This window comes from Candoia aspera, chromosome 18, assembly GCF_035149785.1.
Source record: "Candoia aspera isolate rCanAsp1 chromosome 18, rCanAsp1.hap2, whole genome shotgun sequence".
NCBI classification, from domain to species: domain Eukaryota; kingdom Metazoa; phylum Chordata; class Lepidosauria; order Squamata; family Boidae; genus Candoia; species Candoia aspera.
The window spans coordinates 9297194-9441372 of NC_086170.1; the positions used below are offsets into that span (position 1 = coordinate 9297194).

The 144179-nt window shown below is 47.8% G+C and overlaps 1 protein-coding gene across 1 annotated transcript; it reads right to left on the reverse strand.

Annotated features, from left to right (window-relative positions):
• Window positions 1–6943: 6943 nt before the first annotated feature.
• AJAP1 (adherens junctions associated protein 1) lies at window positions 6944–86169 on the reverse strand. Its single transcript, XM_063317722.1, has 5 exons — window positions 85756–86169; window positions 45162–45901; window positions 13234–13321; window positions 8387–8629; window positions 6944–7046 (listed from the first exon to the last, which is right to left on the reverse strand). The coding sequence occupies exons 1-5, from the start codon at window positions 85782–85784 to the stop codon at window positions 6974–6976; spliced, it is 1173 nt and encodes a 390-aa protein (XP_063173792.1). The 5' UTR covers window positions 85785–86169; the 3' UTR covers window positions 6944–6973.
• Between the last annotated feature and the right edge of the window lie 58010 nt (window positions 86170–144179).

A 144179-nucleotide genomic window follows, 5' to 3' on the forward strand; every position in this document is an offset into this window, starting at 1 on the left:
TGAAATCGCTGCACATGACTCTTTTTGAAATGTTTCCAACCCTGGGTTGTCTTTGCATTGAAAACCGGAGCTTCTGGAAGTCTCTGAGGATTTACAGCCGGGCATGATGTCGGACAGAATGCAAATCATGGTCAACAGATGGTTGAGAGCTTTTCCACCAAGGACAGCATCCAGAGAGGAGATGATTTGTTGAACAGCAATTCACTTCCAGCCCCGTTGTAGTCCTGAGTAGCAACCACAGGATGGTTCTTCTGTTGCAGAAGGAAAATCCAAACCGGCCATGTGCTGGGCGTAAAGGCAATGTGCATACAGCCATCTGGACCTCACGTTGACCAACTTGATGTTCCATTGCCATTGCCATGGTAGGCATCGTCCTGAGAGGTGGGCATACCATCAGCATGGCAGAAGGAATCCAGAGAACTGCAACAAGCGAAGGTTACGAGCCTGAGCACATCAGGAGAAGTAGGTCTTCGGCCTGGAGACCCAGTTCCCTTGAGCCAGGTTTCCAAATTAACTGGCAAGTCGATTCAACCAAGTCAGGCCTTCTCCTGGCTGATCTTACTGGATTCCTTCTTCCATGAAATTGCAGACTCACAACTGTGGAGGTGATCCCAAGGGTCATCCAGCCCAACCCTCTGCCATGTGCCGAAAAACCAGTGGAGCCATCGTGGAGAGCTGGTTCTCCGGAGACGGAGAATCCACAACCTCCCTCGGTAGACTCGTCAACTGTTGAACAGATTTTAACACTGGGAGGTTTTTACTCATTTGTTTGTTTATTTTCTATCCCGCCTTTATTATTTTTATAAATAACTCAAGGCGGCGAACATGCCAAATATTCCTTCCTCCTCCTATTTTCCCCACCACAACAACCCTGTGAGGTGGGTTGGGCTGAGAGAGAGGGACTGGCCTGAGGTCACCCAGCCGGCTTTCGTGCCTAAGGTGGGACTGGAACTCACAGACTCCTGGTTTCTAGCCCGTTGCCTTAGCCACTAGACCAAACCAGCTTTCCTTATATTTAAAAGAAATTTAGGTAGCTGCAACTTATAACTGCTATTTCTGGGCTCAGTTTCTGAGAGAATGGCCCTCTTTCATGCACCTGAACATGGCTTCTCCAGACTGAATATCCCAACTTCCTTAAGCCTGTCCTGCTGGGGCATGACATCATGTCTTCATGGACATGTTCTTGCCTTTTTTAAGCAACATTATGGAATTGTTTTTTCAAAGCTTTTTCCAAGTTGTGTGTGTGTGTGTTTTTACTGCCCCATCTTTTTACTGCCTGCAGCCCTGATGTCCTGATTGTCTCCCATCCAAGGACTAACCTTCTGAGATCAGCCAAGGTGAACTAGACGGTTCAAATTAGATGCCTCATCTAACTGAGCAAGAAATCAAGATATCGTAGGAGTCTCCTTAGCTGCAGGTAGTTGTTTCTTGTGGGGAGGTGGGGGGTCAAGATTTCTACTCCATTTATAAGGAGGTATGTGCATTTATTCCTTTTAAATGAACTGCACATGGAGAACAAGATACAGTTTCTTGTAAACACAGTAAAGCAACTGATAGCAAAGACTGCATTAAGATTCATATAATCCGGTGTTAACAGCCTAGTTAATTCAGTTAAGCCATCTAGATCTTAAATTATTGTAAACAGGAAAAGCCGGGGTGACATGTCAAGAGGAGACACAGCCACGTGCTAAAATTACATCTGTATTTAAGGCCTTCCAACTAAAAGACCCATTTTTACCTCTAGGGTCTGCAAACTCTACCGGAGGTGCAAATGTCATCTTGCAAAGCTGCCAATCTTCCAAGGAGAAGGAGGAATGATGAATGGAAGGCAGAGAAGCTGCAGATCTGTAACCGAAGGACTACAGATATTCTTCACCCGCTCAGATCGTGAAAGTGGGCTTAACCGCCACCGCCACCCCCACCCCGAAGCGGTGGGCTTCCTTCCTGCTTCCGACCGCAGATCGCCCAGCGCAGGCCCTCCTCGGCGTCCCTCCCCCCACTGCTGGCATCCGACCAGCCGGTCCCTTTCCGTAATTGGACCTCCAGGGACTCTCGCCCACTCTCAAGAGGCCCAGATGCCACTCTGGCGGCCCCGGACTCTTTGCGCCCAGCCTCCGTGGCTGAGGCTGTTCCCGTTTTATATTCCCTTTCCCTCCTAACCTAACCACCTCTGTTGCGACGCTCCGTAATGGGAAATGGGCCATTCGGGGGAAGTCACATTGGCGCTGGCTGGAAAATTTCGTTTTGGATACACCGATGATCCGTTCTGACGTGGGTGGGGTGGGTGGGAGGTTAATCAAACAATGTGCTCGAACAGCCGGTGCCAAGGGGGCCTGGGCGCCCTTGGTGAAGTGCCGAGTGAGGGAGAATGGCTGTTCTCCTTTCCGAGGTCACCTTCAGAAAGAAACACATGAAAGGCAACAGAAGGGAGAAGAAGGGAAGGAAGGAAGGGAGGAAAATGCTACCATACAGGTAGCCCTCACTTAACAACCACAATTGGGACTGGACTTTCGGTTGCTAAGTGAAATGGTCATTAAGGAATCCGATACAATTTTACGACCTTTTTTGTGGTGGCTCTTAAGTGAAACAGTCATTAAGCAAATCCGACACGATTTTATGACCTTTTTCGTGGCAGCCATTAAGCAAATCACTGCAGGCTTTAATCAAACCATGTGGTCGTTAAGCAAATCACACAGTTCCCCATTGATTTTGCTTGCTGGAAGCTGGCTGGGAAGGTCGAAAATGGCGATCATGTGACCATGGGATGCTGCGACAGTCATAAATGTGAACAAGTTGCCAACCTCCCAAAATCTGATCGTGTGACTGGGGGGAAATGCCACAATGGTTGTAAGTGTGAGGACTGGTTGTAAGTCCATTTTCCTAGCAACATTGTAAGTCCGAACTGTCACTAAATGAATGGTTGTTAAGCAAGGACTACCTGTATTATTTCCAGGGTGAACAAGTCTACAAACGATCTCCATTGCTTGGGAACTGATGCTCATTAACCAAATGAGCCAGAACTCATTAGCTGGAGACCACCTCCGATTCCATCTTCCATACTGCAACCTTGATGGTTGACCAGATGTGGCCCATCAGCTTCTAGGCAACTGGTGAGCACGTGCAAGGGGCGGAGACAGGGACGAAGACAGAACTTTAAGCTGAGTGGACTCCAACTCCCAGAATCCCCCAGCTGGCTGGGGGATTCTGGGAGTTGGAGTCCACACACCTTAAAGTTGCTGAGGTTGAGAGACACTGGCCTGGGCTGTTTGGGATGGAGCCAGTTTGCAGCTAACACAGCAGGAGATCCTACATCCGCATCTGGTTACACGGGAGCAAGGGACAATTAAACCGCTTCCGTGTATCTGTCCTTTGGGGAGCAAACGCCCAGCAAACTTCACCCTGTTGTTGTTGTTGTTGTTTTAATTAAAAACCAAGAGGAAGTTTGCCAAATTCGAGACAATCTTCAGAGCATAGATGGGGCCAAGACAGACCAAGGAGCGTTTGGGGCAAGCCGTGATGGTGTCGCGCATGCCACAGTGCCATCCCACAGATCCCCCCCCCATTATGCAGTCAGCCCAAGACTGCGGCAAATGGCATCGTTTGCATCACTGGTGCGATGACACCATGACATGCAGGATGATACCTGAACACACTTGGGTGGCTGATGGGTCAAGTCCAAAGCACCTGAGGACCCCAGGTCGGGCTTTCTTTGCCGGTGGAACGCTCCACACCGGTGGTTTCTCAACCTGGGCAACTTTCAGGTGCCTGGCTTTCAACCCCCAGAATTCTCAGCTGGGCGGGGGATTCTGGGAGTTGAAGCCCACCAGTCGGAGGATGTGGACCCACTCCCAAATTTTCAGCAATGGCCCCACCGGCTGAGGAATTCTGGGAGTTGAAGTCCCAGGGAGGTTTGAAGATCGGTGGCTTTTCGTCTCCCGCCTGGTAGCGCAAGAGGGCTCCTGTGTCGAGCACACCGAAACGACTTTCGATCCGGCTGTGCAGTTACTTGATACCCGGCCGCAGCGGCGGTTCGTCCGTTACAGCCAGCCAGGCGGAAAAGTTTGGATCCGCCGTGGGCTTCCACGGAATCAACCGTAATTGCTCCTGGACACAAAGCCCAGAGGAAGGTGTTGATCGCACAGAGCCGAATTGGGACAGGCTCGCCTGGAAACCAAGTTCTTCGTGGCTGGCCAAAGACCGAAACGGGCCCACGCTGCCTGTGAAGGGGGCCTGTTTTGCTACGGAGCCGGTTACTCTCAAGGAAGGGAAGAAACGCTCGGGAGCCGAGCGGAAGGCGGCAGAGGAACAGAGGCTGAATTCGCTGCCAGGGGAACGGGGCGGGGCCCGGTCTCATCCACCCTTTGTGGTCTTTCCTGCCACGCGAGGAGGGAGCTGGGGGTCCAGAGCGATGGGCAGCAGCCTTTCTCAAGCCCCTTTTCCTTGAAAGAAGTGACTTACCAGTGAAGTTTTAAATGGTCCCCACTCCCAGCCTGTAACAAAATTTCCACATGGCAAAATCTTGTCAAAGCGTTGTGGGCAATGCTGCTAATTATGATTGATTGATTGATTGATTGACCGATCGACTTGATTTGATTGTTATACTGCTCCGCTCCTTTCCCTCCTCCCTCCGTCCCTCCTCCTCCTCCTCCCCTTCCTTCCTTCCTTCCTTCCTTCCTTCCTTCCTTCCTTCCTTCCTTCCTTCCTTCCTTCCTTCCTTCCTTCCTTCCTCTTCTTCCTTCTCTACCCCCCCCCTCTTCAGGAAAAAAAAGAAAACGATGCTGGTGGCACCTCTCGTTTCTGGGAAACCGGTGTGGAATTTTGCCTCTCTAGAAAGATAGGGCCTTCCTTCACTTCCCCTGCGGAAACGCTTTCAAAACACCTTTGGGACCCATGGAGTGCAAGGCCATAAACAAACAAACAAATCACAGAACCACAGGAACCTGGAGTTGGAGGGGGGCCTTGAGCCATCAAATCCAGCCCCCTGTGGATTGCAAAAGGGCAGATTAAAGCGTCCCCAGTGGATGGCTACCCAGCTTCTCTGGGTCACTGGTGCCATTGGCAAATTGGATAAGGAACTTATTTTTTTCTAACCTTTGGCTGTAATCTGCCTTCTTGGACCTTAAACCCATTATCTGATGTCCTTCCCTCTGCAGAGGCAAAGAACCTATTTCCTGGGACATCCCTTCAAGTATCCGAAGAGTACTTCTATTATTCTTCGGTGTCTGAGATGCTTTCTCAAATTACTTTTCCGCTTTGGACTCAGATTTCTCTTATCTGTCTGTTGTCTTGGCTGCGGCAGTTCCTCCTGTCCCTCACGGCCTCTCACACAGCCCGTCACAATCTGGCGTGTGAGGAAGGAGGATGCTGGCCATGCCCATTGCGAGGGCAACCCCTTTCTTCCTGAAGGGCTGCAACAGGGCTGATAGTCCCTCTCAGGCTGTTAGTTAGAGCCCTGTTTCACACTGCAGTCGACGCTCTAAGGGGGTCTTCAGCGTGGCACATTTTGAGGTAGCCAAAGGGGCTCTCTGTGCAGACTATTGCTGCTAGCATGGCAACCCCCACGCTCTAGGGAATGGTTTGACTTTGGGGCAATGAAGGGGCTCCTCCATAGGTGACATTTCCCCACCACCACCTTCTGTCTATACACAGGGTTGTGGGTGGGTGGGAAGCAGACAATTTTGCTCCTCGTTGTTTGCCCCAGCGTAGTGCTGGGAGCAGATTCTTCATTTCGCCCAATGCTAAGAGCTGGCCTCGCAGACTGTAGCTTTTCTTTCTTTCCAAGGAGGAGAATTTTGCCCCAGACTGCTTTGGGGGGTGACGTTATTTCAGCAGTCAAGGGACAGGGGTTAGAATATGGGTGCACGTCGAATAAGAGAATGTTCCGTTTCTGGATTTATATCTATTTGGCAACCCCTTTCAGAGTTCTTGCTTGTGGTAGAAGAAAATGAAATTTTGTTCTTGGGTTTTAGTGATTAAATGGTTTGTTTTAATAGAAATAATGTTACTATGGTTTAACTAATGGTAAGAGATTTTATTTGTAAATTTATTTATATCTGTATCAGAGAAAGTCGGAAGTCACCTTCCGTTTCTGCTTTCTGTCCTTTTATATTTTTTTCTTTTTTTCTTTTCTTCTATTCTCTATCTTTTCTATACTTTCTATTTTTTTACTTTGAAGGTAATAAAGTTTCTTAAAGAAATAGCAAACGGGTGCACTTAAAAAAGGAGGCAACATTCCTAAAAGACACCCTGCCTGCCTTTTAAATTTCATTTTTATCATATTCTACACCCCTGAAATCACTGCCATGCACTTTTATGTTATGTTTCTATTCCTCCTAATCCATATGTACAAAGAAGGGGGAAAAGTTGACAATGAGACAAAACATGTGCATATTTGTGTCTCTCTGTGTGTGTTTATAATCGGGTCCCTCTTCCTTTTCATGAATATGTCGTTACAACAAAATGTGTTAGCCCCTCTGATTTGGAATCAATTATTACAACGCAATTTAAATAGCAGCAGGTTAAGGAAAGGAAAGGCGTGGAAATTAACCAGCTGAAATTGTTTTCATTCCTCTGAAACATGCTTAGCCTTAGCTCTTGCTGGGCCATCTCTGTTGGCAACCCATTTCAACCCTACTGCGAATGTTGAAAAGCCTCTTGTGTCATTGTGATGCTCTAAAATAAACTTTTTTTAAAAAAGAAAAGCTCAATCAATTAACGCAGAGGTAAACATTTGGGGGTATGGCCAGGTTGGCATACACTCCGGTTAAATTTGAAGGGTACTTTAATTAAAAGCAGAGGGAGAGGTGAGTGCAAAGCACAGCAAGGGCAGGATGGGAACTGGCGAAGAGCTGGATATGAAAATGTGGAGTGGAGGATTTTATTTTTTAAAAAAAAGCCGCAGAAGGGACTGACTTACCATGGAACAGCCGCACGGCGTCCGCCTCCCCCAGGAAGTTAAACGGACTTTGGCTGGTCAACAGGAGATTTCAAACCATTTTTCAGATACAAAGGCCACAGGGATGAGGTGACGATCAGAGGACGATGCTCTGCAGTGGGCGGAAAAAAGTGGCTTGCACACTTGGCTGGCAAGGCTAGGAAGGCCTTTGCACATGCGCACTCACACACACACCTTTTCATCATTGTTTGAGCACAGCAGGGACCCCTTTTAAAAGAATGCTGGGAAGGGTTGTGCAGTACCGGTGCCCACGGGTGGCCCCCCGCCCTGTTTTATTTTAGAAAGGGCCTCCCCAGATTAATTGTGGGGCATTAAGCGAAGTCCAACGCTTCTCCAATAGGACTATTTAAAGCTTTACCATTCGGCAGAAATCGTAATTTTAAAAAAAGGGACAGATGCTGCAGTGAACTTTTTGCAATCCAAACATCCCAGCTGGGAAGCAAATAGAGAGGAAGTAAGGGTGGGGAGGAGAGGAAAAAAGATGTCCCTGTGAAACATTTCCCCACAATTCACAAGCAACACACACACATGCACACACAGATAAAAACACAGATTTCTGGGTTGGAGCCCTATTCAAAATGCGTAGAGAGAGATTGTCAGTTAATAAGAAGCCACCTTGAAGATTTCGGCTTTTCTTTGTTTCAGTGACTCAGTGACATGGTTCAAACATCCTGGCCAACAATCTGCTTATAAAGAAATCCACCCATTGGGCCTTTCAGCCAATGTCCTCAAAGATCTTCAAGTTCGCTTTGCCAGACACAACTGTGTTCATTCTTGCATGCCCAAGGGATTCTTGGATGGGCCTTGGGGTGTCTTGACTTTTCTTAAGAGGCTGAATATGACCTTCAAGATTTTGGGCCCTTCAAGGTCGTGTTCGCACAAAACCTAGCCAGACCTGCTAAACTTGATTAGTTTTAACTTAGATTAGCTTTTGACTGTGTGTGTGGGGCTTAGTTTCTGTGCAAACCCATCCCAAGTGGTTAGTTTTACAGTTCCACAACTGCGTGAACACAGAAACTGGGTTCGTTCAGCGAGCTGGGTCATCGCAACCAATGTGAATGGGTTTCCAGGAAGGGGAGAGAGATTTGGGAGGCAAGCTGAGAATGTGGGATCATTGCAAAAGATGGCGGAGCAGATGATGGAGCAGGGACCAAGATGGGAACTTCCAACCACAGTGTGGGAAGAAGCTAACGGAATCAGCACCCAACGGAATGAAAATAAGGTCCACCTTTTCCTATGACCCAACGTTCGGCTGGTGTTTGACCTTCTCCTTCATGGCAAAAGTGGGTCATCAGAAGCTATCACTCAATACATTCCCCCAGAAGGAAGACCACTCTACTTATTCCCCATCTGAATAGGCCAACCCAAGAACCATTCAGGGCATCAAACCCACAAGCCACAGATTGCGGGAGTCCACTTCTGAGGTCTCACCTATTTCCATTGAATGACGTCTTGTAGTCTCCTGGTGGAAGTATGGCCTCCTCGGCATACATAGGGACTGGTGTCCTCACACACTCATGGGAACACTGGAGGGTTTCGTTGTAGGCCGTGAATATGTCCAGATTGCTGGGCACTCTGGCTGGGGTAAAGTCTGTCAGGTTTTGACAACTCTCTTCCTGCTGCTTAATTTTCCTCTGGTGGCCGTTCCGACGGGCGTTCCCCCTTTGAGCACAACTGGAAGGAGAAGGGAAGAGACTGGCTGAAAGATGCTGGGCCAACTGGTCTGCTTCGTGAAATCGTTCCTTACTCTTGCAATTATCTACCATCCTGTCCGCTAAAGGCAATTCAGAGGGGTGCCCCAGGCAATGAACATGCAGCAGTTAGAACTATTACTGGCCCAGTTAACTAAACCGTGTTTTTTTCAAGAGGTGGATTATATCGTCATCAGGGTTGGATGGGGAATTCCAAGAATGGCTGGGGGGGGGGGCTGTCGAGGTTCTCACCAGCTGTCTGGACTGCAAATGGGCCCCCGAGGACAGAAGAATGTCAGTTGAACTGTAGACATGTAATTATTATGAAAGAATTCCAGCAAATGCTGGGTATCAAAAGCGAGCTCTCTTCATACTGCAAGCCACGTGCAAATCCTTGCAGCTCTTCCTCCCGCCCACCCATTCGCTGTACAGGGCTGGATGTGAATTGCCTTTGGGCATAAGGGACAGTTTCTCTCCTTCGTTTTGGTCATGGCCAGATCTGGCATCAAGCTGTTGGTTCCTGACTCTCTTCAATCGAACCCTCTATTCCAGCATTTCCAAACTTGGCCGCGTTCCAGGGGTGTGGACGTCAACTCCCAGAACTTTCAGCCGCGGGCTGGGGGAATTGGGGGATTGAAGTCCACATCTGGAAGGCGAAAGTTAGGGAAGGCTGCGGAAGGGCAGTCCCCTCCCACCCGTTGGGAGCCCCAAATACAGCTTCTCCAGCTTGTGCCAACAGATGGGTCAACTGATAGCCAGTGAGATGTCTTTGAGATCCCAGGGTCCTCTAAATGCCAGCTTGATTGGGGGGAAGGATGTGACAGACCTGTGAGTGAGCATCTATGAAGTTGGTTCACCCATCCCTTGGGGCGCCTTGCCCAGCACGAAATCACAACCTCTGCCAGCTCGGCAGGGTTGCGAGCGCACATGCCACTCAGAGCTCCCTGGGGAGCGAAAAGGTGGGATTAAACCTGCGAATCAGCGCATAAGAAAAGTAACAGAAGAGCCTGCCGGTCCTTGCGTTCCTGAGAGACAAGCAATTACCTGTGATTCCAAATTTAATTATCACTCTTTAGTACCTGAGAAACATCGGTCTCAACAAAGCGACCAGGTTCCAGGTATATTTTATGAATGTATTTGTTTATCTTCCATAATCCAATCTGAATTTTAAGTGGGGGCCTTTATAATTAAAGGGAAATTACTGGTGCTAAGTACCGTGTCCGACTGGAAGTTTAATGCTCACCAAGACCTTTTAGCATGCATAACACATCGTCCAATTTATCATAAACTCAAACACTGCTCCCCTTGCGGGAGAATTATCTCTTCCTTTTTTTCCTCCCCTTGTGGTCATTGTTTTCTTTGGGGTTCCTTCTCAACAGACATAACCTGCCCCCCCCCCCCCCACACACACACGGCATTCAACACCTCCCAGATTTTTGCCTAATGGAGATGAATTTTAACATCCATTCGAATCTGGAGCACTCAGCTTGCTGGCTGCAGACCAGCAGGATGGACAGGGAAATGTTCTCCTCTTGTCTTCCCCTGGTGGCATTCCCTTTTTTTTTTCTTTTTTGAGATCTTTTTTTTACAGAGGCTGGTGGACATTTTTAGCATATTTGGCCCTCTCCCCAGCCTGATCTTTCCTTAAGCGGTGACAGCAGGGGAAGGGATTAAATACTTGCAAACAATTTTATTAACTCATTTAGTTTGTTTTCAGGTGAAATTAGATTAGATTAAACTTCTTGTTTTCTCCTGCCCCTGTTATTTTAAGCCAAATCATTTTGAGCTTGATTTGGGCATCTTGAGTACATATATTACAGAAAGTCGTATCTATTAGGGGCTGCTGGATAGATCTGAAGCTCTTATTGTAGGCAAGCATGAAGTTCCTTAGAAAAATGTGTACCTTTTTGAGAAAATAGATGAACGAGCCATTCAGCAGCAATTTTGAGTTGTGCTTTTTTGTTTTTTTAAACTGTTTGGAATAACAATGAATGGCTGAAAAATTCAATATAATGGAACAGGATCTGTGCTCAGGTAGTATTGAGAAAAAATGTATTTCCAGTGATTTTATTTTTAATCAGCAGTTCTACTTCCAGTCTGTAAACAGCAAAAAGGCACAAATCCCTGGAGATAATTCAGATGTATGGCAAATCCAGATTTACTTTTTGCCTGCCCTGTGTTAAGGGTATTTTTTCCCCCAAACCCTGGCATACAGCATGTCTGTTTGAATGGGTTACATCCTTATATTTCTGCCTGTGGCTCAGAAAAGGTACATTCAGGGCAGGGATTTGTGCTTCCTTTGAGGTTGACTTTCTTTAAATCTTGATGGGAAGAGATCAAGGAAGACAGCAGAATTATGCTTATCTCCTTCTACACATTATGCTGTCAAGAAAGGACATGACAGCAGCAGGCGGTGTTTCTCTTAGATATGCAACAGGTGATCGGTGCATCTAATCCAAATCTTCTTTTTTCACCCCGCAGGAGAGGATTTCCAATCCAGAAACAGGCAGAGCCAGAAGGAATCTTGGCAGCCAGCTAACCCAACCCCGTGCTCGGCAGCGTGGGAATCCTGCAACAACAGTATTTGGTCCCCTTTCGGCAGGACAAGCGTCGACATTCCTGCAGGAAGGATCTTCCCAAAGGCACCCTGACACTTGGAGCGTCGGCCACAGCATTCCCGGGGGAATATTCGAGTCGTATTTGAGCAAAGAGATGGCCCAACCACAGAAGGGAGTTGTGGGGGGAACGCACACTGTTGTGGCCCTCCCTGAGAAGCCAAGGGTGGTGGGTCTAACCCTGTTTGAGAACTTCCCAGTGTATGTGCTCTCCCGGTATCAGAGGAGGATCCAAGGAGACCCTCTGAATCAACCAGAAGTCCTGACTTTCTCCCTGGGTACGGCCTTCCTATGAAAACAAGGCGAGCTGATCTCAGAGTAGGCTGATCTTGCCCAGAGGAGAGGTGATGGCAGAAGTGCCCGGAGCTAAGACATAACCCATTTTTCTATATGCAGAGCTGATCCGCAAGAAGAAAGGGAATTAATTAGGCTAGACAAGAGCCTCCATTCCCATAGAGCGTTCCTTGCCCATGTGTATCACTTGCTGATCCGGCCTCACCGCTTTGCCATCGTTGGGACCGGGGTCTCCCAGGAATGCAATGGTGGGAGGTCACTCAGCACATTTAAGTTAATTAAGGCTGCTCAGAGGGTCTCCCCGCTGGTCCTGCTTCTTCCTTCCCATCATTCCAGCCAATAGTTGTCTGCTTTGCACAGAATATCCAAATTCCTATTTGCATGTCCTGCCTTTTTCTGGTTAGAGTGAGCCGCCAAGCATCCCAAAGGCCCGCTTTTCAATTTACGGGGCGCTGTTAAAAGGTGCCATGTGCCAGGTGGGAAAAGAAGAAGGTGGTGAAGACAAGGAGAAAATTTCCATCAGTGACAGAAATGCCAATATTCAGCCCTGCTGATTCAGTCCTGGGACTCACGCAGATTCACAGCTGGTGGGCTCCTGGATGGGGCTTCCAAGAACGAGTGAAAACTGCCTTTTTTCAGTTAGAAAAGGAACGTGTGTGCTGCTCATTTGCTCTGTGGTCCAGAAAGAGCTCAGTTAAATCATCAGGGTAAATACAGGACCAAGAAGGGAAAACAAGCCGACATTTTAAACCTGGCTGATATCATAATCCCCTTCCCCTGAATGGCCTACAATTCCCTAATTGTTACCCAGAAAGGGAGAAAATTGTGAGCAGAGACATTTTGTGGGGGTACAAAGACAATTTCAGACTGCCTTACCACGCTGGCTGTTTTACATGGATTTCAAAACGGCAAAGCTAAAGGTGGCCACGCACATTTAGGGAAGACCAAGATTTGCTGGTTTCTTCCTAATTTTAAGGAGGATTGGGGAATTTTTCTTGGTCTTTTTTAAAAACGACATTAAGTGTCTGTTTTAGGACATGCGCTTCAGTTAGCCTGTGTTTCCCACTTAAGGCTAAAAAAGGACTGATTTTCTGGAGACTATGGTTGGTGAAGATGGTATAGATTGGGAAGGGAGGGGTCCCTAAGTCCTGAGGTTTCCTTACCCCCTCCTGCCCCCAAGTTTTCCAAGGAAGGTTAGGCAATATACGTGGGTAACATTGCCCTCCCCTGCCTAGAATGAATATATCTGGATAAATCTGTCTGCATTGGCTGCCTTTTTCCATCGGAAAAACGAATGCAGAAAATGAAGGGTGTTCCCCCAAGGCCATATTGTACAGCCAGATTTGGTAAGGCTCCCATTAGAAGATTATTTTTCAGGACAAGGAAAGGATGCTTCGAAAATATACTGGCCTTTTCTGCAGCTGGCGTGGGCCTAGCTTTGACCCCCGATACATGAAATGTCCCCAGATCCTCAGCGTCCCCAAGCTTTCCCCAGCCTGGAGGAATATTGGGCTGTCATTCCCAAAATGGGCCACCAGCTTGAGAATTGTGGGCATTGCACCCCAACATATCCAGAATGGCCAAAGTTGGGGAAGACCGCCTGGCACGCTTCCCTTTCTCCATTCCTCTCGGTGCCAACCCTTGGAATTCGCCCACGATGGTGGTGGAATGTCCTTACCAATTTTTTAAGACGAGCGTCATGATCAGCGCAGCAATTACCATGATGAGTGAGACGGTGATGGTGATAATCTGATGGAGGGCCAGACCTGAGGAAAGAGTAAAAATGAAGATGGGATGGAGACAGATCTTGGGCACGGCTTGGATGTGCCAACTCCTGAGCGGGTGGCCTCATCGCAACCCTTCCACCCCCTCTGTAGAGCTCCCTTGCTTTCTAAGGACAGGCCATTGAGAAAACATCAGAAATATTTAAGGGAATCTGAAATTATTAATATTTCCCATGGCTCTATAGAAGTAGACTTTGTACAATAAAATATGGGACATTTATACAAAATAGAGTAGGTTATATACATATATATATATATAAGAAATATATAGTATATGCATCTGAATATTTGCATTAGATAAATATATGGAGATTTGTGACTGTTTACTGTTATAATGATATACTATACCAAGTTTCCTTTTCTTTGTCATATTTTTTCACTTTTTTGTAATAGCACTTTTTAATGTTTTTTTCCCCTTCTTCTTGACAGTGCATGCATCTTTGTTATTATTATTTTTGTGATTTGTTTTTCTTTTTTCTTTGTTATTAATTAAAAAGCAATAAAAACCATTTTAAAAATATTTCCCATGGCTCTACTATTAATAAGTATTATTATCCAGCAATAACACAGGACAAGGAACCAAGAGGAAGAATCACATTTTTGCAATTTTGGGGGGCATGCAAATTCTGGCCAGGAACCTAGGAATGATCTAAGTAACATCTTGTGATATAAAATGTACCCACCAAGGTGCTTTTTCATTAAAGCCATGGTTGAAATACTGAAATATTTAGTCCTTGTAAAAATCAGTTCATTATTCTACCTGTAGGGATGACTTGGCATCATTTATTCCATTTCCTATTATTATTTACAGAATTTGCGGGCCATCCACCACATGAGGTGTATCGAGGCAAGATAGAGAATTAAAAGTGCAGTTGAATACAATGAGAGACTATACAGGCAGTCCTCACTTAATGACTATTCATTTAGTGATGGTTCAGACTTACGACGGTGCTGAAAAAAACGACTTACAACCGGTCTCACACTTACAACCGTCACAGCGTCCCTGCGGTCACAAGATCATGATTTGGGTGCTTGGCAAGCTGTTTGCATTTATGACCATCGCAGCATCCCGTGGTCATATGATCACCATTTTAGACCTTCCTGGCCAGCTTCTGGTAAGCAAAATCAAGGGGGAACTGTGCGATTCGCTTAATGACCATGTGGTTCCCTTAACGACCATGGTGATTTGCTTAAAGACCACTGCAAAAAAGGTCATAAGATCATGTCAGGTTTGCTTAATGACCACTTTGCTTAGCAACCAAAATGCCGATCTCAATTGTGGCCGTTAAGCAAGGACAACCTGTAGTGTAAGAACTCATAAAATGAGCAAGAAGCATCTTTAATTTTGGGGTAGTGTCCTGGTGAATGCAACATGAACCTAAATGTTAGCAGCCTCCTCTGGAAGACATTTCAAAGGAAAATTCTCCTTCATTCAATAGAGAAGGGGATTTGCATTTGAAATGTCTTTCAGAGGAGAAGAGAAGTCAGTGAAATGCTTAGGGGCAAAGCCAGGGATTTTTTGCTAGGCTGGGCATGGGGAATACCCTGGTTAAAATTCCTAAGTTTTACTCCAAACTCCCCGGATGACTCTGGGCCGGTCACTTTCCCTCAGACCAACCCACCCCACAAGGCTGTTGCTGAGGTTAAAATGAGGGAAGCCCTCCAGCTGGAACTTCCAGATAAAGCTCAAATAAATATAAGTAAGTGGGGACCACCCCAGCCCGAGCTTTAGAGAAATTAGCCAGACCTGTGGGAAACAGTATACACCTTTCTATAGCCCCAGCTAATGTGTCCCTGAAAATAGGAACAAAGCCCAGATCAATATAAATCCAATTTATTTTCATGTCTGCATTATAGCGCAACATCCTGGTCCAAAAGTTTTCCATTTCTTAAAAAACAAAAACCCCTTGCACCCACTGATGTTCTCCAATTTTCTGAGCTTTTGCGTCAATTTTCCTGTCTTATATAGAGTTTTTAACTCCAACCTCTTTGGTTATCCTTCTGAGTTACAGAAATGTCCCAGATGCAGGTTTTTTAAAATGCCATTTTCCCCAGCGTGCTTGCTCTTAACAATGACGATCCCCATTAGGCAGGCAACGTGTAGAAATATATCTGCTGACTTCTATGGTGAGGTTTTTCACAAGCTGCATGTGTGCCCACGGTGGCTAGAGAAAGACATTCACTCGGAACAGTTGGCAATGCCACAAGCATGGCGCCGGGTCTTGCCAGCCTAAAAGACTTCAGATTGCTTTCTGATCCTTTGTTGAAAAGCAGCATTTTGCTGGGTCCCTGGAAACAGCTGGAATAGATCCTGAATCCAACAGAAGGATGGGAGAAACTGTCTCTGAGTTAGGAACAGAGCAAGGGGCACATCAGAGACGTCCCAATGTTATCCCATTCTTTCTGTTTTTCAGAGAGAGGGTCAATCAGGAAATCATTCCGCATGTTCCGGTTATTTTTGGTGCTTGCCAAACCCAGGGGCATGCTGGGAGAAAGGACAGACTGAACAAGGACTCTGTGGCAGGGTTCACGCACACAAGGTTAACCCTAAACCCAGGTTAAGCAAGCAGAATAGTTGCATTCACAGAGCAGGCAGTGTTCCCGCCAATGAACCATGATGCTGCTTAATATAATTGCCTGGTTCACACTAAGGTTGGACTGCCACAGCTACTCTCTGGCGTAGTCTAGGGTGTTGTACGACACCAGCTAACCAACTGGAAGAAGGAAGAGGCGGGATCTAACACTGCTTCACTGCAGGGCTAAGCTTCACCATCCTTATAATAATAATAATAATAATAATAATAATAATAATAATACCCAGTTCCAAGCTCATTCCACATGGGCTCCCTGCAATAAATGGACCGGGTTGGGCTCATCTTGCATCTGGATTAGATGTCTTTTGAGCCAAGCGTGATTCTTGGCGAATGCAGGGCCAAGTCCCTGCAGGGGTATTCGTAGGGTGTGGCCAAAAAGTCAAAAAGGTCATGGTGCAATGAAAGCTTTACCTGTTGTTTTTTTTTAAATGCATCAAGGTCATCTGGATGCTGCCCTCTGCACAGCCTGTAGGAGCCTGGATGGGTGAAACGGCTCCAGCCCCAGGGAAGTGGCGAGCAGTTGCTGGGGCATGTCCCAACGTTGACGAAGAGCTGAGGAACGCCTTGCCAGCACCGCTGACCTGATGTGTCATGACAGAGGGCTGTTACTGTATTTCCCTGCCAACTTTTTTCTTCTTTTGTGGCAGGAGACCATCCCTGGCAATGGTTGTTTGCGCTGATTAACTGCCATTCAGTCCAAGAGGGCTCCTATTGGGCTCTGCTTAACACAGGCAATCGTACCAAACTAGAGCTCGGGGAGGTATCCAGCCGTGGCCAATCTTCAGCTTAACGACCACAATTAGGACAGGAATTTAGGTCACTAAGGAAAATGGTTGTTAAGCGAATCTGGATCTGATTTTATGGCTATTTCTGTGGCGGTCCTTAAGCAAATCACTGTGGACATTAAGCAAATCACATGGGTGTTAAGCAAACCTGTGGTCATTAAGAGAATCATGCAGTTCCCTATTGGTTTTTCCTTATCAGAAGCCAGCTGGGAAGGTTGAAAATGGCGATCACGTGACCCCGGGATGCTGCAACTGTCGTGAATGAGCAACGATTGCCAAGTGCCTAAATTTTGATCATGCAACCGCAGGGGATGCTGTGACCTTCGTAAGTGTGAGGAATGGTTGTAAGTCAATTTGTTCAGTGCCATCGTAACTCTGGACAGTCACTAAACAAACAGTTGTTACGCGAGGACTACCTGTAAACCCCACGCAGCTTTGCACAACGCAGGGAATTGCACTGCTGTGGGCGATCAAGTGTTTGCACCCTTCTGAAGGCGTTTCCAGTTCCCGGGGGAGAGTGTGATGCTCTTGTGCCAGTTTTGTGATGGTGTGGCCGAGAGGTGTGTGTGTGTAACCACCAAGGTCGTCCTTGGGAACAGCTGGGGGGGAACCACTTCGTCCTTTGATTAAGAATTCCAGGAGGTAATTCATGACAGCTTCACAGGGTTTGGGCATCACCCAATAATGCTGTTCCATATGGTTAACCCAGGCTTAAAGGTTTTATGCGAGCCCAGTCAAAAGGACAGCACCTTTTCAGAAACTTCTGTTGCCCTTAGAAATATCACTGCAAAAGGGAAACGCGGAAAAGCAATAAATGGAATTGTCCGGAGCTTGAACGATTGAATATTTTTATTACGGGCACTGGCCAGAATCGCAAACAATTGTCTGAAGCTTATTTTTGAGTTCTGCATTTCCAAATCTCATCGAATTATAGCAACATGCTGGGAGCGTTAGAAGGTAATTTGGAGATCCTGTAATCCACCCGTGCCCAGGGCAGGAATCTACCACTATAACGTCCATGAAAAATGGCCCTGCGGCCTCCGTTGAAGCACTCCAAGCAAGAGAGATCCACCACACTTGAGCAGGTCTTCTCATTAGGAAATCTTTCCTGAAGTCCAACCAGCATCTGTCTCCTTGTAATTTAAAACTTCCTTGTCCTGTCTTCTGGAGCATCTCCAAACAATTTTGTTCAATTTCTCCATGACGTCCTTCAGATACTTGAAGACAGCTGTCATATCTCCCTGAAGTCTTCTTTCCTCCAGGCTGAAGATGCCCAACATTTCCACTTTGTCTTCCCTCCCAAATCAAGCCTGGCCAGGCTTTGACATGAATCATACGCTCAGGAGGCCCCAACCAAGCTAAAGATGCCAGCCAACAGAAGCCACCCGTAAGGATCACTCAAAGGCTTGAGGGCACCATCACCGGTCAGAATCCCACATAATAAAGCCAAGGCCACCTTTGTTAGTGTGAGTCACTTGAGCTGCTGCTGCCAAGCTTCCTGGCCAATGATTGCTTGTGGATGGCCATTTTATAATCTTGGTCTCCTTCGAGTTCTTTTGTTAACTCTGGTAAGCCAGGAGGAACCCCTCAGAGCTGCAGCAGAGAAGAGATGTCCTCAAACAAAGCAGCAGAGAGGGAGAGAGATCCAGTTTTGACAGCTGGGTTTCAGCTAGTGATTCTTTTGGGGGGTGGGAGATTCAGGGTGTTTTGGGGGTATCTAAAAAGCATGAAGAACAAGCTGGAAATCCCTCTGTGAATTCCAGTCGGAAAGGACCTAAATTCATAAGCAGTGGGTGAGCGAGCCAGGCGGGACGCATCATCTTCTGGATCTTCTCCTTCTCCAGATCTCATAATGGTGGTTGGGATCCAAAAACTACCAAGAGGAATCTAAAAAAATTATATTTCAGGAAGAAACATGTTTAGGAATGCCACGGTGGTGGCGGGCCATTTGGAGAAGCCTTCAAAGCAAAGGGCTGAATTATTTATTACAATATTTATATCTCCGTAGCATCCAAGGGGGTACGAATTCAGCGGTGAGCCACGCAGGGGAAGTGCCACGGAACAGCTGACTCCCAGCTTGCCGAAATCAGGAGTGGAGATCTCTAATGCCCGTTGGCAGATGCATCTTCCGTTTCATTCCTGCGAGACCCGGTGCCAATGGTCTGTTTAGAAGGCTTTCAAGGAGGATTAGACAATCTGTGGAAGAACAGGAGTTGTGGGGTTTGGTTCTTTCCAGAAATGACAATCCGCCGCCAGCAGTTAATGAAACCTTCACCGAGGGGAGAAGCGTGCCAGATGCTGGAGAGAAACGACCAGGGAAAATTGCTGCCTTCAGATCCTCAGAGACCTCGACCGGGGCTGGGTGATTAGAAACATCCTCCTCCTTTCGCCGAGGAGGACCCTCTCTCCAACGCATTTCTCGGCCCCTCGTCGGCATCTTGAACCCTCAGCTCTCCTTCCGTCTTAGGAAGCACATTTGAGGACGATGGGGAGGCGCAGCAGCAGATTTCACATTTTTGTTCCCTTAATTGAACACAGCGCTCCGCTCAGCTAGCCAGATCAGCTGCCGCTCATCAAAACACCTCGATCCGATCCCAGACCCAAGGGTGGAACAACGGGTTCTCTTTCAACCTTGCGTCTCACGGCTTGGCTGCGGCTCAGGAGCCGGCAGAGGTGATTTACAAGCCTGGGGCCTGGAGCAGCCGGGGTGTGTGTGTGAGTGCGTATGTGAACCTCCCTTTACCTCTCTCTCTCCCTCTTGACAGAGGCTGTGCCCTCCCCAGCCCAGATTCCAGACTCAGTTCCCTTTGCAAAATCTCGGCTAGAGGGAGGCGGGGGACGAGAAGGGCAGCCAGGACGGGGGACCACTCCATGTGCCGAGAAGAGCAGGGGAAGGTCAAGGACGTGGGCTGTGCCAAAAAGTATCTCCCTGCCAGGTTCAAATTTGGGGTCCAGTTTCCCCCGAAAGCTTTAAAGACGCAAGACAAAGATGAAAGCTAGTCTAAGAAGCTAAACCGTAGTTTGCAAGCACTAACCAATGGGATCATGCAACACAGGCTGAATTGTGATTTTAGGGGGTGGGGCAACTCAGCTGTGGCTTTTGCATGTTCGATGAATCATGGATTTAGATGCTCATTCCGATTTGGAAGCACCGCTTTCTAATTATATATAATAAGTAGTCCTCACTTAATGACCATTTGTTTAGTGATGGTTCAGACTTACGACGGTGCTGAAAAACCAACTTACAAGCAGTGCTCACACTTACAACCGTCGCAGTGTCCCTGCATGTGATCACGATTTGGGCGCTTGGCAACAAGTTCGCGTTTATGACTGTCGCAACATCCCGTGGTCACGTGATCGCCATTTTCAACCTTCCCAGCTGGCTTCTGGCAAGCAAAATCAATGGGGAATTTCATGATTCACTTAACAACCATGTGGGTTGCTTAATGACTATGGTGATTCACTTAATGACCACTGCAAAAAAGGTTGTAAAATTGGGTCAGATTCACTTAATGACCGCTTCCCTTAGCAACTGAAATTCTGCTCTCAATTGTGGTCATTAAGTGAGGACTACCTGTACAATTTTTTTTAATCCGTTCAATCGTGTCTGATTCTCGGAGACTGCCTGGACAAGTCCCTGCAGTTTTCTTGGCAGGTTCTTCCGAAGTGGTTTGCCATTGCCTGCTTCCTAGGGCTGAGAGAGAGCAACTGGCCCAGCTGGCTTTGTGTCCAAGGAGGGACTAGAACTCACTGTCTCCCGGTTTCTAGCCTGGTGCCTTAACCACTACACCGAACTGGCTCTCTCCACATACAATATGTGCATTTGAGTTATTGTGGGAACCCATATGTCCTTATGGGCTTTCCCCCCAAGCATCTCAGAAACCAGAAGGTGGATGGGATGGGTCTGTCTTACTGCTGCTATGGCACAGTGTTTCTCAGCCTTGGCCAGACTTCTGGGAGTTGAAGTCCACCCATCTTAAAGTGGCCACGGCTGAAAAACTCTGCCATAGGAAATCCTTCCAGATGTCATTGAATATATATTAAGCACCCTTTTTAAAAAAAAACCCAAGGGCCAATTTTTGAACATCGTATTTTAACATCCAAAGTCCTTCAGGAGAAGACCAAAAGGCCACCCCAGATGCTGAACGTGGGAGCCAAAACAGAGAGCCTCGGATCTTCAAACGCAGGGCAGGGTATCCAAGGGCCTTTGGATGGCGGCCTGTTGGTGCATCGGCTCTTCTTCCCAGCCATCTCTCCAGCGAAAGCCCCCTTGGGCTGCTGAAGTGGGTCCCCCTTCCGACTCGCCCAGCTATTTCTCTCCAACTTTCTCCAGTCCGGGCCGACTTTCGTGATCCGTTTAGAGAAAGGAGGACTCCTGCTGCCAGCCTGGGTTAAGATCCAGCTTTAGGTCTGCAGACGGCGGCAGAGCTGATCTCAGCTCAGAGATGCTCGGCTGTTTACAAATCAGGTTCTCCGTCTCCCTCGGCTGTTGTCCTTGCGGGAGTAAATCAAGCCAAGAGATTTGATGCAGCTTTACAACGGCTCAGCTGCTGGGATGGAGGCTCGAGAAAGGCTAAGCGTTTCTCAAAATGTCTTTGTTTTTCAGCAGGACTCACAGGGGGCGTTCGGAGGAGGCAGTAAGGGATTCAAAGCAGCTTCTGATTCAATTGCCCTCTCCTTTCCTGAAGTTGGGCTAAGTCAAGGCAGGAGACGTAAGACAGGCAGAGACGATTACAGCTGGCGCTGAAAAAGTTGGCGTCTTTGTTTAAAATCTTTGCATAATGCTCTTCAGCCAAAAAAAGGCACTGAAGAGGAGCTTAGGCGCACGACTGAATGCCGCAAGCTGGTGTTGGCCTTCTTGACCTGGCTCTCTAATTCGGAATCTAACCTTGGGGTGTTTCCATTATCCAGACCGGAAAGAACTTGGCTCCTCTTAGAAAGGCCACAGCCCAGGAATCAAGTAACATGGAGTCCCAAAGGAAGGACCTCAGCCAGGCACATGACAAATACTCCTACATGGATGCCACCTTCTGCAACACCATGGTGAGATCATCAAGGAATCTCCACCAAGGAAATCGGAGGGCAAAACTAGCATCCGGGGTGGGATGTAGGCCATGTGGATGAAGTCATGGGGTTAGTTTAAAAAATGAGGGTCCCTCGACCACACTGATGCTGCAGGAGAACACACATCTGGAGGTGCTCCCACCATCCTTCCTCGCAAAGACCACTCCCCAAAATCTCATGGTCTTTGCCGTCGGGCTCTCACAAAACAACCCCAACGGCCCCTTTGGGATGAATATCAGGTGGTTGCTCGCGTGCCTTGGCTGTGTTTCTCCCATCCCTTTGAATTTTCCTCGGCTTCGTTTTCTTTCCCTCCCCTGCCGCATCATGCCCGCTGGGTTCCTATATCAAATTGACAGGGGCTATAAAAATAATGGGAGATTTCAGAGCAATTTTGCAAGGCGCTTTCTTCCCCTCTTAAAAACAGGCCATCATTCAATTGAATACTTTTTTTCCCCTTCCCCTTCCCCTTTTTCTTTTCTTTTCTAGCATTATGGACACCCAGAAAGATTGTGGGCAGTAAAAGGGAAAAAAAATATAATGGATAAGAGAAAAAATAGACTTCAATCGAGCCTGTTCAGTTGGGCTAACCATCACTGAAGAAAGAAACTCTGGCTGATTTCTTAGATAATCCTGAAAGCCCTGATTTGCAGGGTTTCTCAGCCTTGGCAACTTTAAGACATGTGGACTTCGACTCCCAGAATTCCCTATCCAGGGGCTGGCTGGGGAATTCTGGGAGCTGAAGTCCACATGTCTTAAAGTTGCCAGGGTTGATTAACACTGATCTAATTGAGAAATGGGATGGTTGAAGAACTCCTGCAATGAGAACAGGACTCCGAAGACTGACTCACACCGCCATGCCCACTACAATTCCCACAAAAAACAGCCCGCGTCAGCCAGAACTTTGTCCTCCCTTTGCTTCAACATGGCTTCCTAGTTTTCTCCCCAAATTTACAAATTTTGAAAGGAAAGAAGGAAGTTCGGCGGAGGCAATTGGATGAGCTCGACGCCCAGCCAAGTGGAAGCCCATCTGCTGGGCTGGACACGGAGGGAATTTTCTGCCAGATGTGGCCTCTTGGCCCCGGCTGCGTCCCAGCTGAAATCCACCTGCAGCGAGGCGTTCGGAGGGGACTGAAGCACTGTTGCTCAGCAAAGTGGCCTTTTGGAGCAGCACCTGATGCTTCAATGGCGTCTCTCCAGTGTAAAAACAATTGCCGCAAACGGTAGCCAAAATGGAACCCCAGTGTTGGGGATCAGCAACTATCTGGAGCACGTGGCCGTGGCTGGAATATGGAGAGCACAAGGCGGTTTTGACAATCAGCAGGGAGGGGGAGGAGGAAGCTCAAGGGAACACACGTGTTTGGTCCGAACGCCCCCAACCACGGAAATTGCCCCAGATCACGACAACGGTGGCATCCTGACATTGGGATGGTTTTCTGGGACAGCGTGTCTCCTCCAGGCACTCTCAGTAAAGTCAGTTGGATGGATTTTGCTTACAGGGGATCCTCGCTTAACAACCACAATTCGGCCCGGAATTCAGTTGCTAAGCAAAGCGGTCATGAAGCAAATCTGACCCGATTTTACGACCTTTTTTGCAGTGGTTGTTAAGCGAATCACCACGGGTGTTAAGCGAACCATGTGGTCATTAAGTGAATCACATGGTTCCCCATTGATTTTGCTTGCCAGAAGCTGGCCCGGAAGGTAGAAAATGGCGATCACGTGACTAGGGGACGCTGTGATGGTCATAAATGCGAACCGCTTGCCAAGCACCTAAGTCGTGATCATGTGACCATGGGGATGCTGCGATGGTTATAAGTGTGAGGACCAGCTGTAAGTCATTTTTTCAGCATCGTCCTAAGTCTGAACCATCACTAAACGAATGGTTGTTAAGTGAGGACTATCTGCATGTGGTTTGAATACAGCATGTTCCTCCAACCAGGGCCTCCTTCCAGAAGTACAGCTCCTAAGTTGTGGGTTTGCGTTGTGACCCCACCGTGGGTGTGTCATCGTTCTTCCATCATTGTAGCTTTCTGCTAACCAGTGGCTGAAGTTTTTCATTGTTTCCTCTGGCTGCTCTAGCATCTTTCCCATTTCCATCACTGGCCATTTCTCTGTGGCCAAACGTGAATTGTCCTTCACTGGCAGTCAGGGGCTGGATGGCCAGGGGAGTCCTCGGGGGGGGGTCAAAAAGGTCAAGATGGCGGCTGTGGCATTACAATTCAAACCCCACCCATTAGTACATTCGCGCTGCCATGACTGCCACTTGGACATTTTTGACCTCTCTGCAAACGCTATAGCATAGAACAGGAGGAGGAAGGAGGCTTAGGTGTGTTTGCCGCCTTGAGTTATTTATAAAAAATAATAAAGACAGGATAAAAGTTGAATGAATGAATGAATGAATGAATGAGTAGAGTCATCTATCAGAGACGCTTCGGTGGAGCACTGAGTAGCGGGCTAGAATAGACGACCTTTAAGGTACCTCCCAACTCTCCGATTCTCTCCCTGTACTTTTGAATGTATGCCAACCTCTAAAAAAAAAAAATGAAGCAGTTATGGATGGGTTTCCCAGGGAGATGAGAACAATAGGGAAACAAAGATGCAGATTTTTAATGAAATTGGTTCCTGTCTCTGCCTGCAGCTTGTCATCTCTTCCTCTCTAATGACCTGGTTATTTTTAAAGCGAGCCTTTGAAAGACTGCATGGAAATTAGACCTACATTTTTAAAAATCATTCCTGGCTTGGAAGGGGGGTAGTTAAAACCAACCTGGAATACGGACCGTTTGGTCTGGCGCTGACGGAAATCGGTGATCACAACAGAGGTTAATGTTCCGGTGTGAATAATAGCAAAGGCAATTAGGTAGCCCATTGTCAGCAACAGGCCAGAATGCTTAATTACATGTTAATTACCAGGCAAGCAGATTGCCTCCGGAAATAACACAAAGAAGACAGCTATCAACCCCGGAACAGGGCTCGGATGCCACTGTTTGGCCTCAATTCACTCAGGTTTGGAGAAAATGCCGTCAAGAGCATCTGTGTAAATCACAGAGAAAAGAAGAACAAATGCTTCCTGGGCAGGCCTGATGAATATCGGAGCAAAGGGCCAGGCAGAAGTTGTCAAATATTCAGGGAAGGGGTTCCCGCGTGGGGGTGAACGAGGAGGAGGCTCAGCCACAAATGGTGAACTCAGAAGGAGTGGAGAAGAGGAAAAAGAAGGGGAGGGGAGGGGAGGTGGGGTGCTGCGTGTCCCCAGGAAAGTAACAAAGCAGACAAAGACGTTGAAAAAGCACGGACGGTCTTGAAAAGTATATTTAAAGATATTGAAAAGGGCGTTGGTAACACCAGCATCTATGCAATCTGTGCCTCTGCGCAATCTGTGTAATTTGTGCGTCTTTGCAACAGCTAGGGATTCTTGGAATAACACACTGGCGAATCCTCAAGAGCAAGAAGGGAAAGAGAAGCTCCTTCTACCCAAGGAAGCAACTCCAGAAACTGCAAGGCCATTTCACTAGAAATGAAAACAGGAGAAAGGCAAATGTGGCTTCTGTTGTGCGTGCCGACCCATGCGCTCTGCAGTGTCTTGAAACAGATGCATTTAGGCTATTTAACCAGGCTAGTTAGAAAGCTGGTGGCTGCGCTTGCACATCAGGCTGAGCTTGGTTTGTTTTAATCTTGATTCTTTTGAGGGTGGCTTGGCGTATCGCACCAAGGCAACCAAGGTGGTGCCTTGAAGTGTCAATGGCTGGGTTACTATAACATGTAAAGCTCTAAACTCAGCTTAAGAGGACAGGATGGAGTCCTGTTCCCCAAAATAAACTGGACAATGGACTCATGATGGGCTGGTTCACACAATACCCTGTGACACGGTTGGGTTCCTGGAATATATTAGACCACAAACTCCCGCAGCCTAGACCAGGATGCTGTGCGCACCCAAGCAAAATCTTTGGAGAACCCCCCAAATGGGTTAATTCAGCAGCCAAGTCAAATGGGGGGGGGGTGTATGTGTGTGTGTGTGAACCAGACAATACTGTCACATTTTATTATGAGCTGCTGGAATGAATTGTCCTTGAGAGCAAGGCAGGAAGAGGCATGTGTGCAGAACTGGCCTTGAACAAACAGGATCAAAGACAAGCAAATATCCTCACCATCAAGAACGTCCTTTGCAAGAAACAAGGCTTGTTCCCATCTAGGAATCAGCATCTGGTAAAGAGGAGCGTTTGAGACGGATCCCGGCAAAAGGCACGTCAATGTCACGAACTTTGGAGTTTTCGCAAATGTCCTGGCCACGTGATCCCCTCAGGCACAAATCAGCCCTGATGAAAATTGATGTGGGACTAAGGCCTTCAATGGGCCTTGGCCGTCAAAACGGCCCGTGGTTGTGGTCGCTGAGAACAAAAGCTGCTAATTATCCACCAGGAGAAGCTGCTTGCTCCCAAGGGGGCCCTTTCAAAAATGTTGGGGCGGGGAACTGTATCGTGCCAACTTTCCCCTCTCTAAAAAAGACCTCTAAAGGCTTTTCAGTGCCATCTTTTGGCGGTGCAAAACTTCCCATAGCTACCATTTTATACCTGCCATTCACACATACTGAATGGAGGTGTATCTGTATCAGTCTGTTGCTTTATCTGCCTTTTATATATTAATCACAAATGACCAGGCTCAAATTTTCATATTTTGGACATAGTATGTGAAGATCCAGCTCCCTTGAGAAATCCATAATGCTGGGACAGGTGGGAGGAAAGAGAAGAAGAGGATGACCAAGGTGGATGGACCCAATTAAAACAGCCATGGGGGCACCATTGGAAGCTCTGAAGGACCAAGTTAGGACAGATACCCTGGAGAAGGTCTATCTGTGGGATTGCTTGATGCAGGCTTGATGGCACCTAATCAATCAATCAATGGGAAGAAAGAGAGGAAGAAAAGGACTCAATTACAGAGGCGATGGGTGGATCGTTGGAAATCCTGAAGGACCACGCTGGGGACAGCTCATCCTGGAGAAGATCTATCTATGGGATTGCTAAGACTTGATGCAGGCTTGATGGCACCTAATCAATTAATCGATGGGAAGAAAGAGAGGAAGAAAAGGACTCAATTACAGAGGCGATGGGTGGATCATTGGAAATCCTGAAGGACCACGCTGGGGACAGCTCATCCTGGAGAAGATCTATCTATGGGATTGCTAAGACTTGATGCAGGCTTGATGGCACCTAATCAATTAATCGATGGGAAGAAAGAGGAGACAATGAGCTGCAAAGTGGATGGACTCAATTAAAGTGGCAATGGGTGTACCACTGGAAGACCTGAAGGACCACACTGGGGACAGATCATCCTGGAGGTCTATCTCTATGTGGTCGCTGAGAGTCGACTCTGACTTGATAGTGAAGGTTGCATTAACAGAACCTTGCAAGTCTGAAAGTTCCTCTCTCCCCACCTCACCTTTACAGTCCAAAAAACTAGGGAGGGTCCCTTCTGAGACCTTTCCCACACCCCCACCCCTCCTTTGGTACTTCAGGCCTATCAAATTACTGAAGGGGACTTCAAACTGAGATTCAAGCAGGCCGTTCAAATTTCTGATCATCTGGCTTTGACTTTCTAGAACAAACTGGCTGGACTCACACAAGAGGCTCAGCCAAAACGTGGCTCTTTTCCAGCTTTGATTTTCTGCTCAACTCATCTGTTGAAGTTCATAAACCAAAACTCATTTGTGGCCCCAAACCATGGTTCAGCGAGGCAGGGGTAGCATCCTGGGTAAATACAGCCTGCCTGGATGAGAGAGGGAAAGTGGAAATGGGGGGAGAGGGTCCTTGAGAAACCCCACCGTCTTCCACGGGGGTTGGATAAAGCGAAAAGTGTTTGGGCTCCTACAGTTACTGGCATTTCTGGTTTCTGTTTCTAGGAGAAGCATTGGTGATGTGTCCTTCATCCCTCCCTTCCTCCTGTGTCTCGGCCTCCTTCCTGAGATGCCCACACAGCTTCTCCTGCACTCGGGCGCGCTGAGTAAAAACTCATCCGAGCAGAGTCGAGAGCAGCCGCTGCTGCGGGAACGGGGTAATTGACTCTAACAGAAAATGTCAAAATAATCAGAAACGTTGCAATTGAAAGATCAGGGGCCGGCGGGACCTCCGAGTTCCATTACTTGGAACAAATTCAGCGTGTGTTAGACAAGGTCGGCCCAGTTTCTCTTTCTTCGTTTCTTGACTCCCTCCCTCCCTCCCTCCCTCTCCAGCGGTCTTTTTAAGCTCTTCTTTTGGGGCGAGGGAGCGAGGAACATAGAGGGCTCCTTGGGGTGCTTCTCGTGGTGGACTCCGGTGGGGAGCCCCCCACCCCAGTGTAACCAAAGCAGGGGCATTGCAAAAGGAGATGTGGCTTGTGGGTCCTGCAGAATCACAATAAAAGCCTTTGGGAGCTCAGCCATGATGCCAGTGCAGGTGATGCTTCTGCTTTTGGACCCATGACACAGAGCCTCACAGACCCCACACGTGGTCTCTCTTTCTTGCAGCTGGCAGCAGAGAGACAGGGAGGCAACGAGGCTTCCCAGAGCTGCCTTGTCCAACGACTCTGAGCACAATTTCTGGGGTTCCAAGGATCACAAAACCAAGGTCTGGGGCCAGGATGCGATGTTTCCCTAGGTGGGGCAGAAACCTCCTGGTCCAACCCTGGTTCTTCTCTGGATGGATCCTGGCACAGCAATGTCCTGCTGGAGGCCACCAGGTTCCCAGATTCAAACCAGGAGAGGATGTGCTCAAGGACAGATTCAGCCGCAAAGCTTTCCTCTTCATGGAGCAACCCACTTCACAAAGGTTCATTTCTGACCGCTCCCTTGATGTCCTTCAAGGACAGTGGGATGGGAGGAACAAGTAGCGTGGCTGTCATATGATTCAGCTGTGAAAGGGTGGTGGGGAGCAACGATGCCATCAGCCTTGCTTCTCCATCTCCTTTCTTGGGTGAGCGAAGGGAGGGGTGGATAGTTCATCAGCCATTTTGCTGACAAGCCAAGACAGATGTCTTCTGGAGCAAAGCATGGATGGTGTGAATCACTGACGTGCTTTTTCTTCTTGCCATCTGCTCCCCGGCATTGTTGTTTAGCAACACTCTGCTGCCAAGATCAGTTGGCTTGAATGGGGAACATGTAGCCAGCCTCAACGCCATGGTCTTGAGAACATAAAAATGTGGAAGGATTAGGTGAAAGGCCCAAAACTACCAAGGAAGCTGATGAAGAGGAACAGTTGTCCCCGACCTGCTCCTTGACAGCAGTTATTGAAGATCCCACAGCCTGTGATTCAGAAGTTAATATTCAGCCAACAACCCCTCTCTATCAATCAAGTTTTATTACAGTCACTGACCAGCAAGAGATAAATAACTAAGGAGCTGCAGAAACCCAAACACTGATGACATAATTAAGGAAAATTATACCACCATTTATTTGAATTAGATCATTCATTACACAAGATGGCATTCTGATATGATCTCAGGCATTATCGGCTGTCGAATTTTACCAGCTATCCTACAAAACTCAGGGAACTTGATGTGACAGATTATGGTCTGGTTGAAGAGAAGAAAATAAATGTAAAACTCACTGATGCAATATTTTAAAAAATGGCAAGTGGGGCTCTGATTAAACTGGGAGAATCTCTACAGAAAGTGCACTACCCCAGAAGGCTATCCAATGTTTCCACTGTCTTTTATTGTGCAATTTTCTTAAATCTGCCCCATGCGATATTAAAATGGGCGAACTGAAATGCTGCATGCTATTTGAAGTCTGCTTTAGAACCGTAAGATGCTGCTTTCTTAATTTGGGGGGCACTTTGCTCTGACCCACTCCATCTGCAATCCTTTGCCTGCAAATTAGTCAAGCCTGCTAATATCACAGAGGAATTCATAACTCAAGAAAAGACCCAGGGAGGTGTAGCATTTCAGTTATGGCCTGCTTCCAGCCACATCAGAATCAGGATGAGAGAGGGCAAATGCCTTCAGGAAAAATAATCAGCGGTAGCCCAAAGCTGGAAATGGTCATCCATGTCTTGGTCTCCATTTCATCTCCATAAAATCGGAGAGGGCAGGGAGATAGAGGAGCAAACTAGAAAAATGTAGGTTGAGTAACCCTGACTCTGAAGTTACACAATGCACAAAGGATGCTGAGGAACTGGAAAGGGTGCAGAGAAGACCAGCAAAGATGGTGAGGGGCTTGGAAGCTAAATCCTACGAAGAGCGGTTGAAGGAACTTGGTATGTTCAGCGTCAAGAAGAGAAAGCCAGGGGAGACGTGATAGCAGTCTTCTGATACATGACGGGAAGTCCTATGGAAGGGGGGGTGGATTAATTCTCCCTAGCGCTTGAGGGTAAGGCAAGAACCAGCAGGTCAAAGATTTACAAGGAGAGATCCGAAGTCAAACAAGGAGGAATTTCCTGGCTCTGAGGGCTATTGAGCGATGGACCAGAATCCCTCGCGAAGTTGTAGGTGCTCCATCACTGGAGGTTTTCAAGAAAAGACTGGACAGCCATTGGTCCAGAATGGTATAAGGATTCCAGCACTGGGCAGGTGGTTGGACTAGAAGACTTCCAAGGTCCCTGGAAGGATTCGGTGATTCAATGATTTAGTGATTCAGTGATTCAGTGATTCAATGGTTCAGTGATTCAGTGATTCAATGGTTCAGTGATTCAGTGATTCAATGATTTAGTGATTCAGTGATTCAATGATTCAATGATTCAGTGATTCAGTGATTCAGTGATTCAATGGTTCAGTGATTCAGTGATTCAATGGTTCAGTGATTCAGTGATTCAATGATTCAGTGATTCAATGATTTAGTGATTCAGTGGTTCAGTGGTTCAAAGTGCCGATGAATCATGTTTGACTCCTGATAACTAAATGGACAAGGGCTGTCTTGACAGTCCTTGGTAACATCTCAAGATCTTTCTGAGGACTTCCAGGAATTGCTTAAATCCTGTTCCATCCACCACTTCACTTGCCTTCTCCTAATTCTACTTCCCTCAGCCTCTAAGCACCAACATTAAGAGGGGCTAAATCTATCACAAAAGCTGCCACATGCTGGCTGGGGAATTGTGGGAGTTGAAGTCCACCCATCTTAAAGCTGCCAAGTTTGAAAGACACTGCTTTAAAGATGTTGATTCTTAAGCCTTTTGATGCACCAGGTTAACTTCTAGATCTTTCCACAAGGACCAACATCTTGATCTACCTTCTAATGAATACTGCAGGAAAACACCAGGCCTTGCAACTCTCTCTTTCATCCTAATAGTGACCATGCTAAAATTACTGCATCAAATGTTAAAAGCACCACCGGTACATTTATTAGCTAGTCTTGTGGAAAGAGATTCCTGATCATGAACATGCTCAACTAGACAGATAATTTCAAAGCTAAGTGGGGGGGGGGTGAGAGGGGGGATGCGCCCTTGCTTAACACCCCTACGGAGAAAGAGCAGTTTGGTTAGATAAGATCACGCGGTGCCCCTGGTGAAGACAGAGGGAGGGAAGGGGAAGTGCATCCCGACTCACGAGACACGGTTACTCTCGCTCAGTGTTTTTCAAACTTGGCAACTTTAAGATGGGTGGACTTCAACTCCCAGAATTCCCCAGCCAGCATTAATCTCTTAGTCCAGTCTATCTGGTTGGGCTGACGACATTACAACATACTTGGAACCCACAGGACTTCACATCTGTGACTTAGAGAATGCAGTTTGGTCACCAAGTCCCTCTCTCCATCAGCCCATTAAATCCAGGACGTAAAATTATCACCTTGCAGGCCCAGAAATGAGGCAAGCTACCCCATCTTTTCCGTTGGGTTCCAGGATCCATTCCAGGGAGGGAGGAAGAATCACAGCCTTTTTTTTGCTCCCAAGCTTGTCCATTTTGATCTGGGCCGCTCCGAGAGAGAGACAGGCTTCTTCATATTAGTCATGATAGCAGGAAGGAAGCTACCCAGATGCGTGTACCTCTCTTTATTGAAAGACTGCTGGGCCTCATAGGCTAACCCCCCTTTTATTTTTAGGGAGGCTTGATTCCTGGTAACATCTACCTCAGAAGTTATTGTTGTGCAGAGAAGGTACATTGATATAATAAATAAAGATGGAAATAAATCTTGTAATGTTTGACTGTGACCTCTGGAGCCTCTCCTTGAACACCTCCAGTGAAGGTGAGCTTTCCACCTCTCTGGGTCATCCGTTCTGCTGCCAAATTTCTCTTCCTGTTGGGAAGTTCCTCCTGGCCCAAGTTGTCTTCCTCTGATTTAGGCCCATCCACGTCTGAATTTTGCATGCCGGGGACAGAGGTCTTGATCTCCTTTCCCAAATTTGAAACGTTCTACCCTCTATCACTCCCTCAGTTGTCTTTTCGCAAAACCTAACCAAATATCTTCATTCTTACTTTGTAGGTTTTAATCTTCTTGCCCGCGGATCATCCTTGCTGCCTTTTCCAATTGATAAATCCCTCTACAGAACTGGACACAGGTGGGGAATGAACGCTTTAATCGAAATAAACCCAGGAATGGCTATGATCACTGACGCCTTCAACACAAAATCCAGGTCCTCATGTGAAAAGGAAGTTGAATGAAGCTTCAAATCTTGGATCTGATCTAAAGAAACCCTCAAAACCTCATTCTGATCAGGATGTCAAGGAAGCCATCACCAGTGTGTTTCTTTTTTAGCCCGAAGTTGCACAAAGTGAACAAAGTCATAGCCACAAACATTCATGTGTTTTGGCCAAGTTGGGGTTGCCAACGTCATGGACCAAGCCCACAGGGCCCTGTGCAGCTCTACGTAGAGAAATGTAAATTTTCAGTTTAAAATTTGCCATCCTTCAAAGCAACAGATGATTCCGTGGCTGAAGTTTTCTCCTTCATGGGGAACTGTTTAAAAGATTCCCCGTCTCCTCCCACTTGAGAAAGGAGGTTTGGGAAGCAGGGCAAGAACACCGTCCCTAAACCTGGGGTGCCAGTCTGCAGAGGACCCCACCGTGCTCAGCCAAAGACCTCCAAGTAAAGATGCTCAGAAAATAGAATCAAATTTAGTGCCTACCTGGTGGTAAATCAAGGGGAAAATGAGTCTGCTGGCCAATCAATAAGAAAGCCACTCTTTTACTGTTAACTCAAGCATGAAAAGAGCTATCTTAAACCTCAGACGGATCTCAATCAGTGATGAATGCAGACTCTTTAAAACTGGAAGGATCAATAGGTTTTCTAACTACCATGGAAGTGACTCGGTCTTCCTTCCCTTTTTAATTTGTTGCTTCAATATGGGTGAGACTCAGCTCCAAAGGGTCATTTTTAAGGGAAGTGACAGCTCTTCACTCCACCATGTGGAAGATGCCTCAAGAGGCCATCTAAACAACCATTTGTTTAGTGATGGTCCAGACTTACGACGGTGCTGAAAAAAACGACTTACGACCAGTCCTCACACTTACAACCGTTGTAGCGTCCCCATGAGCACGATTTGGGCACTTGGCAACCAGTTCGCATTTATGACCATCACAGCATCCCGTGGTCATGTGATCACCATTTTCGACCTTCCCAACCAGCTTCTGGCAAGCAAAATCAATGGGGAACCATGCGATTTGCTGAATGACCATGTGGTTCGCTTAACGCCCGCCATGATTCACTTAATGAATCTGCCGCAAAATGGTCGTAAAATTGGGTTGGATTTGCTTAATGACCACTTCACTTAGCAACTGAAATTTCAGTCCCAAACTGATAAACACTGAGCGCAAAATAAGCCAGACATGAGTGTAGTTACAAGGAACAAGTGTGGATAATTGACACTGCAGTAGCTGGAGACAGGAGGGTCGATGAGAAAAAACCAGAAAAAAATAGCGAAATGTGAAGAGCTTTGGAAAAAGATTGAGCAAATGTGGAAAAAGGACGTCCTTGAGGTGTCAATAGTGGTTGGTGCGTTTGGCGCCATACCAAAAGACCTGGAGAAGCACTTGGACACAACAGGAATGGACAGAATCTCAACTCATAAATTACAAAAATGTGCATTATTTGGAATGGTGCATATATTATGATCTCTTGAGCTGTCTGGGAACCTTGGGAAGGATCTGTTAGTCAAAAGTGCCAAATCCAGTCAGAACTATCTGGTAGAAAGCAACAACATTGGTTTTTAACTGTTACAAGTCTCTTTCCTGTGGTTCTTCTTTGGAGGTGGAGAGGCTAATGTTGGTGCTATCCCTCCTGAAACCTGTTCCACACAGGCTTGATTCCCACAACTTGTTAAACTCTAAAGATATCAACATAAGAACAGAAGGAAGCCATGCTAGATCAAGCCAAGGTCCATTTTAGTTCAGCATTTTGTTCCCACAGTGCTAACCAGATGCCTCCAGGAGCTGGAGACCTGCCCCTCTCTCACCATTGGTCTTCTGCAACCGGATTTGGAGGTCTTCTGGTCTTAATCTTGAAGTGACATGGAGTCCTTAAGATGAATAAGCCTTGACTGGCCTGTCCTCCGTGAATTCTTGTATGTTCTAAGAAAATTCACATGGTGGTCCTCTAACAAAACACAATGACTGTGTTCACATAATAAGCCTGCTGCCATATGACCATGGAGGGTGGAAACCCATGGTATCCTGCCCAAGTCAGGCTCCATGTGAAGAGACTGTGTCCAGGTGTGGGCAACACAATTCAAAAAGGATAGTGACAAACTGGAGTAGATTCAGGGGGAGTTACCAAGCCAGACCCTGAGAGGAAGGATCTGGGTGTGTTTAGCCCACAGAAAAGATTACTTGGGGGGAGATACGTTAGGTGTCAAATATCTGAAGGACTGTCACTTCTTCTCTGTTGCCCCAGAGGGAAGGACCATAACCTACCAAGAAACAAGTTCAGGCTTCACACCAGGAGGAACTTCCTGACTGTATGAGCTGCCAGCCCATGGAACAAAGTGGCAAGCTCTCTTTCATTGGGGGCCTTCCAACAGAGGCTGCATGATCACCTACCAGAGGTGCTGAAATAGATCCTTCACAAATCCAGGTGGTTGGGCTAGGTAATCACTAAGGTTCCTTCCAACTCTGGGATTCCATGAAATCCTCTAGATTTCATTGCAGAACCACCTGGAAAGAAGAAGCTCGGCCCAGTCTTTCCCTGAGAAAGCAAGTTGTTGGCAACTAATCAATCCAGCAGATGTCCCACACCCAGGTGGGGTTTGGCCTGAATGATGGGGTAAGTCTTGCTTATCCATCACAGCTCTCTCTGTTAGGTCTGGCCTGGGTTCCCTCGCTCGGCCCCTGATCTCAGCACATTTTGGGGGATGATTATGTCAATTAGCAGAAACACCGGTGCCGACCTTGGCCAACTCTGATCAGCCCAGCCAGGCAACACCGACAGCCGCAAGCAAGGTTCTCCATCCCACCCAAAGAGGGGGACCAGAGACACTCCTTGCTGCTTTCATTAATAACAATAATTCCATCCTGCAGCTCATGTGTGAGTATTTTCCCCCCTACTGGTTTGGAGATGGAAAATGTAATGCCTTCCCTTGCCAGAAACCCACAGCCAGAGAGGCGAGAACCACAGAAAACCTTCTGCTCTCTCAGCATAAGAAATTGTTAATTACTTCTCCTGTAATGGATTCCACGGTAAGATGCACGCAGGCACAACTGAAAGAAGCTATATCATTGCCTCAAAGGTAAGCTAGGCAGTTTGTTTTCTGAACTCTTCCCAATATGCGGTGTAAAGGTGCTTCAGGGATCTTCAGCAAAGAAGAGCTGGGTGTCCTCGTCATGATGTCCTCCTTAAGAAGTTCAGAAAGGAAGAGCTGGGTGTCCTCCTTGTGATCGATTTTATCTTTCTTCTTGCACATGCCAGCCTGGTAGCAAGTGACAGCAGTGAGATGCAGCAGCTGTCCAGACAGCAAATGTGGTCCTAGGCTACATCAAGAGAAACCACAGAATCATAGGATTGTAGTGTGGGAAGGGAAGACAAAGGTCATCTAGTCTGACCTTCTGCAGTCTGCAGGAAAACCAATTAAACCATCCATGTCAAGCTTCCTGAAAGCCTCCAGCGATGGAAGATCCATCATTTCTGTAAGGGGTTGGATTGTTGGACAGACCTTACCATCAGCAAGATTTTCCTTAGATGGGTGCCAGCCTACTTTGCCTGAACACAAGAGGGCTAAGCTGGGAAAATTGTGCAGGCGCTCTTAAGTTCCACAATCAACATGAGAACGTTGCTGGAATGGTCCCATTGCCACCTGGTCCACCCTTTTGTGTCTCCTGGTAGCTAACCAACTGTATTGAGAAGATCACAAGCCCAGGCAGAAGGATAACTGGTTTCTTTCACAGCTACTGGCATTCAAGGTGCACCATGATTTTTAACTATGATCATAACTAGTAACTATGGATAGCTCAGTCCTCCGTAACTTGATCCAGGTTCATAGTCTCAAGAGGTAGCCCAGTTTATCACAGGACAATGTTAGACAGTCCTTCTTTGAATCTGAATGTTTGCAGCCCAGAGTCCATTAGCATCTATGAGAAGTTAATGGTTAGCATTCTTGAATGTCTAGCTCATCTTAGCAATGCATCCTGTGAACCAGAAGAAGGTTTAACGTAGTGATCGGTGGTGTGAATGTTCTCCGTCTGTGGAAACAGATTTGGCACAAATCCAGAAAATCCTGAGAGGGAAACGACAATGCTATCTTGCTTGGCGTTTATACAAAGAGAAGGCACAGTATAAATTCCATCCTTGTTGATGGAAAAATCCAACAACTGGGGATGTCAAAAGTTGTAGCTCCCTCCTGCAAGGAAAAGCAGTGCAATCTTCAGTGAAGCAAGTTTTTCATGTGTTTATTGACACACGTGTACTGCAAATTCTATAATTCAATGAACCCGAGAAGGACCGACAACTTTTCTTGAGTTCATTGCTGAGCACCTGGTGTCTTCGAGTGGAACACAACGCCTTCAGTTGCAAACCTATACCTCTCTTGGAATGAGTATTGGACATCATTATTGAAACGGAGTGATCCAGAATCCAAGATTGGTCCTCCTACCTCAAATTAATATAATATTAAATTAGAAAAAGGCCTCAGATGACAGGAATGGTCAAAAAGATTTGAGATTGGGGCAAAGGAAGAGAGTAGTCATTTCCAGTACCAGTGAAGACTGAATTCATCAAGTAAGTTGGGTCTAGACACAGGATGATACACCTGGATGATACAGAACTCCTTTTTGACCAATATCTGACACCCAGCAGCAGACGTTATGGTTATTAGGAATGCCACGTTCCAAGTCAGGTGCTCTGGGGACGATTTTGAATGAGGTTGGGTGGGAGCTTGTACTAGTAGCTGAAGGTCGATTGATGGAGGCTGGTGGTCTTCACCAAGAGCCTCCCAGGATGAATCTCTTGGTGTGACAGATGGATTTGTTGACAGAGGCTCACTGTATCCTCGTACTAAGATGGAAGAGAAAACTAACTCTGTCTGTGAAAGTTGCTTGCTTACAGTTCTATGAGAAGGCCAGGCCTTGGAGAGGGGAAGCCACAATGGAGTTTTCCCCTTCTGTTGGACCCATCTTCAGAAAGCTTACCATGGGAACGCAGTTTAGCATGTGATGGAAGCTCTTTGGTAGGACAGTCAAGTATGATTTTGCTCTCCTATCCCACTCCTCCTCCAGACTGGTAGCTAGGACCCAGGTAGTTGACCCTCCATAGGCTCAGTAGGCCTGGTAACTCCAGGGCTTCTATGAGCAAGGTGTTCCTATGTCTCAGTTACAGAACTGCTTGGCCCAGCTGGATGTTCTGAGCTTCTCTGGCTTTGAACTAATCTCAGGAATGGGGAGCAGGCGAACAAAAGGTCTTTGGGCCAAGCTGGGATGAAGGAGCTTATTGCTTCTGATCCCTGGAATGTAGGGTGGGAGTGGGCAGGAAGCTCATGGATGGCTTCCAACGATTGATACACCTTGTTTGAACCCCGTGGGGCTGAAGGTCCCTTTGCTGAGGCCCAGTCTTTGTGGCACAACGCAAACTTCCCGTTTGCTTGCCGCCTGCTGCTACTGCTACTGTTGTTGTTGCTGCTGTTGTTGTCACCATTGTTATCATTGTCATCCATTGGGCAGAGTTGCCAAAGAGGAGGGTTTAGTTCAGGGAGCAGCAGGCATCAGAATCACTTTGCGATTCCTTTTCTGTGGTGTTCTGTCAACACACAGGCAGGTGAAAAATGACAGGGGTCTGGTGGCACTTAAAAGTGCAGGCCGCTGTGCCTATTCTCATTCTGTTCTTGTTATTGCTACAGCTATTATTCTGAAAGGGTGTAGATCACACTGGAATGAAGGAAGAACAATGCACAGAATTCTGCCTAAATCCTGAACCGGAAGGGAGGGAGGGAGGAAGATGGGGGATGGGTGGTGAGAGGGAGGGAGGGAGGGGGGAACAGGGAGGGACAGAGGAAGGAAGGAAAATGGGAGATGGGTGGAGGGAGGGAGGAGGGAGGGAAGGAGGGAGGGAGAGAGGGAAGGAAGGAAGGAGGGAGGGAGGGAGGGAGGGATCTGGGAACGGGGAGGGACGGAGGAAGGAAGGAAAATGGGAGATGGGTGGAGGGAGGGAGGAGGGAGGGAAGGAGGGAGGGAGAGAGGGAAGGAAGGAAGGAAGGAAGGAAGGAAGGAGGGAGGGAGGGATCTGGGAACGGGGAGGGACAGAGGAAGGAAGGAAAATGGGAGATGGGTGGAGGGAGGGAGGAGGGAGGGAGAGAGCGAAGGAAGGAGGGAGGGAGGGAAGGAGGGAGGGAGATGGGAGATGGGTGGTTAGAGGAAGGAGGGAGGGAGGGAGGGATCTGGGAACGGGGAGGGACGGAGGAAGGAAGGAAAATGGGAGATGGGTGGAGGGAGGGAGGAGGGAGGGAGAGAGCGAAGGAAGGAGGGAGGGAGGGAAGGAGGGAGGGAGATGGGAGATGGGTGGTTAGAGGAAGGAGGGAGGGAGGGAGGGGGGAATGGGGAGGGACAGAGGAAGGAAGGAAGATGGCAGATGGGTGGAGGGGGGGGAGGAAGGAGCCGAGGCTCCATTAAATGAGGGTGACCTGGTCCATCCAGTCGAAGGTCCTGCTCCAGCCAGGGAGTGCCCAAATTGCCTGAATGGAGCAGGCGAAGTTCACGCAGAGAATGGCTATTTCAGAAGAAACAACTTTCGGCCACTCTTCCGCAGCAGCCCAGCCAATGGCTCCTGCCCTCGCCTTCCGATGTCATCCGGAGAGAAAGGCCATTGCTGAAGGCCAGAGCGGACCCCGGCAGTTAAGAGCGGTCACTCGGCAGCTGTTCAGGCAGAAACGTGCCGGGCAGCCTCCTCCGCCCTGAATCGGGCCTGTCACACGTGGTTGTTCTTGAACGGCCGGACTAAGTTGCACTCAAGCCAGCGCCCGGGGGAGGCCAGCAATTAGCCCGGCCTGGAGGCATTTGCCGAGGAAAAGCCGGCATGGGGGGGCTGAGCGCAGGGCCTGGGTCGGACATAGAGAGGATGAGAGACTTTGGGGGAGTGCCAGAAGGGAGAAATGAGGGCAGGGGGAGAGCAGAGGTGAGATTTAGGAAGGCATGAGAAGATCTGACCGTTCCTGGACCTTCAGCATCTGGTCATGCCCTGATGAAGGTCTCGCCCGGCAGCACCAGATGTGGTCTTGGTCTACTGCGTAACGAGCGCGTTTGCAAGCAAAGAAGGCGGCGCTGGCGTTCCTCAGGAGGAGGAGGATCCCAAAAGCAGAGGAGGGACGCAGCCGCGAGCCCAATCCAAAGAATTAATCCAAAGAATTAATGATAAATTAATTAATTAGAACTGAGCCTTCGGCCGCGAGGCCTGCTCCTCCTGGAGCGTCTGGGCCTTCCGTCGTCCATCTTCGCCCGGAGGTTGAGCCGAGCTCTGGACCTCCCAACTGAAGCGGGATCGCATTTGCTCCCTGGAAATTGGTGAGAAGGACCCACAAATTCACGCCCACGTGCATTTGGAAGGCAGCAGTCCGCTTTGCCAGCCTCATAACTTTCATCTGGAGTTTTGCTTATTTCTTTAGGAGGCGAGGACACTCTGGTTGTGATATCCATGGCAGGGTTGATCTGCTTAATCGGTGCTCCATCTGTGTCCAATAGTGAAACGTGCATTCCTTTTTTTAAGCAAGGCTTAAAAAGTTCACTCTCAAGCACCTTTGTCACAATCGCGTCCTTTCCGCATCTGAGTACGGTCTCAATCGGGCCCTGCCAAATCTCTAACTCGGTGAGTCTTCTTTGGTTTGCAAACTTTCAGGTCTGCCATAACCTGCCTGATGATTTCTCCTTTTCTTCCCTTACTTCTGTTTTTCTGCCCTATTCCTAGGTTGCCTGAGAATTTCCTTTGATTTTCTCTTGGAGCGCGTCTAAGCCTTCTTTATTGTTAAGGCGCTAGAGGTAGTCGTGTTCGGCTACATATCTTTCCATCGTTTGAATTCTCTGGGGATGGTCTTAATCTGAAAAAGGCCCATGGGAAGAATTAACTCCAACCCTTCTTGGCATGCAGTAGAAAAGCCAGACATCAGAGAGACTGCTGGAGAGATGGCTGGCCAGGGGAAGGCCATCATCCACAGCTCTTTTAGGTGGCATGGAAGAACCCGCAAACGTTTCATCTAAATGCAGGCAGTCCTCGCTTAACAACCACAGTTGAGATTGAATTTTGGTCGCTAAACAAAGCAGTCATGAAGCAAATCCAAACCAATTTTACAACCTTTTCTGTAGCGGTCATCAAGCGAATCGCTATGGTCATTAAGCAAGCCGCGTGGCTGTTAAGTGAATCAGGCAGTTCACCATTGATTTTGCTTGCCAGAAGCCAGCCAGGAAAGTCAAAAATGGTGATCGTGTGACCACGGGATGCTGCGACGGTCATAAATGTGAACAGGTTGCCAAGCGCCCAAATTGTGATCATGTGACCGCAGGGACACTGCCGTGGTTGTAAGTTGGCTTTTTCAGCACCGTTGTAAGTCTGAACCATCACTAAACAAATGGTCACTAAGGGAGGACTACCTGTGCTCTCTTCCTGGGAAAACCATTTTAAAAAATCGAAAAAGAAATCACGGGAACCATTTTTCTGCACAACCCTGAAGAACTCGTCTCGTACTGAAGTTTTCAAAGGGTCCACAATCAATACAACGTCACGCCCGACGAGTTGTCATGTCATGCACCGTCATCAAGAGGAGGCCTCATCTACCATCGCTTTCCTAAGGGCTGATGGATGGAAGATTTGGCAGTAGGGGAGGAAATATTCCCACGGTCTCTTTCCCCAGAGAGAGCACTGAGCAGCTCACGTCCGCTCGCCTTTGAGCTGAGGAGAAAGGCCTGTTTCGCATTTATCCCAAACGATGCGTGGGTATCTTCCCTGCGAGAATTCATGTGCGTGGCACTAGCCACTCTTTCAGTGTGCACCGACGTGCGTTGCCGGGGGCAACAGAGCTCCAGAAGGCTTGGTACGCACTGGAGGAAACCAACTTTCCTCCATGGTTCTCTCAAGAGGCGAACGGGGAACCACACGATAATAGCTAAGTCCGACTTCTCCCGCCATCCATGGGAATTGAGTGACATCATATGCGTCATCATCATACCAGCATGGAAATGACGTCGTGGGGCCTGGGATGTCGTCATGGCTCCCCACTGATCCCTAAGCATCCATCTCCCTCGCTTAATCACCAACAGCTCTATGTTTATTATTTATTTATTTATGTATTTATTGTTCAAATTTAATTACCGCCCGTCTCCCCCAAAAGCGGGACTCTGGGTGGTTTACAATAAAATCCAGCTATAATCCTAAAGGTTAAAATCTCATAAAACCAAACACATAACAATTATTATAAAATGCAATAAATGCATGTAAGATCCAAGAGGGTATAAAATCCAGGCTGGTGGGAGGGACTCTAGGGTGCGAGCCACCCCCAAGAATGGTTGCCCACTTTCCCGCCCCAGGCGAGACGGCAGAACCAAGTCTTCAGGGCCTTCCGGAAGGTCGGGAGTGAAGGGGCCTGCCTCACCTCCGGGGGCAAGATGTTCCAGAGGGCGGGGGCCACCACAGAGAAGGCCCGTTTCCTGGACCCCGCCAGATGGAATTCTCTTACGGACGGGGTCCACAACATGCCCTCTCTGGATGATCGGGTGGGACGGGCTGATGATACGGGGAAGAGGCGGTCCCTCAGGTAGCTTGGCCCCATGCCATGGAGGGCTTTAAAGGTGATAACCAACACCTTGAATTGGACCCGGAAGCAGACTGGCACCCAGTGCAGCTCGCGCAGCAAGGGTGTTATATGTGCTGACCTAGGGGCACCAAAAATGGCCCACGCAGCTGCATTCTGGACCAGCTGAAGCTTCCAGATACTCTTCAAGGGTAGCCCCATGTAGAGCGCATTGCAGTAGTCTAAATGGGAGATAACCAGGGCATGAGTGACTGTTCGGAGGGCCTCTCGTTCCAGGAATGGGCTTTCCGGGTGTTTTTTGCCAGAAAACAGCAAAAAAAGTCACAACATGTGATCACGTGACCACAGGACACTCCAACTGGTCATAAATGCAAGCAGGTTGCCAAGCACCCAAAATGTGATCACGTGACCGCAGGGGGGGGATGCAACATTTTGCAATGTTTGGAAGTGCATTGCAGGCCGTAAAGCACCCTTTCCTAGGCCACTGTAACTTTGAATCATTGTTAAACAAATGGTCGTAAGTCGAGGACTATCTGTAGTACAAACACCAAAAATGGGTGGGTGTAATGAACATCTGTTGGAATGAGGGTGTTGTTCAAAGCCAGTCCTCTTGTTCAATTAAGCATCTATTAATGCCAGCCTTTCTAGCCTGGCACAGCCAAGGCTATTGGGCCTGCAGCTTCAGAATTCCCAGCCTGGTTGGCCATAGACCTTCCTGACTGGGGAAGATGGGAGTTGTAATCCCAGCATACCCAGTGGGGGCTATGCTGGGGAGAGCTGATCTACTTCTTCAGAAAGTGAGCCCGTTAAAGAAATTCCCCGTGATTTCTGGATTTACTGATTAAAAAGGGCCATATATGGGGAGAAGGGAACTATGTTACGTAATTTTGAAGGGGGGGAATGGTATATTTCTGTTTTAATTACATTTTTAACGTGGATTTTTATACTTTTATACTTGTACTGTTTTTATTTGATTATTGTACGCCGCCCAGAGTCACTTCCCATGAGATGACTAATAAATAAAAAATTAAGTATGTCCGTAACCGCCGTAAAGAAGATCGGAAGTTGCTTCTTTAAGTATTTCTTTTCCCTTTCCTTTCTTTCTTTTTTCCTTTCCATTGTTTTCAACACGTTTTCTTTCCCTCGTTCTTTCTTTTCTTCTATATTTTCTCGTGTTTATTTTTTAACTTGGTAAAAAGTTTCTTTAACAAAAATTATGCAACATTAAAAAAAGAAAAATTCACCTTGGTCTAGACAGAGTTTTAACCTTTATCTATGCCTCTTTCTTCTCTTTGCTTCCCCCAACTGTAACCCGCATCCCCAACACTGGACTGGCAAACCAAATTTGAAATAAGTGGGGAAATCTCTTTCTCCTCCATACCAGCTGACCCAAGGGAATTGGTGGGGAAACGATGCGGAGTTCCCTGCTGAAATTTCATTATGCCAATGCCTTACTGATTTACTGGGTTTATGGATAAAATCCCTTTAAATCCCCAGCAAGCACCTCAGGTAAAAACAAAGGATCAGTGAGACTTCCAATTTGTTCACGGCCCGAATATTTTCTTGAAGCTCGTGCCAAAATCAGTTTTTGACTGTAATCTATTTTTTTTTTAAGCTGGTAAAAATACACCCAACTGGGGCCTCTTACAACACAGACCATAAGCGTAAAAATCAAGAACTTATTATTTATTTAATCTTAGCCACCAAAACAATAATTGTGCAACATTGGAAAACTCTAGATAACATAACAAAAGGAGTGGTGGATTCATAAGGCCTCTTCAATTGCTACATTAGAAAAAAATTACAGACAAAGTTAAATTAGAGGCAGGAACCACAAATTTATCAAACCTGGATGGATTTTAGGGTTTATCTCAATAGCAATAGACGATAATTTGATATACTTTATGTACACGGCGAATTTTCATATGTACAGTACCTGTCCCTTTATTCATATTGCATACCTCCTTGGTATTTTCTATATTTTTTTCTTTTTGATCTTTTTTCTCTATGTATCGTGGATTTATGCGAATGTAGTTACCTGATTTTGTTTGATAAGAAACTAATGAAAAATAAATAAAATCTGTCTGAGTTGCAGAAAGCAAAACAAATAACACAGACTATTTGAGACTTGCTGGGTGGCCAAAGAATCTTTCTCAAACTTATTTATTTCTCAGATTTGTGCTACTGCCCATCTCCCCCCAAAGAGGGACTCTGGAGGAAGCTTGGTGTAGCCTCCGGGTTTTACAACACTGCATTTTCTCTGAAAGGCTGCAAAATGCTGGAAGACTGATCAGCAAAAGAACGGCAAAGAACCAGGTGGATTACACAGCAGAAGCTATTAGAGACGGGGAAAATTTCTTTACTTCTTACTTGGGATTGAAGTTATCTAAACTGCACATGAGCCAAAATTCTACCAACGTTAGAAATGTGAGCATCATCACTGCCAATTAGCAAAACACCCACTTGGCAATGTCCTTTTCAAAATAAGCACGGCCCAAAGGCTTTTATCTCAGGGCAAAACTGTTGGCAAGAACAGCGTTCATTCAGCAGCAGTGGGAACGGGAAAGTGCATGGATGGTAAGCATGCCCAACAATACGTACCAATTTTAATCTCAAAGTAGCACGGAAACTATACCAACTGAAAGAAACCACAATGGACAGGTTTGTGAAAACAAGACACGGAGAGAAACCGGAACGGACAGATTCACCCCCCAAAAAACCCAGCGAGATAATGAAACCAAAACTGACAGGCCGACAAAATTAAAAACCGAAGCCAACACTGTTGCCATCTCTGGACAAAGGCCCCAACTTGGAGAGCGTGATGCAGAATTTGTCACAGAAGCGCCTTTTCAGAATCTTAAAATAAATGAAGAAGGCACATCGCATCCGTGGCTGAAAAGAAGCTGTATTACTGATAGGATGGGAAACATCTGAGAAGATCGGGTGAGAAGACCAACCTTCTGGAGGGCCTTAAGGGATGGTCCAGTGATATCGCTGGAAGAGATGTGGCCCGAACTTTTCAGCACTTCTTGAGGCGGACTTTAAGGGTGGGAGTGGGAGCAGAAGGTCTCTCAGGAGCTCTTGACCCCCATTAGCCCCCTTCAAACCATCCTCAAAGACAGTGAAATCTCAGCCTGCTGGGCTGCCTCAGAGATGGAATGGGGACCACCACCCAGGTATTCCTGCCTACCGAGGGACCCCTACCAGATTACCGCTAGCTCCTCCATAGTAATAAGAGCACCCACTAAGATATCAAGAAGACAGGAGCACCTACCTGAAGTGTCTCCTGGTATTTTCGGTGGTGGTGGTGGACCTTCAGCTTTTTTCCTGCTCCCAGCAGAAGTCGACGGGGGCAGCTGTGTGCTGATCCCACTGGAGTGGTTCTTAGGCGCACCAAACCCTGTACCAGGTCCTTTGGACTGTACTGTTGTAGAAGCAGCTGTTGCGGTGGTGATGGTGGTGGTGGTGGTCATACCGCCGGTCACGCTTTCCACAACTGAGGTGGCAGGGCCATTATAAATCCTGGGAAGTGTGCTGGTGTCCAAGGCTTCCAACGGGCTTGTGGATCCCCATACGATCACCTCGGTCTCCAGTGTGGGCTTGCTCTTTGCTCGGAGGTACCTTTTCCTCCTTTTCAAGTAAGTCTGGGACCCGGGACCCCCATCTGCCAGGGAAGGGTTTAGTTTCACGTGGGTGAAGGACGGCGTTCGCCTGCTTTCCCAAAAGAGGTCCGCAACGTTGCGTAGACTTTTGAAATGGTACTGGCTTGGCGGTTGTCCGTTGGACTGTTCCAAGGAGGAGAGATCAAAGCTCCCAGGAAGCCCAGGCTTCCTGGCTGCTGGTCCAGACCTAAAGCTCCACAAAAGATGGTGAGGGAATCCATACCAGCGGGCAGGTCTCTGCAAAAACTGGTGCTGATGGTCTCGGCCCAAAGATTCACAAGACGAGAAATCCATGGCAAGTCGAAACATGGCTATTAAAATCCAAGCATGGCTTCGCACAGGAGAACCTGACCTGTGGATAGACAGGGAAGTGTGTTAGATTCAGGCGGACCAGAGAACCCAACCCTAGGCTTGAGCATTTCAAGGAGGAACCTCAGGTGGTGCTTTTCTCAGCATCAAGGCCAACCAGGTTTCCAACCCTAGGGCAACTGATAGAATATTTATAATAAGTTGGCTGAGAAACAATCTATGTCCAGAATAACTCAACCACAGTCAGACTTTGCCCTTGGAATAGAATCCCAGCTAGGTCCCCCTCTCATTTTCATTTTCTCCCCTCTCCCCTTGACAGCATTTCCATAATGCCTACAGACCAGCGCTGCTCTTCACGCATTGCCTTCTGTCATGTTCCACCTCTTCAGCCTCCTCCAGAACCTACCTTACGGCTCGCCATTTCAGCACCGCCTCCTCTGAGTCACCCTTCGTAGGCTTTCAACTAATTTGTCTGAATAAGCACCCTGCTTGCTCAACTCATCTCCTTTGCAAAATTGTACGGCTGAGGATCCTCACAGCAGAACGCCGGTGGCAAAGGTCTCCTCACCTCCTCCCACAATCCTCCTCATGCTCTCAAACACAAGAACCAAACAATGCTCCTTGGAAACATGCTGTCTTTCTCACTCATTTCTGTTCTTAGCCACAGGCAGGTCAGCCAGCTGCATCTTTGCCCGTTGCATTTAAGGGAGCGAGAAATCCACCTGATTTTCTCTCTTGGCTAAAGGATTCATTGAAAGGAGGAAGCAGAACCCATTCTAGATAGATGGACCAAGATGGAATCAACTCCTCCCCACACCCAGCGACCTATTCTAGAACTTGAACACCTGCATAGGTGGAGAATAGAGGAGGCGACCTTTCGGGGCCAGGGGCTCCATTTTTAATGTCAAGAACATGCTGTGGGTGTTTTCACAAAATGGTTGCTATCGTGGGCAGGAACAAGTACATTTTTTTTTAACTGGGAGGTAAACTGACAATGTCAACCTCTACCCTTTCGGGATGTTCTCTTTTTTCTCTTCCCTAGATAAGCACACTTCCAAGCAAAGCCACCAGCCTTCATGCACCCCAAATATTCTTGGAAAGACTGCAGGAGGGCTTGGATAACATGCATCCCAGGTTCTCAGTGGACATGATCTCCAAAGTAAAAGGACCTCATCATAAGCTTTCTAGGGCAAGGAGACCAATTTCCATGTTCAGGCTAATTCCCATGATGGGAACGCAGGAGTATGTGACCGCTCCAGAGTGCACCAAACACTTTCCCCCCGTGAAGTATGTCCATATGCGCAATTAGCACATTGCAGAGGAAGTTATGTCTGGTTCTCCCTTCCCAGGGAGTTAGCAGTGGGATGCAGGGGTCTGTGTAAATATAACTACAGGTAGTCCTTGACTTACGACCATGATTGGGACTGGAACTTCTGTTGCTAAGCAAGGCAGTTGTTACGTGAGTTGTGTCTGATTGTACAACCTTTTTTGCCATGGTCGTTAAGTGAATCACCATAGTAGATAAGCAAATCACTGCGGTCATTAAGTGAATCCGGCTTCCCCCATTGGCTTTGCTTGTCAGAAGCCGGCTGGGAAGGTTGCAAATGGCAATCGCATGACCCCAGAACGCCGCAACCATCCTAAGTGTGAGACAGTTGCCAAGCGCCTGAATTTTGATCACATGACCGCAGGGACGCTGTGACAGTCATAAGTGCAAGGACCGGTTGTAAGTCGCTTTTTTCAGTGCTATCGTAACTTCAAACGGTCTCTAAATGAATGGTCGTAAGTCAAGGACTACCTGTATGTGGAATTCACAGCACGAACGTCTAAGGAAGGCTGGGTTATTCTTTAATTCCCAAATCTGCACGCGGCTAAAAGAGCTGCATGCCCATTCTTTATTTCCTGGAACCTATCGGATGGCCAAGTTTTCCAAAGGTGCCCTTCACCCGCTTGGGCCGCGTTAGTGCCACGCCTGCTTCGGATCACCAATGCCCTTTGAGAGAAATGACTGGATTTTGGAATTTGAGGCCTGTTTTTTTGGCAGCATTGTGCAGGGCGCACAACGGCACTGGTATCTCACAGGCAACGTGCAATGGTTCGACAGGATTTGACATTTTAGAAGATGCCTTGTCTGCCGGGAGAAATGGAACGGAAAGGAAGGTGGGGGGACGCTAGTAGATGTAATGAACTCCATTTCTCCAACACAGGGAGGTGCCCCCCCCCTCTTTCCAAGTTCAGCATTTTATATTCAAAACTGGAAATTTGGGCAGAGCTTGCTCCCTCTGTGGATCTCCATCCCACGATGCCTCCAGCTGTACTTGCTTGTATTTACTTGAAAAACGGGACGCTTTGCTTTGACAATAAACCGACATCTGTAGAAGCAGAAGGAAGGACGTTATTATCCACGTTCAAAGCCTTTGGAGGACACGCTGCTAGCCTTTCAGCTACCCTTGTGGGCTCCTGCGTCCCATGATTCCTCCCTTGCTCTTTTCTGCAAAGTCATTTTGAATCTCTGCCCAGCCTCACTATTCAGTGCTCTGGAGATAAGCCTTCTGCAGTCTGATAGGCTATAAAACTCTGCTCTAATGAAAAACGCTAGATGGCAAGGCCTGATTGGGCACGAGAGACAATCCAATCCGGCTGAGAGGCAGACTCCATCCAGAGCAGCTCGGGGTCCCACACTGGATGGGACTACTGCAGAGTTGTTGTTGTTCCAAGCCCCCTCCCCAGCCTCACCGTCTTGAGAATGAAAGGTTGGCCAGCTCCATGGAGGCTTGCGGCAGACGTCACCAGTCCTCTGAGACAAATGGGGAGAGAAGAGAGCGTGGAGGTGGCCTTGAGGGAAACGTTCAGAAGCTGGTCCAGAAACAACTAGGGCAGAAGCATTTCTTCAGTCCTGGGAAAGGAGATGGTCTTAGGAAGAAGACCTGATCCAACGGGGTATGCGATGGATGGGGTGGTGGGAAGCACACCTCAGATTTGCAGGATTCTGTAGGAGCCCTGATCTGGACAGCCTTGGAGGGCTGAGAGGCCACAGGCACAGCTGGGGCTGAGGTGGTGGTGGTGATGCTGGTGGTGGTTAGTGTTTTGAGCAGATGCCCTGTGCTCAGAACAAGATGGATAGGTCAGATCCTTCAGGACTGCTGCTAAACTGCAACCAGTGAAGGTCGAGGGGGTCCTCACCAAAAGGCCCCTTGGCTGAAGGACCTGCAGGTCCATACCTCTCCTGGGTCTTGGCTGGTTTAGCTGAGAGGAACAGTCTCAGACCAGAGGCTCAAATCGGAGACTCCATGGGACCAGGGCTGCTTGATTCCAGCCAAGGGGCAGTGACAACCCCACCCTTAACCAGCCAGTCAACCAGAGCTGCAATCTCAGAGCTGGGCCAGCTTTGGAGGCTGAAAGACCTGCATCATCATCATCATCATATCATCATCATCATCATCCATCCCGCTCAGGTCTCCTGAGAATGAAGTAGAAAAACAGAAGCCCCTTTGGCAGGGGAAGAAGACGTTGGAGAAACGGATTTCTTTGTGATCTTAGTATCAAGCTTACTTTAAGGCACACCCTGCGCTGTTTGTGCATTTCCCGTTCCAAACAGAGGGAAAGCCCCCACCAATTTCCAGCAAGCCAGCTCTGAAATTCAGAGGCTCGAACCTGGGGTGGACTCTCAATTCCTTCTCTTTTCCCAAAACGCCCGGCCAGGATTCCAGCAATTTACACTCACCGGCCAGGCTCCGGAGTCTAGTAATTGAAAAACAGTGCGGGGAGCCGTTGCACATCAGCAGGTGACTTCTAAGCCCTGCCAGGTAAAAGTCAGCAGTTCAGGCTTCCGGAGAGGAGAGGAAAACACGCTGCGTCTTTCGACGTTGCTCGCCCGGCTGTCATTTATCACGGCTTGTCAAGCTCAGACCCAAACAGCCTCTAACACGTTCGATGCAATTTGAAACTTTCTCTCCGGGGGGGGGGCGGGGGGGGACCCTGCACACACTCTCGTGCAGTCGGTGCGTTTGTGAGACGCACAGTCTCGGCTCACAACCACGTCACCCTCAAACGTAGCGCCCCGTCTCCCCCCGCAGCTGTGGGGCAGCTCAACTTGGCATTCCCCGCATCCAAAACACCCGTTCAACACGGCTCCCCAACTCGCTCTTTCCCTAGCTTCGCGCAAGGTCTAAGCCCGTCTTCAAAGATGGTAGACAGCAACCAAGTTGGGGAGGGGGGTGTGTGCAACAGGCTTAGCCCCCCATCCCAATCAAACTGAGTTAGAACTAGCCAAGCTTTGCACATTGGGCAAAAACGGCCACTCGGATTTGGACTGAGCCGGCTGAGTGGCCCAGGCCAATGTCAGCGGGTTGGGTAAACCGTGGTTATTTTAGTCTCTTCCACACTGCAGCCTCTGCTTGCCGCCGTTCTCTGCTCCTGTCTCCTTTTTCTCTGCCTGGGGGAAGGCAGACCCCTTTGGGCCATAAAAAACGGGGTAAAGTTTGCACTCAAATGGGAACAGAAGAATGTTTCCCCCTCTGGGGGGACCTCGGAGGCTCACGCACCGTTTGAGAAGAGCGCCTGCCCCATCAGATGGGGAAGGTCATCTCTGGGGAACACCCAAATCTTTTGTGTCTGGAGTGTTGGCAGCTGAGCCCGTGTGTGAGAAAGTGCGTGCCGGCAAGATGTCTTTCTGCATAAAATAGGAATGTGTGGGAGTCTGCGGTTGTCTAGGCAACACACCATTAATTGGTTTGGAAGGTGCACAAGGAAATTGTGGGTTCCAGGAGCTGATCCTACCCAAGGGACCCCTTGGCCCGTGACTGAGATGGGCACCACATCAAAGGATGGGCAGGCCTGCCGGTGTCTTGCCCAGATGTGCCACCTGCCCCCACATAATGCTCTCATCTCTCACGGATCTGCTGATTGTTCTGTTTTAAAAAAATCTGCTCAAAGATCAATCTTGAAATGCATATGTTTGGATGCATTTGCTCCCAAACCACAGATCTTTTGCAAGAAACCTCAACGTTCATGTCTTCCTCTCTCCCTCTCTCTCTCTGCCTTTTATCCTAAAACATAAAGGGAAGAACAAAGAGCACCGAAGTGGGCTTGGGGTGTGTGTGTGTTTCCAGTCAAAATTTTGGAGTGTCAGAGACGCATGGCAGAGAGAAGCACGCAGCTTGAGGAAAGACAGACCGGAAGGATTTCAGCACTCTGATTAACCAGGAATATAGGGTCATGTTCTGAAGGCAACTGAACAAAATCTGTAGGTGTTCCTAACGGTGGCCCAACTAGTATTCACGCAGAAAAGCTTTGGGGGGTCCAGTCAAACAAATGCCACCAAGAACAGAATTAGACCCTCGTTTTCCTGACAGACTCCCACAAGCTCCAACCGGTCCAGCCAGGACGACAAGTATTGATGGAAACATTCTGCTTTGAGCCAAAATACACCAACGTTCTTCCCGGAAACCAAACCAAGCACATTCATATATGCGCAGCCTGGCCGTTTTGCAAAAGTCCTATTTGCGCATCAGCCACTGGGTGCCCAAGACCTTTTATTCCCTTCAGACTCAAAAGGGAGCTGAAGTCAAACTGATTTGAAGCATGCTGAGTTGGAGAAGGAACGATCTGTTGTCTGAATGTCAACCCTCCATCCTTTCCAGGCCGGGCTGGAAAAAGCTGGTAAAGCAGCTGAGAAACAAAAACGATGCGACCAGGATAGACAAATGAAGATCTGCCTCCGTGGAAGGCAGTTTCCTGTTTCAAATTGGTCTGACCTGGTGGAAATCATGTTCTTACCCTCCAGTGCCCTCTAGTAATATAACCAGCTAATGCTGTGATTTCTTAGTCCTTCACAGTTCATAACCACAGCAGGGTGACTTTTTTAGATCAAAAACACAGTCAAACAATTGGAACCCTTAAGCTTGGGGCTGGCTTTCTAATGTGATCTGCTTCTAAGCGTTTCACAACCACCTTCGGGGACATCCGCATGTTCCGGCACCCACACAGCCTGGCAACCATTTTTAAAGGCCGCGTTCTCATGACCGTGTCTTCCTCGAAGCCCCAGCCCAGCCCAGGGGCAGCTCAAATCATCTTTAACAATTCTGAAGTTGTGTTTTCCCTCTTCTTCCAAGCCAATTTTTGCTAGAGATCTGCTCCAGCCCACTTCATAGGCAATGCAATTGACAATAAGATTAGAAATTAGAATCTAGCCAGCTCCTCTTGGCCACTTCAGGCTGTGGCAGGCACACCCGTCCCCTTCAGAAGCTGGGCAGTGGCCTGCATAGTGGCCAATTGGAGTTTCCAGATGGGCTTTTAAGAGGCTGCTTCTGCGCATGGGTTTACAGCTCTTTTAGAAGCACACTAAACCCATCTTCAGGAATCGCCTGATAGGTCAGAGATTCAGAGAATCTCCATGTTAGCCAGGCAACTGGACATGTGGCTAAACCAGTTGCTGCAGTCTCCTCAGCCTTGCCCATCATAGCTTAAGGAGAGGAGCTGATGATGGTTTTTCCCAGTAGAAAGTGATGCTTGATGGAAGGAGAAATAAAACCAGGTGAATCTACCAATAGCTTTGCTCAACTTACCACACATTAAACCAGGAAGGAGAGCACCATTCACTGGCCTCTTTATTGAGGAAGAATAGAGATCAGCAACAAGAGTAACAGAATTTATGCCAACATACTTTTCTGCTAGCTCAGACAGTGGAGCAATTTAACACAGCCGCCTGGAGTGCTCTTAAGTTGCTTACTAGAAGTAACCTATTTTCTGAGTTTCACACACTAACAAAATGGGTGGATTTACATATCATGCTAATCCTGAAAATAAACCAACAAAACCCTTCGCCCAAAGCGGCCCACATTGTCAGGACGTCCGTTGAGCTGGTTAGTGGGTTAAGGCATAGGATCCTCATATAGAAAAGAGGCATTTTCTGGGCATCTCATTAGCGAGCGGTCTTAACAATCATGAAGCAAACTCTTTGGGCAAGAGAATTTTAAAATCAGTGCGATCCAGGCCTGCTTACAGAGAGAGATGCGGGTTAGGAGTTTCAGATACGGGCTGTAAACGGTTCCTTAGCAAGCTGCAGCTTGAATTGGAGGGGCCTTCTTCCCCCTTTCGGCTGCCCCTGGTTTACACGCACGTCTTCCTCTCCTTCATTTGTCTGTTCCCAGCTCTGAACAGTCATTTTACCTCACCAGTCTTCTTCCGCGGCTGCTGGGCAAAATTGGGCTGGGCAATAAATAAAGAGGAGGGGGTGGAGGTGTTTTTCTTCTTTGTGGATTTAATTTCATCAGAATCAAAAAAGGGTGAAGCAGCAGCGTTTTCCACGGATGGTGATTTGGGCCGTGTTCACCCGACGCGCATCACCTTAGCTCTCTGCACAGTTGCAAAGGTGGGATTTCCAGAGTTTTAAACAGTGCTGCAAAATGTCTTGACGGGGGGAAAGCGCCTGCTGAACGCAGTTGTCCTTGCCATATGGAAGGCGACGCACACAGCAATTGAGAGGCCTCTCCCGGCACCTTTGTCGCCGCGTTTGAGGCACCGCGTCCGAAGAACAAACAAAGAGGGCCAGTGAATAGCAAATACTTGCCATAGTTCTCAAATAAACACATCTGTGCATCTCTCTCTCTCTCTCTTTCTGCAAAGGCGAAGAGAGACTAGTTGTGTAAATTAATGTAGGTTCCAAAGTGAGCTCACCAGGATAACAAACAAAATCGGACCTTCGGTCTGCCTTAATTATTCTGCCAAGGTTATTTCACCAAAGGAACAGCAAGGTTGACAATAATGAATGCTTGCACCTGTTCAAGTAAATGCGTGCATTTACTGGCCTCGAGCTCCAGCTAACACTCTTGTGATATAGCAGGCTTTGCTTCCTCGCCCTCCAAAGGCAAGAAATAATCAAGGAACTCATTCCACAAATCAATCCATTTTTCTCCTTTTTTTTCCCCCCTATTGCACTGTGATTTTAAAGAACAGACAAGGAACGACTCCGTGTTATGGAATGACATTACAAAGGGAAATGGCCTCACATGGCCATCTCTCCAACTTTTCTGCAGTAAGTGTTGTCACTTTTCTTATATCGCAGTGGGAGCAACCTGAGCTTTCAGGAACATCAGGGACCCACAACCTTCCGTCAGATTCAATTGCTAAAAAGCATGATCTCCTACCCTACTGAGGTATAAAAGGCATTTTAAAAAGCAGAGTAATTCCAAAAATCAAGTTTAACGTAACAAAGACAAATGATCAAGCTTCTTCAATACTAAATGGAAACTCCTGATCCTGCCCATATGTAGACCCAAGTCTACATATGATACATTGCATCATCATCCCAAGACAAGAGTTTGCAGCTCTTCTTTCTCAAAATGTGTTAATCCCTCACCCGCCCCAGCGAAAGCTTGCCTACCTCTACAATACAGGGAAGCCACAGTGAATTTTGGGTTGCGTTCTACAGTACTGAATCACGCAGGCACTTCTTTTAGTTGGTGGCACATCCTTCAGTCCCCTAGAAAGTCCCCCTTTCTGGGCTCTCCATATGAGGTGAAGCTTGTTGCTATTTCCACAATTGTGACTGACTGACTGATGGATTGATTAACATTGGCTTCTCTCTTGCTCAATTCCTACATGCTCTCATCAAGAGTCTGGTAGAAACTGAAATGATGCAAGAACATAATTCACATGTGATACCACTTACCTCCCCACGCAGACAACCACAGCCCCGAGTGCATGGAAATAAACCACATGAACCGTCTTCCTTAGACTACCACACTTTTCCCTAATATTATACATGGATCCCTTCCACTGAGTGAAGAGAGTAACTAAGGGTAGCATTAATCATACTTTGTGGGAGAAAAGACCCCAATGGAGATGCATGTTCCTCAAAAGGCCAGTGGCTGGGTTCATACAATCTGTTGAGCTGCAAATGCTTAATCATGATTTATTGGCTGACTGAAAAGGGTGTGAAGGAATGCAGAGACACCTTGAGGATGGAATGCAGGAGCTGCTAAGGGAGGAAGACTTGAGAAAGACAACCAAAATGGCCCTGCGTGGCTTTCAAGATGGATATCAACCCTTCAAGGTGGCCAGGACAGGAAGTAGACACCTCAAGAATTACAGGAATGCTACTTGATTGTTGTATGGTATAACAACAGAATTTCTATGCCACAACACAACGCACCATAGACAGTTTCTCTCTCATCCCCAGAGCTGAGACTAAATTTCATACATCTCGATCATCCAGAGATGCAGCACAGAGCTCCTTGTCTTCCTGTCTTCCTCCTGACCTCTGCTTGTCTGGAAGAAGGTGGCCCCCAAATCCAAAGGTCTGCTTGGGCAAGAGATGTAGCACGTGTGGCAAGGTCATCGTGCAATTGACACAAAGTATGTACAAATTTTTAATCTGCATCGTTGGCAAAATGATTAAAGGTGCCGTGGCATACGCAGGACCACTTGGATGGCCCCACGGCTTCTAGCAAGACCTATGGAACTGTAATCCTCTCAAGATGTTCAAAGAACATAATGCCCAAGACCCTAATAAAGGCTGGGAAAAATTCCACTGATCTTGAGCCAGGGCAGCTGTGGAATTCTTGGCCAAGCGTTGAGACTCCAAGCCAAGAAATCTGTCCATCGGTCTTGAACAGAATTTGCACAGTGATTTGCACGGCTGGCTTTCTCCCCCCCCCCCCTTCCTTGCACACGCATGTTCACTGTTCCACTTGAGTCTCAGTGTTGGAAAATTCCTGTGGGTAATTTCCAATTTTATTGGCAGGCAGCACACTCCTAGTCAGTGCCTAGATCCAGATCAGAGCTAGCACAGATGCCACGCAGTTCAGCTAGCAAAAATAATGCTTGATGTTTATTTATTAAACATCAGCAGACATAAAAACAGAAGAAAAAGCAGGCAGAAACAGGGGGGGGGGGGGAGAGAGATACACGAACAACAGGTAAGCAATAAGAAGGACCCAAGACAATGTCAACAACCTATTCTATCTTCTTTCTGTCTTTCTGTCTGTCTGTCTGTCTGTCAATCAGCACAGACATTTCCAAATGGACATCCCAAAGCTGTTGTTATTCCAGCTTTAACCCTGTAATGCCCATACCAGCAGCAGAAGGGAGATGATCTTTTAGTCAATTTTCCAGCACCCAGGTAACGTCCTAGATTCCTGGGGCAAACCATAACCAGCTTCACACATTTCCGCAACTTTACTGCGACCCCCGGTTTATCCAGGCAATAGCTGATGCAACAGAAATCCAGCAGGAAGGAGAGAATTGGTAGAAGCGAGTCACACTTGGATACAGATGATATAGAAAAGGTGATGCTCTAAATGACAAATCTACCTTACCAGAAAGCAGTGAAAAAGCAGGTTCTTTGATGGAGTCACTGAAGGGGGCAGTATCTGGCACAAGCGTCAATTCGATCTAGGGATCTAGTGCTGGCACCCACTTGATCAAGAGGTAGTGGGTGATCCTGAGACGTTGGAAGAAATCAGGGTGGCATGCAAGGAAGCCTTGTTGTGATAATGGGAGGCTTTGATGGACCCCACATACGTTCGCTCAGTGTCCACAACAAAGCAGCCAAATGTCCAGACACCCTAAATGATGGTGCCTTTGGTTTCCGACCTGGCCAGACAGAAGGCAACTCTAGACTTAATCCTAAAGGGTGCCCATGATCTGTGGCATCAGTGGAAAGCTGACCAGAATGCTCTAGCCTTTATGGCATACACAAATGAGAAACGCAACCAGGGTAAAAGGAAAAGCTTCCGAAAAATGAGGGAATTGGTGGAAAAGGGGATTGAATAGGCAGCCCCACTGGGTAGACCACACCAAGAGATCAACTCTACTGGAAGGCTAAACTACTTTTATTGAGACTGGCTACAATTACAGAACCTTGCAGGTCTGATTATGTCGTACCTTGTCTGTCTGAGCCGCCTCCAAATATTCTCTCTCTGTTAGGGACTTAAAATAGGTTTTACCTCTATGACCTTGGCGACGGATCTTGCATTATCTCCATCAGTACCATCTTCCATACTCTACAATTAATGTGCTATTCAGCAGGACACAAACTGAACCTAAAACTGAACCTGCTTTAGGCTGGAGGACCTAGGAACTCATGATAATACTTCATGCATTTTACCCCCCAAAATGACACAGATAGTTTGTATTTACCAAGGAAAATTGGGGTCTTCATTTGTCGGAAGTGAAGAAAACAGTGGAGGATGAAATTACAGCAAGCAAAGAGATGTTAATACAGCTAGTCCTCGCTTAATGACTATTTGTTTAGTGGTGGTTCGGACTTACAACGGTGCTGAAAAAACTGACAGAGCCAGTCTTCACACATGACCTTCGCAGCGTCCCGCGGTCACATGATCACCATTCTTGATCTTCCCGGCCAGCTTCTGGCAAGCAAAATCTATGGGGAACCAGGTGATTCACTTAATGACCACATGGTTTGCTTAACGCCCATGGTGATTTGCTTAAGGACTGCCACAAAAAAGGTCATCAAATCAGGTCAGATTCACTTAATGACCAGTTCACTTAGCAACCAAAATTCTGGTCCCAATTGTGGTCATTAAACGATGACTACCAGTAAATATCTGCAAGGAAAACATTTTGAAGGTGGCAGAATCAAAGGCACACAAAACAGTTGAAACAGCAAATGAAAAATTGGAAAAATCAACTTCTGCCTGGTCAATGCCTGAAAGGAGCTGAAGGTGAGGGAAAGAGTAGCCAAACTTGGCAAGGGTTTTTGATTGGATCCATCAAGGAGGAAGCAGAAGGATGAATGTCTGCAGCACAAGAAAAAGCACTAATAACAAAGGCCATAAAAATGAAAATTCCCCAAACTAGAAATTAGAGCAATCAAGGATTACACAAAGGGAAAGACAAGACTGTTGACCACCGAGTCAGCGGTGGTAGCAAACCAGCCCAGAGCGGTTATAAGACAAGACAAAATTGAAGGGCAAAAATGTCACATTGGAATTGACATTAAAAAGGTGTAGATCTGATGCCCCAAACAACACTGAAAAAGTGCTCTGGAAGAGATAATGAAAACATTTTATTGCACTCCTGAATCCAGGCAGATCAACATCCACCGTACAATATAACGTGTTGAACATCACGGTGGTGGACCGAAAGCAACCTTTACTTACGGATGTGACAATACCGACAACAGCAGAGGAATTGGGGAAAAAATGTAAAACTTCAGGACATGGCAAGTAACAGACTGAGATTATGGAATAAAAAGTTTTCCCCCATGGTTATTGGAGCATTAGCAGCTGTAACACCAGAACTGTCCAAACAGCTGGAAAAGTTAGAATTATTCAATGTCACAACATTCAACTTATTAAAAAAAAAAAAACAGCTTTGCTAGGAACCCAATGCCTATTCTGGTGATGCTTGGACAATTCTTAGGCATCAAGATAAAGCTTAAATTGATCCTAAACCACTGGTATTTGCTGAGCTTTCTTCAGAAGAAAATACCTAATAATACATCAGCATTATTTTGTAGATACAGACCATGCCTTGGTAAAGATCTATTAGTAATTATTATTATTACTAATATTTGCCAAGGCATGCTACCAGTCAGAAAGACACCAGAATTGCAATATTCCATCTAATGAGCTTTGTTCACAACTCAACAGCCCAAATATTAACAACTAAGACTCACAACAAAAATGCAGCAACCACAGATCCATGTCCTGTGATATGACCAAGGGCATATGTGTAATTTGCCCAGTTGGCCATTGTGTGAAACAAAATGCTGGACTAAGACGGATGTTTTTATGCTTCTCTCTCTCATCCCCAGAAGGGTATTTCCTTCTAATTGAAACAGCTGATATGAAGAAAAAAAGGGGATGGAAAGAAGGGGGTGGCTGCCCCTGGGAGGGATGGAGAGAAAGAAAGGAGGAATAAAAATGGATGGAGATAAGGCCAGGGGAAGAAACAAATGGGCAGGACAGAAAGAAAAGGAAGAGGAATCAAAAGGGTTACCAAAAGGGTTAAATTCACCAGGCAAGCAGAGTCCACACTGTTAGGTCTGCAAAGGAAACTGTTTCCTTTTCAGGTATTCTCCCTATTTCAGCTATCATATATTCAGAACTACTTTTTTTAAAAAAAAAAATCACGTCCTCCTGCATCCAAAACAGAGAAACCCCTGCAAAAGACGGCGGCATGGTTTGTGCCCATAAATCTGCCAAAGGGCAACTCTCCTTCAGAGAAAAACAACCATCGAAGGAGTGTGAAAAAAACCTCCAGGCGTGAAACACATCTTGAGATATAGGCCTGCCCCGCCGTGGGAGGATGCTCCCTGAGTAAAGAATTCAATCTGGGTTTTTTTGGAAAGGAAAGCATGGCTGGCTGGCACACCGAGCACGTTAACTTCATAGGATAAAGAAATAAATGGGGAACAACTTGGCTGCAACATCGAGTTTCACTGAGTCAGGCAGAAGTTCTCTAATCAAAAGAAGGGATTGTCCATTAAGCAAACAGCAGGGTGGAAATGAGAGGGGCAGGACAGGGGGTCTCCATCCGGCTGGGATCAGAGCACACTTGCACCGGCAGAGGTGTGGATGCAGGAATTAGATCGGAGCAAATTAGAGAGTCAAAGTTAATCCCCTTAGAAACTAGGATTAATGCTGAGTCAAGGTCTGTTGACTGGGCTGAGCCCACAACTCAAGTTTCATGCAAGAATGATGTGGATTTTAGTACAGGTAGTCCTTGCTTAATGACCACAATTGGGACTGGAAGTTTGGTTGCTAAGTGAAGCAGTCATTAAGCAAATCTGACCCGATTTTGTGACCTTTTTTGCAGGGGTTGTTAAAGCAAATCATCGCAGCCGTTAAGCAAACCACGTGGTTGTTAAGTGAATCACGCAGTTCCCCACTGATTTTGCTTGCCAGAAGCCAGCCGGGAAGGTCGAAAATGGTGATCACATGACCATGGGACACCGCGATGGTCATAAATGCAAACTAGTTGCCAAGTGACCGAATCGTGATCATGTGACTGCGGAGACGCTGTGACGGTTGCAAGTGTGAGGACCAGTTGTAAGTTGGTTTTTTCAGCACCGTTGTAAGTCCAAACCATCACTAAACAAATGGTTGTTAAGCGAGGACTACCTGCAACACACATCTAGAAGATGGCAAGCTTGAGAGCAAGTGTCTTAATGGATTGGGGAGCATCTTAAAAAGTTTGCAGGGATGTCTGTCACACCCGGCTAAAGTTAAAAGGGGGGAATTAACTTCACCAGCACCATCCTGATCAACCTTGTTGAAAGTTATTGTCAAATTTTCACATGAGGTCTCCTGAGATCTCATGTCAAGATGCTGAACCTGTGTGAGATTTCTACAAGTCATACTTGATGTGGTGAGAGATCTCCAAGGAGGGGGCAAGACTGTGTAAACCTTGTGAAATTTGGGGAACTCTCAAGTTTTCAGGCTGCTGTAAAATTCAGTACCCACAAACTAAGTAACTGTGCTTTATATACAAATGCCAGATTTTCCTTATATCCCACAGTGGTGCAGCACGTAGGTTTCCAGATGGCCCCTTCAACGTGCTGGAATACAGTGGCCTTTCATTCAATCATCTGCTTTAAGAAGAGTTTGTGGTCCTCGGACTTGGGTAAATATTTCATTTTTATTGGGTTTTGCTCAGTTCTTGGAGACATAAAACACTGGGAGTCCGTGAATCAATTGAAACAAGGACGTAACCTTGATTCTCCCTCTGGTACCAAATGTAATCATGAAATGAAAGAACTGTCCTATTCCATCTTTCTCTCTTCGAAAAAGCAGGAGGGGTCTACCTAAACTTATCTTTGTGAATTCCAGTATGGATCGAGCAGAACTTAAGGTAAAGGCAGAACCTCATTCACATCAAGATCGATTCCTGGTGATATTGAGGACACATGTATGTATTTTTCTTGGCACTAATAAGGAAGCAGATTGCCGTCACATTTTTCCAGAGTGTTTCTTCCAACTTCCAAGTGTATCCTTGTAATGGTAGGTGGGAAAGGCCTTGGGAGATGGGGGAAGAGATGCTGCCTAGGGACCAATCAGATAAGAGAGCTGCATAATGGGTGGAGAAAGAGGCTCAGGAGGGACCCTCCCTGGTTTCTCAGTCTGTAAAAGAGATGTGGGGAGAATTGAACTTTCAGCCTTGCAAGATTCTGTCAATGTAGCCTTATAATAAAGTAGAATTAGCTCATCTGGTCCTGTTTCCTGCCTGGTCTACTTGATAAGGCTGACAATCCTACAACCTTGGGGTCCTCTGGTGGCCTCTCATCCATGTTGTAACTAGGCCTTACACTGTCCAGTTTCTAAGGCCATAGCAGGACAACCAGAGGTGCCACTAACTGCCCCAAATTTCCTGGTGTTCTCCACATATATCCGAACTACCGTTTTCAGGATTCCCCCACCAACACAACTAGACAACTTCAGGCTCGGGAGAGCTAATTTGGGTCTCTGAATACCCAACCACTCATTGTTCTTTTGAAATGGGGGCACCATTGGAAAGCCTGAAGGACCAGGTTGAGGACAGATCACCCCGGAGAAGGTCTCTCTATGTGACTGCTAAGAATTGATACTGACTTGATGGCACATAATCAATCAATCGATCAATTGGAAGAAAAGTGAAGAAGAGGACAAGCAGCAAAGTGGATGGGCTCAGCTACCGCGAGGGGGCACCACTGGAAGATCTGAGGGATCAGGGTGGGGACTCTCACCCTGGAGAAAATGTATTTCTGTGGTCTCTAAGAGTCAACATCGATGGCAGATAATCCATCAACAAATAGCAATATTTATTGATAGAGTACCATAGTCTGCTAAATCATCAGGTTACACAGCTAGTGTATACTTCCCACAGGCTGTGATGCATCTATGGGAATGTATAAAAACTGGGGTTTTATTTGGCATTTGAATTCTTCAAATATCATGAAATCATTATCCCAGGGAAAATGTATTTGCCTGTAGATGTAAATACACCCAACTGTTTATCTCAGATTAATATTGATATAAATAGGTGGCTAAAAATGAGCTTCTGGAAAAAGTTAAATGCCAATAAAATGAGCATTACCTTGAGATTACTTGAAGGAATTCCCAAGTTAATATTGTTCGGAAACTTCAGGCAGGCTGATTAATAACAAAGAAGGCGATACCTCTGACATCTTTGCAGGCTGTGGTTCCTTTTAAGTCAAAATTCACTTGCATTTCCAGTGTACGTGCAAGATGTTGGGGTGGAAGGATTATTCTGACCTTCACTCCCAGGAAAAGTTTATACTCTGGGATAATCCCATTGTGAAAAATGCAGGTAAATCTTTTTGTTTCTTTCTTTTTCTTTTTTCTTTTGGAATCCGTGGGTAAAAAGAAGTGTGAAGGCTCTAGAAGATCAGCTTATTGCTAATCAAGTTTTTCAATCACCTGCTTTTTGGGTGAGATATTTCATTTGTCTAAAACTGTGGAATGGCTTGATATTCAATTAAAACATCTTTTGATTTCACAATTAGGGCCAGACTAGTTAGCAGCATCTAAAACTGAATTACAGTCAGCCTTGAAATGCGTTTTGGACCATTGCAAATGTACTTTTCAAAAAAGACAGTTAAAGAGGGTTTTTTTTAAGTGGATAATCGTGATGTGCAAGGACATCGAATTAAAGAGTTGGGATACTTCATCCTGATTAATCAACGGTACAGTCTCTTAAAGAATATTGAATATGTTGCTTAGGATAAGATGAAACTATTGCCACAAAAAAAAATTTTTTTTATTGGATGCTTTTGTGAACACCATGCTGAAAGTGTCATAGGATGGAAGGGTTATCTTGCTTCACGATCATTCTGTTTTAATATTCATAAATTTGCTAACATGGTTTGGGAGGATCCACTTGGTTTAAAGATGAGATTTTGAATTATATACAAAAAGCGTATCACTGCATGAAGAGCTATGGATTTGCAGGCAGGAAGGATGATGCTGGTTTGCTTTCCACCTATGAACTTGCCTCTCTGGATTTAATGGAAAGAATGATCAATCTTACATTGAGTGGTCAGGGGTTAATGCCGGGTTTAAAAAGAGAAATGTCCTTTACATGTATTAGCGGCCTGTTTCCTGATCCATTCTTCTTCTTTTTGTTTCGGAAAACGTAAATTAAGAAAAACAGGAATGGTACAGCTGAGCTCCCCATGGGCAGCTTGCCTTGTTGTCTTCTTCAGGACCTTTCCTTGACTTCTCAGACATCTTTTCAAGATGAGCTGCATTCAAGAACAGTAGCGAGCACCCGCAAAAGCTTCCTCCAAGCTGGGGGGTGAGGATGCTATTTTTGAAGGCCAGCCCACAACTTCCAGAAACACTGAAGAAAAAGCAAGATGTGATCTTGCCTAACTGATGAACACAGTTGCAATCAGCCCTGTTTAAATCTGAATTTGGGGGAGAGGGGCTCTCTCTCTCTCCCTCTTTTATTTTTAAATCACTTTCTAGAGGTTCAAAAGGGTCCCCACAAAAGGGGAGTCCCACCCTCGAGAAACAGTGGGAGAATGTCTCCCCCTCTCCCCAATTTCTCGGCAGACAAATTTGGTGGAGCGTTCAAAGCCCTACTCACCCATCCAGTTACAGCTGCACGTGGGAATCGTTCCTGGGAAGCTACACAGGGCATGTTTTTGGCTCATCTCTCGCCATCCCCCCCTCCAACGCTGGAGTGCTCAGCCCTTTCTCGCGGTGCCCCTGCTTGGAACCCAGCCCTTCCTCCTGAAGGATCTCCCCAAACACTGGTTGCCTTGTCCCAGGGCAGACAGACAGTTGGGGTTTTCATCAGATCGAAGGCGAGCCCCTCCCTCCGCCTCTCCGACGTTCAGAATTTGTCTGGTTGGAATAAAGCAGTTGTGTGTTCCCTGAAATGTGCACCTGCGTCAGACATCCACTTCCTTGGATCTCCCACGGCCCCTCCTTCATCTCTGGCGTGCCAAAGATTGCCGGAGTGGGAGCAGATAGTCAAGAGGGGGAGCAGAAGAGCCTTCCCCTACTTGGAGGGCCCGCAGACAAGCGTTCGCCTGAAATCTGAAATCATTTATGAAAGATGGCGGCTGTCTTTTAACTTGCCTGGTTAAGATTCCGGTCCTACCATCTGATTTTAACCCCCTTGCAGAGCTCCAAGCAAACCGTTGGTGCTGATCTTCTCTAAAGCCACCTGAGGACCACACGAAGCCCACATCTGGCTCGCTGCAGCTGCTGAGCAGCCTTGGAGACCCTTAAGAGCACAACGGCCAGACGATCTGGAAAGCGAGGCAGGGCTGCAGGAGAACAAAGGCCGCGTTGCTTGGCTCCATCTCTGGGATCAAGCAGAGAACTGAGCAGTGGGAAAGCTCAGTTCCCATAGGTGGGATCTAGGCCAAAGGATCAGGAACACTGTTGATAAGGCAAGATCGAGGACTGGGGCACAAGGTGATGTTTCAAGCAGGCTGAACTCGCGGTCCCTAGTGCTGGTTACTAGAGTACGCATGAGAAAGAGCCTTGTTTATAATCAGTCCATTGCTCGAAAGGGGTTCTGATCATTGTCACATCCCCACCCGAGTTCCTCCTCTATGCTGGGTGAGCCCCCCTGGCTGGGAGGTGAAGATCTCCTTCCTGAAAATAGGAGCCCCTAGTTCAGTGTCTCTCAACCTTGGCTGCTTTAAGATGTCTGGACTTCAACTTCTGGGAGTTGAAATCCACACACCTTAAAGCGGCTGGCTCAGATAATGGTCAGATAAAAGGCAGCTTAGCCCTCCACAGGAATGTGGGAGGGGCAAGAGGCTCAGAAGGGACCCTTCCTCGTTTCTCAGGCTGGAAAGGGGACGGCGGGTGGCGAATTCTACTTTCAGACTTGCAAAATCTGGTTAACGCAACCTTGCAATAAAGTAGAATTAGCTCATCTGGCCATGATTCCTGTCTGGTCTACCTCACGGGGCTGACGTCCTATCGCTGTTCTCTCCATGGCGTCATGGCATCACTGACCCGGGCATTGCAGTCCCTGCATTTTGAAAAACAAGGCAATGCCAACGGCCTCAGCTCTCGGCTGTTCAAAAGATCGCCCAGCCCTTAGCACGCCCATTTGAACCAGACGGGGACGTGCAGCAACAGCAGCAGCGACTGCCTCTGAAGTTATCCACCTCCGAATGGCAGCATTGTTGCCCTTTTCTCTCCAGCTAAAAGATGCCCGCCCTGTTTGGCAGGGTGTGTTAAAACCAGGCTGTTTTTGTCGCCGAAATGCTGCAGTGTAGAGCAGAGCCGGTTCGGTGTCTCCAAGATAAACCACAATTTTCATCTACCTCCTTGTGATGGTGCCCCAGAGGGAGCTGATCACCGTGTCCTTGCCACGTCTCCTGAAAAGTCCTCTCATCCAAGGAGGAAGTCCAGACAAATGCATGACTTTCAGAGAGCATAAGAATAGCTTGCTCACCCACCGCTGGCTCACCGCTCTTACGCAATAATTTTGCTTTTAAACAACAGGAGATGAAACCAAAAAGGCTTTTATTTTTTTTATTTTTTTATGATCTTTGCAATCACGGCAATATAGCAAGCAGGAGCATTACAGCAAACATGGTTTAATATCCTGGAGAACAGGCTGAGAATACAATTAATCTTAGAGCTACAGAGATCAGCTACATTGCCGAGGGAAAGGGAGAGGGACGAAAGAAAGCCAGCCTGGTTTGGGATAGACGATGCAAAACAGCGTAACCGGAATGCAAAACCATGCAAAATTAGGATGTGCCAGAACTGATCAAGTGTCAGGTTTTGCCTACAGTGGCTTAAAAAATTGATCCTAGTAGGAGAAAAACAGCCACAAGAAGAGCAAAAAGTCAGTCCTACTTTATTCACCGCAAGAGCTGGTCAGCGGTGATGTTCCATTTTCTTTTGATGAACAGTCAAACGCTTCCAACCTATTGCATTTTCCAAGGATTTTTAATTTATTTTTTTCTTTAAAAAAACCCCCACAGACTTGAAAGCTGCCTCCCCCACCGTCTGTACTTCAGCTGCAGGAAGTGGGTCACTGATACTGAGAATTCCTGGAATGGAGGTAATGGTCTTGCATTAAGTTGGTTATCTGAGCTATATATGTAGGTGAGATCCACCCATCTAGCCCAGCATTTCTCAACCTGGGCAACCTGAAGGTGGGTGGGCTTTAACTCCCCAGCATGCTGGGTGGGGGGATACTGGGAGTTGAAGTCCACCCGTCTTCAGGTTGCCCTGGGCTACCCACCGAAGCAGGACAGATAGAGGAAGAGAAGGTGGGGTCCCAACAAAACAGAGGGGCTGGTTCACATGGCCACTTGGCTAAAATGTTGCTGAATCACGGCATGTTATAGGAAGCAGACCCAAACTGCTCAGCCATTGCTCAGCTGATTTGGCAGCATTGTGAACATTGCCCGTGAGTTGTATTGCGCCGACCTGGGTGTAATGTGTGGTGTGAACCCAGATCATGGGATGCTCAGGAAAACGGACACAGGCAAACCCACGAAGCTGGGATACCTCCCGGCAGGAGGGAAGGGAGCAGGCAGAATTGAAACTGCAATCAGTAAATATTTAAGAGCTGAAATCAGCCCATCCAGGAAGGAATCTCAATGGATTCACAGTTGAATCTCGATGGATTGACACAGAGCTTATCCATCGGGTATGGTCCCATTTTAGGATTAGACTTTTTATTCACCATCCTTTTTCTACTTCATATCCACTGACAAGTGAGTACACGGGGGTTTATCTTTAACAATAAAAAAAGGAATGCTGGACCTATTCTAAGAGGGTGAAGTCAACTGTTTGCAGATAATTTATTTCAATGCTTTATCCAGCTCTTTGGGAAAGAATCATCATCATCATCATCATCATTGTCATCCAATAAGATAGTTTACAGACCTCTGTAATAATCCTGCTTTTGTGCCTGCATTCAGAAAAGACACAGCACAAGAGGAAAAGCAATTGGGAGGGAGAAGGAAGAGAAAAAGCAAAATTACAAAGTTTCAAGGAATGCTTTCTGCTTTAGAAAAATGAAGGAAGCACCCTGCAGATAGTCTTTTCAAACCCATCAAGAATGGAACTGTACTCCTCTCTCTTCATTGCAAGACCAGGAGTGACATCTCCTAGTACCTCTCCTGGAGATGAGACCAGACTATCCCACTATGGCCAATCATCTCCTTCTAGGTGGAAGGCTCTCCTCCATTATATACATCCAGCAACTCTGAACCTGGAGCTATCTTCCATGCATGGGTCAACCCCCTTCTGAAATCAGCCAAATTGGTAGTCCTCACCCCATCTTGCTCTAGCAAAGCTGAGCGCTTAACTCCGCTGTCATCCAAACATCTCACTGTTCAACGCCCCCTGGTTGGGTCCTGATCCTCACCTTACAACAGCCGACACAGAACAGCTTCTAACCACTTCCTTCCCAGCATACCTGAATTTCTACTTTTCTAGCCTTTTGGTTCTGCTTTGGACCTAAAGAGGCTTGAAAGGTGTCACCTTTCTGAAAGGGAAATTTCAGACCCCATTTCCCCGCTTGGGGGGGGACAAATCTGGTGCCTTCTAGGTCCTTTGGGCTACAAGCAGCATCTTCCATGAGCCACTGACCAGGAAAGTGACTTGTTCTTATTTATTCCATAGGTTGGTGTCCAGGGGCAGGAGAACACCCAGTTGAACCTTGCCACCAACGTCCTATGAGATCACTGGACAGAAGGATTAGGCCAACGTCTCCCTGTGAATTTCCCTGACCGAGCATGAATGTTGCAACCACCTCAATCCATCCCTTGGTCTGATGACCCTCCTCCAGACCTGCCCCATTTCTCTGTGACCAGAATTTGGCAGTGTTCGGGGTGTGGCCGCCCCGTAGATGGCATTAATTCCTGCCCTCTGCCCTGCAACCCAATACGTAGGCACTTCTGACCTTAGTAACGTCTTCCCCCTTTCAACCAGTCTTGAAAAAGAGATCCAAATTAGCCTTGATTCCAGATGTTACTGATGCAACGTAGCGGCTGACCCACAACTCATGCACAAAGCATAAACTTACAGTTAAAACATTATTTTAATAATAACCTTCTTCCAGCCGAATAATTCTGTAAGCGCCCACAAGATGCCAACATAAATTTCTCTAGAAAGCCTGACATGTTTTGGACAAGGAGTCCATCCTACGAGGGCTCCATAAACATGGACCTTCCTGAAAATGAGAGGACATTTGCAATATGGGAAATAGCTCAAACGAGAGGTAACCGGAAATGCGGTTAGCCCCCTCTCTTCTGGGCTTCAGAAAACAGCTGAAAACCTGGTTTTGTCACCATGGTCAGACTGGGGAGAGGAAGAGCCATTCTTGGGGCTGGTTAGTTCCCCAGCCCTGCAGGGACCAGCCTTATCCCTTATGGGCTGAATTTGATCTGCCCTTATTTGGATTTTATTGTATGTTATATTTATTGAAATATTGGTATTATTTATAATTTTACTGAATTTTAAATTGTTTTTGCTGTGAACCGCCCAGGGTCCCCCATGTGGGGGAGATGGGTGGTGATAAAAATATGATAAATAAATAAAAATAAACAAATATTCCCTTGAATGTCCCCTTAGAAGTCCTTTTCAAACCCGATCCCTATATATCACACACGCAAAGCAGAACGCGTTTTAAAAGATGGAGGCAAAGTGGGGCTTCAGAACAGCCAGGCCAAGTTCCAAAGACGGAAACAGCCCACCTGCTTGCTGTAAAATAGCTGAGTGGGAAACCGCTCTCCTTGCATTCACAAACCCCCCAAGAAGAATTTCACCTGATGGAAGTTAACCTTCCTATTAAAGAGCAATTTCCTTTTTTTTTTTTTTTGGACTCGTGGGGAAATGCCAACTGCATCATCAACGCTATTTGCATTGGCCGGTTTCCAAGCGCATGGTCAGGACTTTGCTGGCCTCGTTCTTGCCCTCCTGAGAAAATAAGGTTCCTCCGCCCGTCGAGTCCATTGCTGTATTGATCCGTCTGGCCTGATTCAAAAGCCTCCTCAAATGACAGGGGTATTAATTACAGGTTACTGAGCCACCCTCTCACCCCATGACAAGTCTGGATTCCTGCAGGGTGCAACCTGACAGCCAGGCTTTTGGCAGCCTCCAGAAGTCGGGGAATAATCCAAAAATTCCCAGCCGTGTATTGCTTCTAAGGGCCTCAAGTCTTTCCCCAAAACATGGGGAGTGAGCATGTTAACGTTAATACTGACAATCTTAACGTTAATACTGAGAGCCAGTTTGGCGCAGTGGTCAAGGCACTGGCTTAGAAACCAGGAGAGGGTGAGTCCTAGGCCACCTTTAGGCAGGAAAGCTGGTTGGGGGACTTTGGGGGGGCAGTCCCTCTCTCTCAGCCCACCCCACCCCACAGGGAGGTTGTTCTGGGGAAAATAGGAGGAGGGGGATGCATTATGTACTCTGCGCAGCGTGAAATAAAGGTGGGACATTAATAGTAAACAAACAAACAAGGGCAGGTCATTTTTAATGATGGTTAAATGCTGGTTTAGGGTTCTTCTTTGGCCCCAGTCCTGCCTGCCTATCGAGAGAGCTCTGCTAAGGCCCTTCCCTGAAACGCTGGGGTGGGAATGGAGGATGCAGCACACAGGAACCGGGCAATCCCTCTTGGCCTGATTCACACAGCTGGGAGGCCAGCCAGAGAGCACCCACGGGCAAAGCAGGAGCGGAAGATCTAGACAGGGAGGCATGTCTGGATCTACACCCCCTCTTGACCAAGCGATGCAGAGCTAGAACCGGGGAGCGACGGGGGGCTTGAGCTGTTCCCCCATCGCTTTGTGAAGCTCTCCAGCGCAAGCCAACGTGGGCAGACAGTGTTCGGTGGCATCACCGACAGTGATGGATGCGGCCCGCTTGAAGAATGAAAGCATTCCCCGGGGCTGGAAGATGAAAAATGCCTCCTGCCGGCTCGGCTCGTTCTGCCTCCCCGAAGAAGTTCCCCGCCTCCTCGCCCGTGGGTATTGTCTGCCGAACCGAGCCGGAGATTCACTCTCGACCAAATTCCCCCTGCAAGGGAAGACAAGCCGGGGCTGAGCGAACTCGGTGACAGAGCCAAACAATAGTTTCAGCCCAGGAAGGCTTGTTGGCCAGGGAGGCAGAACCCTGCAGGAGAAGCCGCCGATCCGGCCGGTGATCGCTTCTCGCCCGGAGCGAAACGGCACGGTGAACAACGCGGCTTCGATTAGGGCAGAGCAGCCGAGCAGGACGGGATACACGCTCCTCATTTCGATGTGTGGAAAAAAGCCACGGGCAATAAATGTTGACAAGTCAATTGTGCCAATATGTATTCTGCAGTTCCTCCCGGCTCCTCCGTCTTCAGCCGGGGTGCTGCTCTGCTCTTCTCTCTGAATCACGATGCGGCCCGCTTTCCAGCGGGCCACCGTGGATTAGGGTGAGGTGCAACGGTTCCGTTCCGGCACAGCGGAGGCCCAGGGAGGTTGGATCCCTTGGGAAGCCTCTTCACCCTCGGAGGCAAAGGCAGATCCTCAAAGGATGCTATTTTTGCGCTGGGAAGGCTTCTGACCAGTGCCGTTCCATCAACCACCGCAGCAGGAGTTGGCAATGTTAATGGTGTCCTGCCAACGATGTTTCTTTAAAAAACAATATTTGCCAGGCCTTTCTGCAGAAGCTTCTGCTTCCTGAATTTGCTTTCCAGCAATGCCACCTGGGAAAGCTTTAGAAATGGCAAATTAAGGACTGTGGGCTGAGGTGGCTGAAGGAGGTTCCTAGCCAAATAGGCATCCTGGAGCCAATGCGATGGGCACCCGTGGTTTTTGCACAGCTTGCTAGCATCGGCGCATGAGCCCATCAAGGGCCTGAATGGATTACAGGTAGTCATCGCTTAACGTCCACAATTGGGACTGGGGTTTTGGTTGCTAAGTGAAGCAGTCATTAAGCGAATCCAACCCAATTTATGACCTTTTTGCAGCGGTCATTAAATGAATCACTGTGGGCATTAAGTGAACTAACTGGGTGTTTTATTTATTTATTTATCTATCTATCTATCTATCCATCTATCATATTTTTATCACTGCCCATCTCCTCGGGGGACCCTGGGCGGTTCACAATAAATGATTGTCTTAAGCAAATAACCACATGATTTGCTTAACACAATAAGGGTGTTAAGCAAATCACATGGTTCCCCATCGATTTTGCTTGCCAGAAGCCGGCCGGGAAGACCAAAAATGCCAATCACATGACCACGGGACGCTGTGATGGTCATAAATGCGAACCGGCTGCCAAGCGCCCAAATTGTGATCACATGACCGTGGGGATGCTGCAACGGACCTAGGCGTGAGGACCAGTCATAAGTCAGTTTTTTCAGCACCATTGTCAGTCTGAACCATGACAAAACGAATGGTTGTTAAGCAAGGATTACCTGTAGAAAGAAGAGTTTCAACAGAAATATTTTTGGCAGAAAATTCACTGGGAAGAAGGAAGGTCCGCCTTTGACCCTGTAAGGAGATATCCCCCTCAACCCGTTGAGGCTAAGAAACAGATTTATTCCCTTTTTACAAAGCAGGTGGGTGAGACCCATCAACCTCTGCCGGGGGTTCTCCCATGTCAGAAATACCCAAACTCTGTAGCGACGCATCAGAGGTGTCTGCAGGGAGGGATCAAAAAAGTCAAGGTGGGGGCCACAAGCACATGGTCCAAGTCCTGCCCTTTTTCACACAGGTCGCGACGTACCCTGCAGGGCGCATTAGTTTGCTGTGAGAACTAGATTCCTTCAAAGCTGGACAATGCCATCCCAACAGGGCTTCATCCCTCAGACGCCTGCCTCGAGAGCGACTGCGGAAGCTTTATCCAGCTGGGCTGGATAAGAGGGCCCTGAGTTCCCAGCCAGGCTAACCAGGATCTCCGGACATCACAATTAACACAGCTGGAGGCACAGCCCCAGCCCACCTCTGGGAGTGACCCACTTCCCCTTTGGGGTAACCAAAGCACGTTTTGCCTCCCCAGGCCTCAGAGGGTGTGGGCGGTGACCCCCTGAAGGCATTGGGTGTGGGGGGGGAGGCAGAATTCCCAGCCCTTTCGCACAGTTGGGAGGGAGAGATCTTGCTGTGTGGAAGTTTGCGAAGTCCAACCAGAAAACAAAAGCAAAAACGGAACAAAAATAGAACAGGAGGCTCCTGCGTTAAACTGGCCTTGTGGGAACTCAGCATTTTCAGTACCGGGAGAAATAGCCATCTTCTCATCTGCAGACCCAGCAGTTCTCAAGGGCACAGTTGCAAAGGGAGTCCTTGAATCAGAGGAAGGGTCAGATTGCAGAGAAGAAAATTCGCTTGCTTTGGCTCAGCCACCTCCCCCCCACCCCGCGGGCTCCCCCCCTCCCTCCCTCCCTCTCAGCACCCGGTGAGTTTGCTTGGAGCAAAGAGGACCGCTGTTTTCCCAGCAGGAAAAAGGTGAGCATGAGTCACCATAACAGTTCTCTCCTCTCCCCTTGCGGGCCCCCCCGCCCCCCCCCCCCCGTTTCCTTTTTTCTGTGTTTGTCAAAAGATTCAAAAATATTGTACCATTTAGTTGGGCACACAACTTTGTGGAAATCTAATTGCTTCATGACTCAGGTCTTCTGGCATGATTTGCATCTCATTAACAACCATCAAGGAGAGGAGAAGAAATTAAAAATGGGTGCTAATAGACTGTCTTAGGTCCTCACACCCCTTTGCCGCTTCTCCGACCCTGCGGGGGCTGGCGGTACAGTCAACCATCTGGGAATCCAGGATGGCGTGACAAATTGAGGAGGACAATGGGGACAATAAGACAGATGTGGAAAGAGGATACAGGGAAAGTCTTTAGCCTCTCAAGGCACTTTAGATAGAGGCTCACTTTGATGATGATAATGATGGTGATGGTAGGTGTCTTAGTGGACCACCAGGGAAAGACAGTTTCAGGACCATGGACAGATCACGATACATACAGATAGTCCTCCTTTAGCAGTGGGTCTGTCAATTTGGCCGTTAAGCGAAGCAGTCGCCAGGTGAAACCACAAATGTGTTTATGATCTGACTTCAGCTCTCCTTCGCTTTGTCGACCTGAGAAGGTTACTTTTCGTCACTGTCATAACTGTGAGCAGTCGCTAAATGAGGCATTCGCTAAATGAGGACTACCTGCATGTATGTTCGTATCGGGTTTATAGCCTGTCTTCTGTACAGGTGCCCAAGGCCGTGTATATATGCTCCCTCCTCCTATTTGTCCTCATAACAACAACCCTGTGAAGTAGGCTTGGCTGAAAGAGAGAGGGACTGGCCCTAAAGTCCCCCAGGGAGTCTAATCCAGCATCTTTATCACTAGACCATTCACACTACCAAACTAGGTTGGACAATAATGGAAAGATGTACATTTCTCACACTGCAAGCAGCCAAATGCAGAATAAGAACTGGGTGTTGAAAGGGAGAATTTAACCCTTTCCAAATTCCTGCCAGCACAGAAACATGCAAACATTGGTACAGGCAGTGTGCTAAAATCTTGGCTTGTTTAACTTAGATTTATTGAAGAAATCCCAGTTGGCTGGGTTGAGACACTATCTGATGTCGAAACCAGGCAAGCTGCGTTAAGGCTGTGCTTGCGGGTGGAGCCAAGCTACTGCTGCTTTGCCATCGTTTCTGTGGCGGGCTCACACAACGTGTTAATGAAGTGTGGCTGTTGAAGCACAACGGCTGGGCTGATAGCACAGCCAAAGCCGGAACAAGCCACAGCTTGGGTTTGCACAACACTTTTGAACCATAAATGATATAGTCTGCAAGCAACGGTGGTCTGTTGGCCTTGCATGGTACCACAGAACCAAACGAAGCCCGGCGTAGTTCAGGGCGATGTGCAAGCCCATCTCCTCCTGTCTACACGAGGTCCTCTCAAGCACCAAGCTGTGAATGGGTAGATGCAACTAGTCCATGCGTTATCCCTGGACGGACTGGGGGACAGAACTGTGAGACGGCACACCTGGGCACCCTGCAGGTCTTCACTGGTGTTTCCTTCTGCCGAGGCAGTCCCACCACTGAGTAGCTGGTGAGCTGCAGTGGTGAGCAGCTCCCTGCTTTGTAAAGCGATGCTTAGGGAAGGTCCCTTCCTGCCCTGAGGCACCATTCATCTGAATGGCACCAAAGGTAAGCGGGTCTTCCTTGCACCAGCCCAGTCCACATTCATCATCCCCGTGTGTGATGCTATAACGGGCAGAAGGAACGACCCGGAGGAACAGGAGGAAGTGCTGGAACCAAGACAAGGGACAGATAAGAGAAATCCTAGTCCGGGGCAGAACTGTAACCTGAAAAAGCGTCTCAGACAAGCCCCGTTCTGGCTCTCACAAAAATAAAGGCGGGAGGGGGAAGCATATTGAGACTTGCAAGATTCTGTCCCTTTAGCCTTATAATAAAAGTAGCATTAGCAGGCAGGACTCTGGTTTCCTATTCTGGTCTCCCCTGAAGGACTGGCAGATAGTTTGCCTAAGCCCTCAACTGTTGGAGGGGGTCTCTCAACATAGCCACATCCAAAATCGCCCTCAGACATTCAGTCAAAGCCTCCATTCCCCAATCCAGGTTGGGAGCAACTGTCTGGATCTGAAGCCAAAGGTCCTCTCTTTAATAACCATCTTACAAAGACCCCGTCAGAAAGGCAGCACCATCCTGACCATTCAACTATTCTTCCAAAGACCACCATGGTGGAATCAAGCAAGACACTCATCCTGGTTAAAGACCAAGCAGATGCATTCGTTTAGTGATTAGTTAGCTGTTCATGTGCCTTGGTGTGCTGTGCAGATCCTGCCGTGTTTGGTTAAGGGCCTCGTGCAAAGATAGAAAATGGTTTAATTCAGAAACTTGGTTAAGTGTACCACAGAAATGAAGCCAGAGCTTCTGTTATTTTTAGGAGGAGAAACAGCAATAAATTTCCTGGCACTTAGCAGAAATAAACACTAAACCAAGATTCCAGTCCTCATGGCTTTACATTAAATAGGGACATAAGGAATTGACTTATCCATCTAGTTGCATGCTGCGTGGACTCATAAGCAGCTCTCAGTCCTGAGTTTTTCTAGATCAACATGGAAATAACAGGAACGCAGCTTGGGGCATTGAAGGAAGTAAGTGTTTTTCCACTCCTTTTATGCAAATATAGTAAGCTTCCTTTCACAAAGAAACAGAGATCATAGCCAGGTTGTAAAAACACAGATAAAACCACTAGATGGCAGCAGAGATTGGGAGGTGGGAGAGTTTAGCTCAATGCTTCCTCTAGTGGTTAGCCCAGTTATTGCAGCCCAGATCAGATAGGGCGACTTAATATCAATGCTTTTGAGTTCTTGATTTATCGAGTTATAAAATGATACCTGAAAGCTAGTTCTCTTGAATCCCATTGCCAGGTTTTTTTTGTTTGTCTGGTTTTGTTTTTTAGTGAAGTGTTTGGCTGGTCTCACCAGCCGATTGCAGACAAGTTAGGGCCAAGATCTGTAATGGCCTTTTTAAAAAAAGCACTTATAATAAAAAGCCTCTGAAGGGGGAGGCTTGTACGCTCTGGCAGAAATGCCTGGAAGGCTTTGAAGAGGCATCTGCTCACCCGCGGCATTCATGGAAACCCACGCTCCGTAATCGGGAGACAGAAGGGAGACACAAGGGTGCCACTGCGAAAGGGGAGCCAATGCGTTCCTCTTTCTCTGGCACTCATCAGAAGTTCCAGGAAGAGGAAAAGAGGACATTTCCTTTGGCCATCTCCCCCCAAGGTCCTAGCGTCATCCAGTCATCCCTGAAATGGTATAGTTTGTCCACATTAACTGTTATTTTGGGACAACGATGGTTGGATGATGCTAGAAGATCCGAGTGGTAGATGTTAGAAGATGGTAGTGGTGAAATGAACTTCCAGAGCAGAGCATGGAGTCCGTCCGTCCGTCCGTCCTCCTTCTCTCTTTCTCCTTCCTTCCTCTTCCAGCAGTGGCAACTGGGGAGGCCCAGGAAAACAATGTTTTTGTGGGAAGGTGGCCATCATGTGACAGAAGGCAGTTTGGACAGAAGCATGTGGGTGATTTCCAGATATTCCACTTTGGAAATAACCTTGATGTCTTTTAAGTGCATCTCATGCCCCTTCCCTCCAGCTAATGTTCAATTCAACATTGCCACACCAGTGTGTCTCAGGTCCCTTTCAGGACACCACTCCACAAGAACCCACAGGTGGCTATCTCAGGGAAGGGTTCAGCCTCAAAAGCGGGCAGAGTGTTTCCTGCAGCCACAAACAGCTAACCCAGGCCTTCCTTCCACAGCATATTAGAAGCTCCTGGCAAGCAAAGGAACCACTGAGCTGGCTAAAATGGCAGCAGGGCCAGCAGCACCTCTGCGCATGCTCAAAGGACATTCTCAACAAACCGAGAGAAGCAGATTCTAGGCAGCCAGGCTGAGGGAGGGGAAAAAGCCGTTTTTAAAGCGGGGGGTGCACAATCCTGCAACAAACACGGAACCTGGGAACGGATTTGCAGGAAACCCAAAGCCAGCCGGTGCAGCTGATTGGAAAGCGCACTGTTGCTTTAACAGCTTGGCAAAGCCCTCGGTTGGCACAGCTTTACCGCTCGCTGCTGTGTCCCAACAAGCCAGGCGATGCGGCTATCGAGGGAAAGATGCTCCATAAAACTGCAGCTTCAGAGCGCCTGCAGGCTGGCCAGCCGTAACCACAGCTGCCCTCCCCTGAGTTACGGCAGTTTGCAGATCAGCGCAAAGAGACACCCACTCTTTCCAAACACGGGTGTGCATCTTCAGAGGCATCCAGGCCCCTTCGCAGTGTAATTTTTAGGAAATGATGTGCTTCGAAGGGATGATTAAGCAGCCTTGGCCAGGCTCAAAGGCCCGGCCTTGGTTTTAGCCTGTTGGAGGAACATGCCCATGTGGGACACCATCCCTCCATGGTTGGGCTTCACCGCAGTAACGTGAAGCTGGGTTGAGGTTAAACCTGTCTGAATCCAGCTCCCAATTCTGACTCCATCTCATCAAGGAAGCAAGAGGTAGTTTAGGGTTATTCCATTGTCCCTTAAATTTGGTCACTGATTTAATCCAATGGCTCGGTGGGCACCAGAATAAGCAAGCAAGGTTAACACACACCAGACTTTGCACATAGCACATCTACAGCTCTCGTGTCTGGGGCATCATATGGTGGTCCCAATACTCTTCCCTGACCATACCATGTGGAGTGGGCAGAGAACACCCTGGGGGAGAGGAGACAGCTTCACCAGTTGGCCTTCTGGTGATAGCGCCACAATGGCTTCCATCTGGAGAAATGTGTTGTCAGGATGAATGGACCACAGGGCGGCCATTTGGAGGCCTCCATTTCTTTCTGGCAGAAAAGCAGGCTTGTCTCGCCCACCAACAAGGTCAAAGATCTCTAGGTGCAGGAGATAAAACAAGGAAGGATTCCCGGAAGGAAGTACCTCTTCCAGACACTGTCAGCTGGAACCATCTGTTGTTAGATAGACCTCAACGTCCAACTTGTGGCATGGAGAACCGGCAAAGCCCAGGGTCATTGGAGAAGGCCCAGACGCTTGGAAAAATCAGAGGCCATCAGGAAAGAGAGCAGTGGGTGACGAGGTGCTGAGATCTTACCATGGAGGAAAACAAACAGGAGCTTGCAAGGACCCAAAGGGGTTAGAGAATCCAAGCAAAATCCATCTGATGGCATCAGTGATGAAGAACTGGGACGACTGGACGAGCGAAGAGCAAGTTTTTTGATCTCTCAAAGGTGCAGCAGAAGCTTCTGAGTTGTCTTCAGAGGGAGACCCACATGAGGTACATTGCGGTAGTCCAGCCAAGAAGGCCCACCAGCAGCCAAGGCCAAGATACCAAGGACTGAGGAAATATTGGTGGTCTTCAAAGAAGGGGTTACAGTGCCCAGAGGTTCACATCCATTTTCCCCACAGAAGAGGGGGTCAAGAGGTGACATTGATGGCCACCCTTATAAAAATCTGAATAGGGAAGAAGGGGACAGGTTAATTCCACATTGCCTCTGGAGGACCAGCTTCAGATGACGAAGGCTTGGATGAAGCGTGAGAAGGATCCAGAAAGCGTGGCACTCCTTCTGCAGAGGTTCTCATGTGGGAGTTGATGCCCCTCGCACAGATCTCTCCTCTGGCCCAGGGGTGGTTTAGATAATCTTTGGGGGTCCCTCCCAGCTCTTGGATAGTACTGAAGCTAAAATCTGCAGTTAGCAAATCAACAATAGAGTCCAGCAGGACTTGTGCTGCAATGGAAAATCCCCAGGGGTGCAAACAACAGTCAGGACCCCCTGAGCTGTCATTAAAATCCTAGGTTGGGGTGTCAGCAGCCTTCTTCAAAAAGATCCGGATCCCAGAAACTGCCCAAACGTGGCAAGACGGCAACAGTCCATTTTTACTGTAGCAGCTTTGATTTCTGCTTTTGTTTTAAAAAGGAGGGCAAATGTAAACAATCAGTCTGCCACCCCTCTTCCTTCTCCACATCTGTACCTGAGCGGGGGGGGGGGGGAAGGACTGCTGCGCAGAAAAACTTCTCTGCAATTGAGGAAAAGAGACTTGGCTTCTGAAATTCCTTTTGCAGGAAGCCACGCTAAGCTACGAGGTCGTCGGCTTATTTGGAGCTTATCGTGGCGCAAACAGTGATTTATTAGTGAACCTCGGTGATGACAGGTACGTTGGGTGAGCTTGGGTAGACAAGATCGAGGACTGTCCAAGAAGCAAACGTCGCCAGGCGTTGAACCATGACGAGGCCATTGGACCAGATTAGAGACCAAGACCAAGCCGAGGATCAGCTCAAAGGCCAGCCTTCAGAGTTCCAAGTCACATAAATATTCACACACCATAAATCCCGGCCTCGCCTTTGCTGCAAACAGAAGGGTCGGTGGCTTCAGACTGTAGAGCACCATCTGCTTGTCTCGGCCAGCTATCACTCCTGCAGCCCCATTATTTTCAGAGGCCGAAACCCACTCCTTTCCCATTTTTCCGATTCCCATTTTTGCAGAACCCACTCAGCTCTAGACTCCCTCACGGGTCTGGGGTGGCACACCAGGCTAAGCCCGAAAGGCGTGCAGACAGAGGCTGTATTTGCAGCACCAGAAATCTCGCAGCTGCTTGACGCCGGGAGATTCCGGCTGGACTCCAGCATGCCGGCCAGCAGATTCCGGATGGTCGTTGGGCCACAATATGCCAGCGAAGGCCACTTGAGTTAGCAGTGCTGCGTATGGATGTAAATGGGTATGTATCACTCTGCACAGGGGGGGGGGGCAAGTTGGCAAGCAGCAGGGCAGAAGCAGATAGCCACCACCTTCCTCCAGAATGTGCTTGCCAGCCCTCAACCATCATTCCTGGTGGTCCCCTATCCAAGGACTCTGCAGCCCTGTCTCTGCTTAGCTTATGAGTCCCGACAAGGTGGGCCGGACGCTGCCGCCACCTTCCCCTGGCAGAGAACAGCCACTCGACAGCCATTTGCTGAGCATGCCAGACAAAGCCTCTTCTCCTCACCCCAAAACTGCCCGTGGCCTCAAGAGGCCGCCTGTCCCCCGCTCCCCAGGGCCAGCCGTCCAACTCCCTGGGCAAGTCCTCCAGCAAAGGCACATTCCCAGCCCAGCTTTCCCTTGAGCTACAGAGAGGGGGCTGCTGGGCACCCAATAAAAGGCAAAACCATTTGCTTCCACAGCCTCTCCTTCGCCTGCTGCCTGCTTCTGAAGCTCATTCCTCAAAATGCAACAAGCGATTGGGCGCCGGCCTCCTTTTGCTCTCCAGCAAGGCACCACGCTGGGGGTACTTTGCTTTCTTGGGATTCCCCGGACGAACCTGCTCCTTTCCCCCCCCCAGTAAGTTTCTCCGGGGGGGGGGGTTCCCCAGCAGGGTCGGGCTAAGCCTGCAGTGGAAATTCAGGAGGGACAAAAGGAGGAGCGGGGAGGAATCAACAGCCCCTCCCGACAGCTGAAACAGGAGAAACACAGACGGGAGGCCAGAGGACAGAAAAGGGCTGTTGGCGAGGGGTGGGGGGGCGGCAGTCTTCACACAGCAGGCTATGCTCAGCGCATCGGAGACAAGCCCAGAGTCTTTCGGCTGCATCTAGGCCAGCGCAAGAGTCAAGAGCTGCCCGGCCTCTCCTTGAACGCATCTAGCTGGGGGGGAGGGGGGGCTCCGCCGCCTCTCCCGATCTTTGGCTCCCCTCTTCAGTGGCTCTGACTCCTAGGAAGCTCTTCCGAATCTTCCATGGGTCTCTACCTTCTTGTAAGTTCAACCCGTTATTCCGTGGCCTGCATTGTGGAGTGGGGAGGAGAGTCACGGGGATGACCTTGGGGCCATTAGACCAAGATGACCAGGACGGGAATGTGTGCATGTATAAGCATGTATAATCTAAAGAACGATTAGGACTGAGTTGTTCCTTATCTCAAGAGGTGCCAACAGCAGAAAGAACAAAAGCAACATTCAGCTGCAGTCTCACTTTAGGTTTTTCAGTTTAATGCTGATATCTAAATGTCTAGAGCAGTGTTTCTCAACCTGGGCAACTTTACGATAGGTGGACTTCAACTCCCAGAATGCCCCAGCCAGCCATGCTGGCTGGGGCATTCTGGGAGTTGAAGTCCACACATCTTGAAGCTGCCCAGGTTGAGAAACAGTGCAGTAGAGTATAAGAGGGAGGGAAGGAGAGGAAAACTCAGCCAGGATTTCGAGATTTTTTTCCTCAAAAAAGCAGGATTCTAGTGGAGTCTGTTTTCTCCTCTGGCCTACCTCAAAGAGCTGACAAGCAGAGAGAAAAGGCCTCCGGCTTCTTCTGTGTAACCTCCTGTCAAGAACCAGAAGAGGGATCAAGGCTAAACATTGCCAGATCTTTCCACCTCTCTTCGGAGCACTTTATTTCCAGCCCTGCCTATCACCGAATGGCTTCCCCCTTCCCTGAATTTTTCTTAAAATGTGCTGCTGAAAGCTGAACCCGGTACTAAAGGCGGGCTCTGACCCAAGCAGGATAAAGCAGGACAGCTATTTCTCATGACTGGAAAACAACGCTTCTGCTGGAACTGCATTGGACTTTTTTGCAGTCTCATCACACTGCTGGCTCACCTGCAGTTTGCAATCAACGATAACTCCGAGATCTTTTTTGCCAGAACTGTTACAAAGCTCGGTGTTCCCCATCCTCTACCAGCACAGTTCATTCTTTCTTTCTTAAACTGGCAACTTTACACCGGCCTTTTAAATTTTAGTCTGCACTTCTAGCCCATTTCCCTAATCTATCAAGATCATTTGAATTTTATTTCTCTCACCCAATTATGCATCATCATGAAATCTGATAATCTTTCCTCTACAGGTAGTCCTCACTTAACAACCATTCATTCAGTGACAGTTTGGACTTACAGTGGTGCTGAGAAAAACCGACTTACAACCGTTCCTCAAACTTATGATCATCGCAGAGTCCCTGCAGTCACATGATCGCAATTTGGGTGCTTGGCAACTGGTTTGCATTTATGACCATCGCAGCATCACTTCGTCACGCAATCACCATTTTCGACATTCCCAGTCGGCTTCCAGCAAGCAAAATCAATCGGGAACCGCATGATTCCCTTAACAACCACGTGGCTTGCTTAATGCCCACAGTGTTTTGCTTAATGACTGCCACAAAAAAGGTCATAAAATCAGGTCAGATTCATTTAATGACCGCTTCACTTAGCAACTGAAATTCTGGTCCCAATTGTGGTCATTAAGTGAGGACTACCTGTACTTCATCCAAGTCATTAATAATATAACCTTTTACTTCTCCTCTACCACTCCTTCTTCTCCTTCTCCTTCTCCTTCTCCTTCTCCTGTTAGGGTTTAGCATTTTACACAACTCTTTAGATAACGATTCAATCAATTTTGCATATCCAGCACATGACTTAAGCCAGTACTAGAGGTAAGCTTAACCTAGGAATGCAGATATTTCATCTCAGAGGATTGTCCCCGATGACAATGCGAGAGATCCACATCAAGGGCATCAACCTTGGTTTGAATGTGCACATCCTGGTGAACCATGGTTTGTTTAACTACAGTCGAATGCAGAATTGGCATCCCATCCTTTCATTCAGTTCCAAGAAAGCCATTAGAAGGACACACACACACAAGCACACACGCAGGGAAAGGGCTTTCTCAGATGGAAAAAGAGCGGTCAGCCACAGTGGTCTCAGGAGCACCCTTCTCATCCCTAAGGCTGAAACTGGAAGAAAGAGAGGGCCAAACTTTTAAGGGTCAGCCACCCACTCTTTTCAGGCAAATGGCAATTGCAGCAGAGGCAGAGGGACTGGAGCCTTTTGTAAAATGTTATATAACAATGAAAGTAAAATCTGCAGAAGGCATGTAAAAGAAGAAGAAAAAAACATACTTTAAGGTTTTTTTAAAAGGTGGGAAAGGAGGATAAAATCAGAAAAATCACCAATCGAACTGATTTATAAAATCATTCATAATTCCAGACATTTAAAATCAGAACTCAGATTCCAGAAACTACACCCTTGCTCATTTTGAATCAGTGGACTTTGGCTTTCAAAATCAACGCAGTTATGTTTTTTCCCTGCTGATCCATTTCTGTGAATTTTCTGAGAGTGGACTCCTGCTATTTCTTTGAAGGCGAGGAGTGGGCTGTTCATAAAACAAGATCCTTCACCCTTTTAGCCTGGCAAGGAGATGGTGCACCTTCCTTTTGCTGCCCTGAAAGAGCGCAACCGAGTTGCCATGGGGCACCAGGAACGCCAGAAGACACAGGCAACTGGAAACGCTTGCTGAACCAAACCAAGGTCACGCCATCTTGCTAGCATCCTGCATCCCAGAATGACTCCTGAAACTCATAAGCCAGCTCTGAAGATTAAGAACCACAACGCTGTAGCCAAAGCTGTAGATCACAGTGTCTCCCATTCAAATCTCACCTCACTGCAAACCTCAGATAGATTCTCCCTCTCTGACTAGATTCACCATCATACTAAACCATGGTTTGTTGAATAATGGTTTTTGAATCATCAGCCGTGGGCTAGGTTCACTCGCGATGCTAAATCTGTTGGCAAAGCAAAACCATTCTTACCACCAGAATGTGTTTTCTGCATCTTGGCATCTCATCCAGCTGATGAGGAAAAAAACAACACCACAATTTTGCTAGTGCAAACACTGGGCTGCGTCTTTGCTCTAACATGGCCAGATAACCAGAAGGATCAGAGTTCAGAAGGATGAGGCACTGGGTTCAAGGAGTCGGTGTGGGTGCCTGCTTCTCTGCCCCATCCGTTCACACAAAAGCCCTTTAAAAAAAATGGATGCGCAAATATGGGATTTGATTCAGACCTTTCCTTAACTCCAGCTCTCATTTCCTACTAAACGTCCGCCTGGGCTGGCTAAGCGTTTCCTCTCCAGCTGGGTTTCAAGAGCATTTCCACGTACTTTCCCCTTGAACCCCCGCAGCAGACCATCCACACGGCTCCTAAATCACCCACCACGTCCAGATGCGGTCAAAGTCGCCTTGGGTCAGCCGCTCTTCACGTCTTGCAGCAAGCACACGCGCACACGGGAAGTGTGCTGAGAAGGCTTCCTTGGGACTTGCCAGGGTCCCACCACTGCCCCTGCTTTCCACCGACAGCTTTTCAAAAAGGGTAATAACGTGGCTGGGAGGGGAGGGAGTCAGAGTCCCCCTGAGCAACAGACGGGGGCAGGATTTCCTACCACTCGATCGCCGAATGAGTTGTCTCCCTTAGCCCTGGCAAGGAGTGGGTTAACCCTAAACTGGGCTGATTAAGATTTGCTTCTTAGAAATAATGGGGGGGGGAGGGGGAGAGGAGGGGGACCTGTCCTTCCTGTAAACTGCCGATTTGAGAAATGCCAATTCTGGAATAACTCAGCATTCCCACCAAGCGACCTTTGGGGTCCTGGATATTATTTCACAAGCCTTGTGAAATCTGATATTCCGTAATTTCCCCCACCGCCACCCCCAGGGGCCACGGCTTTTCGCTCCCCTGCATTTAAGCTACTAGATGCTCAGAGGCCCACGAATCAAGACACACACACACACACACACCCGCAAAGAGTCCAGCCAAGCAGCATCCAAGTTCCTAGCAAGTGTCCACAGACGCCGCCCAGGGAGAGACTTCAACCAAACACCACAAAAAGAGAGCTGGGTTGGTGGGATCGGGGGGAACCAAGCGTCCAAGACCAGCCGTAATCAACCCCCTCCAAACAAACACCTGAATTTATCCCCCCCCCCTTAAGAAAACAGGAAAAAAGCAGCGACTCGTGTTGACAGCGGGCGCTCTGCACGCACAGTCAGCCTGGAGACGGGCTTCGCGGTAGCTGCCGCTTTGCCCGACGAAAAGACCCTCTCTTTTTCCCATCTCCTGATCAAGCAGCCCCGGCAAGGAAGGGTTTGGCCTCCCCCGGAGACACTTCGCCCCTCCTCGCCAGGGTCCCGAGAGTCACTGACAAAGAACAGCCTCATTTAATCGCAACCCATTTCCAGGAAAGTGGACCCCAGATTTCAGGAGGTCGCCAGGATTTCAGGCATTATGAGTTTATCTCCAATTTAGATAACCCCAACATTGGAATGAGCTGGGAACTGGCCAGGGGTCCCAACTCAGTCGGCCTCCGGCTCAGCCTCGTTTTTCCACAGGGACCGGGAGGAAACACAGCCGCTCAAGGGGACGCATCCACGGGTTTTCTGCTGTCCCCGCCCCGACCCTCCGAGGCTGGTGCAAGAGGGAGGCTGGCAAAGAAAGCTTTCCCGCGGCCGCGAGGCGTCTGGCGAAGGGCGGGGAGAGACCCCTTCCGCAGAGGCCTCTGCCCAGGCGCGCGGAGGGAGCAGCCAGCCCGGGCACGCCGAGCGGGCCACCACGCCCGGCCCGGCCCGGCCCTCGCCGCTGCCCGTCCGCCGTCCGCCGCATCCCAGCGGAGAGAGGCAAGGAGGACGGGCGGCTGGGCAGTCCCCGCGCCCACCTTTACGCACAGAGGCGAGCTCCCCGGGAGAGGGGAGCAGGTTCACCTTCAAACGGCCCCTTCGGAAGGATCGGGGTTTACTTGGGGAGCGGGGGGAGATGTCCCCCCGCCCCTCAGCCCCCCCGCCGCCTAGAGAGGGCCAGTCCCCGCGTCTCAGTAACCAGCCACAACTGGGACAGGGCGCCAAGGGGCGGCGGGAGCAATCTTTTCGCCCCTGCAACTTCCCTCCCTTCGGCCCAGCTCAGCGCCAAATCCCAAAGCGGCCGTGGAAATGGGCGGCCCCTCCGGGCACATGTTCCGGTGTGTGCGGGGAAGGCTGTTGCATAAACACCCGCGCGACACCCGGGGCTCGGCTTTCCACGCGCCTCGCTGCAGGTCGGCTGCCTTAGCCAATAGCTGGCAGGGGCTCGGCGGCGGCTGGGGCGACACCCGCCCCGCTTCGCTGCACAGCGCTCCCTCCCCGAAGGGGATCGGCGGCTCCGCGGCGACCGGCTGCGACGGGGCTTGGGAAAAGCCAGGGCCGCTCCGGAGCCGGCCCGGCGCACGCTCCTGCCCAGCCGCCCCCGGTTGAAAGGCGCTCGTTCGGGGGAGGCATCCGGAGGCGCGGTGCAAAGCGCGCTCGCCCAAGGAGAGCCGGTCCTTCGAGGCGGGCCGGTTCAGCTGCTGCGCAATCGGTTCCTGTCTGGGGGGGTCGGGGGCCGCTGGGCACAGCCTGAAGCCCGAAAGTGAGAGGGGGGGCGACTGGAAGCCCGCCCGCCCGCCGGCCACAAAGAGCCGCCCGCTTTCCCTTTTCGCAGAGGAGACGGGCGGAAAGTAGAGCTGCTCCGTCTTCGGAAGGAACGGGGCGCCGCGGCGTCGCCAGGCTGCCTTCCCTGCTCGCCTTGGGCAAGTGGAGTTGGGGGAGAAGGTCGCCAGCCTCGCCTAACCCCACCGCCGCCCTCTCGGCCGACCTCGCCCCCTCGGCAAGCCTCCCTCCCGCGCCCCCCCCCACTTCCAATCCGACACGCGCGCGCACTTAAGCCCCCTTACCTGGTCACTAAAAGCCACTGTATCCACATTGTCACGTCTGCGATCCCAGAAATCGGGGGGTGGGGGGTGTCAAATCTTCACAGCCCCAGCCATGCGCCTTACCGGGGAGGGGGGGCGCAGGAGACGGGAGAGCGGGCGGCAAGCGGGAAGAGAGCGCGCGCGAGCCAGGCGATCCGGAGCAGAGCGCGGGGGGTCGCCGCCGCCGCTGAAGCCGGCAGGCAGAGAGAGGGCGACCCCCGCCCCCGAAGCGACGAAGTTTTCCCGGGCGGGCGGGCGGGGAAGGAGGAGGGAGGCAGGTTACCGGAGGCACCGCTCTGCCCGGTCCCCCCCCAGCTGGGGGGAGAGAGCCTCCCCCCGGCAGCCCCCGACGGTCATGGAAAGGCGGCGAGCGGCCGGCGGGGTGCTCCTGGCGGGCGAGGGGTCGGCCGCGGGGCGCCTGGGGTCAGCCGGGCCGCCTCCGCAGTGGCGGCGGCGGCGGCGGCGGCATCCAGGCGGCGCCCGATCGCCGGTCCGTTCGCCAGCCTCGGCCGCACGGTCCGCTCCGCTCCGCTCCGCTCCGCTCCGCTCGCTCGCTCGCTCGCTCGCTCGGCAGCTGCGCCGCTGCAGCCTCGCCGAGTCGCTGCCTGGCTGGCTGGCTGGCTGGCTCCGACGCTGCCGACGCCGCGTGGTCCAGCCCCGCCTGACGTCACCCCCAGGAGCTCGGGGGGGCATGAACCCCGTTATCGCCCCCCCCCCGCTGGCGGTGGGGCGGAGGAAGGGGCAGCCTCGGGGGCGCGGGGCCGCCGGGAAGCTGCCCGGAGGGTTCCGTCGGGCCGCGTGGGATAGACTGCCCCTGGCTGTGGAAGCGTTCCACTCCAGGCCCCAACCTTCCCAGCCAGCTGGCCTTGGGGGGGGGGGGAGCAGGGCTCCAAAGGGAGGTTTTAGCCATCGCTTTTCAAGAAGCCCAGAAGCCGCCTCTGAAGCCTGCCCGCCCCCCCCCCGCCCCCCCCGTCCTTCTTCATGTTGGGACAGGCTGCTTATGACCCTGGCATTTCCATGGTGCTAAATAAGATCTGTTTTCCAAAGCCTATTTCTAGTGGCAGTGAGTTCCATACCTTAACTGGGACGACTTTTTTTTTCTGGCTGCCCGCTGCCCCATTTAGATAGGGAGGTCGTGGGGCATCCATTCCCCACAGGGGCTATGTCCACACAACACACCGAACGCCAAACTGGCCACCACCAACTTTAGCTTAATACTTCTTTCTCAACCAGCCCGTGTGCTTAGTTCTACGTACCTCAGTTGACTCTAGAAAAACGATTTATTTTTTTAAAAAAACCCAAAAAGGTGTTAAACTGTTTCAGTTAAAATGGACAGATGCCCCCCCCCCATCCCATAGTATTGACCTCTGGGGTTCCTCAGCATCTATAATTATTTCCCAGACCCTTGTCAAATCCCTGCTTTGAGGATTGCCAACGTTTCGGCTGGCCTTTGCAGCTGTGCTTTCGTAGAAAAACTCGGGGGTTGGCCATTCTCCTGCCAGATCCATAGATCTCCTAAAGGTATTCTTAATGGCACCGAAGCAGCTGTAGGATGGTAGTTTTGCTGTGGGAGAGAGGCTTAAAATTTGGAGGTGGGGAGAGAAGGGGGAACCTATTTTAGACTGATCCAAAATCTGAAGTTTTATAACAGCCTATGTGCTGGGCTAAAACAGGGCTTATTTAAAGTACGGCTTGCCTATCAAGCCACGATGGTGGGGCACATCTGTTGCTCCGGCTGCCCAGATCTTGGGCTAACAGCTCAGTGTGATGTCATCTGACACTGACATTTGATTAATGCTAAATTAATTTAATGCAGCTAATATGATTGAGGTCTCCCCATGTCATTGAATAATTGCCCCCTTCATTCTCACTAAAACTGGCAATCTGGTGGCCACTTTGAGAGGGCTGGGAGTGGGGGGGGGGGCGGCACGTGAAAGCTTTTATCACGAGGTCGACATGAAGTCTTCAAAAGTTGCCAGTTATTTTGGGGGATGGAGAAGGTGAGAAAAACAAAAGGGGGAAAAAATTGTGACATCAGGAACTGCAACTATATCCGGTCCAAGCCCACCATCCTTTAAGTGTGGGGCAACCAATTTAGTATTCTTGTTTGGTCGTCCTTTAATCCTAAACTCAGCTCTGTGCCTAATTTTTGATAGTCTAGATCAGTGTTTTTCAAACTTGGCAACTTTAAGATGCCAGCTGGGGGATTCTGGGGGTTGGAGTCCACCCATCTTAAAGTTGCCAAGTTTGAAAAACACTGATCTAGTGGGTATCTTGCTTCATTCTGGTTACTTGTACCAGAGAAACTCAAAGGTTTGCAGATTTTTGGGGTGTGCCATGTTGGGTAGTCTCAGCAAAAAAATATTATTCTGCTATTGATGTTGCCTCTCTCTCTCTTTTTCTCTCTCTCTCTCTGTTTATGGAGCTACAAAAAGCAAAGATTGCTTTGATACTTCTTTAAAGAAAAGTTTGAACAAAATAGGAGAGGCAGTAGAAAAATCCTTAGGGCAAACGCATACACACTCCGAGAGAAATGGAGTATTTGAGCTAACCAATAAATAAAACCAGGTAGAAAGTCAAAAGACCATCTACAAATTAACTGCAAGGGCTTGTTCAACCTAATTCTCAAAATTGTTATTTAAGATTGAAAAAGTAACCAACATTGAAGAGTATTTTTTTGGGGGGGGGGCAGGTAAGTTTGCTTCTGTGCAGTTTAATATCCCTATCCTCTGCCTATCCTCTCAGAAATACAGCTTACTGTCCTTCAAAGCATAGCATAAATAATGTAAAATGTAAGAAACAAATCAGCGCTTCCTAAGTTTATTTTATATATCAGAACAGGCCAAGGAGTTTTACTGCGATTTTTCTGTGTTCCTGTGTATACAAATACTTTTTTTTCTTCATCCCAATATGATCCCAATATCTGCCAGCCCTTTTGGAAAGGCACAGTGCCGGGCAACCCCCGCTTAAATTCTCTCTCCCTGTTTAGCAACTTTCCTTTTCATTTTTAATATTTTGAGGGGGGGAAAGGTTCATCCAAGCCCTTTTCCACGGTGGGGAATCTTCCCATATTGATATTCACCCTTCTCTCACACACTTCTGAAGCCAAATCTGGGCTGCCCCTTACGAAAGCCTTTTCTGTCGGCTTTTGGGCCAGCAAATATCTGCACCAAGTCCTTGAGGGCTGTAAACCATGGCTTATGCCTCTGCCCAATGTGTCAGCCAGTTTTTGTGGCTTGCTCAACAAACAGTGGCTTAATGATGCGTGACCCCTGCCTGGAACACATTGCCCAAAGTCCCGGCTTGCTTATTTAAACTACGGCTGGCTGGGTTGAGGCAATATGCTCAGCCATAATAAACCGTGGTTTGCAAGCCACCGTGGAAGGGCTTGCAAAGATACGTCATAGCTTAGAGCAGGACATGAAAACAGCTGTCTTGCAGCTGGTCTTTATGTCTAAGGCAATACACAAGGAAGAGGCATTTAGAGAAGAACAAGGGAGTAAGACAAGTATGGGTGGATTCACAAGACCAGCTTAATCCGCTCTGTTATAACTGCAGCAGCCCCCTTGAGGTTTAACAGGTTGTGTGAACTCAGGTTGCTGGTTTAGTTTCGACTGAATGGAGTGGACAAGCCAGAGAAATTCAATCACCAACATCACATTCCACAAACCCAGCCTTGGAGCATCCTCAAGAGATTTAGGATGCTCAGGAGGAGGGAGGTTAGTAAATTAGTGCAGAGACCTATTTTGTTCCCTTTTACTGTACTTCAGTTCTTCAAAGCCTGAAGTGTCAGGAGGTCGCAAGATGACAAACTTAACACCTTGTGTCTCCAATGAACTGTGCTAAATATTTAAATATTTGCTTACATCAAATGTTCCTGATGAATCACTGTTCTTTTGCCACCGATTCCAGTTCTTTGCTAGAAATTTTTGGGGCGTTGGCTGTGTCGCCCCGACTCCTCTGAGAAAGGGGTGGTTTTCACAGCCCAGACTGAGCCTAAAGCACCCATTTGCACCAAGAGTTTATTGCAGGGCACAAAACCCAGGCTTAAGGAACACGGAGAAAAGATTTCGGGTGCCTTGGACTGTTGTGTGCACGGTGTCAAAACCGATGCCGTAGAAAACGCAGACACTCACAGCTAACTTTAAAGGGAAGAAGAAACCCACACAAAGTCATTCTTGTCCACATCATTTTCTACTTGAGAGGGGTCTCTCCATCTTTGCAGATAGACTGCCTCAAAGCAAGGAGGTTCTAACTCACAGAGCAAAGGTTACCTTCCCTCTCAAAGGTTTACTGGGCAGAGGCCTCCCAGCTGAGTCTGCCCACTCTCCTAGGCGAAACTGTTTTGAGGGTTAGGATGGATTTTGTCGCTGTGGTTTATGAGCTACAGCTGTTACTCAGCGTATCGTGTGAAGCCAGCCAATTGGGGTTTGTTTTGTATCACGGTCAGAACAAACCACAGCTTCCCAGCCAGCAGGCCATCTCTTAGATGCACTTCCTAAAACTACCCATGGGCGGATCTTCCAAAGCTACACCAAGCATATCTGGTGGCAGGGAGTTACATGGTTCGTAAACCACGGCTTTGAGAGTTGGGAGAACACAGGAAGAGGTCTTCAGTCTTTTCTCTTTACTGCTCCTACTGGCAACAAGTAGGAGAGGAGAACCGTGCGGTGTTGTTGCTTAGTAGTCATGGTGGCCCCCATCCTCAACGTACCTTGGGAACTTGGGTGGAGGACCCAAGTTAATTAGAGGCCAGGACTAATGAAATTCTCCACCCAGCTTCCATGAAGAGAAGCATGGAGGATGGTGGTAGCCACCATTCATGGTGGTCGCAGCAATGGGACTGAGAAAGTCAAATGGGGCATCACATTCCATCTGGATGCCTTGTCTTGGGATTCAGCTGAAGGGTGGAAAGACAAGGGGGCTTCTGACAGGCGTGAGGAGGCTGCACGCCGGCATCCCCCTTTTTGTCATCACCGAGAGGTTGTCTGGCTTGAAGGGGGTGGATAAATCGTGTCACAAAGCAAGTGGAAGACCAGCCCCCTCCAGCTGGGAAAGGTTCTCCTTTGTTCTTTTTTCCCCCTTCAAAATAAGATCTGAAACAAGTTCTCTTTCATCAAACGCAATGAGAGCCGATGAACAGAAATACCACAGGTCCCCGTTTCTTCAAGGCCTTGTCTTGAAGAGATCCAATCAGCTTCTCCCAGCGGAGTTGAGATCAACATCCTTTTCTAGCAGGTAGGAAAAACAGAAGAGGATGTCAATCAGCTGCACTTGTCTGGGGCTCTTGAAGGAGTCCATTTGGTCTGTCCTCTGCATCTAGATGCTTTTGGTTCATTCTTGCTCCTTCATCTGGACCTTCCCAGCTTGGCCTCACTTTCCTACCTCCTTATGTTCCCTGAACTTGACTTGACTTGACTTACTCCTCTTTGAACCTATGCAGACAATGGAATTAATAAGGGTGCAAGTGTGCTAGACTGTAAGAAACATGTTGTAGATGTCCCGAAGTAAGTCCATCTGTTTCCTCAAAGGTGCAAACTAGGAATAAAAAAGGGATGGTCCCGTTCCTCAGAACTTTTGATCCTGGGTGGATCTCCAAGGCTCATAGAATCATCAGGGTTGGAAGGGACCTCGGAGGTCTTCTAGTCCAAGCCCCTGCCCAAGGCAGGAGGCCTCATACCATCTCGGACGCATGGTTGTCCAATCTTTTCTTGGGCGGTGACAAATTTGGCAAACAAATAAATAAATAAAATAAATAAATAAAAAATAAAATAAAATAAATAAAACCTCCAGCAATGGAGCACCCCGGTTCTGTTGGACACTGGAGAGAAGTTGTCCTTCAAAGAGACATTGCAATGAGATTGGCTCCTCTTTTTTAATCCCTTGATCCACCACTTGATCACATCTGGACACGTGCCAAAGCCATCACTGTTGAAGTAGGTCGCTTGGACAAGGTCATTCGGGGTTTCATGGAAGGGGAATGATTTGTCTCGGTAAGTCAACACAACTTGTCAAGGCAATCCTCACAACTGTGGTACGCTTGTCCTCAGAAAGAGCAAGCGACCCAAATCAGGACAGCGCTTAACCTGTTTGTAACTAGCAGAGGAGTGGATGTCCACCTGCAATTCTCCTGTTCCTCTGCCACGGCCTGCCCTTCGCTCCTCTGCCCCCAGGTTTCAGCTCTTCCAGGAGAATTTCTAAAGTGGTCACAAAACTGCAGACTCCAGATATCTGAAGGGGGTGGGAAAACAGTGGACACTTTCCTCAGCCTTGGGACATGATGGTGGTCCAACAATGTGGAGAGGACGTCAGGGAATACGACAGTCCGAAGCCGGGGAGAAATCAAGACGAGGAGAAGCTGACCTCTGAAATGCCAGGGTAGAAGCCCTGGGTGCCGCGGTCCAAAGTGGCATGGAAGTTGTGATGTCTAATGTGGCAGAAAAGGAGAAGCGATGAACAGGAGAGGAACTCAAAGGGAGCTTCCGTCTTGCATCCACCCCCTTCTTTTCCCCAACCCTGTCTAGCTGTTGGCCTGTGGCCACCTCAAGACCCCAGCGAGTCTCAGCCAGGAAGGAGTTGTGCGTTGTGTTCCAGATACAGAGGCAGTCCGGTTTGCTAAACATCGCTGTTGTTGTGTGCTGGCATCCAGAGAAGACGGTGCTTATGAGGACAACTCGTTATTCCAGCACCCCTGAGCAAACATCTCATCAACATACATCATTCAGGGCCATGAGATGCTGAGAGGGAGGGAGGGGGGGGAGGGGGGAGGGAGGACGGGCCGCCGCACACGTTGCAGCTGGTTTCTGCCTGAGCATGTAAGTGCCGAGGGACCATGCGGCTGATTTACACCCCTGCCACACGCAACCGAGCGTATTCTGGGTGCAAATGAATCACCCCTGCTCCACGGGATAATTCAGCACGGCGTTGTCAACGAGAAGGCCCAGAGCAGGGGCCGTCCGGCTCCCTCAATTCACCTTCTGTAATAGCTGTTGGAGATGTCAGGGAGAAGCACAGCAGCCTCACCTGCTCTGCACTGCACCCAAAAAACTGAAGGGAGGTTAGGGAAGCAGAATCCTCCGTGAGGCTGAGATAGATAAACCACGGGTGTCACCCCAGGCCCAACAGCGTCACTGTGACTTCGAGGGGCACCTGGATCCATTCTGTGCCATGACATTGAACCGTGATGCAAATGCCATAATTCATGGGGCCTGCACAATGGCATCGCAGCAGTGCCGTGGCCCTGCACAACGGTGTCGCAAATGGACCCACCCTCGGGCCCCTCGGCGTAATGATGTCACACACTGCCCGATGTCATGATTACGGACACGTATCTTGAAGCAAGGGCTGCGACTTCCTGCCCTTGCCTGGCCTAGGGTGTTGGGTGAGCCTAGCCCCTGTCGACTAGATCATCCAGGCGCTGCACACGAATGAACCGAGGGTGAAGATGCCAAAGAGGGACACATGAATCTTCGGGGACAAACGGAGGCTAACAAGGGGGCTGACCGACGCAAGCCTTGCAGTTTCCTTCCCAGGGGGTCCAAGCTGCAGGTGCACACAGTCCAAGTGTTTTACCTGCCACAGCTACGGAGGCCCCCAATTGTACCCGGGTTTCGGCTTTCGGAAAGCATGAGGTTGCCCAATCGACAGCGTTCTCTTTTCTGGCTCCAGCGCCAGCACTGCATCTTCGCTCCAACCTGCCAGCTTGTTTTGCTGCGTCTCCTGCCAAGTTTCTTGCTGGACCACCTGGCAGAGCAGCCCACGGCACTCTGGCCTGCGCAAGGCTCCCAGGCTGCTCATTAGCCCCAGCTGTGGCTCTTAATCGCCTACGGCGCGCCCGCTCCGAGGGGAAGCCTTCGCCGGCTGAGCCAGCGCTTTCCTTCCCCCTCTTCCCCAAGTCCTTGGACCGCCTTTTTCGATGCAGCAGAATCTTTACGTGTTAAGACCATATACCGATCTCGGCGCCTCCACCCCTTTTGGCTCTCACACGTGCGAGGGAATGCCCGAACGGAGCGCCTGGCCCACGGCTGGGTTCGCGTGCCCGTCAAGGAAGACCGCGCGAATGCATTTTGGGGTGGCTTAGTGCCGTCTGCTTGGCTGAGCGTTCAGTGCAGAGTGCGGACCCCGAAATTGGATCCGTCCCATAACCAATTTCACCACTTCCCGCTCTGCCTTCCAAGGCTGCCAGCCACTCAAAGCCATAACGATGCCGGACGCAACCAACTTCTCTCTCTCTTAAAAAGCCCCTCTTAAAAATACAACGGTTGGCAAAGGCTTAAAAACATACTTCTTGTCTAAGTCAGACTGCAACAGGGGAAGTCTCTCGGTGGACTGGAGAGCGGCAGGCAGGATGGGAAGATTATCATTCCTCCTCCGTAATCCGGGGGCTGCCGCTAAGAAGTCCCTGTTTCTTGTCACCATCAGTCATGACTTGTTCCGAAGTGGGTCACAGAGAAAGATCTCAGGAGCCAGGCAAGATGGGGGAGGAGGAGACCACTGCAGGATACCCCGAGCCCCAGAAAATTTAGGCATTTAGCACTGAACTGAGCCCCAGAGAAGTTGTGGCAAAAATGTGACACTTTTCTGTGACATCACTCCCGTGTATTTGGGACTGCAGCTGCTTCCCAAACACTTGGAACTGAGACTTGGTAGAGCGTAGCCCAGTGCTTCTCACCCTTGGCCCCTTTAAGACGGGTGGACTCCAATTCCCAGAATTCCCCAGCCAGCATGCAGTCTGGGGAATTCTGGGAGTTGAAGTCCACCCGTCATAAAGGGGCCAAGGGTGAGAAACACTGACATAGTCCACCCAAAACTGGTGGGGTCTCTTCTTCCCGAGGTATGCCAGGGTGCACACCTGAGCAGAGATTCCTGCAGAGTTGCAACAGGTATCCTCCTGCAGATAATTTTCATCAGGAATGTGCAAATGACACAAGCGGTGTTCAAACAGAGATATCACAAAACCATCTACTCTTAGAGATGCCACCTGGAGGGAGGCAAGGGCAGAGCAGTGACTCACACAGAGACATAACCAAGATGTATAGGCATGTACCGGAGTGTGTGTACACATATACACATGTTTGTATACAGGCAGTCCTTGCTTAGCGACCACAGTTGGGGCTGGCAACTTTGTCGTTAAGCGAAGCGGTCTCTAAGTGAAACCACAACTGTGCTTAGGATCTGACTTCAGCTTTCCTTCACTTTACAGACCTGTGAAGGTTGTCAGCGAGGATTGGCCGCAGAGTTACTTTTTCATCGCCATTGTAACTCTGAAGGGTTGCCAAACAAGGCAGTCACTAAACAGGACTACCTGTACATACACACACACACACACATTTTGATCAAACATTGGATTTTAATCAAGATTAGCGGAGAATGCAGCGGAGAAATCAGTACAGCGTATCTCCCTCATTTTTTCCTCACAGCCTCCGAGCAGATGCAAAATGTCTATCTCCCTCATTGCTAAAGTAATCTCCAGATTTCCTGGTCGGGGCCGGACAAACTTCCATTCCATTCCGGCCTCTCCCCGCCTCGCCCACGACCTCCAAATTGGAAAGTTGCTAATCCTGCACGGCATCATTTCTCCAAAGAGCTACATTTGCCCGAAGACTGGAACCTTTGTCTCTCCTTTTTCCCCATGAATACCCCGCCCTGTTCTAGTCCACCGGGTTGCACCCCCTCTGTAACCTTTTGTCCCCCCCCCCAAATGTGGGTGCTCGGGGAAAGTTGCCAGTCCCGGTTTTGCCACCCCTCCATCGTGCCCTTGACAGAAGCGTCTCCTAATTTGCTTGTGGGTGGGAATGAAAGATGCTGTCCTGGATACGGTTACTAAGGAGCATCTTAGGACGGCTCTGCAATCAAAGGAGGTCAGGCTCCAGTGTTGTTTGCCTCCCTGAGAGCGATTTCTCCTTATGGAAGCAGAGGAATTTCAAAACAGCACTGTCATTTTGGAGAGCCTGAATTTGTCCCTTCTCTTCCGCCCGGCGAGGAGAGCAGATCCCTTTATTACCTCTAAATGCAAAATAGAGCCTCCGTGTAGACGAGCAGTCCACCGTGAAATGGAGACCGGTGAACCAGAATCACGTGCGTTGGATCCTCACCTCTGCAGGGGTACCCAGACCGCTTTGAAGGAGGAATGCAAGAACAGCTCCTTAAATATCACCTTAGCCCAGGAGAAGAGAAGGGGGTGAGGAAGGAACTCAAGACTGCCCTGCCTTGATGCTCTTTAGTATTGGAAGTAAGAGGGAGAATCTCCATCAGGTTGTCAAGGCTGTGTCATTATAACTTAGAAGAGTGTTTCTCCACCTCAGCAACTTGAAGATGTGTGGACTTCAATTCCTAGGATTCAGGCTGGCTGGGGAATTCTGGGAGCTGAAGTTCACACCACTTCAAGTTGCCGAGGCTGAGAAACAGTGCCTGTCCCTTTCCATGAATTGTGACCTTTGTTTTTTAACAAAGCAACCTTTGTAAACAGCTCCTTATGTCCCTTATTAGGAAAGCTCTGCCATATAAAAGATGAAGTCCGGTAATGTCCCATTTGGCCTTCTCTGTCACACTGAGAGCTAGCAACTTGAACAATCTGCTTTAAAAAAAAAAAAAGCTAATCTCCTATTCCTGATCTCGTGCTGAGCTGATAGGGGTACCAGCCACTCCAAAAATTATTTCCAGAAACTGGAAACAAAAAGGACCTGCAGGAAAAAATCTTTTTTTGATGCCCTTCCTGGGTTGAACGAGAGCTCACAGGGGAACAAATCATGGCAATACCAAATGCAAATTTCCTAAAGTTCTCTCTCTTTTTCAATTCAATTACAAATATTTGAAAGGGGTATGAAGTTTTGGGCCAGCTGCAAAATGTTGCATCTGTCCTCTCGCAACCTGAAAATGCACCTAAATGCCATCCGGCATGGCCTCTACAGCTTTGCCTTTCTAAACCTCCCCGTGGCATCCAAAAAAAAAAAAAATTAGGATGTTCAAGAAGCTCTAAAGCAGCTGGTCCAAAGAACTTCCCTGGGCAGATGGGAAAGATCGATTGCAAGCATTTGGAAGTGTTCTGCAATGCTTTTCAGCACTTTCCCACCTCTGCTTGGTAGGTTTCTATTTAATAAGTTTTATCCAGCCTGGGTTGCAGACTTGTAATAACAAACTTGAATACAAAACTTTTCCATCCGCATGGGAAGTTGTGTTTCCCATCCCTCTCTGCATGTTTTTTCCATCCCTCAAGCACGCAATCAGGGCTAATGAAAAAGTGGGATTCAATCATCCCCAGGACTCACTCACTCACTCACTCACTCCTTCCTTCCTTCCTTCCTTCCTTCCTTCCTTCCTTCATTCATTCATTCATTCATTCATTCATTCCACCTTCTAACCTTACTGTCTGGGATTTCTTTCGGCAGAAAATCTCATTTCTCTTCCAACTGGGCCTAAAGGCCTCTCAAGAGTCAATCATCATTTGTGGGATATTGCGGACTCCTTCCCCGAATTACTGGAGACTACCAGTCACCCAGACCCCAGATATTAAGCTCAATTTCACAGCTCTCGGAGACAATGGAAAGAAAGGGTTGAGTGCCACACAACACACCTTGAGATTTATTTATGTGGCTGGAAGGAGATGCTCAGCAGACACACCTTTCCCCCTCCTGCCCTAACGCCGTGGCTTGTTTTCATCCCTCCGTGTGAATGATATATTTCCATCTGGGATTAAAGTCCCCCCACCCGAACGGCCCTCACATCGCCAAACAGTGTCTTTCCTCTTCCCAGGGAGTCCACCTAAGCCCACACCCCGTTTCAGCAGCTGGAAAAGGATAGGGAATTTTAAGAGCCCCTCTTCTTGCACAGGGAATTCCCTGGTTTTGCACAGCATCCTAAACCAGTGCTTCTCAACTCTGGCAACTTGAAGACGTGTGGACTTCAACTCCCAGAATTCCCCAGCCAGCCTTCCTAGGCTAACACTTTCGCTCTTTCATTAGTTTCTGCCTTCAAGGCAGTGGTCTCACTGGGGGAGGCAACAGCTTTCCGCTCTTTGAACAATGTTCTGTAGGGGATTGGGGCCATAGAATAGTTGTGCTCAAGTCAACTCCCTTAAGGCAGCTCCCAACCAAGAAGGGAAGATGCTCACCATTCAGCGCACGGGGGGGAAAAGGAGAATTGGGTTGCAGAATCTTGGAAATTTCCTGCTTTTATTAGTGAATGCATCAAAGCAGAGCCTCCTCGGTGCCTTTGATCTTCTTCCTAACTCAGTCGTGGTTTAACGGGGACGATGCGAATCGCTTAGCTGATCACCACCAAAAGTCCCTCTGTTCTTCTTCTGCAATATTTTGGAGATGTCCGCTTCCATTCCCAGCGGATTCCATCCATTCTGCTGAAAAGTGCCATTGTGCCTTGGAGGGACGATCGTGGGGGGATCTGAAGCCCCAAACACACCAACCGGTGGTATCTCTGAATGAATCATTTTGCCTGAGCGTGCCACTTTCCAGTCAGCTCCCCGGTTGTCAGAGTGAGTCACGCAGAAACGAGGAACGGATATTTCTGAAGACTGATCTTGCCTCCTTCCTCCCTGCGCTCCCTAATTAAACATGTCAGGGGATCAGAGTCAAATGAAGTGGGGAAAGTGTGCTTTAATTTGCAGCTGTTTGGGGAAAGGGGCAGATCAGATTGAACACCAGACTGCCGAGGTCCACGGTCCCTCCACTGAAAACTTTCCGGAGTGTGTATCCTTGAAGTGGGCAGTGTGTGTCCAGTGTCCCAGGTCTAACAAGTTCAGGGAACACAAAGGCAGCAGGAACAATTAGAGCCCGGTCATGGTTCAAACCGGTCCATCCATCCTGATGAGAAGGCCTAACGCTCACCAAGAACAAGCTCAGAAGTCCAGTGAGCAAGCTGGAGCAAAATTCGGATACTCATGGGTCAACGCAACTTTGTCAGTCTTCTGCCCGAAACTCAGGGCAGCAGAGGCCTCCATCCAAATTCACGCCGGGCCTTTGAGCTCTGAAAGCACGGTCTACTCTTGGCTGCAGAATACGCCTTGACTTCTCAGGAACCCAACCCTGAAGCCTTGCGTTCCGGTCCCGTCATGTTTCTTGCTCCACTTCCCACAGACGTTGCCCTTCTGAGGGGCTTCAGGGCTGGAAGGAACTTCTGGATCAGGTGCCCGGTCCAAAGAGGAGGAAGAAAGTGGTGCTTTCCTTGAGTCCCAAGCGCCCAAGCTGGGTGGAGAAGGCCACCGGTGGGATCAGCTGAACATTGGACTGGTCACTGAGCTTGTCATTGCCTCCGTTTCAGAGTTATCCTTCACAATCAGCCTGGTTGGCACAGGATTGGGAACTTGGTGGATGCAGTGTGTTGTTGTCCCGGCACCCGCTGTGCCAACTGAGCCATCGCATTACGCTCTCCGGTTGAGCATCAGATTTCACATGACCACAGCAACTGTGTTTCGTTTACCCAGGTTCAGAATCCAGCGCGTTTGGGGAACTGAAGCCGGCATCTTCTACCGATGGGCCTGTTCGCTCCCCACCCATCGCAGGGGTTCCGTCAGGCTGAGCCTCGGATTCAGTTTGACAAATGAGGACTCGGCATGCGCCGAGGGGAAAACAATGCTCTCCTTCCTCGGGAAAGCCATTTTTACAACTTGCGTAACCTTCAGTACCTCCCCTGTCTCTGCACCTGGTATTTATCAAGGCGGGGGATCACCTAGCCCTCTCACACCGGAGTGCTTGGCTCTAATCATTGTTTTACTTCATCTCTTCCCGTGGAGAAGGGGAGTCTGCCGTTCAGGCGTTCCAATTTTCACCGGGTGGAATATCCCTGCATTACCACTGACTGAGTAATTGAACTCCAGGCGCACTTCTCCTCCACCGCCTCCCCACCACAATTACTGTAGGAAAGCGAGGTGAAATGAGGGCAGGCTTTTCGGGGAGTTGAGAGACCAGGTGCATCAAGCAACACTGAATGGCTCCGTCCTCAAGACCCACCTCTCCTCATGGTAGTCCTCTCCCCCAGACCAGCCTTTTCTAACCTGTTGCTCTTCAGACAAGTCCCAGACAGTCCAGCCATGGGATGCCAACCCGTGTAGAGAGCCCAAAGATGGGGAAAGCCAGCCTAGGTGTCAAGGGAGCTGAGTGGAGACAAAAGACCTCAGCTTAATTCGCAGGGCCCTAATTCCCACAATGTCAGCCTTTCCAGGCGGACCAGACAGGAATCACAGCCAGATGAGCTAATTCTACTTCATTGTAAGGCTACATTGACAGAATCTTGCAAGTCTGAAAGTACAAATCTCTTTTACAGCCCGAGAAATCAGGGAGGGCCCCTTCTGAGCCTCTTTCTCCACCCATTATGCAGCTCTGGTCTCTGCCCTCCCTTATCTGACTGTACCCTAGGCAGAGTCTCTTCACCCCGTCTCCCCAGGTCCTTCCCGCATGCCATTGCGCACAAGTTGCCCATGAATTGAGCCGCCTCTGCTATCATCCACGTGAAGGATGTTTGGTGAGAGCAGGCCAGTCTAGTGACATGATACCAGTGTTTATAGGGGTTTCTTTCTGGTCATTAAAAATTAAGTTGGCCATTTCCCACTGGAAGCTGCAGGAAGTCAGCTGCTCTGGGCCAAGCCACTGAAGACAGCTATGGCTGTTATGTTCTTCTTACAGATTTCCCAACAATGTTTGGTTGGCTGTTGTAGGAAAAAGCATAGGAGACTCCCTTCTACCCTGACTCTTGACTCAAACACAGCTTTCGCCCCAACCTTCTCCAGACTCTGAGGCAAGAGCCAGACTTTTCTCATCTGCTCTACTTCGGCGCATCTCCCCATTCCTCTCACCTGATTTCTCCCCAGATGTGGGGGCCTTGAATTAACCCCTGGATGAAAGAGGGCACCAAGGCCTTGTTTGCACACCGTGGCCTCGATCTGGCTTGGTTCGCAACACCGAGCCCACCACCTTGCAGATCTTGTCACCCCCAGGGAAGCCCATATAGGTATCGGTGGGCTTTTCCAGTCACTTTTCCAATCTTTTGGAATTGAAATTCAGTTCAAGGCTAGACTGTTGCCTTGGAAGAAGCAAACAATAGGCCACAGATTACAGGTTGGTGTTCCCGTAACCTTGGGTGCGTTTAGTGGAACCAGGTGCAATATCGGGTGTGTTTAAGGCTGACTCTAATCCCTCTGGGGGTTAGCTGATTCGGTCCACTGACCCCTCTTGGACATTCACACAACACCCTGCCCTGTCCCCACTGTCTGGGTTGTGTCCTGAGAATTCAGCCATCCTAGTCCAATCCAGGTTTCTACCACAGCACTAACAGGCCAGGAGGCAAGGTTGGAGCCCTGCCAAGAACCTTTTCAATGTATGTGTCTGAGATTGAAAAGAAGGGCCAGACACAACGGCGCCAGTTGTGTTCCTCACTGCATCAGTCTTCCTATGTTGGGTTTCTACAGCATATTTAAACAGTTCAAGGCCCGATGGCTGCATTTGCATCACATGCAAAACTCGGTACAGTGTGTGCTGTTCAAGGCCAGTCTGTTTCTTTCTGATTCAAAATATTATGAGAACCCAGAAATAATGGTTAATTCATTAACTGCACTGTGTGTTGTGTTTGGGAAACCTGGCTTGTTAATCCATGGTTCCAGGGAAACGGAGCAGAAGGCCAAGCAAAACCTTGGCATTTCCATGGATGTGATTTTCCTTAATTCAGTTCCTGGGAGAATTTAACGGGATCCCTTCTTCTTTTGACTTTTTCTACCCACCTTTCTTTCCTACATCTAGATACTCCCACTTTAGCACTCCAAGTTGACAGATCTAGAAGAGAGGTGGGGGCATTAGAGGGGATCTCGGAGGGACAGGAAGCTGGTGGGGAGCCAAGTAAATTTCATTTCAAAGGGTTCGATATCAGTAACCACCAGACTTCCCAACCAGTGAGAGAGGAAGCACTTGAGGACCTGAATTGGGCTGCTTATAGTTGAAACATTAACATTTCCCTCTTGGTGTTCTCTAAATGTCTTGTTATATTTTGAAATAATTTTTCATCCCATGCCCTCCACCCCCTCAGGCAGGTTGACATATCTGCCAGGATGGATCCATCGATTCCTCCCGAAATTAATTTCCTTGGGAAGACCTATTAGCACCCCCACGCAACAGATTGTTGGCGGTTTGGCAACAGGGACGGACGTCTGACCGCTGACCTCCCTGCTGCTTCATTACAGCAAAATAGAGACTTCTCTCTCCCACCTCCTTCCCTCTCACCCAGGGCCATCAAGGAACAGGGCATGCACGGGGTTCTCAAAGTTGGAAGGCTTTGATTTGGGCCATGACTAAGGCATTGAGGATAATAAGACCGCTTCCTGTGTGGCTACAATGTTTATTGCTTTGCTGTCTCCCCTGATGCGAGATTGCACACCAAAATAATTGTGAAGAGGGATTCAGAGCAGGGATTCAAGACATCCCAGCTTTTTTTTTTTAAGGCAAGCATTGTTTAATGCCCTGACTCTGTGGATGCCTGTAAACCATGGTTTGTGGGAATGACCCTGGGAGACAGGAGGAAGAGCTGCAGACTAGACAACAGTCGGATAAGAGGCAGCTGAGCCCGCAGCAGGAAAAGGGGAGTGAAAAGCATCTCAGAAGGGACCCTCCCTAGTGTCTTGCGCTGTAAAGGCGGTGGGGGGGAGGAACTTTCAGACTTGCAAAATTCTGCTAATGTAACCTTACAATAAAGGTAGTGTTAGGATTCAAGGTAGGTGCTTCTTGTCTGGACTACCTCGCAGGGCTGACATCACCAAGTCTTTGCCTGGATTATCCACATTTTCAAGGAGCTGCTGGATTCTTGCAAATTAGGTCTGGAAATGTTGCCAAGAAAACCGCAGGGACTCATCTGGGCAGTCTCCAGGAATCGAGGCTGACTCCAAGGCACAAGACAGAGAACCAGAGAGGGTGCACAAGGCAGACCGACGCTCACTGTCCTCAGTTGGACAAACGGTGGGAACAAGGACACCACGTGGGGCTGCTCAGCCTAGTGACGTCATCGGACTCTTCAGTGACAACATAAACAAGCTGTCATGGTGGGGAAACGGAGCAGCTTTCACACAACGCACTAAGCCACGCTCATAAAATCATTTTAAAAAGGTCAGCCAAGGGATGATAACAGCTATAAGTTTTCTCCCAGAATGCCCTGCGGTGGCTTAAAAGGGCATTCTGGTGGGGGCAGGAATAGCAGCCATTCATTGGGGACGGCTCTGAAGAGCTCCACGATCGTCACGAAGGAGATGGGGAAATATTGAACCCACGGCCCTCCCACCCTTAGAAATCTCTCTAAACTTTAATTTTCTACCCATAATGCCCTGGGTCCTTTCCCCAGCATTCTTCCTCTCCAGCTGTTCCTGTGTTTGTCTCAGCAATCCTTTCTGTGTTTTTTTTACACCCTATTAGTGTTAGATCACAGCTATCGCCTCGCCACTGTGCGAGATTGCTTACAGCCCCATGTCTTGATATCAGCGTGGAGGATCTTCAAGAGGGAAGAAAATACTGTTCCCAGGACCATTTAACCCACAGTGACATGCTTTATAGATCTGCCCCATCATCTGATAAGAAAAGCTGTCCAATTGGAGTCCGTCAAGTGCAGAGAAGGTGGATCTGGGGAAAGGGAGCTTCTCTTAACCGGGATCCGAAGGCTCCCGGCCAGAAGGGAGAGATCACAATCGGCCTGTTCCTTCCCTTGGATTGTTCGTTTCGTTTCCTTGTTTATTTGTTTGTTTACACTTGCATGATTTTTAAATAGGTTGTTCTTAAAAAACGCTGGTTTAGGTTGGGCATTCTCAGAATGCTCCTCCGCCACAGTCTTCCCTGAGTATCTCACAATAAAGGCCGTTAATTACAAGGAAGTGGGTGTCCCAGATTTCTGCGGAGAAGGAAGGCGCAGTCTCGGGGGGAATTGTACAGAAAGAAAAAAGGCTTGGAAGGGTCTGTTGGCCATTTTTCTGTGGCTTCTTTTTTCCATAACGAGGCTTAGCACGTTTGGACGACGGCTGTTACGCGGGCGTTTCCTCTCTCAAGGGGAGGGAAAGTCGGGGGCGGCTTTGGGAAGCCCCAACATGGATCCTGGCAGGTGTCAGATCTTAAGACGAATGGGAGCCCAGCGGGCTGCTGAATAAGGCAAAGGCCAGGAGGAATGGCCTGGTCAGCCGTTCCTCCTTTCCTTTCCTTTTCCAAGAGAGAAAGATGGGCCTTCCGTGGTGCGTGGATGCAAGCATTGCAAGGTCAAGGGAAGTGCTCTGAGACCCACCTGCCTCTCCCCATCTAGCAAGGTTCCTATCTTCTTTCACACCACAGGCAGTCCTCGCTTAATGACCATTAGTTTAGTGACGGTTCGGACTTACAACAGTGCTGAAACCGGTCCTCACGCTTACAACCGTTGCAGTATCCCCATGGTCACATGCTCATGATTTGGGCACTTGGCAACAGGTTCGCATTTATGACCGTCACGGCATCCTATGGTCACATGATCGCCATTTTCAACCTTCCCGGCCAGCTTCTGGCAAGCAAAATCAATGGGGAACTGTGTGATCCACTTAACAAACACGTGCTTCACTTAATGCCCATGGTGTTTCACTTAATGGCCACTGCAAAAACGGTTGTAAAATTGGGTCAAATTTGTTTAATGACCGCTTCACTTAGTATCCAAAATTCTGGTCCCAGTTGTGGTTGTTAAGCAAGGACTACCTATATTGCTTAAGAAGTTAGGGAGAGCCAGTTTGGGGTCATGGTTAAGGCCCCAGGCTAGAAACAGGGAAACTGCAAGTTCTAGTCCCGCCTTGGGCACAAAGCCAGTTGGGTGACCCAGGGCCAGCCACTCTCAATCAGCCCTAGGAAGGAGGCAATGGCAAACCACTTCTGAAAAATCTTGCCAAGAAAACCACAGGGACTATCCAGGCAGCCCCTGAGAATCAGACACGATTGAACACATTTTTAAAAAAAGTAGGGAAATGCAAGCCTTTCAGGCCCCTAGCTTGGGTTAGGGTTGAAAAATGCCAGTCACCATAGGAAATGGAATTCTCCCAGGACTAAAAGTTTTCTTTCTGCAAGAGAAAAAGGGGGAATTGGAACAAAGAGCAGATGGACATTTCTGCCTTATCGGGCAAAAGAGCTGATCTTGGTCCTTCGGCTGAGCAATCTGGGAGGAAGAAGATCAGACAATGCATAGAGAGCCCGCTGAATGAATTCATTAGTAAACGAAGGCTGGAGTTTTCTTGATTCCTGAATCCAAACCCCTTTCTCCCAGCATTAAACCTAGTTAAAGACCTCCCTGTGAATCTTCCTTCCTCGAACGTGCATTACCATTTAGGGTTGTGATGCTTTCCTTCCTGAGAGGCTTCTGTTTTTCTACTTTATTCTTTGAGGGTTGAATATTTTTTCTAAATGTTTCAAGCGGGAAGGTGTTTTGGAAGTGAGAGGGAAAGGAGATGATGCTGGGAGCTAATGGGAGTTTGGGGTGTCAGAGATGCTGCAGACAAGTGGAGAGGGAATTACAGCTTCTAAACTTGAAATTTGGAGCTGGGGGGTGGGAATCACTTCAACTACCCCTTGCTTCTTGAAAGAGAGGCGTAAATTGCTTTAAGGGCCAGAAAACAGCACTGGAGATGCAGAAGATTTGGGACAAACATTATCCTCCTTTCTTTCAAGGGAACAAATTAATATTGCCTCCTTAAGACCAGCTACAGGCCTAGATTTTTCACTGAAGGGCAACACATTCACAGATGCCCCTTGGCTAAACTTCTACCCAAGGGAATTGCACCCAGATCCTCGTTCCCTTTGGGAAAGAAAGAAAGGAAGGAAGGAAGGAAGAAGGAAGGAAGGAAGGAAGGAAGGAGGGAAGGAAGGAGGGAAGGAAGGAAGGAAGGAAGGAAGGAAGGAAGGAGGGAAGGAAGGAAGGAAGGAAGGAGGGAAGGAGGGAAGGAGGGAAGGAGGGAAGGAAGGAAGGAAGGAGGGAAGGAAGGAGGGAAGGAAGGGGAGCAAAAGAAAGAAAGAGTGAGTCTATTTCATTGCATGGAATGAGAATGGATGGCGAGGGGGGGCAGGAAAAACCTGCAGGATCAAACTTCAAACTAGCATTAGCCAGGATAATTAATGGATTCTAATTAGCCATTATCCGTTCTTCCAACCGGGCATCATTCGGTCAGATGGAAATTACAGGAAGTGGAAGAACAATTTTTACTTAATTCTAAGCTGCACTTGCCAATTACTACTCTGCTTACTAATTTAAACGGAGCACCGAAGGAAGTCTTTTGGGGGGGAGAAGGGATATTATCTGCCGGAATGCCTTCGTCCCCAGGATTGAAAACACCTAATTTTCATTCAGATCCAGCTGGATCTGCTCTCCCAGTTGAAACTCATTGGGGAAATTGAGTGGGTTGCATCCAACGGTCTGAACGGATTCCGAGTTTCACAAAAAAACTTTTTCCAAACCATGGTATCTGTCTAAGGGTGTCGGGGCCAGTTCAGGATTTCCAAAGACGGAAGTTGATGCCGTTCGATTCAACTGAATCACATTCACAGCAAATAGGGAGGTACGAAAGCAATCCGTTTTAATGTCCATTCTGCAGGGCAAACTCTGAGTTTGGACTTTTTAATAGGAATATCCAGATTTTCAGTCTCAGAGGTGACGGTGGGAGGGCACGACATTTGAAAATATACGAAGTGGCAACAGCTTTGGGCTGCTTGATTTTTTTTTTCCCACAGCCAAGTTGTCTCACAGCCTCCCAACAGCATCTGGCTGTCAGCAGCGGCTTCATATCACTCCCTGGGCTGAGCATGCGATGATAGGAGGGTGCATGGCCTCTTGGTCAGTGCAGAAACTCTGCAGAAGTGGACGCATTTCCTACGAAAAGCCTTGCGCTGTTGTGAGTGTGCGGAGAGTTTTCAGTGTAACGAACACAGCCACACCCACAAAAAAACCTTATCCCACTTTGTGCATTTCCAAACATGGGTGTGATTCCCTTTCCACCAGCATCTACTGCTACCTTCTTGGACATTCCTAACCACCAGAAGTTTCCATTCCCTTTGTTTCCCATCCTTGACTGGGTTGCATAACTTGTCCAGAATTTAGCTAGGCAGCAATTTGCTATAGCTGGCTCTCCCCCTTTCCTGTGACTTATAGGGATTCGAAAAGCTTGATCTTCCCACCTCCTGGGATTTTTAAGTTGTACTTCAGGAGCCGTTATGGCCATTCTGGACTCCGATGAGAAATAATATTTAAGATGCTAGGCTGTGGCTCTTTCTAATGGCCTTTAAATTATGAATCTTCCCCGTCCTCTCTGGCTGGTCGGATCCCACTGGGGAGTAATACAATGTCTGAGAAATATATGCCTATTGGGTGGGAACAGGGAAGTTAGAGAGAGAGGAAAACAGCTGGTGTTCTGGTGGAAAGTGATATTAAAAAACACGGGAAGGATAAAAAACAGGAGTGATAAAGAGTAATGGGACAGCAAGGGACTCTGCACCTCACCTCAACACTCGGCTTGTCCCCTGTTGAACATAAAGTGAATTTTTAGTGAGTCCTTTTTAAGGAAAGGAACTGAACAAATGCTGGCTTGCCATTTTCTTCCTGCTGGCTATAGAGGAAGAGCCCCGTGGGTGGGTGGGTGGGGGAGGGAGGAGGAAGGAGGAGAAGGTGGCAACCTTAATTTAGCATCACAAATCTGGCTGAACACAAAGGAATTCAAATCTAGACTCTTAAAAGCTAAGCACTTCGGGCTCGGTTGCTTAGCAGCGCGAAGTACAGATGTTTGGATCTGTCTAAAGTTAGTTCATGCGGGAGCAACACACACTGGTGTTCCATTCCATCCAATTTCAAGGCCAGTGATTAAAAACAACTCCCCACCACCCTGCGCGTCCGCGCGCACGCACGCACGCGCACTGTCGCCCCTGTTGTTATAAAGAGTCTGCCTCTTCCTCCTTAGGGGCTGCAAACTGGGCTGACACAAAAAAGGAGTCACTGGATGGTTTGGAGCCAGCCCATCATGCTGTTTCTCAGCCAAAGCTGCTCCATGGGGTGGCGGGGCGGGGGGAAATGGGGGAGAAAAAAATAAATAAAGGCGAATCGGTTTCAGTTCCTAAAGAAAACGTGTCAGAGGTTCCATTTGAAGATGATTTGGGCAAACTTGGGGATGAAACTGATGGTCCCAATCAAGTTGGAAAGTTGACTGGGATCATCAGGTCATTTCAGATGCCTTCCCATCGATTGGGATGATTCGGAGGTTTTTCTGCACGGATGTAACTTCAGATCAGACAGACCGTGATCCAGTTTTGCCTGATTTGCACCACCCTACTTCTCTTTGCAACCAACTCATATCCCAAGATCTTTCCCCAGCCATATCGGCACCTCCTGTTCTCCTGTCCCCCCCTCACTGATGACCTTCACCCCTTCCCCCTTGGTCCTGCTGCTTCACTGGGAAAAAAAGTCCAAAACAACTGCTGGTTTCTATCAGATTTCCATCTCCTTTCTTTCAGTCCACCTCTATAACCCAGCCAGATCATTTTCAATTTTATTTCTGTCTTCTACAGTAGTGGCTGCTCCAGCTTCATAACCACAAGGCGATTCGTTCGGTCAATTCAAATGCACTTCAGTCCCATTGCACGCCATGGTGGCATTTGGGTATGAAATAAATCAGTGGCAGATTTCTTTTAAATCTACCATATTCAGAATCCACTCGAACAAGGCACAGGCGTGTGAAGAAAGATCCTTACAGAGGAGAAAGTATTAGGTTGGAGAAAGGCGATGCAAGCAATTTGGAAGTTCAGGGTTCCCCCCCGCCCCAACGATTGTCATTTTGCTGACTGTAATTTCATTTTTTGACCAAACTAAAAACTGAAGAGGGGGAGAGAGCAATGTTTGCCACAAAAAAGAAAGACATATCCCTGTGTAACAGTGTGCAAAAGTAGATCCAGGTTCTCCTCTGTAGGGAAAAAAAAAATTCAAAAGCAAATTCATCCATCAAGCCTCGGGAGTAGGGGAGAAATGCCACAAGAGAACCTTTTCTGCTCAACCCTCACAAAGACCTTGGATCCAGATGAGAACCCCATGCTCTTTCGTAGGAGGCTAAATTTAACCTGATATTTTTACAACAGAAGGTGCTTCAGATGATAAATTCCAGAGCCTCCCCTTGGTCCTGCTGTTTCTCTGGAAAGCAAGTCCAAAACGTCTGCATAGAAGCCACCAGCTCCCTTCGCTTCTGATTTCTTAAAATAATTAAAAGGTTGTAACGTTTCATTTGTACCAGAATGAAAACAAGGCTGGATTTGAATTCCACCATCAACTTGTCTCTGTTCTTGCTATCACATTTCCCTGCTGCAGCAAGTGATATGGAAAATTACTACATCGTTGTCTCAGCACCCGGGATCTTAAAATTGTTCTATATTCCTCCATTATTGATGGATGACATTCAACAACTCTGTGGGCATGCTAATGATCTCCATTCCCTGAAACGGCAGCCTCTCCACTCCTACTGACACCTATGCAAAGAAACAGGCATCTGCCTACATCTCCTCACTAAATACATTTAATTTAGGCTACATTAGGCTTCATCCTTCCGCCCATCAACTGCTCTGGCCTGCTGTTGAACGCTCAGCTCATTGTGGCCAGCCCTGCTTAAATATGCGGTGATGGGAGCCCACCATCTCCTGAGGCCATTAGTTTCTCAGTGGACTTCCACTTCAGAGATTTCTCCTAAATTCAAGCTACCTAGAGTGACGAGGAGAGGCAGCGTAGAAATAATCGAAAATAACAATCAATCCATTTCTAAAATGTTCCAGTAACTTAAGACCTTCACATCCTGCACTCTGGGGTGATAAAGAACAGAGTTTGGACTTGCCCTGGAGGACAATCCTTCAGCTACTGAAGATGGTATTCATATTCCACCCCCTCCCCATTTATTTATTTTATCAAATGCATGGAGCAGCTCTACTCAACTGGCTCAGGGCAGCTGACAATAAAGCCAACCCATAAAAAATCTCCAAATCAGAATAAAAACAAGGGAAACCAAAATGAACAAAGACATGAACATCCAATGAAAACAGCCCCTCATCCGGAGTCTGGGAGAAGAACAGATCTTCATGGTTTGCTCTAAGAATGAGAAGGTTGGAGCAACACGAAACTCGGGGGGATACCACTCCAGAGAGTAGTATATCTCTGGACGATGCCTGCTCTGAAACCCAATTGGAGAAGATCCAGATAGTCCACTTCATTCAAGGCTCGCCGAAGCTGCAACCCGACCACTTTCTCAACAGCTTTCCCAGAGAAGGGAAGGTTGGACATTTGTCTAGAATTGTTGGGTCCAGCAATGCCTTCTTTAGGAGGCACTGAGGAAGCACCACCTCTTTTCTCAAGGTATCATTTCTTCATACTCTCCCTTTGCAGAGTTAGGTGGCCCTCAAATCAAAGAATCAAAGAATCAAAGGATCAAAGAATCAAAGAATCAAAGAATCAAAGAATCAAAGAATCAAAGAATCAAAGAATCAAAGAATCAAAGAATCAAAGAATCAAAGAATCAAAGAATCATAGAGTTGGAAGGGACCTTGGAGGTCTTATAGTCCAACCCCCTGCCCAAGGCAGGAGACCTCATATCATCTCAGACAAATGGTTGTCCCTCTTCTCATCTTCCTCGCTGTCAATCTTTGCCCCTATCCCCGTTTACGTGCATCCCTCTGAAAGGAGGAGTGGACACAGTGCTTGAGTTGAAGTTGAGCTACAAAGAACACAAAGGAGCTGCTGCATCCCACAATTTGGAAATTACACTTTTATTGATGCAGCCTCAACCTCATTTACCTGCTTTCGCAGTCATGTCACATCACTCAGTCCTATTCTCTTTGCAACCAACTCATATTCCAAGATCTTTTTCCAGCCAAGCCAGCTATGTCGCATCCCATATCTGTGCCTCTGGTTCTTCTCCCCCCACACCCACCCGTTGATGACCTTCACGCTGGTTTCTATTACATTTCAATCTCCTTTCTTTCAGTCCACTTCCCTAACCCATCAAGATCATTTTCAATTTTATTTTTATCTTCTACAGTACTGGCTGCTCTACCCAATTTGGTATGATCTGTGCATTTCGTAAGTCTATGTTCCCCTCTTCATCTAACTCAATAAAAAATGCTGGAGATTGTCATTCACAAGAGGGAGGGAAGAAGGGGTGGGGAAGATTAAGGCTTTCTGTCCACATGATCTGAATACTTCTTGTTTCCCCAGCAAGGGAGAGCAAACTGTGCCAGCTACACTGATTTTTTTTCTCCCTCCCTCGCCCGCTGTTATGGCTGGCACTCTTTTCCCTGCTACACACACTGGGAAGTTATGGTGATTCTTTCCAATCCACATCAATGTACTCCTGAAATGCCTCGGTTTTCCCTTTGGGCAGCACTGCAAGCTGGACTTCAGGCTGGACTGATCTCTCCACCCCACCCCCACCCCACCCCCAGTAGAAGAGCTGTATCTTGTTCCTGAAACTTTTTTCCCAGGAAAAACAGAACTAGGATTGTCGAAGTAGGTTACCGCTGAATATGTTGGAACAATGGTGAAGGGTTTTTTTTCCCCCTACAGACCACTGAATACTAGTAAGAATGAAGTGTGGCTGTCATTCTTCCTTCACAGAGAAAGAAAAAAGAAAAAGAAAGGGCCGTATGGCTCCCTTTGCAAAAATTGTTGTTTCTTTACTGCACTTCCTGGAATGACCATGTGACAATGCAACACCATGGGATCCCAATGGTTTGGAAGGTCAGCATATGAATCTTAATGGTCAATCCAGAAATTCTTGTCTAACCCTCTTCAAGCCTTGCAGTTCCCTTCCTTTCTTTCCTCCCTCCCTCCCTCCACCTCCTTGGGCTGAAGGTAGGACTACTTTTTTCTTACAGTTTCTTGCTTACTTGCTTTCTCCTCCTTCTCCTTTTCTCCTTCCTTCCTTCCTTCGTTCCTTCCTCCTCCTCCTTTCCATTCTCCTCCTCCTCCTCCTTTTCTCCTTCCTTCCTTCCTCCCTCCTCCTTTCCATTCTCCTCCTCCTTTCCATTCTCCTCCTCCTCTCCATTCTCCTCCTCCTTCTCCTTTTCTCCTTCCTTCCTTCCTCCCTCGTCCTTTCCATTCTCCTCCTCCTTTCCATTTTCCTTCTCCTTCTCCTCCTTCACCTTCTGAAGGTAGGTCCATTTTTTTCTTGTCAAGATCTGCCTTTCTACAATGGGATCCAATTCTGTAGTTTGACTGGGCCTTCAAGATGAAGAGAAGGTGCTACACCCCCGTGTTCCTTCCCCTTTCTGTTTCCCTGCTCAGCAGATCATTCATGTCCGAGATCTGAGTTGAGTGTCCAGGGAGTTTCAGATACCAGGCTGTCTGGAATTCAGGTTGCCCACCTGTGCAGATATGCCTAAATATGGCTGGTATAGGGAAAGGACTCCTCTATGGTATCCCCCCGTCGTTATTCAACGTGTTGAGCGGGGATTAGCTTTCAAGTCTTTTTCCCCCCCAAAGGAGAAGAGAATTTTGGATAAATTGTCATAGCAGAATGTGAGGTGTTCTTGGACTTGTTTAGTGATGGAGGTGTTGGAATTATCAGGGGTCAACTCAGCATTGTCTCATAAGCATAAGGGGGTCTTTCTAGTAAACGCATCTCTGTTGTGCTTGTGGCCTGTCACATGGGTCACCTGATTTCCACTTCCTCCTCCTCCTTGGGCTTGGGGATTAATGACCTTCTGGCACACCTGCAAGCAGGAGCTGCTGCAGAATGCAGCTCTCGTCCCTAACATCTTGCTTGCACGCAGACTTTCTATTTCCATAGAAAATGTCTACAAAGAACCAGTGATGAATAAGTGCTTTCTACTATGAAGCCACTTGTATCCAGGTCTACTGAATAAATGCACGCTACCTTTTTTTCCCTCTTCATCTAACTCCTGTGTGAAGACCGGATTCTTTTCCAAACGTAATTAAGCTTACCGTGCAAGTTTCTCTCCTGGTTCAGGCTTCTACTTTGCAAGATCGTTGTTAGCTGCTTGGAGGTCTTTTATTAACCTTTAAAAACTCCATCAGGAGGGACAAGAGGTTGTGTGGGAAACTGTCCTCTCTGACGCAAGCAAGGCTCTTTCTGCTGTCCGCTTCTCCCAAGCTTCCATGTTTCCATGAATACTCAAAGGTAGGCATTGGGCGTTCTCAGATTGGGAAATGAGGATAGCCCTGGAGTCTTCAGAGCAAAGATGTCCATGGGGGTGGGGGCAAGCGACATCACACGTCATGACATCCTTGTACCAACAGTCCCATCAATTCCATAATTCACATCACGTCCTTGTGGTTTCTATCAGACGCCGTCGCCTCAGAGGGACGGGAAGGATCATCCAACTGAGAGGAGAACTTCAGATGGCAGAAGGCGCTCCAAAAATGTCTCCAAGAGAAACACGAAAGAAATTCTCACACCCTCCCCCCCCCCCCCCACACACAAAATTAGCCTAACCGATCCAGAGCTCTTTCACCGGGCATTTGCTCTGAGGTCACAACAATCCACAGAGCGCTTGAATGAAAATGAGAAGCTGAAGCTCCTTCAGCAATGGCAGCCTCCAGGCAGGCAGGTGGATCGTTTGACCAAACTGTGCTGTTAGGAGGCTGGACGTACATACAAGCCCCCGTGGGCATGGCAGGGATCCTAAAGCTCCCTCCCTGAGACCCTGAGAGAGGGACAATATATCATGCTAACAAGAGGTGCCCTGTCTGAGGCTTCTCGGTGGTCTTGAAATAAAGCAGGCGGTCCTGAGTGTCTGGGGAAATTGGTGACCTTCTGCTAAAGGACAGCAAATGGGCAATTCATAGGCCTTGCAAGATGGATGGATCTGGGACGTTTAGGGAACAAGATGAAGTACTGCTGCCAGGACTTAGTTTTTGCTGTTTTAAAAGTGCAGCCCCCTCGAAGTCAATCGGGACTGGCAGAAGGAGGGGCAGAAGGAAATAATTGGAATCTGCTACAGAACATGGGGTTTGAAATCCATCTGGTCCAGCCAGTGAAGAGCAACTGGGTGAGGGAAGGGAATAAAGACACACCCTGGGGCCCACTGGGGAGGCCAGACCCCGCAGTCTTCTTGCTACGAATAACAAAGAGCCACCGAGCTTCTTGCCACCCACAGGTCATCCCAGCACTGCCCGGTTCCTCTGCATTTGTCCAACAGGAACATTGCATGGATAAAGACCAAGGTACTGTTCTTGATATCTCTAGATAAGGTTGGAAAAAGTCCCCAATTAAAATCCTGGAGACATTTGCGTCTACTGCCACCAGGGATGATCACCTCTGAGATGCAGGCCAGGGGCCAGATTCAAATTCCAAATTTATCTTATTTTGGTCCAAGACCAGCAGAGGGTAACATTTCAAACTGGGAGTCTAGGATGTACTGATCTGTTTATACCAGCTATGAGCAAGGTGACTAAAACATTAAATTTATAGTACCGAACTCCGTAAGACTAATGTCTTCGGAAAACTACCAAGCAAGTTATGGTTCGTATTGATATTAATATGCTATACGGTGATGCATTAAAATCTATCATGATCCGCTCTCTCAAAAGCAATAAAATATGATAAAATACGATTCCGTGCAATCTAAACAGAGAATAAAAATGAAAATGGTAAAAGATTACTGCATACAAATAGGCTGCTGACAGTAAAACTGGTAAACCAGGTGACTGGGAAGCAAAATTTAATAGAGAGCAGTATGGCCATGCAAATGTATAAGCGAGGGTTTTCTTGGGCCTCTTAGGTCTTCTGAGCAAATTCCCATCAAAGTGGCTCTGCCAACTTTAGCTATGTGACAGGTGGCAATAAGACTGCAATTCAAAAGGAGGAATTAAAGGCAGCTTGGTAAAGATTTACCAAGGGGAGATCTTTAAATATCTCTAAAGGGTGATAAGGAAAGACATAATCTATAGCAGTGTTTTTCAAGCTTGGCAACTTGAAGATGGGTGAATTCCCCAGCCAGCATGGGGAGTTTACGGCAGTCAGATGATCAATTTTAAAAAAATCAGTGTACAAACGAATAGAAGTATTAATGATGACGCGACTGCCGAAAGAGGATCATCTTAACCCACCGAAAAAGAAAACGCTGCCTTGTGTCTTAAGAAAGCGGGGGGGAAAAACTTTGTTAACAAGGCCAGAAGATGCCACAGCTTGGTTGGATCACGCCTAACTGGGACACATTTGGCTTCTGGTTTAGAGGAATTGGGGCTGTGCCTGGAGTGAGGAGGACGCACACCGTCTGAGTCCATGTAACACACACTTAACCCAGCCAGCTCACTTGGTTTAAGATTCAGTGTGCCACACCAGCCCAGAAAATGTGTTGATTTGGAAAGCAAGCTAAGCACAGGTAGTCCTCACTTAACAACCATTCATTTAGTGATGGTTCGGACTTACAACAGTGCTGGAAAAAATGACTTACAACCGGTCCTCACACTTATGACTGTTGCAGCATCCCCACGGTCAGGTGATCACGATTTGGCACCTGGCGACTGGTTCGCATTTATGACCGTCACAGCGTCCTGTGGTCATGTGATCGCCATTTTCTACCTTCCCAGCCTGCTTCTGGCAAGCAAAACCAATGGGGAACCGCACGATTCACTTAACAACCACATGGTTCGCTTAACACCTGCAGTGATTCACTTAACAACTGCCACCAAAAAAGGTTGTAAAATTGGGTCAGATTTGCTTAATGGCCACTTTGCTTAGCAACCAAAATTCCAGGCCCAATTGTGGTTGTTAAGCGAGGACCACCTGTATGTTAAATTTAAATTAACCCATTTTCTGGGCTGGTGTGGCACACTGAATCTTAAACCAAGTGTGCTGGCTGGATTAAGCGTGTGTTACATGAACCCAGCCGGGGGCATCTTCCTCACTCCCATTACCAAATTAAAGAATGATTTGTGGTCAACCTGAATCAGTTTCTCAGCCTCTTCAGACACATCATCATCCCTAGAGGTGTGTTCAGAAGTTCTTACGATCACTTCAAATTTGCGTTCTGCCTCGGTGCCAAGATTTGAATTCTTGAGTGAAAAATAAATAAAATAGACTGGGGGACAGCTCTAATTTTGGATGTGATTCTGCCCGAAATAGCATCTCCCAAACCGGGGCTAAATCTGGACGCTGCCAAAGATGCTGAGACTCCTTCCGAACGCCTGGGTGAGCCGGCTTCTGGGTTATAGAAAAATGGGGAAAGTGTCAGTGCAGAGAGAAATGGCAGAAGCACTTTGCTGGAGGACATGAACAGCCTGAAATATTGTCCAGCGTTTCCAGTGCGTTAAATATATTTCTGATCATCCATGGTAAATCATGGTGACTGTCCTGTAAATAAAAGGAGAGGGGACAACGCCTGGTGTGTACTCCTTTTATGTCTGCTTGGAGCAAATTCTGCTCATGTCTGGAAATAAACTAGTTGATCTTTCTGATTGCTCATGAGAAAATGTTGGTTTAGTTGTTGCTCTTTTTAACTGTCTGGTTTTCTTGGCAATCGGTTTCAGGGTTGTTGTTGTTTTCTTTTTTGGTTATCCTTGCAAATCTTGTCTTGGGGTATATTTCACTGTCAGCACATCTTTAAGAGAGTTACAAAGGGTTGTCCTCAAGGGCAGCGCTGGAACCGTACTTATTTATTTATATTTCAAATTTCGTCACCGACCATCTCCCTCAAAAGGGGGACTCTGTCCCATCAGAGTTAGATTAACCGTGGTGTACTGAATCAACCCCAGTTGCCTAGGCCCATCCATTACTCTGCTGACTTTTGTGTAATGGTGGCTTATGAAATAAACTGCAGTTGGCTTCCCAAAGCAGGCCAAGCCATATATAGCCTGGTTTAGAGGCAGCGATTGGAGTCGCACAACAGGCAAAGTTGATCAGTCCTTATTACAGTGGTTGCAGACCCAAATATCAGCAAAGAAATCTGATGAAGGCCCCCACTCTCCCGGCCTTCCAGAAGTGGGTGAAGACATGGTTATGCCACCTCGCTTGGGATGGGAGGGGGGATAGCCAGTCATGGGGGGGGGGGTGGCACTGTGATGGTGCCAAGGATAAGATCTTATTGCCATCTTTTATATTTTACATTCTTTGTATTTTTATATTTGTGTTTGTATTTATGGGTATTTATATTTATATTACATTGTGGGTTTTTTTGAGCAATTTGCCATTTTATTATCGTTGCATGCGAGATGGCTGGTGGAGAAATTTGGCAAATAAATAAATAAATCGCCACGTCCTTGCAGGTCATTCCCCAGTCCTGTCTACAGCATGCACAGGCCCCAGAGCCTCCCATCCAAAGACTAACCTGGTTTGTCTAGCAGTTTGGGGTTAACCAAGGCGAGCTGGAGGCTAATAACAGCATTAGAGCAGAGTTGGTATGCGTTACACCTGATTTGCCCTATTAAAGAGGGAAGAGACCGTGGACTGGACGGAAGCAGGGCAAGAATAGGCGGCTGGGGTGTTAAGGAAGCCTCTGTTGTGAGCAGAGGATGGTTTCCTGCAGCCTTCCAAGGCTCAGGAAGTTGCATCACCGTCTTAGCCGTGTTCTCCACCCTGTCTTTAAAAAATAGCTAAAGGTTCTCCGTTGCTTTCCTTGCATTCCAAAGCTTTTTGAGAGAAGCTTCCCATGAGCGTTGCGCTGTGGGACAAAATGGCCCAGGGAATCCGGGGACGGTTGACCCTGCTGTTGCTTTTGCAAAGGTACGCCTGCTCCTCGCTGAAAATAAAGGGCAATGAGAAGGGAGAAGGAGGGAACAGGCGAGAGGAGCAAAGGAAACGCCTCGCCCCAGATGGATGCATTATGGAAGGTGTATTGATATTATGCAGCACTCCTGGTTAACAGTGAAGCAGCCTGGAACGCAGGAAAGAGATACAGCAAGAGGGTGACCCACCGTTTAATCACACATGCCTGATTAATCTACCAATTACAGAAATACAACTCTAAAATCGACTCCTGCAAGGAACGCCGGCACAGACCCATCTCGACAGAGCCCTGCAAATCATTAACTGTGCAGGGAGCAAATCAGGGGCAGGTACGGGGAAATTGCCTGGAGGTAAAATTGACTAGAGTCCAACCATGAAAGGGGAGCGGTAAACCTCTCGGATGGCGGACTCTCCAGAGGGAACGAGCCGCTTGCAAAAAGGACTGGGTTTCAGCCCTGGAAATGCAGAGGTCTCGGATTTTGTAGTGGATTTGGAAGCAGCCTGGCAGACTTCGGGCCTTTCCCAGATCTCAGGTCAACCATCATCCTCAGAATTCATCCAGGCCAGCAAGCAAGAAGAGGGAGACATGAAAAAGCTACACTCGGATCATAATGCCCGCCAAAGGGCCAACGACCGTCGTCATGAACAAAACTGGCTACATTCGCAAAGCGCAAACCTTGCGTGGAGACCCCAAAACCTACCAAGGGATCCAGAACAGCCCCCCGGCCCAAGCTACACAGTTATAGCTGTGTCCTCTCCAAACGACGAGCAGATACCTCAAAGAAACTACCAAGAACGAGGCCCAGAAACCCAGTTCAGCTAACGTCTGTGGATGCCCCCAAATCCATAAAAGAGACCGCCCCCGGCGCCCTCGCACCACGTTACCCAATCCCCCCCGCTTATGGAACTTGCAAAGGACTCCACAGGATACTTTGGCACAGAATACAGATTGAAACAGTCCTTCACATCACCCATTGATTCTTGAACAGGATCAAGGACGTTCGTGTAGAGAAAGATGCAGCCACCGCATTCTTTGATGTCACGGCAATGTTCGCATCAATGGTACCCGGGGGAGAAAAAAAAAACTATCCACAAACGGCAACGGAAAAGCAAGACATGGAAACAACACTCCGAAATCTTGATTCCCAACGTATGGAATTATTCGGCCTCAGCCTCACCCACTACTTTCGTTGACAGACAAATCGCAGGAGCAGCTAAGGGGTCCCCAGTCTCAGGATACAGGGCAGAAGCCGTTACGCGACGCCTGAGCGTGGCTCTCCTAGGATCAAACCAAAACAGCTATTCCAAGGACATCTCTGTCATCCCAAAAGGAAGTAAAATTGAAAGCGCTCGTCACAGGCTTAATTCCACACGCCTGGGGTCAAATTCACCCGAGACCTAGGCAAAGACAACCCACCTCCTAGACATTCTCGTCACTCGGCTGAAAGACGGCTGCCTACAAGCCCAGATTTACAGAAAGCCGACAAGCACGGACCAGGTCTTAAACTTCTGTGGCAACCCCCGTTCCCAGCCCTCCGATGACCAACCCACCCCACCGAATTCAAATTCCACACAGGTCATCGGGCTGCAGGCATGTCACTGGAACACAAGGCCAAACGTCGGCAATAGTGATGTCTACTTCTGTATCTGAACTCCCTAAGCCCAGAGATCTCTAACTAAAAGTATGCCTAAATCGTAATACAAGTAGTCCTTGCTTAATAACCATTCATTTAGTGATGCTTCGTACTTACAACAGTGCTGAAAAAACCGACTTATGACTGGTTCTCATACTTACACTGTTGCAGCGTCCCCATAGTCACATGACCACAATTTGGGCGCTTGGCAACCAGTTCACATTTATGACCGTCACAGCATCCAGAGGTCACGTGATTGCCATTTTTGACCTTCCCGGCCAGCTTCTGGCAAGCAAAAACAATGGGGAACCGCGAGATTCACTTAGCAACCACGTGGTTTGCTTAACACCCATGGTGATTCGCTTAATGACTGCCACAGAAAAGGTCATAAGATTGGGTCAGATTCACTTCATGACTGCTTCGCTTAGCAACCAATATTCCAGTCCCAATCGTGGTCATTAAGCGAGGACAACCTGTACTTGAATATCTAATATCTAATATCTAATAGCTGGCTGGGTGACTTTGGGCCAGTCACTCTCTCTCAGCTCAAACCACCTCACAGGGTTGTTGTTGTGGGGAAAATAGGAGGAGGAAGGAGTGTTAGGTATGTTCGCCACCTTGAGTTATTTATAAAAATAATAAAGGCAGGATAGAAAATAAATTAAATAAATAAATAAATCTTAGAGAGACATTCCCTGCTTTTCTTAACTCAACTTGTTTTATTACCCCAACAGGTGCTCAACTCCTGGGTGAAATTTTGTAAAATATCAGCTACTCAGAGTAAGGCCATAATAGTTTGCCCTTTCACCTACTCCACGGCAAGTAGAATCACACTATGTCATCCCAAAGCCATTTTAGAGCAAGGGCTACGCAATTGTTTTTTGTTCCTCAGATTAGGGACCAAAAGCCAAGTTGGAGTGAGGGCCATAGCTTCAGCCAAACCTGGGGGGTTTCTCGGAATGGGTGAGGAGAAGGCAGAGCAGGTAAGTTGCAAATGTAAACAAACATCCATCATCCGTAGACATCCATGCCTCCTCTTCGGAGCGGGGGCATTACTGCGGAACCCTAAAAGATTGAACCTGACTGGATATCAGTTGTGAATCGTGATTCCTACTCAATAGAAACTCTCAACTGCCTCACTTCCAATGGAGGTATGGCAAACCGAACAAGTCTCCAACGAAGTGGAGACGACCCCGCGGCAAAGACCACAGAACCAGTGAGTAAACCGGTTCTTCAGAACCTCTCTGGATAAGGAGTGGACAGGAGATCAACCACATGTGCTCCAGACGGCTGCTCCTCACAAGAAGACTGAAGGACAGCAGTCACTCACAGGTCTGAGTGCCGGGAGACAAAGGGAGCAGCCGTCATGCTCACAACCGGAGCGAAGCCTTTCAAAGGATTCTAGGTTCGCTAACCTCACTTTCCAATCGCTTTCAGAAATTGCTTATTTACTATTCTAAGGCTATTAGAGATCTTCAGAACAACAAGTTTGAAAGGCCACCTGGCGAGTCTACCTTCCTTCTTGAACAAAAGGAAAATGAACGATAAGTTTAAGAATGTAAAGAACTGGAAATAAAATGGCAAAAAGAAACTCTTAACTGCCTGTTATGGCTCCTGTTTCCTGGATGTAATTTCTGGTAGTGTTTGTCTATGTCTCTGTCAGAACCTCTCACACACGCTAGAGACACGGGATTAAAGGAGATGACAACCAGGATCGTAAGAGGTCATTTACTTCGCCTCGTTGTGTCCCCAGCTTTGAGCCTGAGAACTAAATCTCAAACTTGCAGCCAGAGGTGGCTAGGACGCATTTCAGCTTCAAGCAAACTGCAACCCAGTTTGACAACAAGAAGCTTTTCTTTCAGGATCATCAGCCTTCCATTCAAGAGCTACGAGTCTTGGACTGCTTCTTGACTAGCGAGGAATGTCTCCATCGGGACAAGAAGCAGAGTTCAGAAGAACATTGCTGCAAGTGTGAGCTATCCAGTTATGAATGAGTCTCCGAAGAAGGACCGGATCCAAACGGTGTGGCGTCAGCAAGGGGAAACTTTTTAAGCCATGCTTGCAAAACAAACCCTTTCTAGAGCATTAGAGATCCAGAGGCTATTAACCTTTATTTAAAGCAGATAGATTCTACTTTTTGAAGCCAATTCAGTGGACTGCTAGAACCACTGAAATGGAGCAGAGCTTATAACACAGCTGAGAAGCCGGCACAGAAAAAGAAAAATACCTTAGATAGCTTCAGTGAAACCATTGAAGCCAGAGAAACACAGGTTGTGGATCTTACACATTCAGCCCTCCCAAGCATAAAGAATCACATTCTTAGACATACTAGGTTAAGAAGTAAAAGGATTTCTTACTGACTTTATTGTTGCTTGTGTTACGTCCATCTTGGTGGGAAAAGATGATGTTCCTTTGTTCTTCTTTTCTTGGTAAATTCTTAGTTTTGCCCTAAACTCTCAGCCCTACAGCTGCCAAGAGCTGCGTGGAAGAAAGGGGGATTCCAGGCCCACCACATGGTGCCCAGAATGGAGAGCAGCATCCATGCTGCCTGCTTGATGGTGGAAGAAGAAGGAAGAGAGAAAGTGCCAACAAACAGCTTCCTGAAAGTTGCGTTGCAGGACAACTTAATTTACATGTTAATTCACATGCAAATGAGGCATGCTGGATTTGCCAGAACTTCCAACACTTTTCAGCCAAAAACAGAATCCCAAAATTGCTGATCATGATTGATAGTTAGACAGCCAGTGCCTTGCAGTTTATAGAGAACAGAGAGAGGAGGAGAAAAAGACGAAAACAGTGGGCCGGTTTGTCCAAATAGATGGGAATAATTTACTTTCTGTAACGTACCCAGGCTGGATCTTCTTCATCTTGGTTGTTCTTTTCCTTCTACCTTCTAAGAGGCCCTGGAAAGAATGCAGAGAAGAGCAGCAAAGATGATCAGGAGTCTGGAGGCCAAAATCCTACGACAAACGGCTAACGGAACTGGGTATGTTCAGCTTAACGAAGAGAAGACGGAGGGGAGACATGATGGCATCTTCCCATACTTGAAGGGCTGCCCCAGGGAAGAGGGCGTTGACTTATTCTCCTTGGCACCCGAGAGTAGGACAAGGAGCCATGGGTGGGAGCTCATCAGGGGGAGATCCAGCCTGGAGACAAGGAGGCATTTCCTGACAGTGAGAACTGTTGAGCAGTGGAACAGCTGGCCTCCCGGAGTGGTGGGTGCTCCATCGCTGGAGGTGTTCAAGAAGAGATTGGACAACCATCCGTCCGAGATGGTATGAGGACTCCTGCCTCGGGCTTGGGCAGGGGGTTGGACTAGGAGACCTCCAAGGTCCCTTCCAACCCACTGATTCTATGATTCTTCTCTCCTGTTGTTTGCTGATCTGGAGTTCAAGGTTAATCTGCTTCTTCTCCCCTTTTTTTTTATTTATTTATTTATTCAATTTATATAGCTGCCCAACTCGGACCAGTGACTCTGGGCGGCTAGCAATAATAAAAACAATAAAAACAATAAAAACAATGCCAAAAAAATTAAATATAAATATAAATACAGCCGAGAGATCTTAAAAGCCATTAGTGTCAGCACAACCATGAAACGGGGCCCTTTCCACACTCAGGGCCCCAGGCCCAGGCACAAAGCCAGGTCTTCAAGGCCTTCCGGAAAGCCAGAAAGGTCGGGGCCATCCTAATCTCAGGAGGAAGGATGTTCCAGAGGGCAGGCACCCCAGCAGAAAACTCACGTCCCCTCTTGGGGCAAAATGGTTTATTGAGAACCCTCCTCACCCTCCTCTTTGCTTCTAAACTTTGTAGAGCAAAATTGTGAGGCACCTGGAAGTTGCTCAGATGCTCCAAGTCTGCAGGCCTCCTAGATGGGGTGTCTCACCGCCATTAGTGGTGACGTGATGGACCTCACAACTCCTGAAGATACACACTAGTTTAGCCCATGTGGATCAATCTAAATATGGGTAGGGACACTGACGTAGAGTGTTCTGTTGCTTGCTGGCTGCAGAATTCTGGAAAGTGAGTACCTGATCATGTGCAGGTTGGAGAAGGCACTTCTGTACAGTCAGAAGAAGGGTATTCTAACCTCTAGTTTATTTCCTTCTTGAACCTTCCTCTTTTAGGAGCCTAATGTTTACGCTAGATCCTGCAAATCCTCAAGGTTTGGTCCCTGGACTTTCTTCCTAGTCCTGTCCAGCCAGAGAATCAGCGTCCATGGGAAGCTGGTCCTATGGGCCTTGTGTTGCATCTCTGCACTGCTCCTTCGTTTGCAGGGTTTCTTTTTCCCCCCTCCCCTCTTTGAAGCCTCCAAGCCTCCTCTTCACATTTTCTCAGCACACAGCTCTCTAAGTCCTCTAAACATTCTCTGCTTCTCCTTCCCTTGTGGTAGCTAACGAATGCAGAAGACAGAAGAAAGAAGGATTACAGCATGGAGCTTAAGATCAGAAGGAGCCTGGTAGCTCCATACATCAGATGAAGTGAGCCAGAGCTTGTTAAGGTTTATGCTTTTAATCAGAGATGTTAGTCCTTCTGATTCTTGGCTACCATGGACTAACAGGGCTCTCCTCCTGCTATGTCTAACATAAAGCTTAGGATGCTGCAGGTCAGCTCAAAGGCCATCGCTGACAAGACCATGACAGATCAACTAGAATAGTGTTCCTCCATGAGCAGGAGATGAAATCAGCTGCTGGGAACCTTCTGAAATCAGTCCCCTTAGGACTAACAGCTAAGTCAGAAATAGGCAGCACGGCTCATAGTCAAAAGTTCAGCAGACAGCCTTGGTAAAATACATTAATGGGATAATTCTGGGATTGTCCAGAATTGGTAGCATTGAAAAGAACCATCCACCGTTCACTGACCTTGGTTGCACAGGCCCCAAATCCATCACACTGGCCTGCAGGGAGGTACGTTTGCAGGATCGCTTCGAGGACACTGCATAATCTTCTCCCCCTCCCCAAGAAACACATTTGTTTCCCTTCTTTCTTGAAGAGGTAAAAATCAACCCCCTAACTTTCTCCCCGTGCCTTGCTCTGAAAAGCAAACATGGAGGTTGGGCTGTTTGTGCTGGCCCTGTGTGCATACATAACAGCAGCAAAAGTTGAAAAGAAATTGGGTTTTTTTCCCCCAAAGCTCCGAGCCCTTTCAGAACTAATGAGGTCTGCCGGTTGGAAAACGTGCATTTTCTGCCACCGAGTGTGGCTCCAGGGCACTGGTTCTCGTCAAGTCTGATTTCCTTGCCTACATGTTCTTAACTCTGGTTTATTGCACAACAAGCTTTTGTGGCTCCCTTGGATATGCTCCCGATGGGGTGGCAGAAGCCATCGAGAGAGCGCTAATGCATTGGCTTGCAGTACTGGAGAGAACAACAATCTGCAGGTTGGAATAACGCTCTTTATTGCAGCATCTTACACACACGCATGCACCCCTCACCAATGAAGAAGTGAAAGAAAAGCACAACGAAGGGCCAGGGTGCCCTAGGATTTGCAAAGCAGGACAGCAATCCCCCTTTATCCAAGCTTTTGCTCTGTGGACTATTTCAGTCAAAACAATGCTTTCCCTACCAGTTCTCTTTCAGTCTGAGGGGAGGAGATGGCTTTGGCGAGGCAGTTTTGAGAATTCACTGGCAGCAGAGATCTCGGTTTCCTTTCCCAGCTTAAATCGACCTTCTGCACTGCACAGGGCTCCCAGCCTCTCCGCAAAGCGTTAGTCCTCCTTTAAAGCACAGGTCTAGCCCTCTTTCAAAAGAGCACTAAACATGTGTTCAGAACAGAGCGGTCTAATGCTGCTCCACCCAGAAGGGTAGTAGGGGCAGCCCCAGTAGGCATCTCATAGAATCATGGCGTCATAGAATCATAGAATCCTAGGGTTGGAAGGGACCTTGGAGGTCTCCTAGTCCAACCCCCTGCCCGAGGCAGGAGTCCTCATACCATCTCGGACGGATGGTTGTCCAGTCTCTTCTTGAACACCTCCAGCGATGGAGCACCCACCACTCCGGGAGGCCAGCTGTTCCACTGCTCAACAGTTCTCACTGTCAGGAAATTCCTCCTTGTTTCCAGGTTGGATCTCCCCCTGAAGAGCTTCCACCCATGGCTCCTTGTCCTACCCTCCAGTGCCAAGGAGAATAAATCAACTAGCATCTAGCTTTGCTTTCACGGGCTGCACCCGTCTACATAAGAAGCTGGCATGATGCCTTAATGGAACCCACGTGTTTGGTCTCTCCTACAACACAAGCCAGAATGACCACAGGGGACAGCAACCAGTGGCCAGACAGGACGGCATGTCTACAGCAGCTTAAAGTGACCAAGAGGACGTGGGCAAATCCCACCCCTGGCTATATCGTCAATCACATTGTTGAAAGAAGCACCCAAATGTCCCATCTATCAATGAATCTGCATGATTGTAGATCATGTCCAGGGCAAAAATAGGGTCAGGAGAAGTGGACTGGAACAGCTAAAGATAAGTAAGCTGCCTCTGCTCTGGGTTACAGATATCTGAAAGCAAGTTTAAGAGAATAAGAATGGTCAACAGGGCGCATTCGCCCTGAACTTAGAGGGATGTGAAAAGGAGCTACAGTGGCCAATGGGGTGCGTGTGAATTTCCCATCTTTCATTGCACGGTCCTCTCTCCAGTGATCTTCACATTTTGCTCAAATCTCCAATAATTCCTTTATAGGGGCTTTGGGGAAATGTCCCCAGCCAAAAAGGCTGCAGAGGGATGGCCAAGCAGGGCAGCTTCTCCGATAAAATTAGGTGGAAAACACTCCCCAGAGAGATGCGGAAGAAATTCCCAAGGACCCTGAGCATAAGGTGGGAAGAGAAAAAGAGAAGCCACTTTGACAGGGGAGGGAAGCTTCTGAACGATTGCAGATGTCACCGGGCATTGATTTGGAATTGCTAACCTTTTTCCATATGCCGGTTTTAAAAGCTCTTTCATACCCGTTTAAGGATTGTCTGAATTCCACTTTTTTTTTTTTTTTGGTCTTTTTAAACATTGCACTGAATGTAATTCTCACCCCTGTGCATGGAGCAAATTAATTTGGCATCTGCAGTTGCTCCCAGCAGAGAGATAATTACAGTGTGCCATATAGCTCTTAAAGGCGAGGAACGTCCAGAAAAAAGGAAAAAAAAGGGAGGGGGCAATTCTAATTTGGCACAATAAATATTTTTGAAATGCCTGGTTCACACTGATTTTGATAGCCTGCTTCCTCGTATTAACTTTTAATGTCAAGCTGCCCACCTTGTTTTCAGAGAAGTTTGCACATATTAGTACAGCTGATTTTTTTTTAAATAAGGAAATCCTCAACCCTCCTTAATTAGGAATGGGGGGGGGTGTTTCTACCGAGCGCTCAGTTTTGCTTTTCCTTTGCGACTCTCTCCTCAATTTGTATAACTGATGGGAAACAGCAAACAAAAATATTGCAAAGGAGGAAAAAAACTTGCCGCAAGCGTCATCGATGTTTCTCTAAAGATTTGCAGGTCTTTGTGCGCGCACAAGGAACATTACCAAGGTGTTCAACCTTCTCAGGAAATCATTTTTCCTTGTGAAATGAGGCCCCATCCGACAGCAAACAGCTACGAATAGCCGTAAAACTGTAATTTCCACATCTCCTCTAAGGAGTTTTAGGAAGGGGGTGGGGGCAAAGGCACCCACAATGTTTGCAAGCAAACATTTGGTGCAATCATGCAGATGGCACAGCTGTTCAGCACTTGTCTCTGCCAGCACACCACACTGATATCCTCTTTGCAGTGGGGGGGGTGGCGGGGGGTGAACCGAACTCTCATGGGCCGGAGCAGCTAAGCCACACCGTCTAGATGACCTGGGCTGATCTCAAAGAACTTCAGCGGGGCTGGGGTTGGTGAGCCATCGGATGGGAGACCACAGGAACGCCCAGGCTTTAGACAAACCTGGGAAATTGGAAAATCAGCCCTGGAGAAGGAAGAGCTGCCAAAAAATGGCACAGATGGGTCTGTCAAGTCTGTCGCCAGGAACGACGACTGACTTGCGGGAGATGTTGTCTTCCCTTAGGCTTACCCTCGTTCTCAGACAGAGCTGTTGAAAGTGGTGCTTAGGCGGGAAGAACGGCCGTTCATCAGGAGTTTCCCTGTGTCGGTGACCGGTTGTAGCCAAAGACAGGAACAGTGCAGTTCAGAAATGCTGGGAAGGGGCGTTTCAGTGAGGTCCTGGGTCTAATCCCTCACCCCTTGCAAAGGTTTTGAGGTGGAGAATGAGCTGAGATGCCGCCCTTGCCCCAAACTGTGTTGGCTTCGTTCGTGGACTGTGCCCTCGCCCCCAAATTGGCAGAAGCTGAGTTTATGGGCTGTGAGAGCCAGGAAGATCGTGCTGGCTTTGCTGTCTGCTCCTCCGACATTTCCACTGCATGACTGGAAAGAACAGCAAGAAAGATGCACACCCCACCCCTTGTTCTGCTTGAGTTTTGCATCCATCCTAAACGCCGAAACGTCCTGGACAATAACAGCCGCCCAGATCCGCCCAGCAGATTCGAGAAGGGGAAGGAGGAAGAGATGCTGGGAGGCCTGGCCAGTCTTTCTCTTCACTTGGGAGCTTTCAGACTTAATATTTCATAATGATTATTCACTTCTCAAGGGCTAGCTAATCATCGCCTATGGCTTCCCTTGAACGATCAGCTTTTTCATCCCTCTTTACCGGCAGAACATCTTGTCTTTGTTGACCTTGGGGGAAAAAAAAAAGACTTGGGCAGCAGGGCTGAGTGAAACTTTCATTTAAAGATGAATTTTGGCTTCTGTTGGGGAGGAGAACGAGTTGAGGACAGAACGGCATTCCTTTCCGGGGGCAGGCTGTTTTTTTCAAGGTGCTTTGTTTTTCATAGTTGACTCAACCACGAATGCTTCCTCAACAGCCTCTTGCTCGGAAGGCGGCCTTTTTTTCCCAGAACTGCTTGGAAAAAATGCTACCGTTGGAGGCACTGCAGATCCAAGCCGGTCTCCACGTTGCGGCTGCCTCTTTATTTTTCAAAGGAAGCCTCGATGTGGTTGGCCACAGGAAATAGCAAATCAGGACCAAGAAATATTTTGCTCCTTTTTTGGAGAAGTTGGTTTGTCCTTAGCTTTGTATGGATAGGGTTGCATACTTGCATTCACTCACACAAGGGCAGGAGAGGGGCATGTTGTTTTGCCACTTGTTCAGACCATCTGGGACAGAGCTGCCCAATTTCATTGACCCAATTGCCGAAATCTGCTTTTTTGAGGTAGAAACATGCCCCCAAATGTAGCTAAGGCTTTAAAATAGGAAGAACGTAGGTTTTTTTAGAAAGGTGGCAAGGGGGAAAATACCATTTCTTCTAAGAACAGGGGAAATCATCATCAAAACATCAACATCAACATCATCATCACTGCTGTCCCATCTTGCCACAGAGCTCCACCTCCTGTCACTTTTTAGGGATGGATGGAAACTTCAGGAGTAGTTAGCAGCCATCAGATACTGCCCTGCCCTAAACTAGAACCCTCTGAAGGAGACACCAGCAGGAAAGGGACCAGTGGGGTGTCTCCACTGAGAACCACAGAAGTTCCTTCAGAAAAACGTACCATCATCCATCTCCACCCAACGGTCCTTCTTCATGGCACCATCTTGCTTCTCTTTTGTTGGAAAAGGGTATTACTGGCAAAGCACGACTGTCCTGGCTGTACTTTATTCTGCCCCAGTCTGTGCTGGGTCCAGCTGGTTGGGGAGAAAGTCAAGTTGAGAATCCAATGAAGCTCAGGGAAGTCAGCATCAAGGTTTGGGAGTCAGTGGTGGTCCAGGAAGCAAAATCCGAAGTCTGGGAAAGCTCCTTTGTGCAAGGCAAACTCTCCCTGTTCCTTTAATGCCCACGGCTTTCAGATCTCTCCTCCTCCTCTGTAAATACTTAAGTGCCTCTCCCCAGCCATGAAAGTTTGCCTTTCCCTGTTCCAGCGTGGAATTTGAATTAGACAAGAAAAATGCTCAGCTCTAAGCCACTTTCATTCCCTCCCACTAACAATGGATTGCTACTTTCCAAACAAACAAAGCCGACATTTTATGCAGCCTTTTGTTCCCACCTGGCTTCATCGATTCCAAGTCGTAAAATGATTCAGAATGGTTCAATTAGCAGGACCGGGCCTTTCTCCTTCCTTGCCCAGAAAGCTGCTTATGCCAAGCACCTCCCTGGCACACGGCTGAGGCTTGCAAATCAAGCACCAGGGCTCCTCTCCTTTTGTGTAACTCTGATAAGGCAACACACACACACACACACACACCCATGCACAAATGCAGTGGATTAGCATGTGAGCTTCCCCTGTTCTGATGGAGCTATCTGATCCAAATTAGATGCAGCAGGCCCGTCGTAATGAACTGGCAGCTGCTTCCAACTGCTTGCCAACTTCGTTATCGCTCTGTTGTTAGCCTGCCTGGATGGGCGATCCAGGCGTCTTCCCATTTTACACTTCCTCTGCTCCATTAAATGCCTTCCCTCTTTCAAAGCCTGCAGACCCCGGGAATCTGGAAGGAGCAGGCGGCTTCCCTTGGCCGAGGGGCTGCAGGGGGGCCGTCGATTGCCGCAGCCTTAATCTCCCCCTTGTGCCCATCCAATGGCTGAAAGGGAAGAGGACGTCATCAAAGGCCAGAGCCCAAACTCATCCCACCGGGCCACGCCAGAATAACTGACCTTCCTACCCTTTCAGTGCATCCTAGCAAATTATTCTGCATGGGAATCTGCTGGAGGAAAAACCCACCAACCAGACAGTGATCTGGGGAAACAGTGGATCCTATATTCTTGCTCTTTGAGACCCTTACCAAGGTTGTGGTTATCAATCGAAACAAATATTTGTAGTTCAGGGTTGAACTGTGGAGTCCCGGGTGCTCTCTGAGCCTGGTTGTTTTCTTGCAGACGTTTCATTGCCAGGCTAGGCAACAGCTTTAGTGGCATTTCAGTGGCCTTCAGGGGCACTTCAGTGGCACTGAAGATGTTGCCTACTGTAGTCTGGCAATGAAACATCTGCAAGAAAACAACCAGGCTCAGAGAGCACCCAGGACTCCGTAGTTGTGGTTATCGTTGTTGTTTTCCCCAAGCCGCCCAATTTCCGCCCCCCCCTCTGGGTAGCTCTGTTTTACTCACACATACACACCCGTGCCGAAATGCACCTTGTAGGACTTCAAACTTTCCCCTGGTTGCTAACACAGTTTATTTATTTATTTATTTACTATTCACATTTCTATCACCGCCCACCTCCCCCTAAAAGTTGCATCCACTTTCCTATTTACAGCCTTAGGAAAAATGGAAGTAGCTGGGCTATCCTGGGAAGAGAGGCTAACATATACAGATTTATAACAACCACAATTGGGACTGGCATTTTGGTTGCTAAGCGAAGTGGTCATTAAGTGAATCCGACCCGGTTCTACGACCTTTTGTGGTGGTCATTAAGCAAATCACTGCAGGTGTTAATAAAACCACATGGTCGTTAAGCAAATCACACAGTTCTCCATTGATTTTGCTTGCTGGAAGCTGGCCAGGAAGGTTGAAAATGGTGATCGCGTGACCACAGGATGCTGCAATGGTGATAAATGCGAACCAGTTGCCAAGGGCCCAAATTCTGATCATGTGACACAGGGACGCTGCAACAGTCGTAAGTGTGAGGACTGGTTGTAAGTCGGTTAGGGTAAGTCCAAACCGTCACTAAACGCATAGTTGTTAAGCAAGGACTACCTGTATTGAGAGATAATTTTCCTAGGGAGAGCAAGAAGGAGAAGACAAGATAAGTCATGGATCAGGTGGAGAATTTTCCCTAAAGGCAATCGTCATCATCACAGCTGAAGAATGGAGGGTTTCAATGCCGACTGCAGGGAATGCATTTTCCCGCCATCCTTCAGAAGCAAGGGAATACTACGGAAGGGGTCCTCCGAGTCTGAGGATGGTCTTCTGTTCGGTAGGAACCTGGGATGAAAAGACAATCCGCCAAGCGTTTCCTCCCCATTTGCGTCTAAGCGTGGATCCAGGCCAAGGAACGCGGCACGACAGGCCCATTTTGCATCAAGGAGGCCACAGCACAATGGCCTTTGGGTCAGATTCCGCCGTTCCAACTGCAGCCCCCAGGAGTTAATGCTTTCTTGTCCCCCTGAGGGGGAAACTCAAGCGGAACATCATTTTGCCAGCTATGACACTCAAGAATAAATCATGTCTTGGAATTGGGGGGTGGGGAGAGCAGAACAGCTTCTTTGGAGAGAAACCACAGGAATAAAAATGCTCCTTCAATGTGCTTGCAAAAAGTAATTACATTCCTTCCTTTCTTTTTTAACTTCTTCTCATTCCTCTGGGGAACAAGACAAGAAGGCGGGTGGGGAGAATGGAGCCATTTAAGTCCATCGATCCCAACACAGAGAAGGGGTTGCGTCGCTTAGGTGCAGGGACGGCGTTTCAAACTCTGCAGGTTTATAGCAGCCCCCAGTAGGGTGGGGAAAACCAGTGGGCTTTAGTCAATGCTGCACCCCTTTAACAGATGAGAACAGATGGAGTGGGTGGGTTTCTTTCTTTCTTTCTTTCTTTCTTTCTTTCTTTCTTTCTTTCTTTCAGAACTTCTTATGTTGAAACAAGTGCAAGTTCAAACAAGTACAAGGGGAAGGAAGGGAGGGGGGGGGGAGGGAGGGCATCACATTCAGGCTGTGAGGAAACCCAGAAAGGAAATGCTCCTTTAAAACCATTTCCCAAAGTCCCTCTGGAAGGCCTTTCCTGCCTAGTCCTTGCAAAGGTGTGCCTACACAAAAGTAGGCATTAAAAGTCACGTGTTAATGCCTGGCTCGTAATAGAAGACTTTTTTTTCAATCCTTCCACCAAGAAAACGCAACAACAGCTCTTCTGTAGAAGAAAACTGCAGCACAGGAAGAATGCACCAGCATCTGCCTTGCCATTTCTCAAAGATTTCCATCTCCTACGAGAGCCATTTGGCCAGTTCAAGAGGACGAAAGAGAAGCTGCCGTTGAAATTTATTTCACGGGAGAAGAGAATCCTGGGGAAATTCTCCTGAGCACCGTAAGGCTTCTTGCCCTTATTTTTTTATAGGACGGCTGGCGGGTTGAATGTTCTCTCTGTCTGTTTTTTCTGTCCATCAGCAGCCTCTCTGGCTTCCCCCATTTCCATTCAGTGCCAAGAGAGGTTGTCAAGAGATAATTCCTCTCCTGGGCTGCATTTCAGAGGGATGGAAAGATAGATAACAAATAGATAGCTAAAAAGAGAAGTATCTTCTGAAGAAAACCTCAGAAAAACTGCAGATCTCGGCATAGTTGGTTAGTCTTTCTTAACCTACTCCATGGTGTTGCTTCCCATCTTATTCTTCTGCTTTGGTTTGGATGTCACAGAGAATGCTTTGCAATCACTTCCAAAGTTGGACCCATTTCCCTTTCTAACCAGGGACAATTCTGTACCATCATTCCTCAAAACACCTGGAGGAACGTGAATGACGGGGTTGCGCCTATTGATCAAAGAAGAAAGCTGCTTTTTGAATACCCAAAATAGGAGAAAATAAAATATAGGATGAAAGTGGGACGAAGGGCTCTGTCAAAATAGCTCAGCTACCTCAAAAATAGCAGAGGAAAACCAGACAGGACAAGATTGGGCAAAATGACTTGGCATGGGAAGGTCCTGTTTACGATGAAGGGTTTACTATCTTTTTCCAAAATCTGTACCTCCATTTACCTACCTATCTTAGAATAGCCTGTTTCCTGTGTCCTACGATGCATAAATAAATATATTCTTTTCAAATAGTCTAGTTCTTACACTTTTTAGAGTGCAATGTTAGCATTTTGAATATCTGAAGCTTGTTGGCTGCTGACCCATTGGAATAAATGGGAATCTAGCTTTCTGAATTCAGTATTAGCATCTGGGTGGTGCATTTCCCAACAGCCTTTGAGGTAGACCTCAGAAAATTTGAGGAACAATTGGAAGTCACCAAGCACTAATTACTCAAAGAGAAGAATATCAAAGAAATCCATCCCATATTTCTTTCTTGTGCGAATTCATTCATTCATTCATTCATTCATTCATTCATTCAAAGACTGTTGCAAAGATACAAGACATCAATGTAATGAAAAACTATGTTTTCAGGAAAGCTATCTAATCATTTAGCAAATTGTGTTTTCTTTTTGGGGAAAAAAAGGGCCAGCTAAACTTGCAAAAAACAAAAGAAAATCCCTCAGTTCAATTTGTAGCCCAACTTTTTGACTTTTGTACTGAGAATCCAAGTTAAAAGCCAGTCAGAGAAAAACTCATTTTTAAGGGAGGTAAAGGTAAAGGTTTCCCTTGACATTAAGTCCAGTCGTGTCCAACTCTAGGGGGCGGTGCTCATCTCCGTTTCAAAGCCGAAGAGCCGGCGTCTGTCCATAGACACTTCCGTGGTCCTGTGGCCGGCATAACTGAACGGAACGCCGTTACCTGCCTGCCGAAGCGGTACCTATTAATCTACTCACATTTGCATGTTTTCAAACTGCTAGGTTGGCAGGAGCTGGGACTAGCAACGGGAGCTCACCCCGTCACATGGATTTGAACTGCCGACCTTCCGATCGGCAAGCTCAGCAGCTCAGCGGTTTAACCCACAGCACCACCATGTCCCCTTTAAGGGAGACACCATACAAAATATATATATAAAGGGAGATGAGGATTTTGGGTTTTGGAAATCATTAAATCACCATCCTTTTCTGTTACTGGTTGCGACGAACTAATGAAGAGAATTGTATAAGCAGCTGAAGATCATATGGAAGAAAATCCCATTTCCCCAAGTCTTGAAGAAATAACAATAACAATAACAATAATCTGATGCAATCTCTGACACTATGTCAATTTTTTTTTAAAGCAAAGCTATATTGGGAATACTGTATCTGATTGGAATTTACACTCCAAAGCAGCTTTGCAATCTGGATTTTTAGCAGGAATTTGAAAAAAACCATTTGTTTCAAGGATGCTTTATTCATTGTTCGGGTTCTAAAACTCTGCAGTTTCTGAGGAAACTTCAAGCTTGCTATCAATTTAGTTAATCTGAAAGAAAATATGTATGTTAAATCCAGGTTATTTGCTTCGTTTTGTGAAGATTTGGGAGCGGATCACAAAAGCTGTCTTTTCCACACTGAAGTTCGGTGGTTATCAGAGGGAAATGCTTGGGTGGATTTATAAGATGAAGGCACAATCTATTTTTGGAATATCGTGGAAAAGACCAAGTGCTGGAAGCTTTCAAAAATGATAGTTTTCAGGAGAGATTGACGTATCTGACAATTATCTTTGAAATCCTGAGCCAAAAGTTTCTAGGGACAAACAACACCATCGTTCTTGGATGATTTATTTAGAGCCAAACTGGAGTCACAGATACAGCAAGCTGGTGTTTAAAAAGCTGTTCTGTTTTCTCAGCTTGATGAAGCTCTCAAGAACATTTCTGAAGATCATCTCAAGGAAAAACCAGGATTCAGTCTCATCTAGTCGTCTCAGCAGGATCAGCCCAGGCGGTATTTCCCATATATTGTAGGTACAATATCCCACTTGGAAGCTCATTTTGGAGATGTCTAGATTTAAAGATGTATAGATTCCTTTAGAGATGTATAGATTCTGCCAGAGAAACTCCAAGAGAAGGTTTGAGAACAAAGAATACTTGGACAAATCATTTGGAAGAAGTTCTCGTTAAAATACTTCGCTCTTTACCCTCCATCTACTGAGGATTCTCCATCCTGTTTTCACAGACATATCTTTGCAAAGCTACATTTGGTGATAAAAGGAAAGCATCACAGCAGGCTTGATGGGGAATGGGGGGCCTAGCTCACGTCCTGCCTTCTGCATTGTTGAGGATTCAAAGATGGTGGCAAGCAATAACAATCGGAGCAGAAAAAGCTAATATCTGCAGACAAAAAGCTTGGGGAGGATCCGAGAACAAAAAAAGGCTGGAATAAAAGATGGAAAGGTTAGGTCACCAAGGAAGATGACATGCAGATAATCTGGCATTGTGGAAATGGTCGCAGGAAAGCTAAAACTCAGCATAAACCAAGGTTAGAGAAGGATACTAAGAACAGTGAAAAGAGAATGACTTGTCCATGGCACATTAAAAATAGGAGTGGAAATTCTAAAACAAGCTTAGCGTTGTCTGAAACAAAAAGAAAAGTATTTATCAGCTCTCTGCAGATCAAACCAAATATTTATTACGGTCACAGATCCGCATAAGGAAAGTGGGGTACAGTCAATTAAAAAGCATCTTATAGTTTTAATGTATCTTCTAGCTTTTTGTGATTTTTTTTAGACTTTGATTTTTTTTTTTTAATTGACTGTAAGTGATTTGATCTGGAGGGTACCCAAATTATGGGTCCTCTGTTGCGGGTGACCAAGCCTTACCAACTTCCATGAAGGCCCCATTCGCTGGAGCTCTTATTCACCCCAGCTAAGCTGTTTCTGTGTCATCACCAAAGAATTGCCTATTTCTGGCTCAGTTTCTCTATTTATCAAGATTTTATCAAATGATATAATTACAGTGTCTTTTTTAAAAAAAAAAACACTGTTATTTGCAAGTGCAAATATTTTTACACAGGAATTTTCTCAAACAATAACATCCTATTTCAGGGGAGGAAAAGATCTGAAAAACAAATGACAGACAAAATTGTTTCTACTTAAAGCAAATAAAAGCAAGTGGGAGAGTGAATGCCGTTAAGTTTTTAGAGCTAATCCACAATACCGGCCTAATTGATACAAAGGCTGCATTTAATGTTTCTGGGTGAATTCAGATGTGCAACTAATTATTTTCTTTAAAGTTAACTTTCTTTGCAAGCTGAACTGTGTGTTATTTAATTTATTGCAGAATTATTAAGTTCCTCTAAATTTAAGTCTTAAACATTGATTAAAAGTACCTGCCTGGAATACTCCCCCCCATCTTCTTGTCCAAAGTCATTCCACCTTTAAGGTAGGGGTCTTGACTGAGCTTCAGCAAAGAGGAATCTGGCAAATAACTTTAATTTATCACCAGATTTACAAGGGGACAATGAGTCTTCCCGTGCAAATTCAGAGTTATGCGCGCTCGACACGAAATTATCTGGGCTGGAAACCAACAAGGTTGGTTGATATATCACAGCTTTGTACAAGAAATCAAAGCTTTTAAATAACCTGTAATTAAAAGTTTGGCATCTGGAATCTTGCAATGCATTCCCAAGAATGAAAGCTCTGCAGTCCATGGAATTGTCCTGATCCCTGACTTTAACAGGAGCCTTCCAAATTCAGCCCCGCTCCCTCATGATTTTAGGTCAAAGACTTTCCTCAAATCCCTTTTTATTTGCATACATCACCTGCACTTGCCCTCATTCATTCCATTCAAATAAAACAAGCAAATACAGATAGTCCTCACTTAACAACCATTTGCTTAGTGACGGTTCGGACTTACGACGGTGCTGAAAAAACAGGCCATTTTGGGTGTTGTTTGGCATGGGTATCAGCATCATCAAGAATAGCAAAGTGGAGAAATTACTGGGGGGGGGGGCAAAATAACAGCTTCGGCTGGTAAAGTAGGACAAGTTAAATGGAAGGAAAGGAAGCTAGTAATGAGATGCCTTTGAAGAGAGAATGGCTCAGCCAAAGACCTTCACAGCCACATATACCTTGGTCAACTGGTCACCAGATAAGCACAATCCCCCCCATGAAAATTTCACTCCAATTCTCTTATCCTTGGAAAGAAATTTCAGAAGCAAATTCCCTTTCATTCCCTTTATTCAATAGGAATAGGAATCCCCTTTATTCAACAGGAATTCTCTTATCCTAAATTCAATAGGAAAGGGAGGAAGGGCTGTCCGTTATTCCTGAGCGTGTTAAATTGAAAATTACTCCGTTGCCATAATGAGGTGGTTACGCCAGTGGGACAAATGACCGAAGACAATCACCACCAATGGCATTGTTTGCATCCTTTGCGTGGTGACATCATGGCACAAATTATGTGAAGGATGTAAAATTAACTGCCTCATCAGGAGTGCTTAGGGTCGAATGACTTGTCTGTTATTTGCAGGTGATGTTCAGACAGAAATCCGGGTTCTTGCATCCAAAGTCCGCTAAATGGGGAGTCTGTTAAATCAAGATGTCACTGTGTGTGGAGTTCCCCCTTGAAATGGGAAGCTCAGAATTCATTTTAAATGGGCCATTTTCTTGCCTTTTCTAACTACCGTACAAAACATTCTTAATATCCACCCCAATCCAGCCCCTGTAACAACCCCAGGAGGGATTTGTACCCGCCCATTGTCACTTTTCCTACCTTAGCATTCATTTTCACACACGGTGTCAGATATGAAAATGAATTACCTTAATCAAGCTTGGCTCACCCGCCCCCCACTGCTAATAATCATAACGTCAAAAGCAATATTAAGCCTGTTAATTCTCACTCTCCTTTTTATTTTCTTTCTTTGTTGTTTGTGTGTGTGTGTGTGTGTGTCTTCACACATTGTATTTTTTAGCTTCCGTGGCAACAAGTTTGCCCTGATGGTCTCATTCTTGATTTTGTCAGCCTAATTGTTTATTTTTCTTTCCATAAGATCTCATTAGTTTTATAACCTTTTTGCTGCCTCTCCTCTGGATTTGGGGAGCGGGGGGGGGGGCGAAAATGCCTTCCACAGTGTTCTGCCTTGAAAGTTTGAACAATGCTTGCAGGATATTTCCCTAATGAAAAACCTTTGGAGATTCACAGGATCTGCAAAGTGGCACCATCTAAATCAGATTTATTTACGGAGACGCTTCTGCGCTGCCCATCAACAGCACGCCAGGCAATAAAAACAGGGCTTAAAATGCAATATTGAAACTGAGGTGGAAATCAGGGACCTCCAGCAATGAAGCATTCAAAGCCACGAAGAAGAAACATTTTTGCTGACATCAGGAATGGTGCTACCCCCTTCTGTCTGTGGAGGAGATGGGGGAACTGGGAGGTTCAGCAGGAAAAAATAAGCTCAGAATGTTTATTTTTGTCCTCCCATATTCTTTTAGATAGTGGGAGATAAACCAGATACTCAGTAGGTAATAATATATGAGCAGGTTCATATTAGCAGAGGCAGTATTTCAAGTCACCCTGCCCCTACGTTATTTAGGGCTTTAAAGATATGCATCAGCATCTTGAAACAAAGAGAGAGCCGCTGTAACTGATAGAAGATCGGGGTGGTATGGTCTGAAAAATGTGCATCAGAAAGCAGCCCAGGCGTTTCCAACCACTCGGCAAGATACTTTTTGTGGTTTTACGGATGCAGGTGCACACATAACGTAAAAAGTTGGAAAAGAGATGGATGTAATTGAATGTCAAATTACATTCTGGGGCAGGGCCTTCCCTATACACAACGCTCCACGTTCATTAATAAAACACTGCGGCAAACGAGCCGCACACCATCGCACGAAGACGGGCTTCCTCCTCTCCCGTTTTCGGGCCAAGTTGCATCGGTGGCGGTAATCGATTCAGCAGGAAGAGGCTGGAGGAACGGATAAGAGGGGCAAACCGCAAAGACAGAAGATGTCATCCAAGATTTGGGGGTGGCAGTGGGAGGGAAGGGGAGAAATAAGGCGGGTGTGACTGAGAATCTCCAAACGGCGGGGGGGATTCATTCCAGGAAAAAAATAATGTGCACCGCACACGCACCCAGAGAGAGAGAGAGAGAGACCTTCGTTAGGGAATCAGACAGCGGTTGACCCAAAATACAGGGCTGCAAAATTCCTAAGCAAGCCATTGCCCGCAAAACCCTATTTACGCTGTCACTCCTAGCCAGGACGTAGAGATCCAGAGGGGTGTCCCGAGCGGCTGGAGAATCAGAAAATGCCAGTTAGGCCTATCAGCCTTCAACAGGCAGGGAGTCTCATAGAGAGGGGGCCAAAACCGAGAAGGCCCTTCCATCACCAACTCTTCCCTAGGCAAGTTGTCTCAGTGGCACCACAAACTGGGCATTTTCCAGGGACCTCAAAGGCTGGTTTGGGGCAGTTGGAGACCAGCCTAACCAACCTCGCAGAATGGTTATGGGGCTCAACCAGGGCAGCTGTAGACTCTATCCTGGGGAGAACCGGGCACAAAAGACCTTTGGAAATTCTTCAACGCATGTCATGGGAAGAGAAACGGGATGCCTCCTGTCTTTCCATTATGTCCCAAGCAAAGACCTCCAGAGGAAGCTTCAGGTAGCTTTTTCAGTAGCAAGACTTCACTCGTTTGATTTATATCCAGGTAGTCCTCGCTTAACAACCATTTGTTTAGTGACAGTTGTGACTTACGACGGTGCTGAAAAAATTATGGGCTGTCCTCACACTTACAACCATTGCAGTGTCCCCACGTGATCACAATTTGGGCACTAGGCAACCAGTTCGCATTTATAACCGCCACAGTGTCCCGTGGTCACATGATCGCCATTTTCTACCTTCCCGGCCAGCTACTGGCAAGCAACGTCAATGGGGAACAGTGAGATTCACTTAACAACCAAGAGGTTTGCTTAATGCCCGCAGTGATTTGCTGAATGACCACGGCAAAACAAGGTCGTAAAATCCGGTCAGATTCACTTAAGGACCACTTCGCTTAGCAACCAAAATGCCGGTCCCAATTGTGGTTGTTAAGCAACCTGTAGGTAAAAAGAAATGAAATGAAATGAGAGAGAGGTGCTTCGGTCACCAATAAGAGGGGATGGCTGGGAGGTCTGAAACCCCCCCGGGAGGGGTTGCTTCATAGGGTCCTCACTTGGGGTTGAGTGGAAGAATGAGAAGGCAGCAAACTTCAGGCCCCTGGGGGAACACTACAGTGAGAGGTTCACACACCCCTTGGCCACCTTGTCACTCAATGGGCGCCAGCGCCGGAGCGATGAGCATCTGTGCAATCCGTCCCAAATTCCCTTCTTCCTTTGAAGGGCTCTTGAAAGGGGACTCTCTGTCTCCAGCTGAACAAGAATGAATGAGAAGAACAATTTTCTGCACCACCACCACCACCACCACCCTCGTCTTGAGCTGCCTGTGCAGCAGAGCAGCAAAGTCAATGAGGGCACCACGGAGACGGGTGTGGAAAAGGGCTTCGCTCCTCCAAGCCAGCAATTCTCCTTAGAAATTCAAAGATGACCAGCGTGGCTCATCATAAAAATCTAAGAGAGTCAACCATTCCTCTGCACTGCGGTGGAGATTCTCCGAACCGGGAACATTACCAGGAAAAACCTGGAAAATTAAAAACCCACCATTTCCATTTGTGGTTATGGATGATTCTCATCGTTTTCAGATTGGGGAGGGGCAGCGGGGGGAATAAGGGACAAAAGACTAACCGTCAGCAAGCCAACTGCATGTTTTACAAATACACACCGAACAGATTTGCTGGCGGATCATTAAGGAGAAATCAGGGTTAACAAGAAAACGGAAAAGGGCCTGGTGGGTTCTTCCCCACTTATCCTGGGCCATGACAATGTAAGGCTCTGAGCTCTTCAAGACATGCTTTGATATATCTAATCAAGGAGGAGGCTTCACCTAATGATGTCCACATCTTTTCCTGCATACAAATATTCCCTTGACTTCTCCCCAAGACGCATCCATCCTCACAATGCCATCTGCTCCATCTTGCTCACATCTGCCCACCCAGTTTTCACCAAGCATGCAAAGGCACGCAGTCATTCTAAATTCCCACACATCCTCAATTTTTCTGCATCAGAAGCTGCTTAGAAAGGTTGAGGTCAGCTGAGAAATGGAAAAGAACCCCATGTTCTTTGAGAGGAAATGTGTTTAAAAATGCAACTTTCCCTAGGTTCAAAAATGCCATGTTTAGGAAGATCGTTTTTTCATTCCATATTTCTAGGGGAACACTGCTGAATGAAAGCGGAGTTGAAATTTTGGAATCGCTGAAACATCAAAGCCACTTTCCCCCATCCCCAGCCCAAATTCTCCACGGTTCCTTAAGTCCACACAGCTCCCCCTCCTGAACCACAGGGTTGCAGATTGTTCTACCCAGAGACCATTTTTGGAAAACCATCATGCCACGCTTGGTGGCTGGCTGACCTAGAAGTCCTCTGCCTGTTTTTCAAGCCCACGCTCCTTCTGTCTTCTTCCAGCATCTGTTTGCCATTTTCCCTCAAATCTGCCCGAATGCTTGTACGTGTGCTGGGACCACCATTCCTGTTCGCTGTTTTTGAGGGAAGCAGCGCATCAGAGTTGGTGCCATTTTGTATGCCCTTTGTATCTTTTTCAAGCCCACACTCCTTCCACTGTCTTCCCGCATCTGCTTTCCTGTTTTGATTTGCTGGTGTTTTATTGTATTAAATTGAGAAGCATTAATGAAGTCAGCGTATAGTCACTGCAAACCAAGCCAATACATCAACCCAATGGGCAGGATTACACAGTGAGAGGCTTGTCATCTTGTGCAATGGGGCTACTCAGTCCTTTGCTGACTTGGCTGAGTGGGTTGTGTGAACACAGCCAGAGACAGAAGCAGTCCTGTGGGGGGCCAACATTTCTCACCAAAAAAGCCATATGCAAATGACCAAACTTGTTTTCTTATTGACTTTGGTTCTCCAGGATCAATTTTCTTTATTACCTGATGAGTGTCTCCAAAAGACTTTCAGTAATGAAATCTGGATAAAGAGCCATAAATGGTTTCCGCGCTAGCAGGGTTGCAAGAAACCGACTAATTGGGACACTGCTCAAGGTGGGTATTTAGCAAGGCCTCCAAGCAAGGAGGCCAGAAGAACACAAGAAGAATGGATGAAGCCACCTGAGAGATTCCAAGTGGGTGGAAGTGAGCTGACAATACCAGGGGCGACAAAGTCCTTCCTTTAATCATGAAGTTTAATACAGGGGTGGCCAACTTTGTAGCAGAAAGTGCACTTAAAGTTTGGAGAAGGGAATGGGGCCTCAGTGGGTAGGCGGTTGATGCAAAGTAGGTGGAACTCTGCTTTGCAGATGGGTAAGTCCTAGAATTTCAGGTTTTCCCCCAAATTTGGGAGGGAAAGCACCACTTTGGTTCCCACCCACCCATCCCCAGCCCCTTAAACTTTGTCAAGCCTGTCGTGGCTTATCTGATGAGTCCTGGCCAGATGGGGCTCCTGCCTAGAAAAGGGGACAGTCTGTGACAGCAACAGGTTCCCTTTCTTCACAGACACAGCTGAAGAATCAAAAAAGGTATGTGTGAAATTTTTGGCTGGCTCTGTGGTGTGAATTAGAAGTAGTCCTTGGACTGGTTTCAAAAATCCTTTTGGAACAAGGTCAGAGCTCTCTCCCTGTTCCAACAGATGGACCTTCAGGAGGAAAAGCTGAGGAGCCAGAAAGTAGGTGAGTGGTCAGACAGCGAATAGCTGTTTTGCTCTGACATTTCCTTCAGTCCCAGATACATTACCATGTACCCCAATGCATTTACCCAGATAGAATAAAAATACCAATACCCTTAATAGAACCAAAGCCCTCTTCTTTCTGTAGTTAATTGGTAGTCATTGATTATGTGCCATCAAGTTGCTGTCAACTCTTAGTGGCCACATTGATGGGTTTTCTCCATGATGTTCGGTCCCCAACCTGGTCCTTCAGGTCTTCCGATGGGGCCCCATTGCTGCTTTAATTGAGTCCATCCACCTCGCTGCTGGTTGTTGTCTTCTTCTCTTTCTTCCCATTGATTAATCAATGGATTATGGGCCATCAAGTCTGTGTCAACTCTTAGCAATCACACAGATCAACCTTCTCCAAGGTATCTGTCCCTAACTTGGTCCTTCAGGTCTTCCAAGGGTGCCCCCATCATCACTGCAACTGAGTCCATCCACTTTGTTGCTGGCCATCCTCTCTTCCCTTCCACCTTTCCCTACAATAGATGTTCTCCAGAGAGCTACAGCAGGTCTTTGCAGAATGTGTCTGAAGTAGGATAATTAGTTGCAGAGGTAATGCAGATCTCAGAATATGGCAGATTACCGTGCAAAAGCGGTGCTGAAAATTCCGACACCTTCACACCCTTCTTGGCAAAGCTCCCTGAAGCTTCTTCTGTGGCCCTGTGAAAAACCCAGACTCTTCACTAGAGGTCCTTTAGCCCAAACCAGCAGAGTTCCTCCAATTATTTTACTCCCGTCCTGGTTCATGGAGGCAAAATCCCAGAGCTTTCTCTGAAATGTCCTCTGAGTCACTCCATCTCTTCTGAACTAGGCAGCTAAGCAAAAAAGCAGCGCTTTCTCCCCAGGGCCAGAAAGGCCTCATCTCTTGGCTTTGCTAGGAACAGAATATTCTCCAACCAAAAAAGAGGGGGGGAAATCAGATCGCAGAGGCAAAAAGAGATATTAAACAGCCTTTGATTCTTGACTTCAGAGTTATATACCAATCGTCATCAAAAAGTAAGGAGTATGATTTCTAGACATTGCTGTTTATTTTCCTACTGAGTATAAGCATTTTCTCCATTGTCAAAGACCAGAAGTCAGGACCCTTCCACAGCCAAGGTGGCTTTTCATGCACGAGAGAGGTGGATTGGCCAACTTCGGGGAATTCAAGACTTTCCAGAGGTACAAAACCCCTCCAATCTTTGGCATGCACATGAGAACATACGAACCACCTCCTGGCAATGCCCATGCTGAAGAAAGGGGAAATGGAATGGAGTATTACAGCTGAAGGACACATCCCATGTTCGGGTCATAGATACCAAGTCATGTTCTTACGCCATGATTCCAAAACCGGGGGGTGGGTCTCCATGCAAAGCCTACAGTTCTGTGCAGAGTCCTGGGTTTAGAAGACCTCAGAGAAGCGGGCTGGACCCTGTGGAAAATGACTCCTAAAGCTGTGTGATTAGATGTATAAGGTGACTGAGGACTTGCCTGGCATTGAGAAGACCCACCCTTTGGGGCCCAGCATCCCTCCCTGGAGCATCACCAGTAGACACAGTGAGAAAACCCTTTCAAGCTCGGCTGGGCTGGATTTTGTTGGCTGCCTTGTCCTCATGATTAGATCCGACCTTCCTCACGATGCCTCTTTGAGGATGCACGGCTGCAAAAACGGCTCGCTTTTTGCCCGGCCCAGCATAACTTTGGGTGACTCCATTCGCCCTTGGCAGGCGACAAATGCCCTACTCTGTGGCCGCTGGTGATTAATTTGTTTTTGGCAACACGTGTTTTCCTCTGTCGAATGAATTACCATGTACTTCTCAGCCTGC

Bases quoted from the DNA above. Each gene is read 5' to 3' on its own strand.
- AJAP1 (XM_063317722.1), bottom strand. From the start codon at position 85,784: ATGTGGATACAGTGGCTTTTAGTGACCAG. The intron at 13,322-45,161 runs GTAGGTGCTCCT...CTCTTTCCTCAG, and splicing joins AATACCAGGAGACACTTCAG to GTCTGGCCCTCCATCAGATT. The intron at 8,630-13,233 runs GTAAGGACATTC...TTCTCCTTCCAG, and splicing joins ACGCTCGTCTTAAAAAATTG to TTGTGCTCAAAGGGGGAACG.